This window comes from Physella acuta, unplaced genomic scaffold (assembly GCF_028476545.2).
Source record: "Physella acuta isolate Inbredline_101_S28 unplaced genomic scaffold, ASM2847654v3 ptg000036l, whole genome shotgun sequence".
NCBI classification, from domain to species: Eukaryota; Metazoa; Mollusca; class Gastropoda; family Physidae; genus Physella; species Physella acuta.
In genome coordinates this window covers 687,994-832,172 of record NW_026731556.1, presented here as the reverse complement: position 1 = coordinate 832,172, position 144,179 = coordinate 687,994, and the positions used below count along the sequence as shown (strand labels likewise).

General features: G+C 36.6%; 5 protein-coding genes across 7 annotated transcripts in view; 2 read left to right on the top strand and 3 right to left on the bottom strand.

Annotated features, from left to right (window-relative positions):
• LOC131942689 (octopamine receptor 1) overlaps positions 1–10,191 on the top strand; it is a 74,613-nt gene extending 64,422 nt beyond the window's left edge. Inside the window, exon 2 of the mRNA XM_059302596.1 lies at positions 8,588–10,191. Coding sequence (XP_059158579.1) covers positions 8,588–10,188 — 1,601 coding nt within the window. The 3' untranslated portion in view covers positions 10,189–10,191. The remainder of the gene's footprint in view (positions 1–8,587) is intronic.
• A 7,334-nt stretch (positions 10,192–17,525) lies between these two features.
• On the bottom strand, positions 17,526–24,855 carry LOC131942516 (transmembrane protein 256 homolog). Of its 2 annotated transcripts, XM_059302426.1 has the most exons (5): positions 24,566–24,855; positions 19,867–19,904; positions 19,725–19,766; positions 18,957–19,037; positions 17,526–18,290 (listed from the first exon to the last, which is right to left on the bottom strand). In XM_059302426.1, the coding sequence occupies exons 1-5, from the start codon at positions 24,759–24,761 to the stop codon at positions 18,147–18,149; spliced, it is 501 nt and encodes a 166-aa protein (XP_059158409.1). In that variant the 5' UTR covers positions 24,762–24,855; the 3' UTR covers positions 17,526–18,146. The 2 variants fall into 2 exon arrangements, with proteins under 2 accessions (XP_059158409.1, XP_059158415.1); XM_059302432.1 differs by lacking the exon at positions 19,725–19,766.
• A 4,418-nt stretch (positions 24,856–29,273) lies between these two features.
• Positions 29,274–84,126, top strand: LOC131942696 (uncharacterized). The gene is made up of 3 exons (XM_059302608.1): positions 29,274–29,539; positions 79,828–79,895; positions 82,344–84,126. The coding sequence occupies exons 2-3, from the start codon at positions 79,829–79,831 to the stop codon at positions 82,568–82,570; spliced, it is 294 nt and encodes a 97-aa protein (XP_059158591.1). The 5' UTR covers positions 29,274–29,539; position 79,828; the 3' UTR covers positions 82,571–84,126.
• Positions 84,127–85,981: 1,855 nt separating this feature from the next.
• On the bottom strand, positions 85,982–108,176 carry LOC131942713 (aminopeptidase N). 2 transcript variants are annotated; one of them, XM_059302641.1, is made up of 26 exons: positions 108,111–108,176; positions 107,074–107,297; positions 106,548–106,744; positions 105,811–106,005; positions 105,054–105,154; positions 104,286–104,444; positions 103,803–103,929; positions 102,840–102,960; positions 102,419–102,482; positions 102,130–102,220; positions 101,096–101,209; positions 100,508–100,642; positions 99,842–99,907; positions 99,054–99,119; positions 97,121–97,308; positions 96,675–96,775; positions 95,023–95,174; positions 94,073–94,128; positions 93,244–93,391; positions 91,785–91,861; positions 91,228–91,338; positions 90,273–90,354; positions 89,458–89,543; positions 87,025–87,168; positions 86,712–86,790; positions 85,982–86,388 (listed from the first exon to the last, which is right to left on the bottom strand). In XM_059302641.1, exons 2-26 carry the CDS (start codon positions 107,222–107,224, stop codon positions 86,239–86,241), a joined length of 2,961 nt encoding a protein of 986 aa, XP_059158624.1. In that variant the 5' UTR covers positions 107,225–107,297; positions 108,111–108,176; the 3' UTR covers positions 85,982–86,238. The 2 variants fall into 2 exon arrangements, with proteins under 2 accessions (XP_059158624.1, XP_059158616.1); XM_059302633.1 differs by having other exon boundaries at positions 107,074–107,495; positions 108,111–108,159.
• A 1,856-nt stretch (positions 108,177–110,032) lies between these two features.
• Positions 110,033–134,752, bottom strand: LOC131942706 (aminopeptidase N-like). Its single transcript, XM_059302621.1, has 26 exons — positions 134,699–134,752; positions 132,952–133,176; positions 131,870–132,072; positions 130,364–130,558; positions 129,408–129,508; positions 128,641–128,799; positions 128,111–128,237; positions 126,663–126,783; positions 126,231–126,294; positions 125,889–125,979; positions 124,546–124,659; positions 123,617–123,751; positions 123,030–123,095; positions 122,650–122,715; positions 120,121–120,308; positions 118,773–118,873; positions 117,146–117,297; positions 116,717–116,772; positions 114,969–115,116; positions 113,805–113,881; positions 113,280–113,390; positions 112,812–112,893; positions 111,949–112,034; positions 111,193–111,336; positions 110,908–110,986; positions 110,033–110,451 (listed from the first exon to the last, which is right to left on the bottom strand). The coding sequence occupies exons 2-26, from the start codon at positions 133,100–133,102 to the stop codon at positions 110,302–110,304; spliced, it is 2,967 nt and encodes a 988-aa protein (XP_059158604.1). The 5' UTR covers positions 133,103–133,176; positions 134,699–134,752; the 3' UTR covers positions 110,033–110,301.
• Between the last annotated feature and the right edge of the window lie 9,427 nt (positions 134,753–144,179).

Sequence of the window (144,179 nt, the reverse complement as noted above, 5' to 3'; positions counted from 1 at the left end):
ATTTTCCAACAAAACCCAAAAAAAATCAATAGACAAGATATACTCGGCAACACATCATCGAGATACCATCATAAAAACCCATTAAAAAGCATAGACTGCATCATCAGTCTCTAAACATCATCTCATTCTTGTCCTATCTATCCATCTAGCGGAAACTCAACCGTCGCAAGCTTACCGTCAAGTAAGTGGAACGATTGACCGCTTCACACATCATCGTCCTATCTAGCTATCTAGCGGTAACTCAACCGTCACAAGCTTACCGTCATGTAAGTGGATCGATTGACCGCTTCAGAATTTCACAACATAAAGAAACAATAACTCTAGCTACAGGGTTCAATCATCACACGATTAAGAAAATAAATCCTCCAAGGATAGTGTATATCATAGGCATCTCGTTATTTAAACATTTTGTCAACTGGTTGATAATAGAAAATTTTTAACAAATCAGGTTATAAAATTTATGATTGTCTTGTAAAGGATCCTAACTTTATGATTGGTATATAAGCTTTTAGCTGGCACATCGAAAAAATAAAGACAGAAATGATTTAAAAGTGCATTGATTAAATGTAAACAATCTCTAGCACAACACAAAATTCAATCTAAAAAAAAAAAAAAATTCAACAAACAATCCCTTATTTCTGACTTCTATGACTTCTAACAAATGCAGCTAATTGACCCAAACTAAAGAATTATAGACTTAACTGACTGCTGGACTTTGGCATACGACTTACAGAAGAGGAACAACGCCTTTTATTATTGTTACAACAAATTGGAGCTTAACATTTCTAAATCTAAATTCGTCGGCTTGGACATCTGGAACTGCTGTGGGATGACATCGACACATGAACACTTCATTTTAACTTCATTGGGGTAGGGTACTTCATATCGTCATTTGGGATACACGAATACTCCATATCATCACGGGACATCAGGGGTGTAGGGATATTTCACATCATCATGGGTGGAGGGGTGCTTCATATCATAACAGTTCAGATGCCATTAGACTATAAACAATGACGATTTAGTCAGTAGTCACTCTCACTAATCACTGTCACTTACTTCAATGTTGGAAAAATAAATTCTTCAATTCTAACAAGTCACCAAAGGCAATTAAAGTAGGTAGTCCAAGCTAATCAAAGTCCTAATTCATGTTATCTCAGAAATTGCACAAAACTTGATATTAACTAATAGTGACAGTTCTGTCTCACGGATTTTGAAACAAAAGTTCCATCCACTTATGTAGATCTACGTAAAACTTGACAACAACGAACTTGACGCTAAACAGAGACGATGTGTGGCAGTGGCGTGACAAAAAAATAGTAGATCTAGATCTGTACCTCTTCGAGAATCACCGAAGTTGAAAAAAAAATTTCACAAAAGTTCTTTTACCCTGTTTCGACGTTCTTTAAAAGTCAGTTTGCTACTCAACCAAAAACGTTATGAATAATTTTAGCTGCTCTATCAAAATATTGTAAGACGGTTCGCTGTTAGATAGCTTTGCTCCTTGATCCCAATGTTATGAATGTCCTTTTTTACTACTCCACCAAAATGTAATAGGTCGTTTTGCTGCTCCACCAAATGTTATGAAACGAAGTCATCAGTATGGTTAGTATTGATGGTGGTGATGACTGCAGTGAGAGGTTAAACAGTTGTGTGGCGAATTAGACACTGTATATTACTTGATTGTTGAAGAAGACACCAACACAATTTCAGCTGAACAACTTTAATTAATAGATAATCAAACTACACTCTATATGGTCTAAGGAAAACAGAAATAGTTCATTAACAGCGGCCGGCCTTAGGGGCCACACTTTACAAGAACACAAAAACACGACTACATTCTAACCAGCCTAACGTTCAACTGTTAATCTATTCTCAGGGCCCAAGCTTCACCCTTTGGGTTCCTTAACCCCTGCCTGACCCTGTCAGTCCAGCGCGGGGGAGGGGTGGGCGCCCTAGCCTGCACATAGCTATGGGGATGCATTGTGTCCCAGCAGGTGTGGGACGTGAAGGGGGTGGGGAGGGGCGGTAACACGCTGTCCCAGTTCAGGTGTGAACGGAAAGGGGGGTGGGGTAGATACCAACTAGCGGTTGGACAAGGGGGGGGGGTTGGATTCAGTTATAACAACTATGATGCGTCGTTTTTAAAGTCTGTTCACAACCACGAATCTACGCACTCCTCTCTCTCCTCTCTCTCTCTTTCTCTCTGTATTTTCCTCTCTCCATATAACACATTAGAAAAATTTATCGCATCTACCCAACCAGGATTATAATCCCCAGATAAACAACATATTGAAAGAACAACAACTCCGTTTCGAAACCTCTATTATGATTATACCTCCATGTAAAATATTTAAGAAAAATCTACTTCATCCTGTTCTTGACATGCTATAAAAACAAAAAAAAAATGATTATCGTTGCAGCTTTGTTCGCGGGGGACATGGAAACTAAAATAACAAATCTTCTTATCAAAGCTATTTATAGACTTTTTCGAGCCAACGATTATGTTTAGCTGTTCTATGCTTCTTCTCGTGGGAGGTCTGTTTGCGGATACACTTTACAGAACACACAACTAATAACGTGAATCTTGTTTATTACAATTACCTAATGGAAACATAACTTTGGGCTGTGTGCCAACTGTTGTTTTGAAAAGTGCTTTTTTGTTGTTTCTTTTTTTTTATGTAAATGCGTTATGTTTTTATCTATACTGGGTATCTTTAAATACAGATATTAGAAGTATATAGTGAAATATACTCTTTATAAAACGTATATCAAATTATCAATGTTGTTTTAATATGTAGGATTAGGGATTAATATGTGAATGCCTCGGGGTTGGGTTTTTAGATGTTTTATTGGTATGCGAGGGTGTTGTTGTGGAGGAAGGGGGGGGGGGGTTATAAATGTATAGTGTTGTTATGAGTAGGCTTCTAATGTGTGATGGTGATGTGGGAGGGGGGGGGGGTGGGGGTGAGGTGATATCACCTGTCTGAAGGATTATTTTAACAACTGTTATATAAACAGAATTGGTCAGCCAATGAATTTCGGCAAGACATTTTAAATTCTAAAGAAAATGTGTTAATAATTATTACTTTTTAGTTGATTGTCTTATTTAGAATTAATTATCGTTCTTTTCTTAACACAGCACCAATCTTAGACGCTAATTTTAGTAAAAACAGCACGTGTTAGCTCCAGCTTGCCTTAATGTGGAAAGTTATTTTCTCTTCATTGCTTATGTCCCCTTATCGATAAGGGCAATTAATCTTGAGTCTATCAAATGCAATTAAACGCTATTCTGTGTTGTTTTTTTTTTAACGATTACGCCCCTTTAACAAAATGAATATTTGTCCTCGCAGAAAGAAAATTCTCTAACTATATTTTTAACGATTTTTTTTTTAAATTTTATACATACAAAAATGGAAAAATAAACTTTTTATGTTAAATTTTAATTTTCGATTTCGATTCATTAATTAACACCATTATATTATATTTGTAAACTTTTTGTTTTTACTCCACTGGTCTGGGGTAAAAGCTACTGCCTGGTTGTAAAGATAATTAATTCAGATTTTCTTCAGCCTATTACACCTGTTTAGAGAGCCTGTATGTTTAAGCAATCAATCAGATCATATTATGAATCAATAGTCGATGATCGATCACCTAGCGATCACGGCGGAGACACTATAGCGAAACGAAAACATTTTTTTTTTAGCCGTGCACTTTTGCAGTGGTGTCCAGGGGCGGAACTACAGTGCCGCCAGACCCCGCAATGCGGGGGGGCCCAGACCGATTGGGGGCCCAAAAATCCTGGCTAAATTATTTTTAAAAAATTAAAAAAAAAAAAGGTGGAGGCCGAGTTATCTTTCTTCTACAGTTACAAACAAACACGATAGTCGGTAAACGTCTTTGAGAAAAATGCACAGACTATATCGCTCGAGAGACCGCCAGACATATAGACAACTTCAAAGACGTAGCCTACCGTTCTTTTTTAGTGGCGTCGATTAGAACAAAAAAGCATTGTTATATTGTTTACATTATTAAAATACATATCTATGATTGTGTGTTTAAACTACTGGCCTGAATTCTACAAAAATATAATTATTTATTTCAATCTCATACATTTATAATTGCGTTCATTTTTACTTTAACAACTGTATCAATAAACTTGTAAAAGTTTAAGTAATCTCCCTTCAGCGAAGCATCTGAAATTTGACTGCCGGCACGCTTTGAAATCGGGCTGGGGAAATGTTGCGGCGACTATCCTGGTCTTCTAGACGACCGGAAAAAGTCGGCACTATTGATGTAGATGTTTATCGGCGCTTTCTTGTCCCCTTCCAATGAACCTTCCCAACTGTCTCCCCTCCCCCCTCTCATCCCCCCCCCCAACCTCTACCCCTCACCACACCCTTACTCTTACAATAAGATGTAATGCATAGATTAACGAACCGTCTACGAACTACTGAACTGTAAACTGACCACTTCTGCACATTTTGTTAAAGACACTAGTCAGTAGTTGTTCCTTTACCTGATGAACAGGGGCGGAACTACAGACCCCGCAATGCGCTGGGTGGCGGGGGGGGGGGAGGAGGGCAGGCCGTTTAGGGGCCCACGGCTGACCAAAATTAATATTTTTTTTAAATTTTGAATTTAATTTTCGTGCATTTTTGCCTTAATATTTGGTTTGTAAAAGAAAAACACTGTAGCTGCGGTACAATTATCTTTATTTTACAGTCACTATACCACGCTCTTCCGCAAAAGATTAAATCCTTTACACAAACTACAGTGTAAAATATAGGCAACTCTTCAAATTTGAATGACTTCTTTGACTGGTCCCCCCCCTCTCCCCTTGATAGCTAAATAGAGGACACGTAACTGTTTGACCGATCCTCCAAAGTGTACTGTGGCGGATGGGGCAGGAGATGGGGACCAAAAAGGGGGTTCAAAAATTGTCGACAAACTTTTTTACATATTTAAAACAGTTATTTATAGTTGTATTTTTTAACCATCGTCAAGGCCGAGTTCTATTTCCCTACAATCAAACACACGCTGTCGCCGGCAAAATTCTTTTTAAAAAACAACAAAGTCCATAGCACGAAAAGCCGCTACATATGAAATGGGCTTTCATGATGCGCGGTTTTTCTTTGCGGCATTTTGTTGTCTCTTTCAAGTTTTTTTCCCGAGCCGACCCCTATCCCATCCCTCTTTCTCAACCTCACAAGTATCGAGGAGATAAATGTATCGTTTATGAACTACTTCCTAACCGTACGATTCACCTCTTCAGCACATTTTGTCAGACACTAGACAGCACTAGATCTAGTCAACAGATATTAATTTACTTTCATAGTATTAGGCACATCTAATTCACAAAACAGGGCAGGTAAGATTATTTTTTATATAATTATTCAGAAATTAATTAGAACGTTTAGAATTAATTGAACATTATTAATAGTCAATTACTATTTATAAATGACGTCATTGAGGTGGGTATGTATGAGGGTCTGGCTTTTTGTTAGTCCCCCCCCCCTCCCCTAAATCAGAAGGTTATCCAACGCGTGACCTGGCCACATACAGTTGTACATGTGAAAAACATTTTTCTCTCTATTATGCATTACTGCATCATTCACCCAATCGCCATGAAAACTTGGGAAGCTGTTACAGTTGAGTACAGCCCCGCAAAGGTTTCTGTCATAGGCCTAACATTTGTACATATTGGAGTGGGGACGCCTAACGGAAATATGTGATTTAACGCCCGAAGATCCTGCATAAGCGGATGAGGTTACTACTTGAATACAACCGGCGGCAGTGTCATCCTGAGGGCATCACATATGAGCAAGTTATGGCCCCCACAGACAGTCATTTAAAAGTTCCCACAACACTAGGAATAATCTCGCTACAACACTCGATGACTAGATCTAGATCTAAATCTAATTAGGTGTCGCACCAATGTTTCTTCCAGGGTAGACTGTTTTCGGGGAAGGGGAGGGGGGGGGGGGGAGAGCTCTGCCGGAAGAAACAATGTGTTGCACCCATCACCCGTGCAGTAATGTAACCGGTAGCTCCAAGAGCCCCGAGACTCCCCGGACACCTGGGCCGTCGCCGAGGGATTTACAGCATGCCTTGGCGTGTCTAGTTGGTAGTGTGGACAAACCCGCGCCCTAAGATCCAAGAAATGAACTGCCGACCATGTTCACATTTAATTCAACTTCTGGAAAACAGGGCACACGGATGGTAACGTTTTGATGAAAGCCTCAGTTTGGTGTGTTGGACTAGATTTAGAGAGTCCGTGCTTCTCACTTGGAAAACTGAAAGGGGCCAGCTCGTGTGTTGGAAAATCTCTGATTTATTCGTGTACCAGATGGAATTTTTTTTTAAAAACTTTAGAGCGACCCTTGTTTTCCATATATATATATATATATATATATATATATATATATATATATATATATATATATATATATATATATATATATATATATATATATATATATATATATATATATATATATATATATATATATATATATATATATATATATATATATATATATAGGGGCCCAAAAAAAATTCTGCGGGGGGGCCTGTTTTTTCTAGTTCCGCCACTGGTGGTGTCAGCATATTGTCACGATATGTCACACTGGCGTGGCATACATGTCACGCGTGACATTTCACGTCTGCTGTAAGTGGCATGACGTGTAAATTGATTGGCGATATGACACGTCAAAATATATTTCGTTGTGGAAATTGTTTCTTCACTTAGTCTATCTGACAGTACGTCATAAATACAATCCAGCTATCAACAGTTGTATTGTGTGTCCAAAAGTATTTCATACTGAAAATCATATCAAACCATTACGAATGTCTGCCTTTAAGACTATCTTTCTGATTTATCAGAACCCCCCCCCCCCCCACTACACCCTTTCCGAAGGTCTCAAATGCTAATTCTACATTATTAATTAAACTTCTAGAACACAATTTCGCTACTATTGAAAATGCATTGTACTACAAAAATAGTCGCTTTGGTTCAAAGAGACGGATTCAACAACGATACACATTTTAAATCATTTTTGGTTATTTATTTTGCGTTGACATATGTTGTGACCTCATTTTGGCTGAGTTAGCTCTGGTGGAAAGAATGAAAGGTTTGCGTTATTTATCTTTAAATATACATATATGCGTGTTGCTTATGTATGTACGTAAGCATAAATACGTTTTATATGTGTGTTATGTAACTGCAGGCTATTGCTTTGAAGCTTGACATATCTCTACCAAATGCGAATATCTACAAAAGAGAAATAACCACGGAAAGAAATTACGGCTCAACGCTTACGGCTTCAAAATTAAGAAAAATAACTCTGAGAATTAGAGCCATATGTTTTTGTGTGCTGTAAATTAACATACATGATAATTAGAGATTGTGAGCCGGAACTGGGCTTAAAACGTGTCGGTTTTTCATGCATTCGTGACGTCAAGCGGGTAATCCAAAGGTCGACAAGTCTTCAGATTTATGTCCCTTTGTGGGAGTTATCGCCCTTCTGGTCTGTGAATAATATTATCGAAAGGGTGTGTGTTAGATGGAGGTATAGCATATGGTGTTGTTGTAACTTTAGATGAATCGGTGGTGTAGGCTTGCACGATAAGTGTGTACAACATATACCCACACAGAACATTTAGAAGATTTTAGTGCAGTTGCAGTAGTGTTTTAAGCCTCCAAAAGTAATTATATGAAGCACACACACACACAGACAAACACACAAGCACACAAAATAACACTCATATATTACCCACAGACTCAACAACCACACTTAAAAACCACACTACACACTTTAGCAACACCCTAAACAAATATACCCTCACACACTTTAAATGTGTGTCCTCTTAAACTTTTTCTATTTTTAGCGTTTGGGTGTATTGTTAAATGTGCAGTAGTAACATGCTATGAATGCTGTTGCTGAAATTAAGATATGGATGGTGATGACTTAGGGTTCACCAAAAACGACGTCATGCTTTTTTACCCTCCCCTTCCTCCCACAACATCCTCATACATCGTTACAGAAAGTCAAGCCCCCCCCCCTCCCACATGAACTTTCTCTTAAACAATGTCCATGAACCCAGAAGTATTTTCATTGAAAGTAACGCCCACATGTATTCATAACGGGTCGTGCATTATGTGACGATGTGTGACAGTTGGGATGGGGCGGGCAGATAAAAAACGTTAAAAAAAAACGTGACGCCATTTAACAAAGACCCCTAAACCCGTAGTTATCCAAAGGATAACGGGTGGCCTAGTTTATAACAGTGTACTACCTGGCTGTTAACGAAAACATAATGCGCATGAGCGTACGGCTATCAATTTTGTTTCCATCAGATTTATGCATCTCTTTACTCAGAACTAACCGCTTTACATGTCTCAGCTAATTCGCTAATGCGCTATAAAGAAAGACATTTTGACCATCTAAAATGATTGTCTTCGTTTTTTTTTTTTTTTTTTTTTTTTTTTTTTTTTTTTTTTTTTTGCGTTTACGACATCACTTTACATCATCAAATCTCCCTCTTCCTCCATAAACTTAACATTTCCTCATTCTCTCCTCCCCAGGTCGTTGGCTGTTCGGTTTACTCCTCTGTGATCTATTCGTGACGTCAGACGTGCTGATGTGTACCTCCAGCATCTACCATCTCTGCACCATCTCGCTGGAACGATACATCGGGATTCGATACCCGCTGTGGACGAAAAACAAATCCAAACGGATAGTGCTATTGAAAATTGTGCTGGTGTGGACGATATCGCTAGCGATAACGAGTCCGATTACGGTACTCGGGGTGGTGAAGGAGGATAATGTTTTAGTCCGCGGGGAATGTGTGTTGAATAATGAGAATTTTATAATATACGGATCTATATTTTCATTTTTCATTCCACTGGCTATTATGGTGTTAATGTACGGGTTGACAGTGAGGATGTTGAATAACCAGGCGCGGTTGTGTCAAAGCCGAGGGCCGGACGACGGTGAAGGTCAACCGATGATCCGAAGGTCAACTTCAAGGAGAAATTGGCACACTCGGAGACAGTACTACGGGCGGGAACCGTTGAATGTATCGTCGCCGTATTCGGGATCGAGGCATATTGAGTACGATGCGAGTAGTGGGGTATCGTGTCAAAGGCATCGGACGTTAGGTGCGAATCGGCATAGCGCGATTCCGCTGTGTCACCATCATAGTCATCTGCATCATCATAATAACGACAACAGCGTTAGGCACGATGGTGGAGGTGGTGGATCGAGTGGAGTTTCGGGTTCCGGTGGAGGCGGTGGGTGTAATAACAATATGGTGGGGAATAATAACAATATAAATAACCTACACAGGGGGCGTGGTAATAACAACTCTACGGGGAATAACAATAACAACAGCAACAACACCGAGAACAGCAACGGGATGTCCAACAGCAATAACCATAGACGGAACCGCCACGGGATACAAAACGGGAGATCTGGGTCTATTTACATGGGGCGCAACTCCCCGCCGGATTACCAGTACTGTAACGGTATCCAGGAAGAGTTATCCTCTGACGTCACATCCGATTCTCGAAACTGCTGCTCGTCTATCCTCTCGTCTTCATCGTCTTCTTCATCGCCGTCGTCTTCAACGCGAGAACCAAAACGGTTACGGGAGCTGGTTCGAAAACATCACGTCGCAGTCAAGGCTGCGAACATTCTTTTAATGAAGCGCGAGGGACAGCCTCAAACCCAGACGCATATCACCACCCCCTCTTCGTCAAACTACGCCAGTGTTCGGCGCGACAACTCTGTAAGAACCGAACAAAAAGCGTCCAAAGTCCTGGGTGTTGTCTTCATGATTTTCGTCGTATGCTGGGCGCCTTTCTTCACCGTCAACATCCTCACCGCTTTATGCACATCGTGCAGGTTCGAATCCACTCTCATCACCGCTTTCGTCTGGCTGGGGTACGTCTCCTCCACCCTCAACCCTATCATCTACACCATCTTCAACAACATCTTCAGAATCACCTTCATCAAACTCCTGTGCTGCAGGTACCGTCTGCTCCACAGGGCTCGCAGAAACAGCAACATGCCTGGGCTGAGGAATGGACTGCTGAACTGCAGCACCTTTGGTCCGGCGACATTGACCATCAACCATCAGTCCAACACAACAAACACCACCATCATTGATGAGTCTAACTGTTAGGAAAATCTACTGAACATTTTCGTTTTTGAATTTATTAAATAAAGATCCATTTTATATTCATCAGTAAGCCTGCTATATTTTGTATTATATATATATATATATATATATATATATATATATATATATATATATATATATATATATATATATATATATATATTTGACTGTATAGAAACAGCATTAAGGCGGATGACTCTTTCCTGTTGGTCTCTAGTGATGTAAGTGTAACGAACCGTATTTCTGTCACAGATCGTAAAATACCCTTGCTGATATTGAATAGAAATAGTTCCTATGTTTATCTACGTTAGATTTAAATTGTCAGTATGATAGATTTTGGCTTACAGATCTACACACTAGTAGTCTCTGGATATTCTGGGTTCCTTTTTAAGGTTCATTTTTTTCTGTTTTAAAAATACAAGTGGACAAATTGCGGGCCAACAGCTAGTAAACTTTGAAGATGGATAGACAGCTATTATATCAATCATTGTAATGTTATAACAGTTGTGTATTTCCAATAAAATTAATTTGCCGTGTAATTATAATCAAATAATAAAAAATAATGATTACCATTATAATATCAACATGTTCTCCTGAGCGTACGAATTATTTATATGTGCGAATGAAGAATTTATACAAACATGTTATCATCGCTATCGTTAAATGTTATTCAAGAAGAAAACGACAACACGAAAAACTGAACTGTTTTATTATCGAGTGATATGTTACTAAATAAATTTTAGTTATTTTAGCAGCGTACCCTGCTGAAGCGAGTGTTAGAAATAGCGGTCAATCTAGAGACCCTCTTTATAACAATACACGTTAAAAGGGGAGATAATTTGTTCACATCCTATCGCTCTTTATCTCCTGTTTCTATTTCCTCTGCTTGGAATACAAAGGTGACTGTTCGCTATTTTGACGCATCAAACGTTTTTTTTTAAAACTCTGGTTAACAAAATTTACTTTCAGCTTCCCAATTATCATTATTTCTCACTTCTCCAATATTTATTTTCATTCTTTTAGTATTTTGTATTGCTCTTCCCATCTTTTTTTTCATACCATGTTCATTATTATTTCTCTCATTCTTTCTATCCAATTTTTTTTTCATTTACTCCATCATATTTTCCTTTTTTTTTCTTTCCATTATATAATCTCTCTTACTCTCTCCATCATATTATCTCTCTTACTCTTCCATCATATTTTCTCTCTGGGGTCATCCATAAATGACGTCACACTCGTAGGGGGGAGGGGGGTCCGTAATTTTGTGACGATGTGTGATGAGGGGGAGGGGGGGGGGGGGGGTTCAGATGTTACGACGTCACATTTTTGCATTACAAAAAAGCAATGTTAGAAAACGAATTTTAGGCGTTATTTCGCGTTTTAGATAACTGTTTTAATAAATTGTAATAGTTTAGACAAGATTTTGGAAAAATATCGATGTTGTAAAAAAATTCAACTGCAATTTTGAGGGGAGTTGTAGGTTGAGATGTGACGTCATTTTGGGGGGGGGGGGGTCTGGCTTTTTGTGACGACGTGTGACGGAAGGGAGGGGGTAGGTAAAAATCGTCAAAAAAAGCGTGACGTCATTTATGGACGATCCCTCTCACGCTCTGCATCATGTTTTCTCTCTGTAGGTCTGTTTTAGTCTCCCCTCATGTCTATTTTACCGTACAGCATCAAGGCCTAAAGGTCTTCCCATGGAAGTGGGCACATGTAACTATAACGCTGGTTTAAAATTTGACCTAGGTGTTGTTGTTCAATTGTCGGAATACTGCTGGAATATGTATGAATTGTTTCATCACGATTAAAGCATTTAACATACTGTGATTTATTTGTGCTTAATGAAATGCAGTTATTGTGGTACATGTGGCAGGACGAGGTGGGTGGGGGGGGGGGGGGGACAGCTTTTTGCTAGCTTGTACTATATAGTTTTCTGAAGCTGATACATTATATAATAATTTATAGTTGGTACACGTATACATTATTACTGTAGTCCCTACAACAGTCTTTAGAAGCTGGTAACACTTCTTCTACAGCTGGTACAACTTGTTGTATAGCTTTCATAACATAGTCTTTCTGTAGCTGGTACAAAAGTGTTATTACAGATGGTATAACAGTTTTTCTATAGCTGGTACTGATATAGTCTTTCTATAGCTGGGATGAAATAGTCTTTCTGCAGCTGTTTCAACTTGTTGTTTAGCATTTTAACATAGTCTTTCTGTAGCAGGTCCATAAGTATATAGTCTTTCTATAGTTGGTACAAAAGTGTTATTACAGAGGGTATAACAGTCTTTCTATAGCTGGTACTGATATAGTATTTCTATAGCAGGGATAATATAGTCTTTCTAAAGCTGATACAAATTGTTGTTTAGCTCTTTCTGTAGCAAGTACAAAAGTGCTTTTACAGATGATATAACAGTTTTTCTATAACTTTTACTGATATAGTCTTTCAAAAACAGGTATAACATAGTCTTTCTATAGCTGGTATAACATAGTCTTTCTATGGCTGGTACTGATTATAATCTTTCTATAGCTGGTATAGCATAGTCTTTCTATGGCTGGTACTGATTATAATCTTTCTATAGCTGGTTTAACTTAATCCTTCAATAGCTGAGACTGATATAGTCTTGCTATAGCTTTTAAAACAGTCTTATTATAGCTGGTATAACAAGGTCTTTTTATACTTGATATTGCATAAGTCTGCCAAAGCTTTTAACAATACACCTTTCTATAGTTGGTAAAACATGGATTTGTTTAAGCAGATGCATCTTTGTCTCTCAACCGACAGGTCTGCATTAGTAGATTTTACAGTACCATTCATCAAAATTACGAATATAACTTCCTATTTTGTTAATGGTAAAGTATACAGTATATCTGAAGAAATACAGATCGATGTTTACTCTTTAGCATGCCTATTCAGGGTTACTAATACAAATTTAAAAAAAAAGGTTGGAAGTCACCCTTGTTCACAGTAACTCCCGTCAAATTAAAATTACGTCGAACATTTATTTCATCAAACCAATATATAACAAATTGTGGTGATTATCAATTATATAGGGAAAAAAAAGTGTTCCATAGTCTGATTGTTCCTTGTAAATCAAGACTCAAGACTGGGATAGCAAAATGAGAAGAGCCAGATGTTGCCCATGTATCAGGTACATCTGATGGACCCAAAGGGGCAGGACGTTACCTGTACAGCTTGGAATCAGCAGTGTCGCAGGAGTTGCCGAAAGGAAACCACAGTTGATAATATTATGATAATCCTATCGCCATAGGAGCTCCAATAGTAGTTCATTTATGAGTTTTAATTGTAAAATAATTATTACACGTCAAGTGGAAATAAGTGAACCTTATAGTAACTAATCAGAAACTACATTTGTATGCTTAGTCTGCCAAGGGACATAAACCGACAAAAGAGTAGCTTCCCTTGAAAATTTATCAATTAGTCCTCCTGTTTTAAAAAACAGCATCTGTGTTTGGTCTACCTCACACAACACGAAACCCTTGGATAAATGTAATCCTAACTTTAATAAATAAATAATTCTGGTAGTAAGCTTTGCGTTTATTTTCTCAATTTTAAAATTGTCACAGATTGTCTTAGATTCCATGGGTAAAAAAAAAAATCTGTTCAAATGAAAATATTTTTAGGTTTAGATTTCTTGGTCTAGTACCATGAGTGTTAAGGGGTCATCCATAAATGACGTCACGCTTTTTTGACGACTTTTACCTCCCCCCCCCCCCTCCCCACCGTCACACGTCGTCACAAAAAGCCAGACCCCCCCCTAAAATAACATCACACCTCAACCTACAACCCCCCTCAAAATTGCAGTTGAATATTTTTTTATAAACAACGATATTTTTTTCTGAACTTGTCAAAATAGAGTATTTTAATCAATTCCTATTAGAATTTATTAAAACTGTTTTCTAACGCGCGAAATAGCGTCTAAAATTCGCTTTCTATCATTGCTTTTTTATAATGCAAAAGTATGACGTCGCACCATCTGACCCCCCCCCCCCCTCATCACACACCGTCACAAAATTACGGACCCCCCTCCTCCCTACGAGTGTGACGTCATTTATGGACGACCCCTAAGTGCATATAGGCTAGGAAAAATACTTTTGTAATATCAGGTGCAGAGTTAATTATAATTTAATTTTTTTAAAATATGAACACAACCATATTTTCACAAAACATTTTCTGATAACACAAAAAAAACCCACATTTTAACTTTTCGCCCACATATTTTACTCAAACGTATTGATAAAATAGGGCTAAATATATCACAAATTGCGAAACACTGTTCACCAAATTGTGTATGCTCAATACAATCGATTCACTGATTACCATCACAATCAAACAGTTCAATAAATTATATAGTCTCGTTCAGCGTGTCAATATCCATATCCTCGTCATATGGACAAAGCGATTTGACAGTCATGAAATACAAATTGAGAAAACTCCGAAGTTATATATAGAGCATTATAGACCTACTAAAACATCGTAGGCCTGTTCTGGGTGTTTTTTTTACGCGCTTTTATTTATTTCGCAACGTATGTTTGATTAGTGTTTATGGCAGATCTTGTAACTCAGTTTTGACCCACTTCTGATGCAGCGATTTCAAGCTTTCTAGAAACATTCTACTTCGATGACGATTCAAGTCTATCTTTTTTTTTTATTAAATTAGATGTTTAATTACCTATTACAAATTAATTAAACCGTTTCAAAACTAAGGGAGATAACAAAATAATTAAATCACTCTACAGATAAATGTATTCAACAACAGAAGGGGAGATAGCTAGCTTTGATTCGATCACTCTAACAGTCTGGTGAGCTGTGATTTACGAGAATGTTTACAAACCTAGAGCCGGTTGATCTAGTGAAGGCTATTAGGGGCAGATAATATAGCTTTTAAACGATTTGAAACTAAGGGGAGGTAACAAGATTTAGACCTATCCTTTACTTTATCAGTTTACTGCTGTCTGTAAATTGTGGTCACGGACGGCTGTATTCACGGGGCAGATTATCGTCTTTTGGATATCGCGAGCTACTGATGGTGTTTTAAAGCAAATATTTTTAGTGGTGTCGACTTCATAAATTAGGCATCTCTAAAAAGTGGGGGAAAAAATTTGGATTGGGTTTGGTAAAGTAAGGTAATATTTGTTTATAGATCTTATAGGTAAAAGTGAAGTAGAAACATTTTTATTTTCGTTAGAAATAAAGTACCGCTTTGACTTGAGCTCCAGGAGGCAAGTGAAGTAGAGTTTACCTGTTTCTGTGACATCGGCATATGAAGGAATAGTGTGTTCAGTACTATGCCCAGTCCCGTTTACAATACTTAACATGAGTTAGGTACCCATGAGAGCTGGGTGAACTCAGGGACGTTCTACTGACTTCAAACTTTTATGTTAGCAATCTAGCACTCTACCCCCATTACAATGGCTTAGTCCATCCATTATTTGTTATTTGTCTGTCTGTGGATAGAAATTGCATCAAGGCTCTTAATTTATCATATCTCCAATCTTTTTCCCAGTCATTGTGTGACAACTAAAAGAACTAAAGCAATATTTACCATAAACTCTCAACTAAAATTAATTAAAGGCATTGCCTTTCACATGCTTGTGTTGTCTTATTTAGGATTAAATTTTTTTAATTTAATTTTTTAGTATTTTTGTGACTAATTATTTTATTCACTAAAAGAAATACACTAAGTTGTGCATATAAATAAGCATACAAAATTATATATTTATTGTTTTCCTACCGATATTTGTTTTTTAACATTTTCATTCAACATAAAGTATTATATTTTAATCTTTGTCATTATGTGACAGTTATTTATAGTATTTTTTTATAAAGTATAAAAGGACATTAGTTCAGGCATTAGGCAGTTTTTTTTTAAATGTGAAGTAAATTATTTTAAAAAGTGTATAAGGTATAGCCCATGTTACTAGAACATTAGCTATCTCAGTGCTGTGGTGAAAAGGGAAAAAAATGACCAAGTCAGTAATTTAGCCATAAGAAAATGACTATGTCAGTTATTTGTCCAGAATAGAAAATGACCTAGTTTAGTTTGCACCAAGGATTGTGAAAAAAAGACCATATCAGTAGTGATGTCAGAAAAAAAATACCTAGTTGAAATGACCAAGTTATAAGTTGTAAATAAAATTAAAATGACATTTAGAATCAAGCATTGTCAAACAAGGAGTAGGTTAAACTCATGCCTAAAATATTAATTTCACCTGGTTTTAAAATTGTTGCAATCTTCTTTTACCAAAGCTGTTAAAAACTGAATTTGTCATTGTGTTACATTAACATGACTATAAAACTTGTGATACATAATGAGCAACAGTGTATACTGTTTATATATAATTTAATTATATATATATATATATATATATATATATATATATATATATATACCTTGTTGCATAACTGTTCAGGTGTATGAAGTGTTATATTTACATTGGCCAACTATACACTTGTCATACTTAAACTAGGCCTAACATTTTTATTGTCATATGTATATTTGTATGTATATATATAAATAGGCTTATTTACATGACATATTATGTAAACACAGGCCTATTGATGTAATTCACTGTCATACACAATGTCAGCTGGATGTTTCAGACCTTTTTATTTATGAAACAAAATAAATTTGCCACATATAGAATTAATTCTTGCTTGCTTTTTATTTTTTTTTACTTGTTGCAAATTAGGTACTAAATGATTCAATAAAAATATGACATTAGATAAAAATCAAGAAAAATTAATTCAAGCTGATATTTTCTACATTTATACAAATCCGACTTGATGAGGAATGTCAATATTGAATTGCCCTAATCAAATTATTGGACTAGGGGAGGTAATCAAACATTACATTTATTCGTAAATAAATTATTTCCCTTCATATTTTTTTTTCCATTAAAAAAAGTATAAATATAAAATTGTGTTCTGTTTAAATTGTCTTCAAAACATGTCCTTCAGGATCTGTAGTAAAATAGCATTTGGAAAGCATCTTTAAAAGATAATGCGAATTAATATTTTTAGTAATTACTATATGACTAAAGTCAAAATGTGGACACATTTTTTTGTTCCTTTTCTTTCTCTTCATTTTGGATGAATCTGGCCTAAAAAAAGTAAAGGAATATTTTTAAAAGTATTTTTTTTAATGATTTTGCAAGAAAGGATTAAGAGACTTCAATAAATTAAGCTGCCATTGTACTTGAGGCTTGTAAAACTATTCTTCATTTCGGATATATTTTAATATTAATATCAATATTGATTACCATGGGTATGATTATAAGATGAATCCGATAAAACAAACAAACAAAAAAAAACATAATTTAACAAATTTTATTGCCAAGGTTTAATCTAAAATTTTATCTCAAAGACATGAAGTAATGGTCTCGCAGAAACAGTCATACTAAATTTGAATTTCAGAGACACATCAACATCACCATTTCATCATTCACATCCACAACAGTGCTAACAAACAATTTAGAAGTCAACATACACAAAAAATCCACTTACTCCATCGTATTCATCCAGCCAATAAAAATATTTGTACACAAATGAGAAAGAAAATGACTGTTCTTAATAAACTTAAAATTCACCTTTTTTTTACAAAACATTATATCTATAACACTGGTACATCACCCTAATGATTTGACCAGTTTATTATTTTTAAAAAGTACTATAACTAAATGAAAAACTATACTGCATTTAAAAACAATAGGAATTAAATAAAAGATTTAAAAAGTTAAATCGTCAATGATTATTTCTGTTGTTTACGATTAAATACAGTAAACTTTTTGTCATTGTCGCAAAAAATTTAAAACAACTGTTTCTCTCTAAATGTAATCTATAAAAATACTGCAACTAAACTGCAAAAAAATATTAAAACTATAACTGCACAAACCAATCACAACATTGCTTAAAGACATTCCTTCTTCAGCAAATCTCAGAGGGCCATGGAGGCCCAGGCAAAGATAAGCAGGAAACCGCCATAAGGTGTCACTTTTCTAATGCTCATGTTGTTTGTGATGGCGTGGTAGTAGCAGCTTCCACAGAAGAGAACAAGACCGGCTGTCATTAAAGATCCACTCTGTTGATTGGAATGTTGTAAAGTCAAGTTCTCCTTCCAAACATGATGGTCTATGGGGTAAGTGAAGTAGAGTTCACCTGTTTCTGTGACTTCCGCATTTGAAGGGATAGAGTGGTCAGCACTATGCCCAGCCGCCTTTACTTTTACTAACTTGAGCTGGGCGGACTCAATAACGTCCTACTCACTTGAACCTGGATTTGAACTCCAGACCTACAGGTTAGCAGTCTAACTCTCTACTGCTAAGCCACTCAGTCCCTTGATTAGAATGTTGACACATTTATAAAAGCTAATCTTAAATAGCACAATCTGGGCGCAGAAGTAGTATTTGTCTATCATCAGAAACTTTTTACTTATAATTATAATTTTAATACATATAATTATACAAACAGAAAACAGAGCCTGGCCTTATCTTTTAAATAAAGAAGCATTAAGTTAAATTCTGTTTCTTTAGATTTCAAAAATTTAACATTCATTTAGGGCATGTTGCTTTACATAAAAACTAAACTATAACTATTAATAATTTTTTTTAAAAATCCAAAAAACTAATCCTATCATTAGTGTTTGCTTTAAATTACCTCAGCTTAAAACTAATAAGACTTTTGACTGATGTGTACAAAAACTATGAATGATATAGAGTAACAGCAGGAAAATGAGGTTTGAACTTACCAGTAACGGCTTTCTGGTTAATGGTATTGCTAACAGAGCAAGGGTATGGATAAAGTGGTACTTGTTGGCGATTTCAAAAGTCTGAAAAAAAAGAGTGTATATCAATAATAAATGATACCATCAATTTTCTTTGTAATGTATGGTTTAATGTAAATAATATTATTGGGGATTATATTGAATAATATGCTTTGTTTCAGTTGTCATATAACATAATTGACAAAAGTTTGATTACAGTACAATGCAAACAATGTGCTAATTTAAAGTGATTTCACCCATACATAATTTAAAACATTAGCTGTATAATTATAAAATATAATGTTTAAATTCAGAATGTTAACAACAAAATAAAAAATAGCAAAAATTACAGATTATGAAATTTAAACGATAAATATTTTAACACAAAATGCAATAGAAAGTTTTAATTAGAAAATTATCTTCCTACTTCTTTTGTTTCTTTAGAAATGTTAAATAAATATGTTTATTATTTGAAAATTATTTTTTTCCACATTATAAAATATTAAATCCAATAAAGGTAAATAATCCAAATTTTCCAGCATTTTAACAGTGCACTCCCCTTAAAATCAAATCCAATTTATTGTATTCACATAAATAAGATTAAATTGAAATTTTTATAAAGCCAGAAACATTGGTTTTTTTAATTATAAAAAATGGAAACAATAATTAAAATAAAGTTCACTGAACAACAACATTTAAAAAATTATTTTCTTTTAACCAAATTTTTAAAAAATGTGTCAAAATATTTAATACCTCCCTTCTATAGTGTGATATATCTGTTTGATTAGTAGGCTGCTAAAATGACAAAACAACATTTATTTACAGATTTCCTTTTATTTCAATCAATAAAACTACTTAAAGATTTATCAAGCAAATTTTTAAAAAGTGAACTTACTTCTTTCAAGCGTTGATCAACTTCCTTTTGACGAAAAACTAAAGAAAAAAAAAGATAGTCATTTTTACAATTGAAAATTATTACAACTAAACTATGATATTCAAAGAAAGTAGGAATTTGTTTTGTAGAATAATATATTACCCACTAGAAGAAAATATTGACTGAATAAAAATAATAAAATTCTATATTTTTAGCTGCATGAGATGATTATTATGATCTTTCTTCTTTATCATACAGGCTATATATTTGTTCTAAATGAAATTATATTCTCTTGAATTATTTAAATATTTACATTTCAAAAGACCTTTTTATAATATGTGCTTCATCATAAACAAGTAAACATTTCTTTAAAAGAAAACATGCTGACTAATGAGCACCATAAAACCAAAACAAACAAACATGCACAGCAGAGGAGGCCCATTAGCTGGGAACAGCCACTTTTCTAGGAGAGACAACTCCAAAATCAAACAACTGCTGCTTTGCAGTTTGTTCTTGGTTGGACAAAGGCTATAGAAGCAAATCCAAAAAGAAAAGCAGGCTAAAATCGGAGTCAATGGCCTCAAAGGCGCATAACCAGTTGACACCTATACTTAATTGTGTTGGAGGGGATCCCTTCCAAAGCTAAATTCAAGAACAAAGAAGATGAAGAAGAAACGTGCACCGTAATATAAATTTGAGGCTTATTGGTTGGGTGACTATTCAAATAATTAGTTATTCATGAAACCTGGTAATTGCATTACATGAAATGCATTTAAAAAAATTTGAAACTAAAATTTTGATTAACGTTAGTAAAAATGTAACAAATAATTAGAGTCACAATGGTGATTTGATGTACAACTTAAGAACTAAATATGATTCATGCCTGTGGAAACATCAATAAAATAATTTGCAAGACATTTTTTTTTTCAAGTTTGTTCTTATTCATTATTTGTGTTCACTTAAGAGATGAAAACTGTGATCCTGTAAAATAACAAGTACCCCAGTGTGTTATTATTTATGATTTAAAATTGATTTTCAATATCTTGACAAGATACTTAATTATACTTTTTATATCGCTGACGTAAAAAAAAAAGGTTTCAAAGTTTTGGCTGTTTCAATTTTAACTGTAATTCGGTGTAACTTACAATTTAAAAAAAAATTTCTTACTAATCCTTCACCTGGTTAATTTTGGTAACAACATGCCACTGCTGTGGTACGCGAATGATACTACTATGGATACCCTATGACAGAGCTGTAGCTACTTAGTACCAATGCTGTGGGTACTCATTGCTGAAGCAATGGGTACTGAGTGCTGAAGCCATGTTTACTGAGAGTTGAAGCTGTGGTTACGTAGTGTTACGGCTGTTGGTTCTTGGAGTCACTGCTGTGGGTCCTCAGTGTTGAAGCTGTGGTTACTTAGTGTTACTGCTGTTGGTTCTTGGAGTCACTGCTGTGGGTCCTCAGTGTTGAAGCTGTGGTTACTTAGTGTTACTGCTGTTGGTTCTTGGAGTCACTGCTGTGGGTCCTCAGTGTTGAAGCTGTGGTTACTTAGTGTTACTGCTGTTGGTTCTTGGAGTCACTGCTGTGGGTCCTCAGTGTTGAAGCTGTGGTTACTTAGTGTTACTGCTGTTGGTTCTTGGAGTCACTGCTGTGGGTCCTCAGTGTTGAAGCTGTGGTTACTTAGTGTTACTGCTGTTGGTTCTTGGAGTCACTGCTGTGGGTACTCAGTGTTGAAGCTGTGGTTACTTAGTGTTACTGCTGTTGGTTCTTGGAGTCACTGCTGTGGGTCCTCGGTGTGGTGCTATGGATACTTGATAACATTGCTGCGGGCACTCAGCCACTGCTGAGGGTACTTAGTGCTTAATCTGTGGGTGCTCAATGGCACTGCTGTGGGTACTCAGTGTTGAGGATGTGGGTACTCAACAGCACTGTACTTTTCTCAGCAACCTTACTATATTTATCACGTGAAGACTGTTCTTTAGCCGTTGCTTGACGTACTTTTTTACCGTCGTCATGTTAATGATGGCCACCGAAACCTTGATTCCATTTCTCTCAAAATTTCATGGTAATTTCAGAAACATATACTTACAATATTATTTCTGTGTATTATTCAACAATACTGATCTAGTTTTAACATTGGAAATTAGTGTTGGATACAAACTTGCTATTTGTACATTTTTTTTGCCTTATTGCTGAGAATATAAAGCAGTACTACTGTAGTTAATATTATTATTGTAAAAGCACTCAAACTTTTTTCAACTAATAGAAAATGATATGTTATGTCCAACTAAACTAATATCATTAGTTTAAAAAAACTATGCAAGGTAAAAAAAAAATCTTCAAAAAAAATAACTTAATCTAGACAACAGCCAACTTAGCCTGCCATGTATTTAAATAGAAAGAAAACTAGCAGATGACACATTTCTGCTGAATGGTCAATCATTGCATAACAACACACCTCAAAAAACTAACCCACAAATCAGTCATAGCATCTTAGCCATTTAAAAACAAACACATTTCTTCACAAATCATTTTCTAGGGTACTAATTAATTTTGATAATTAGATTTCAAGAAATGGTATTATTGAAATTAAACTTAAGGGCCTAAATAAAGGTAAATAAAATTAAAATAAGTCATAGTGTAAAGTTCCACAGCCGATCACACATAGCGGAAAATTCTGAACTTCTGACTTTCATCGGGTTCTATTTTGTAACCGTTTCAAACAGAAACAAACCGAAAGTACTATATTACTCCTCTGCCATTCTACTCTAATCTGTATCAATCATTTTATATTCCTACGCATAGAATTTGAGAAATTCAAGTTTTAGTGACGTGCAATTTGCGATATTTCCCCCTCTCTTTTTTTTTCCTGCAGCCACCTGAACCGGCTTGCGTAACGATCATATTTTATACGTTTTAATCCAATTTTAATAACTAAAATAAATATTTTACACTTTTAAACGTGTTGTTGATTGTATTATTAATTAATAGATTGCAAAACCAAATAAGAAACACTTTAATTAAATTTATTAGCTACACATTATGGATGACACAGTGATGACTCAAGGGCAGAGGCGTAGCGACATTTCCCGGCGCCCGGGGACATACTTTCAATTTGGCGCCCCCCTCGGGAGCAAATTTTCGATTTACACCCCCCCCCCTCGAACTTTTCATTTGCACCCCCACTAAGGTCGGCGCCCGGGGACATATGCCCCCCCCCGCCCTCCCTCGCTACGCCTCTGCTCAAGGGACGCAACTATAATAATCATAACAAAGGGACGTAACAATCACTAACAAGACATAACGTAACATCTGCTTAAATATGCTTGTATGCAGAGACACAAACTAGATTTAGAAGAAGTAGATTATCGAAATAATTTAAAACAACAGAAAAATTATAAATTATATAGATTCTAGATCCGTTGATTACGCAGCGAGGTGAAACTACCCAAATTCACCTCTCAATAGAGTCAATAGAGGCTTTGGGAATTCATGCTACAAAAAAAATAGTCCTTATCTATCGTATGTACAGTTTCCCGCACATATTGTAGAAACTATTTATAGTTAACCTAGTTATAAAAGCTTTGATTGGTTGGTTTTATTCGTCTTATCTGGGACATAGTGCTTTTCATCGGGGGAACTAGAATCGCCTACTATGTCATACCTCGAAACTTAAAAATTAAAAAAACTCGTCTTCCAGAAGAAGAAAACAAAAGAATTTGACCTGGATATATTTAGAAATGGACATGTGCACAGCAGATATCGGTAGTTTTGTATAAAACATACAAACAAATATTATACGAAGCGATAAACTGGCGATGACCGTACCTGTTTTAACCATGCGTGGAACTTCACTCTAGTTAAAAATCAAAGTAAGCATGCTACGTAAATAAGCTATAGTCGGTAAAACTCCATTTTAGCGTATTTTATTCCCCGCTTCACGTTCACCTCCAGTTGAGCGTATTTTATTATAAACACAACCGAAACACACAAAAACGTCAGGAAAACACTAGATCTACTTATTTTTTTTAATGAATGTGATTTTTAATTAGAAAAGGTAAAAAAAAACAACATAAAAAGCATTAGAACTGTTCCAATTAAATATCGAATCTCGTGTAATCGTCAGTGGGAGAAAAATCCTTACACGGTCGCGGGTTCACCGTGAGTTCACATTGACATTGAATTATCAGCATACGTCATAGTTCGGGCAATTGCTATTTGAAATTGTGTTGGCCTCAGTTTTGTGGTCATTGTAAGTTCATTAATGTTTATTTATAGTATCATGCCTGGGAGATACTTGTAACAATACAAACTTAACCGACTTGCAATTGCGAGTTAAGTTTACGTACTTCACCCATTGCCACGAAAATTCTGACACACGAACATTGCACATTCAATATTCTAAATTTGGATTTTTCTCAAGTTTTAACAAAACTAAATGATCAAAATCTAAAACAAAGTCAGTCTCTTTGTTTTTTTATTCATTTTTATTAATTTGTTAAAACACAAATACAATACAAATAAATGAATCATTTTTCCTAATGTTTTGGTGTGTTTCGGTTGTTATAATAAAATACGCCCAACTGGAGGTAAACAAGCAGCGGAGAAATAAAATACGCTAAAATGGAGTTTTACCCTATAGTCTATAGGGCCTATTATTATTATTTAATTTTGGTTAGATGGCTTACAAGGTGTAATTAATTGTTAATGCGCAACTTACCGTGAGAGCCATAAGCACCAAGAGCTACGGCTATGGCACCAGAAATACCGGCAACACGGAAAAATATCCGTGCTGTTGGAGGGATGCCGATCATTTGCACCTCTCGTACTATAACTTTCTCAATTTCTTTCCGGGGGAAAAAAGAAGGTACCCACTTTCCCACTGATGAGATGACAGACTGAATTTGATCAGCCATACGCTTCAAAATAGTTTCAAAGATGCAAATCGGTGCTAACCTTGATTCTTCGTGTTGTATTTTACATGGGATGAATGTTTACAAAAAGGTTGAAGGAATTGCCAGATCAGAGAGATGCCAGAAAGGTAAAATTAAATTAATACTTAATTTGATTAAACCATATTGAACATATTATTATTATTATTACCTATTATTATTATTATTATTATTATTATTATTATTATTATTATTATTATTATTATTATTATTATTACTAGTTATGCTTTATATAATCAAGAGCTAAGAATTAACCTATATTGGATAACTATATAGGGCCTAATGATTGTTATAAAAGTTATCTGCTTCAATCATAGTTTAAAACAAAACAATGTAAAAGCCAACAGTATTCAGACCTATTTATTTCCATATGGTTATTTAATGATAGTTGGAAAATCTAATTCAAGTATTTGGTTTCTTTTTTCTTTCAACTATGTGATTTTTAAAAAAAATTGTGTTTTCTTCTGCAAATATTTATTAAACATTTTAAATTATGCCAATTTGGTCACAGTGTTTTTACTTCAATGTAAATAAGAGTAGTGTCCCTTTACTTTTCCTTGAGCTATATAATATAATATAAATAATAATTATATATATATATATATATATATATATATATATATATATATATATATATATATATATATATATATATAATATATATATAATACTTATATGCCTATATATACGCTGTATTAGTAGACCCTTTGTGCAAGCATATGCATGTATGCCTATTATAAGATCAGTAAACTAGCATAAATTCCCGGTAGTGATTTTTTTTAATACGGAGTCACCAATAATAAAAAACGTTACGTTTTTGTTTTGAAGATTTTTACCTCCATAACTCTCCCCCTTCACATATCGCCACAGGTAGGTAGGAAGTTGAATAAATATTGAACAAGAAAATAATAGGCATTGTGTCAAGCGATTATCGCCTGTATCGTTGTGATGTGAATGCTCGTGGTAGTGGTATTCTTTAAATGGTAGTAGATCGCGTCAGGTCAAACACGACCCTCTCGCAGCAGCCCTAACAATCATGTATAAATGTGTAATTTAGTCAATATAGGTTTTTTTGCGAAAAAATTATCTTAGCGCTTTTCTCTGTGTGCGCATTTTTCTGTTTGCGTTTTTTCTGTGTGCGTTTTTTTTCTTAGTGCGCTTTTTCTGGTTGCGCTTTTTTCTGTTTGCGTTTTATTCTGTTTGGACTTTTTTTTTTGCGCTTTTTTTCCGTTGCGCTTCTTTCTGGTCACCGAAAACGGTTACTTAAAATAAACAGGGGAGGTAAAGGAGGATACGTTTTCAAATTAGAGTATATTTTGTTATTCCCCCTAGTTGAAACTAATGATATTTCTTAGCAAGACTATCTATTTGTGTTTTTCAACTATGTTTATTTTGTAAACTAATTATTAGCATTCTTCTCATTAAAATAAGAAATTCTGAGCTAGACAAACATTCCTAAACACAGTGACACACATACACACACGTAGCAAATTAATTGTGTTGAATGAAGCTAATTTAGTTTCGGCATGCCCAATAAAATTGAGAAAATGTTGACTCATCGCAACAATCGAAAACAAATAACTTTTATTTTAGTTATATAATGAAACTGCCACACAGTTTTATACCTTAATGATAATAAAACCATTTGAAATGCAAATTCGACCTAATAGTTTGCTGCGTCAATTGCACCTTTGAATATGGTAACTATAATCACAGTTCCTATAATTTCTTTACGCTTCTCCGGGTGGTAGGGGGGGGGGGGTCACTTACAATTTCCAGAGCGAGGGGCGGACACTGGTTAAAGTACATTTTCTATATAAATTATATATTTGTGTATTTCTTTCTGAAGGTTGGGGGGGGGGGGGGGTGATAGGAACCTGCTGTTTTACACAATTTCAGTCACCACTTACAAACACACATAATACCGTTAGGTAGGCCTACTTCTAAAATTTTCTAAAAAAAATAACCATACTTTTAACAATAGTCAACCCGAGTCATCATTTTTAATAAAAGTTGGAACGTGGAGTATATAGGCATTATTTACCCAACTAGGCCCTATTTCTTACACGTATGGTACGTAGACTTAAGGAAATCAACTGCCCCATATCCCATATACACAATTAATAACATGTGTGGCCCTCCCAGTAGTAGCTTGACGTCTTTACCATCCCCACCCTGAGACCCCACTTTTGCTACATACGATTTTAGGCTTAGATTTCCAGATAAAGACATTTGCAATAGATATTTTACCAAATTTAATATTTAAGAAATACTATAATTTACTTTTAAACAAAAAAATATATTTTTATCAGCAAAGATAGAAAAAAATACCACACAGAATCACCACTCGTTGGATAATTAGTCTGTCACCGATACACTACATGTGTTATACAGTGGCGTAGCGAGGGGGAGGGGCGGGGGCAGGGGGTGCGGACCGCACCGGGTGACACCATTTAGAGGGATGACACCAAGGCAAAAATAGGAAAATATATAGAGAAAAATGATAATTCCACTTAATTAAGTGATTAATTCAAGTGTTAAAAAGTCTTTTAAGAGCAAATTTGACAAATCCCGACCAGGGTGGAGGGGTGCAAATCGAACGTTTGAGGGGGGTGCAAATCGAAAATTGGAAGTTTGTCCCCGGGCGCCGGGAAGGGTCGCTACGCCTCTGGAGGGTGACACCATTAAGTGCCCGACCTCGCTACGCCACTGGTGTTATATAAATGTTATATCACGAAATGTAATAACCCAGTAATTTGATAAATCACATTTTAGTCTTTTTAGTAGCATGCTATACTTCCAAAAAATTGTATCATAATTTTGTTGTGATATAATGCTAATACAAAATAAACGCTTTTCATATTATTATAATGATATACAATTAATACTAATAGTTTCGCTGTCCGTGTATCTATCTATCAGTGTATCTATCTATCTATGTATCTGACAAGAACGCTCTAGAGAAAACACAAGGAAATTAAAAACATGCATAGTAATTCGAAAAACGAAGTATGACGCGGTCACATTTAGCATAGAGTAGAAAATAATCTCAAGCCGGAGAGTGCACACAGTAATATGACGTCATTGATTCTCGAGTAAACATTGAATAAAAAGGCAATTTTGTCTAATCTAAATGGTTTGCTGTGAAGAGTTTCTTGCACACAATTCTTCGGGTAGAGTAGAAAATAATCTCAAGCCGGAGAGTGCACACAGTAAATGACGTCATTGATTCTCGAGTAAACATTGAATAAAAAGGAAATTTTGTCTAATCTAAGTGGTTTGCGTGAAGAGTTTCTTTCATACAATTCTTCGGGTAGGGGCGAAGCACCACCCCCGCGTAAGAACGTCTGAGCCCCCCCCCCCTCCCTAACTCAAAAGAAATTTCTTCATCGATACTCTATAATAAAATTACCGCCTAATTAATGTGTCTAATCTAAAAAGTGGTTTTCTTGCAATTTCTTTAATGCAATTCTTCGGGTAGTGGCTAAGCGCGACACCAGTGTTTCTTTCAGACTTTTTCCTCCCCGGAGAGGGGTGGGGGTACTTGAAATTTTCGGGGGCGGGGGTAGAATTTTCGGGGATTGGGCGGACACTGGAAAAAGTATATAATTATATTTCGTTGAATGGGACGGTAGACATGTTTTTTTGGGGGGTGGGGGTGGGGGGGGGGGTGGGGGTGAAGGGGTGTGTGTGGGGGGGGGGGGGTGGGATGGGGTGGTTTTAGTTTAGAGAAAAGAGACAGCACTATCAGCCTAGCGCCCGTTGTATCCTTCCTCAACGGGCCATTTTTCTCGTCATTAATAATAATACATAACTATCACCAGTAATGTCCAGTAAGGGAAACTTTATATTTGCATATAAAAAAATGCGAGTCTAAAAAATAATGCATTGCATTATAATTTGCTATATATCATCAGTAATACATTTTCTTTTTTGGTTGTGTACCTTAATTCTTAAGAGCACATCTGATTACTCTATTATTTGATGCTCCTATTCAGTACATAAAAGAATTCGCACTTCTTCCCACAGGGCGTATCGATTACATCTTTAACAGTATCGCAAGCCTTATTTTGGTCCTTAACCTAGCCTGACGATAACCTCTTACAGTAGACATAGCCACAGTGGCGTAGGTAAGGGGGGTGGGGTTAGGGGGTGGGTTATAACCCCTCCCATGACCAATTCCTGGCTACGCCACTGCATAACCATATACCATACCCATATCTTCAGCCCTATCTCATGCTTTAGCACCTTAACCTTACTCTTAACATAAATAAAATATAATACCCGATTACCTACAGAAAAGTAATAGAATCGAAAGTACCAATTACACACGCCGTGCATTCGATTGCATTCGTCAATTTTATTTTTAAACAATGATGACGTGTGTCTCGACGACGGGGGTGAGCGGCGCTTTCGTGCACGTGCAGGTGCCTCAGTTAGCACGCGCCTGCCCCTGTACCTTTAAATTCGCTCCACTCAGCGAGCTTGACATTACCTGAACGTCAGTCAACTAGAGCACCAGGGGAAGCAACCCGCTCTCAGAGATTCTTCAACGTTAAGCTTGATTATCTTTTACAGTTTTTCAAATAAAGTATAATTTATCGTATTTTCTACAAACTGTACAGTTTATAGGCAGAATTGATTGATCAACAGAGTGACGATTTAAGATCAATTGTCAGGCGCTTTGAAACCAATTCTTTTTTCAAGTGTGTTTGTATCAACGGTTCGGAGACTCTAACAAGGTAGGAATAGGTTGTACGCAAATCTGTACGCATGTTTGTATGTGCGTTTTGTGTTTTATTATCTATGGCGGTTTGCAAGCTTGCGTGTATGTTTTTGTATTTATGTATGACAGTGCGTTTTATTGTATCGTTCTGTATGGGTAATGTATGTCTGTTTGTTTGTCTGTTTGTGGGTATGTTAAATGACCTTTTGCGTTTCTGATATATCGCATGTGTGTTTGTATGTAGCAAATTCTTTAAAAATTAAACCCAACGATAATTGGAAACAATTATTAGCTATGATGTTGAATTAATTAAGAAAATTAAGTGCTACATAAAAAAAAATCACTTCCTCAAATGCAATGGGGCATTGTAATCAACTGCAAACAATGATTAAAGTAAGAAATACTAATTACTGCACAGGTGAGATAGCACGATTTAAAATAATCCACAGTTTCTTTAAAAATGCGGATATGAACTACTGCGAAATAAAATGAACAGAAAACAAAATGTTTTAAAAAATAGTGATTTTTTAAAATTTAAATAAACTGAATGTAAATATCAGTCATTCTTTATTCCAATGTTGCTTGTCACGTAATTAACTTTTAAAGCCATAATTACTAATTAATTTCATAAGCGTGTGAATATATATATATATATATATATATATATATATATATATATATATATATATATATATATATAAGTATATGTCAGTCGAAAGTTATTCCCCTTGTCTTTATGTGTATATTTTTACACCGGACACCCCATACACTTGTTGCTTATAAATATTTATACCCAGCAGACTCGAATCCACCTTTTGCACTCACCTTTTCCCCCGCCTGACCGTACCCCGGGGTACTCACCCTGACCCGCTTCTAATCTGGTTTTGTTTTTCACCTTGTTATCGCCCGTGTTAATCTGTGCTTGAAACACAGACCAAAGCCTAACGCACGGGAAACTTTAGCCCAAACTATCTCGGTATGGGAGATGACAGTTGGCATTTCCCCTTTTTCTGTTTTCTTTTCCTGTTTCTCTTTCCTTGTTCCATGCTAGAATCCATCAGATTTGTAATTCTGGCTAGGATGTATTTCTAAGGTTACTTGCTGAATGTAAGTTGTAAGATTCCATCAGCTTTGTTATTCTGGTTAGGATGTATGTCAGATCTAAGGTTGCTTGCTGAATGTAAGATTCCTTCAGATTTCTATATTTAGTCTAGGATTCATATCATATCTAATTTAACTAGTAGAATGTAAGATTTTATCTGATTTCTAATTTCGGCTAGGATCTATATCCTAACACCACGTCTACTAATGTAATGTATCATTTGGTTACATCTGATCCCTAATCCCAGTTAGGATATATGTCATATTTAAGTTTATTTGTTGAATGTAGCATTCCATCTATTTTCTGTTTTTGTCTAGGATGTATATCATATCTAACATTACTACTACAAGTTCAATGTATGATTCCATCAAAATTCGAATCCCAGTTACGATGTATATCATATCAAAGTTACTTGTTGAATGTAGTATTTCCGTATAGATTAATATAGATGCATCTCTTATGATTTGAACACAAGAAATGTATGTATGAATTGTGTAAGTGAACTTACTAATGTAATTGAATTATGGTCTATAGGGGTGATAAAGTAAACTATTTCTTTAGCTCTTTACCCTTTTGTTCATTTCGTTTTTCTTTATTGGTGTCTTATTTTTTTTTATTTCTTCATTTTACTATCTCTCTCTCCTGCATACAATGTCTCTATATTTTATTACAGTTCACAGAATGAAAAAAAAAAACGTTTTCTTTTGTCATGGTTTCCATTTACTTGCAAAAGTACAGATCAGATTTGAAACAATGACGATTTTGCACAAAAACAAATATAAGATAATCAACTCCTAGTTATTTAGAAAGAACTGGTCGTAGTAGGGGCTGAATTTAGCTTGCATTCAGAGTTTCTTCCGGACATCTCTTCGGGGGGGGGGGGGGGGGGGGGGGGGCTCCGACCCCCCGAAGAAAGTCTACCGCCCCCCCCCTCCCCCGAACCAAATGGAATTTATATAGAAAATATATACTTTTAACAGTGTCCGTTCCACAGGAAATTTTAGTCCGCCCCCCCCTCCTCCCGAAAATTTCAGTGCCCCCCCCCCCCGGAGAAAAAAGACTGAAAGAAACACTACTGGCATTTAGTAATGACATGGCACCTGCGTCGAACCTGCTTGCAAGTAATTGACAAACAAGATAATTAAAATGTATCGGAATAGTTTTAAAATTAACCTAACATGCAGTTTGGGCATGTTGGATTTATTAAGAGATTAGTGTCAAAATTATCGTCAAGAGTTTTGACAGCAGCTAACAAGAATAACAACATCTTTATCGTTCGACAAGTTTGAAAACAAAACGTGACATAACCCAGTGGCGTAGCGAGGTCGGGTGTCACCCGGTGCGGCACTTAATGGTGTCACCCCCCCCCCCCCCCCAGAGGCGTAGCGACCCTTCCCGTGGACAAACTTTCAAATTTTTTATTTGCACCCCCCTCAAACTTTCGATTTGCATCCCCCCTCAAGTTTTTCTCTATATATTTTGCTATTTTTTGCCTTGGTGTCACCCCCCTAAATGGTGTCACCCGGTGCGGTTCGCACCCCCCGCCCCCCCCCCCCTCGCTACGCCCCTGACATAATCATCAATTAAATAATCTAAACCCGACAAGCAAGCATGCCTTTGAATTACGTTAGGTTAGGTCGTTGCCTTTCCTGGGACATAGGCCGCTGACAAGAGCTTTCCATGCATCTCTGCCTTGGACTTGTCTCTCCAAAAAGGATTACTTAGTAGATGACGTACAGTTCACCTTTTTATGTGGCGATATTATATAAAGAAAGATTTTCTGATAAGCAAAGTAACGTCAGTTCTTTGTGATACTTTTCGATAACCGGTAAGGGTCATGATTGCTAAACGGAGAAGTATAGAGTTCGAACCCCCGGACAGATGAGCCTCGATAGCTGGCGACAGCAACTCTACTAGGAGAGACAACTCCAAAATAAAACAACTGCTGCCTTGAGAATTTCAGTTTGGGCTAACTTTACTCTCAAGTTAGCAGTCGTATGCTCCACCATTCGACCACAACGTCCCCACAGAAGGGACGGGGACTCACGCGTGGGAACGGCGTGATCGAGCATAAGACCGCACAATTGCTATCTCCAAAAGCCCGGAGTCTGGAGATTCGTGTGCTAAGACTCGTTAGAAAACTAATGTCTGTCGAGGTAACACGTTTATAATGGCTTTCATATTAATACACCATTCATGGTTTTCCTGTATTCAATTCAACAAGCTCTTCTTCTTCTTCTTCTTCGTTCTTAATTTTAGTATTGGAAGGGATCACCCTCCAACACAATTGAGGATACGTGTCAACTGGTTATTCGCCATTGAGGCCATTGACTCCGATTTCAGCCTGCTTTTCTTTTTGGATTTGCTTCCATAACCTTTGTCCAACCAAGAACAAACTACAAGGCAGCAGTTGTTTTGATTTTGGAGTTGTCTCTCCTAGAAGAGTGACTGTCCCGAGCTAACTGGCCTCCTCTGCCCGAGGGTTCGAACTCGAGACTTTTCGGTTTAGCAACAATGAGCTTTACCGACTCGACCACGCCGACCCCCATTCAACAAGCAAAAAACGCAACTGTTTCGAAATCCCCGACCTCCTTACTCCAACAAAACCTCCAGTCCTTCTCTGGCATGAAACCTCTGTTTTGTTCCAATTAGTACATACCGCCACGGGTTCGTTTATTTATACCGTCAACACGCTCGAAAAGACGCTTCCTCTATACCATTTTCCTCTTGTTTATTTGCTTCAGCCCAAAAAAAAAAATCTTGATTTACTCTGGTGTGATATCCGTACGTTTTGAAACGGCTGTTGGAGAAGACGGTTTATTTTTCAGTGTAGAGTGCGGAATCCAATTTTCTAGTTTACGTGGGTGGAGTGGAGTTTTTTTTTTTTCATGCATCCTGTTTGATAGTGCACGCCTTTGTTGACGGCGTAGCATTCCAATAGGCTGAGTTCAGAGTTGAGTTGTATCAGCAGTGAATGTAGTTTGATTAGACGTGCATAGTTCTACATTTGTAGTGGCGTCACTAGGGTGTGTTGTACCCTTTAGAAATGCGTATTTATCGAACTCAATAAACCATATACAACGTATGGCACGGAGCTCTTGAATTTTAGTTTAAATTCAATTAAAAAAACGGTGGTCGGCGTGGTCGAGTCTGCAAAGCTTATGATTGCTAAACTTAAAAGTCCCTAGTTCAAACCCTCGACAGCTGGGGACAGCAACTCTTCTAGGAAAGACAACTCCAAAATCAAACAACTGCTGCCTTGCAGTTTGTTCTTGGTTGGACAAAGGCTATGGAAGCAAATCCAAAAAAGTAAAGCAGGCTGAAATTGGAGTCAACCTGTTGACATGTATACTTAATTGTGTTGGAGGGAAATCCCTTCCTCAACTAAATTTAAGAATGAAGTAGAAGGAAATTTTAAAAATGAAATGTAACATTATATTAAAACAAAGATTGGTGTATTTTGACTTCCAAGTATCCCTTATCGGTAGACGTTTTAAAACTCTGCGTGTTATTTATCTCGAAATTTGTATACAAGGAAAATAATGCGATTGTGTTTCATGTGATTGAAAACATCTTATTTGATTTTTTAAGTAGGATTCAAACCAGGGGATATAACTCATCCTGTAAGAGGCACTTCATGTCTAAGTCTTCTAGAGAGAAATCCTGCTCTAATCTCTAATGGGTTTTTGAAAAGATAAAAATATCAGTCTACACGGATATTTTTTTGCTGATAATTCCGTCTCAGTTTCTTTAATTTAAAATGCGCATTAGCATTTCGCATATTTAATACGTATTACACCTGTGAAAAAAAACAACTAAAAAACGTTATCTGACAACAGTAACACAACCCGATATTTGATTTGATTGACTCTTTAATATTTAAATTAAATAAATGCCTCTTACAACATATTTATTTAGCTTAGATAAAAAAAATATTTTGTGCACAAAAAAATACACTGAAAAAATTAGATAATTTCTGTTTAAATTCTTGTATCAAGGTTGTAAACAGTGGCGTAGCGAGGTCGGGTGTTACCCGGTGCGGCACTTAATGGTGTCACCCCCCCCCCTCCCCCCCCCCCCCCCAGAGGCGTATCGACCCTTCTCGGGGACAAACTTTCAAATTTTTGATTTGCACCCCCCTCAAATTTTTGATTTGCACCCCACCCCTCGAACTTTCGATTTGCACATAAACAAATTATAGACAACATTTTGTCATTACATGTCAATGTAATCTTGTAATTCTAAAACGACGCTGACTAAAAAACAAATTAAGCGGGTTGAACAGCTAAACATTAAATTAATTAATTCCGATAAAAGTATTATATGAATGTGTTTTAAAACGAATAGTATTACGCCTTATGGAAATTTTATAGGGTATGATTAAATCCTTGATATTTTTTAAGAGATGATCCAAATACCACTCCTAATCGTCAGTAACGGAGTTACGACACAGCTGAACTATCTTGCCAATCCCATGTGGCTTATGTGAATACAGGTGGATAAAATAAAAAAAAATAAAAACGGCTAAAGGTATGGGGCGTGGCGTTAAGTGTATAATGGGCGGGTGTATGGGAACCACTGAGTGAAACACCCGCCAAATACGAAACATGTTAGAGGTTGGTTGTACCTGTAGGAAATGGGGGGGGGGGGGGGGGGGTAAGTAAAGGTTTCCTTTTGACCTGAGGTCATTGGGCAAGTGAAGTAGAGTTCACCTGTTTCTGTGACCCCGGCATAAAAAGAGATGTGTTTAGCACTATGCCCAGCTGCCTTTAATTTTCTCTAATGTGAATCAGGTAACGTAGGAGCTGGGTGGGACGTTTCTTCAGACGTTAATCAGGAATCGAACTCGAGACTTTCTTGTTAGCACTCGTATGCTCTACCATTCAACCATGCCGTTCCCCTGAAAAGGGGTAGGGGGAGTTTGTTACGATCAACTTTTCCTTCAACACCAAACACTTGTCATCTTCACCATTACGCTACAAGCCCTCGTCCCTAGCCGCTACTAACTAAAGCCACCTTACAATCATTTACTCCAGCTTTTTTACCCGCACTCGACCTTGGGATATTTATACCCCTAAACACCCCGGGGTGAACTGAACTAACACACGCCCTCTCCCCTACGTTCTAGACCATTCTAAACTATTCTAATCTAACCTACAACTGAACCGTAACACACCCACACGTATTTGTATATTCTCGTTAGAAAACTTAGGGAAGGCGTAATCGAGCATAAGAGTCAGAGGTGTAGCGATTGGGGGGCAGGGGGGGGGGGGGGGGTATGTCCCCGGGCGCCGACCATGGGGGGCGCCAAAAATGGGTTGTAAAAACGAATGCAGTTTGAGGTTGGGGGGTGCAAATCGAAAGTTTGAGGGGGTGCAAATCGAAAAGTTGAGAGGGGGGGGGTGCAAATCGAAAGTTTGAGGGGGGCGCCAAAAGGAAAGTTTGTCCCTGGGCGCCGGGAAGGGTCGCTACGCCTCTGATAAGAGTGCACGGTTGCTATCTCCAAAAGCCCCGATTTCGGAGACTCGTGTACTAAGACTCGTTAGCAGGGTACAGTAGTAAATCTAAGAAATAATCTCCAACTGCTGCTTCGTAGATTGTTCTTGGTTGGACACATGCTTTGGAAGTTAATCTAGAAAGAAATAAAGGCTATTGTTTGAGTCGATTAGCCATATTGCGTATACCGTGTTGGCAAGTAATACTTAATTTTAAAAAAGGAAACCCCCTCTTATATAACAATTTAGAACGATGAAGAAAAGTTAGAGAAGATCTCACCCACATAGACACGCCAACGGATTTAAGATTAAGGTTTCTGCTGACAAAAAAAGACTGCAAAAAATGGCGAAGTTCTCGATCGACAGCTGTCTTTCCTCTCAAGAACAAAGCTTATGTCTTCAGCAAAGGCTTACCAAGTCTTCGGCACTCGACAACAAAGCGACTTAATGTATAAACAGTTATCTCGCCTAAGTCAAGCACAATCGCCTCCCGTGTAATTTACTGAACTCTCCGATTTCGTTCCTTAAGCACTTAGAAGCTTCACCTTTTTTTTTGGGTTTCCCATCATGAAGTAGAAGAGACGAAAAAAAAAACTATTTTTATGATGTTCGTGAATGTCTTCACTGCCGAAAATGTCACGGCTCCTTACCCCCATACACCTTACCTCGTTGCTATTGGCAACGTTTCGCGTGGGGCGAAACAATCTGGCCTACACATTTTTTATTCTCTAAATCTGTGCCAGACGGAAGGGAAATCCATTGTCTAGGTTTCGTTGTCTTGAAACCCATGTAATGATTTTTTTCGATACTTTTGTTTCATAATCTATAGGTTAAGGTTGGTAGGGAGGATAAGAAATTCTAAGTCTTGATACAAAGCCCCCCCCCTTCCGATATATATATATATATATATATATATATATATATATATATATATATATAATATATATATATATATATATATACATATATATATATATATATTATATATATATATATATATATATAATATATATATATATATATATATATATATATTGTTTTCTAGATGAACATATATGCGAAACTGTAGGATTTTCAAATACCCCATAGGAAAATATAGATAACATACGTATAACTTAACATATTTTCGATGGAACGCAATTCTTAAAATACGTTTTACAAAATTATGGATTTAAAATACATTAAATCTTTTTCTGAAAATGTTTTAGGATTGACGTTTTGGGTTTTTTGTTTTAATCAAATTTAGTACGATACAATGTTTTATTCAGATGTATAGAATTACAAAAGCGCGTAAATCTTTGATAAACGTGACGGGTTTTACGTTTATTGTGATGAAATTATCCAAGACTTTTGCACAGGTGCCAGAGATGTTTATGTTCGTTGGTTTAATTGATGCCCATCAGAGAATTCGTTTGTTAGGCAAATTCTCAATTCAGTTTCGAAGGTGGATGCAGATTTTGTTTTTTTTTTTAAACGAAGCTCATTGATAGTGTGCATCCAGGTGCTCTAGACAGCTGAAATCTCTGGTTAAGGGAGACAATTAAAGATCCGGTTAAAGGGAGACGATTTAAAAGTATTTTTTTTAAAAAAGGGGGGAGAATTAAACATGTCTGATTCTGTTAATTAAACAAGATGTGGTGGTGTGTGTCTTGGTCTTGGATCTTATTGACGCCAGCTTCAACCTGCGATCGCGGAACTTTAGCGCAGAGCTAAGAAAGTATAGGTAACATCGGAGCTGAAGTAGTAGTTGCGTGCTGAGAGTTAACATAGCAGAATTAAGCTCATAGATTTGATGACGGCTTACATTAAATATATTAAAACTAAAATTTAAATGTATGAGCTAAGAGCTAAGGTATAAGAGCTTAAAAAGAGTAGTCATGCCTGATTTTAATTCGAGCCTCAATTACTGATTTAAGCTCTGAGCTGAGATGACGTATGTTCCTTCACGTAAGCTTTATCTTAGTAATAGTAGTCAGCTTATGTTAGCTGAGAGCTTAGAGGGCTAATGTAAGCTCAGAGCTCACATAAGGTCTATGCACTTGACTTGGAACAAGCGATTAACTTAATTGGTTGGGTAACGTAGGAGGGAAGCAGATCCAGTTAAGAGATCAATGAAGTGGAGATCTATCCGAGGATTGCACGAGACCATCTTTGATGAGGCTGGTGTTCAAGTGCTAATTACCCTGATGTGAAGAGTTTGATTAAGCTGTAGTCTGGGGGGGGGGGGGGGGTATTGGTGTTAGGTTAATGTTAACTGCGTGGTTAAATGACTCTGATTTATTTGGTACAGACAGTATCTATAGAGGTCCACGCTATTCAGATATCGCCCTCAGAGTTAAGATATTTTTATTTTATTTTTAATGTACCATAACCCAAATCTCATTCTTCTTTCGATGATTCAGTGTATTGTCTCCTTTTGGGCTTGTTTCAAATTTATGTAGAGTATACTGTTAGGATTTGGCATAAAATTAAACTTTGTGACAAAAGTGATAACAGTCTATTGATTTATATATATATATATATATATATATATATATATATATATATATATATATATCAGTGTAATCATCGTAGGCGCTTTGTATGTGTGTATATTGGCAATGTGTAAGTAGTAGTTTTACGGTTAGGCCTAAGCTTAGTCATAGTTAGGGTTCAAAAACATACGTCTCACGAAGCTATTTAAAAACTAGGAATTAGCTAATCGAAAAGCACGTAATGAAAACGACAAAGCGGCGGTTGTTATGACAACGCGCGTAAACAGTTCAGTTGATTGGGACGAGAAAAAAGGGAGGTAGTCTTGGCTGTATAATTTGAAACTCGGTTATGTGCCCTTGTCTGAAGTTGCCCACACCTCGCCATCTGCAGAGTAAAATGCCAGCCGGGTATTGGTTTACACCCGGTGTTTACCATTACGGCACGTGATCGCCTCGACAAAGATGGCTACCGGGGTCTTAGTAGAGGTCAAAGGTTGACGGGAGTACGGGCTTCTTTTTTTTTTTTTTAGCTCCGCGTGCTCAAAGTTGAGATGTTGAAAGGGTACATGAAAAGGGGGAGGGTTGGTGGAGTGAGGGGGGGGGGGGGGAGAAGAACTTTTGGAATAGTGGAAGAGACCCTAAGAAAATCTGTTTTTAAGTTGTAAGGGGCTGGTAGATGGGGATAATAAGAAATGTTGGAATAGTAGAAGAGACCCTAAGAAAATCTGTTTTTAAGTTGTAAGGGGCTGGTAAATGGGTATTTTAGATAATTGTGGCCCTGATATGTACTAATACAAAGAATGAGCTTAGCTTAGATGAGATTATTGTTGATTTTCATCGCTCTGTGATGAATTGTATAAGTTTTTTTTTAAATATGACCGGTGGTAGTGTTACAAGGTTCCATCAGTAAAGGGGGCTCCTATATTGCTTGTTTCAATATTGGAAGGTAAGTGTGTGCGGTGAGGGGGGAGTGGGGGGAGCGGGTGCCACTTGATTTAGTGTCTTATAAGTTTAACACTGTTAGACCTGGGAACTAAAATAAAGTGGTGAAAACAACCACCCCCACCTTATGAAGATGTATTGATTCTTTCAAATGTCCCGCTATTGGTTAAATGTGTTCTTGAAGGAAATTTGACGACAATCGGGTTTCCTCTTGGGATGATAAATAAAACACCTGAAATACGTTTTTGAAATGTTGGAACCTGTCGGGCATGAGGCAGATGAAGTAGAGTTGATCTGATTCTGTAACCTGAGCTTATGAAAGTAGTACGGTCAGTATTATGTGCTAGCGCCTTTAATTTCCTATTATGAATCTGGTATCCGATAGACCTGGAGGAAAATAACCCGGGATTCGAACACGAGACTTTCGAAATAGCCGTTGGAAAGATAGATCTAAATTTTACTGTTCGAAATTGACCTTCAGATCACGTTTTGTATTTACAAAAGTTGCACACTTTTGTGCTTTTAGGTTGTTGAAAGGAAGCTTTTGGATGTTTGTTAAGTTAAGGATCTTCAAAAACGTGTGAGGTAAAGAGTTAAAAGGGGCTGTTTGGTGCAGTGCTGAAAGAGTGTTTACAATGTTGTATAAGGACAACCGTTCATATCTAAATGGTTGTATAAACCCAAATATATCTCTATATACAATTCTCTTTATGGAGACCATAGAAAACACCACGCAGCTTAGCCACCACTCTCATCCCCACCTGTCAGGTGAGCTGTGGTTCGGCCCGAATGTTTACAATAGTAGAGCCGGGTTAGTGTCGGCTATTAGGGGCAGATAATTTAGTATTAAACGATTTGAAACGAAGGGAAGGTAACAATTTCTGATTGATCTTTTTTTGTGACTGTAAACGGCTGCTTTCACTGGGCGGGAGCGCGGGAGGGGGGGGGGGGGGAGGGCGGGAAAGGATAATGTTGAATTCACACATTATGAATTGCTGATAAGCTGAAAATAAAACAACTAGATGGCGGCGTATACTACGTCGCGGGTCATCTCGTATAATATAAGCCGCCATTTCATTTCGCACTTTCTCGCATTTCCGTCAATCCGTCATTGCATTGTGTTTGAGTTTGCATCTGTGTTTTCTTTTGTGTTTGTGTTTGATCTTGTTCTGTTAACAAGATGGTTCATATATATATATATATATATATATATATATATATATATATATATATATATATATATATATATATAAGAGATTCCAGTAGAATACATTGTAATATGATATAACGTGAAGTACGTGACTCGCAATTTAGCGTTGACAAACATGGAAAAGCGATAAAAAATGATTTTCTGTGGAGTTAGCACGTTTATATTGGCTACCATATTGATGCAGGCCTATCCCTAGGATAAAGATGACACTCGGGATATGTAAGGATTAGGTGATGCTGTATTAATGGATTAATGCCGCATTCGTGTGGTATATACAGCGTGTAATGAAGGCTTATGCTGAAGGGTTGTTTGTCTAAGGAATAATTACCACATGTAGTGGTGGGTTTATTGATGAATTTTTGCCTCGTGTTTACTGGCAGTCTTATCAAAGGTGTTATGCAAAGTTTTTTGATTGATAATTTACCTTTGGTTATTTTGTTTATTTTATCTTCATGTGTTAGCGTTATGTCAAACATGTGTTAAGTAAGAAAAGTATGCGGGGAATAAGAAATAATTAATAGTGGGCATTACTCAAGTACTAATTTTTTATAGCTTCACCGAGTGCCCTTAATATTACTCTACTCCGCCAAAAACTAATAACTGTATGATGCTCTAACTAACTTAACTAATCTAACCGTGATCTACAAAAAATCTGCAACCTTACTCTACTCCACATTAGACGGGCTTTCCTCTACTCCACCAAACGCCATTAACATTCCTCTACTCCACCAAACTCCACCAAAATCCACTAACCTTCGTCTACTCAACCAGTCACTAACCTTCCTCTACTCCATCAAACTCCACTAACCTTCCTCTACTCCATCAAACTCCACTAACCTTCCTCTACTCCATCAAACTCCACTAACCTTCCTCAACTCCACCAGCCTTTAACCTTCCCTCCCTCCATCAAACTCCACTAACCTTCCTCTACTCCATCAAACTCCACTAACCTTCCTCTACTCCATCAAACTCCACTAACCTTCCTCTACTCCATCAAACTCCACTAACCTTCCTCAACTCCACCAGCCTTTAACCTTCCCTCCCTCCACCAAACTCCACCAAACTCCACTAACCCTTCACCCCTCCACAAAACCTTACTAAACCCACGTACATCAACGAACCACCACATCAGCCTACAACCTTCCCTCCCTCCACAAAACTCCACTAACCTTCCACACCTCCACCAAACCTTACTAAACCCACGTAGAACAACAAACCACCACATTACCTACAACCTTCCCTCCTTCCACCCAACTCCACTAACCCTCCACCCCTCCACCAAACCTTACCAAAAACAACGAACCACCACATCAGCCTACAACCTTCCCTCCCTCCACCAAACTCCACTAACCCTCCACCCCTCCATCCCTCCACCAAACCTTACTAAACCCACGGAAACCAACGAACCACCACATCAACGAACCACCACATTAGCCTACAACCTTCCCTCCCTCCACCAAACTCCACTAACCCTCCACCCATCCACCACGTACATCAACGAACCACCACATCAGGCTACAACCTTACCTCCCTCCACCAAACTCCACTAACCCTCCACACCTCCACCAAACCTTACTAAACCCACGTACATCAACGAACCACCACATTAGCCTACAACCTTCCCTCCCTCCACCAAACTCCACTAACCCTCCACCCCTCCACCACGTACATCAACGAACCACCACATCAGGCTACAACCTTGCCGGGTGCAACAAAGCCCCGACTGTAGCCTGTCAACATGCCGGCCCAGATGATGTTAACAACCCCGGGGGGTGGGGGCGCCCCGCGTACAACACATGCCGGTTGGGGGGGGGGGGTCCCTAGTAGAACACGTGTACCTCTGGAAGCGAGAAGCCAGAAGAAAAAAAACACAGCGTTGAAAAGCGTGTCAGCACCGCGGAAGTCAAAGAATGTAGCATGTAATCTATACAGGCCTTGTACAAGATAGGGAATACTAGGGCCTTAGTACTGGGGAAATGTGTATAGATATTTACAGATATATGATTATAAAAAGCGCGTTTTAAAATATCATGAAAATGCTCATGTACATTCTTATATACGCTTTTATGTATGCCCTATATATATATATATATATATATATATATATATATATATATATATATATATATATATATAATGTATTTATTTATTTATTTTGCCTATGTATATATATTATAGATGGCGCCTATGTTATACACACATATAATACATATATGTTGACATATTTTTATTCACAAGAATAATAAAATGTTTGCCTTTGGAGTTACGTCACCCAGGCATAGCTTCATCTCCTGTTTTAAGTAGTTTTGCTACATCCAAAATCAAGCGTATGCAAAGATAGACCGAAGGTAATACGAGGTTACTATACCTTAAACAAGAGCAAACATAACACGATAAAATATCGCTTCATCTTGTTTCTCGGAACAGTACATGACGTGTGCGTCTAGGATGGCTGTGATAAGCTCTACATCCACTCGCGTACTTCCTAGAAGTAAGGTTAAAAAAATGTTCCACTCAAAACAGATGCCAGAATGTAGCGATGATTTTCCACATCAAAACATGCGGAAGGGTTTCCCATACCACCTGACAACTAGGGCGACACGTTGGCACCTACGTGACGCAAATTGTGAAATACACACCTAACTAACATACACCCCCACCCCCTGAAATACACACCTGCCTAAGACACCCACCCCTGAAATACACACCAACCTCATAACCCCAATATACACACCTACCCAAGACAATCACCCCATAAAATACACACCTAAGAACCCTCCCCCCCCTTAAAAGTACGCACCGACCTAACACACGCACCCCTGAAATACACACCAAACAACTCCCCCCCCCCCCTCACACCTCCCTAACGCACCCACTCTCCAGAAAAACACACCTCCCCCACCTAGCACCTTCATATCCCCCCCCCACCCTAAATACCAACACATCACCCGACTGACACTCGTATAATAGTACCCACGCTCTTCCCCCAACAACTCATCAACCCAGATTTTTCACGTGCGCACCGCACCGGGATTTTCCGCTGGAGCTTCCACGCAATGTGACGCTCTCAATCATCACCGTGACAAATATGCGCACCATCCATTACGCAATGAAAACGGATATTTCCTAATAATTCCGACTACCCAAAAAAAAAAAAAAAAACGCTGACAAGTAAAGATTATAGTGTATGGGTGTGTTGTTTATCAAGTGAGTACTCCGACAACAATAAAGGTTTTGTTTTTCTTGTTGATTGCAATTAGCGAAGCAGAAACTACGGTTATAAAATTGTTTCTTACTGTCTAATGTATAAGGACGGTAAATCAATAAACAAAGAATAATGTGTAAGGAAGACATTATAAATCAATAAAATAGCATCGGAATACATATTAGATTTATTAATATAAACACACCCAGTTATATTTAACTTCACGATTTTCGTTAAGATGAATCAATGATGTTCATTTTAAGATAAAATCGTTAGCCTTATTCGCTTCGTTTTCGTTGAATTTCTGCGATTCAGATACGTGAAGATAGTATAATACCTGCACCGACAAGATTGTAAATGATTTTCTAATTTTCCATAACACAATTTTATTTATTGTTCATTCGTTTCCACTTTGTAAAGCATAACATAACATTGAATGTGCTTAATTAAATAGTTTTCTTGCCTAGAAGTAATAGTCAATCACCCCGATATTTCGTGTCGCCAAAATAGACTCGAATAACATGTTCTTTTAAACGTTATATTTTCATCACGAATTACACTTATAACTTGGTATTACAATAAATTAAATGGTATTACATTCAATGAAAATATCATGCGTAGTCAGGATTTAAAGTTTAGAGTTGGTGTATAATGGTAGTAGTCAGGAAGAAGTTGGACGTGTATTTGCTTAACAAAAAATAACATTATAGGGTTTAACCAATGATTTCAAAAGACAAGCATACACAGTACTCAAATGCTGATTAACTTGTTAAATGTTGGAAGTATATGTAAAAATGTGACGAATATAACCCATAATAAAAGTAAAAGATTCCTATTTACACTTATTGGGCATATTAAGTAGACCTCATATGTTTCTTGACCTAGGCATATGAAGTGATGATGTGGTCAGCTATGTGTCCAGACGCCTTTACTTTCCCTAACATGAGTTAGTTCAGAGTTGAGTGGACTCAAGGACGTTGCACTAATTTGAACACAAATTCAAACTCGAGACTTTTGGGTTAGCAGTCTAGCGCTCTAATGCTAGACCACGCCCAGAGGCGTAGCGAGGGGGGGGGGTGCGGACCGCACCGGGTAACACCATTTAGGGGGGTGACACCAAGGCAAAAAATAACAAAATATATAGAGAAAAATGATAATTCCACTGAATTAGTTCGAGGGGGGGGGGGGGGGGGGGGTGCAAACCGAAAATTGAAAGTTTGTCCCCGGTAAGGGTCGCTACGCCTCTGGGGGGTGACACCATTAAGTGCCGTACCGGATGACACCCGACTTCATTACGCCACTGACCACGCCGTCCCATAAACTAACCCATACTGGATGAAATTAGTCAGTTCTATGTACAAGTTAGCGAACATAATATGTTGTTTATTATCTTCAAGCTGCATAGCCTAAATTCTTTTAGAAAACACTGTTTTCATACTCTTTGAGCATGCAAATCGCATTTTGCAATACAACTATTGAAGTCATAAATAATTTTTAGGAAACGAGGCGGTTGGCGATTTTTTAAGATGATATCATACCGATGGCGGATGTGTTGAGAAATGTTTCTACATCTTACAAAATATTATGAAAATCAATTTATTTATTTTTCTATAAAAGCGGGGTATTTAGCAGTTTTTTTATTTTTTCGCTTTGAAGAGAAGTAGGGGGATGGGGGTGAAGTCTTTGAGTTATAACCATGTGCTAAATATTGTAGCATTTTGTTTTGAAATAAGCATGTTTGTTAATGTGGTTTTCATCAACCGTCCGAGCCCTTTGGTAAAAAGGTTCGATAATGATTGCGTCGGTTTGGTTAGTTAAAAGTCGGCTAAGTTGGCTTGACTTTAAACATACACAACACTTAAACGTATTCAGATAGGCTGCATTTGTTCATATAATGCTGAACCTTTCTTCCACATAGTATTCCAAGATGGCTATTTTTAGTACTTAGACTCTTGGAGTTATAAATATATGCTAGATATGATAGCATTATGTCTATAAATAAGCATTTTGGCTCATTGGGTATTCATCGCCCATGCGAGTAACGTTTTTAAAAGGTTTTAGGTGAGATGTTAAAAGCGACAGTGCAAGGATATATTTTATAAGGGATCTTCTAAATTAACAAAAATAAAACTTAGAAAAATAAAACGAGAAAGGTACAACCGTCTGCCAGAACAAATGTAATCATTGTCTGAGGCGTTGCTGGGTCTGCTTTCCTAACCTTTCCATTGGCACCGGTCGCACTGACCTCAAGTATGTATCTCGTTAAGCCGGAAATGTTACCTAACCAGAGGCGTTGATGGCGGTGGGTGACTCAAATGTGCGTTTAACTTATGAACAATTTGCCACGATAACAACAGCCGTTTCTAATTAATAAAACAGTAATTAAAGACATTATTAATTAGCAATGAAAAACCGTCTTTCATGAAGACTTTAGATAAAAAAACTGAAAGATCTTTAAACAATTTAGTTATTTTATTGATGTGTTTCCAAAACCAATATAAAAATACCCTCAGACACATTTTAAACAAATGGTTGCAATTACTCAAGAATATGAAAAACAGAAATTAAAAAAAAAACTTAATAATTTAGACATCTGGAAAAATGTGGTTTCAATTCTCAATAAAACATCAAAGGGAGATCAGCTGTCTGCGTTTTTATGATGCTGACGTTTATAGGCTCATGATCATCTACAAAGATAATTCTGTAAGACATTCAGGACCATAATTAGTATTAAATAATCACAGTTAATTATAAAACGAAAGCCACTAAAGAACGAAATTTAAGCAAGTATGTAAATAATTATCACTCACATAAATTTGCTTCTTTAGATATTTTCTTGTTAACCTTCTAAAAGGCAGACAACTTGAATCTAATTGTTTTTAGAAAAAAACATTAATTTCCGTGAAAAAAGTTGTGTACATTTTTATCTTTCTATAAAATCTTATTGAAATTTTTTAATCCATAGATTTAATCTCGTTTTCGCTCATGATGTATTTTACTCAGCAACTGATTTTAAAATATGTTTAAAACAAGGATATCCGTTGCTCATCCCATTATTTAATTAAGATTCTTGAAACATTACTAGATGCAGGTGCTAGGATGTGTGCAGCAAAACATAATTGTTTTTTAGGCAGGAAGGGCGGGTCTATTACTGTATTAATTAGCACAATTTAAATAAGTGATATAGTTTATTTAATTATCCTTGTAATTTAAACTAATTGAGATTTTTTATTTAAATAAAACTCAAAACAAAAAAGATTATTTTGCTGAAATTATATACTTTTTTTTAACTTTTATTTTATTTTTGAGGATTTAACTTTCATTTCAAATGCCGTGAGAATTATATCTACAGGTCTTTGTTTTAGTTTTCAAAGTTACTTGTATACTCCATAATCTATAATGAGCTGGGCATATTTTTTTCTTCTTTACATTTAAAAGATGAAAGACGTTTATAATTGTGACTACTTTCACAATAATGTTTGCTCATTAAAATCAGACATGACACTAAAAGTGTAAAACCTGTATTTCAGAAAGTTGTGAAATGTATAAATATGTGACTAATTTTGGTTTCCAATAGTATATAACTTTACTATGGGGCGGCTCCCACCCCCCTCGATCTCACACCACCTTGCTACGCCCTTATTATAAAACACTTTTTTTTTTCGTTGGATGGATTCGAATACAACTTTGATACATTTTTTGTTGGAGACTAAACAGAGCAGGGAATCAAGTTCACCCGAGATCGAGGTCAAGGCTGCTCTTGGCCTGCGTTCTAAATTAATCACCAATGTTTATTTTCTATTTTTATTGTATTTATTTGTTTGTAAAATAACACATTGGCTTCTTTAAAATATAAAATACATATGTACAATCTTGTAGAAAGATGTATATATTTTTCCGTGGATGTATGGGTTACGCCTCTTTCAAGATAAAATAAACATAAACAAAGATTAAAGCCTTCGGAACTTATTTTGTCAATATACTTTTCGTGGACTTAGTTCGTTCAGTAAATACATTTATGGATCGGATTTACATAGATTACTGAAATATTTGAAATTCTTCATTTATGATTCTAATCATGTAGCTAATTTTCGCAGTCTAGTTATTTACTTGGTTTATTTTCTTCAGTAGATCTATATTTAAAAATTGTTTAACAATTTAAAGTTGTGTAGAACTTTTGAAAAAAGTCCAACAAATAAACCATGTAAACACTATGAACATCTGGAAAAATCGTGCGCCTCCTTTCTATTTTTAGTAACTGAGTCGTGTGGCTGGCATTTGAACTTCCTTTAGTGCGGAGGAATACGATTATAATGGAAACGGTAGAGTGCAGTTGTTTTTCTTCACACGAGAAATCTGTGTGATAGCGCTTTGACGAGGGGTTCGGTAGGGGAGGGGTGGGGGGAGTGTGGGGGCGAATTTTCTGCGTTTTCTTGTTTTTCTTCGGCGCTTTCTGCTAGTTCTGATGATTTCATATTCCATCCATGTACTGCTGTTGAGTGTCATGTCCTGTTAAGGTTTTCGGTTTTAAAAATGTAAACAAAAAATACTTAACAAATAAAGCTATTAAATCTTAAAGGTAATTTTTTTTTTCAATTTGATAAATATAAATGATCCATTCAGCTAAGTAGCAGATCAAATTATGAATTTTAATATTGTTTTAACAAAAAAAAATATATTTCATCTAATATTTATTATCTCACTTTGATAAACAAAAATATCCTATCAACTAAATAGCAGAATAAATTAATCATTTTATATAATTTTAACAAATAAAGCGATTTAATATGATAGGTAATTGAGTAAAAAATTATCCATCCAACTAAGCAGATTAGATGAACGAATTTTTCTATGAACTCGCTATTCATGTTCTTTACATAAAAGATCAAAACAGACAACGTATGTTAAAAATGCATTTTAATTTGTGATAAGAGCTTAGCTATCATCCATCCATCAAGGTATCGCAACACAACTTTTATCCTCCCCCATCCATACTTTCACACATACAAACTTTAACGTATACAAACACACACACGTTGAATTTTTCCTTTCAGTTTTTTTTTCTTCTTATGTCTAATGTAATTACTGCTAGCCAAATTAAATTAAACCACCGCCCCAACAGGCGTTTGTTAATTAAATTAATTAGCTTGTCGGGTAATGTAATTAACTTCTAAGGCGCTCACGCTTCATCAAAAGTAAGCTGATGAGACGTCACTGACACAATACACGCGCATTCATAAGGCGCGGAGTGGTCTGGTCGAGTCAAAGAGCTGCAGATTACTGGCCTTCCAGGCTTGAGTTCGCGTCTTAGCTCACGTCTATACGTCATCACATAATCCACGTAGGACCTATGTTTGGAGATGCCTAGAATAGAACTGTGAAAAACCCAGTCCATCAAACAACAGACATATTGTAATGGCCTACTTATTTTAGCAATAAAAGAGTACCTACATATTTCGACCGAATAAACTCTAAATTATTTTTATAGTTTATAGCCTAATCAAAATTATGTTTTAGCGTTTTTCAATTACATCAGTCCTAATTTGTGTTTAATTTGTAAACATGAATCACACCTTTGCGCCACCCCCCACCCCCATCCCCACTTCAGACAATATGAAGCTTCCTAGTTCCAATAACATAAATATGTTTATCGTCTTCGACGTCTATTATAACAAAACAAATCATTTTGAAATAGTACATTTTAAGGGACCCTGATTGCAGAGTTTCTTCCAGGCTTCTCTTTGGGAGAGGGAGGCAGAGCCCCCCCCAGCCCCTCTTCGAAGAAAGTCTACCGCCACCCCCCTTCCCCCGAACGAAGTGGAATTAATATACAAAACATACTTTTACCAGTGTCCGCCCTCCGAAATATGTTGTCCTCACCCCCCCCCCCCCAAAAAAAAAATAAAAAAAATAAATATCAAGTGTTCTTATACACTGTTCTTATACCATACAGCTAAGCTATCAACTATATTTTAAATAGCTCTTGATATATTGCCATTTGTCCCATAATACATATCTATATTATTTTTGCTTAGTCTGTTAGAACGTAATATTAACAACCTTAAAATAAAGAAGCTACTAATACATGCCCTTCTATATTCAAACTTCACAGATGGATATTCGCTTATGGTAATTTGAGAATCATTGACGGAATGTTTCCTCGTAAAAAAAATTACTCAATGTAAACAAGCCCACTCATTATTAAAGTGCACGTGTACTGCGATAGTAACCTATTTTTTTTTAAAACATACCTACCTATTTTATGAGTATGACTGGTGTTTAGAATTTAAAAAAAACGTAAACATTACTCACACGTTGTTCAAAAAAGGCGGAGAAAAAAATATGGGTTAGTTTTGTAGATGTACGTTTTTTAATATTTTTGGAAGTTTTTTTCCCACATTTTTAGAGCAAAACTTTCTCGTGTTGTGGATGCAGGTAAAGAAATCTCCCTCAATTCTCCAACGGATCCATCTCTGTAGGTGCTATGCCACAACCTACCTGTGGTTCTACACAGGTAGGATGCTGGTATTTTTACCTGACAAAGAACCGTTTTTATTGGGGTGATAAGTTCATACCGTTGAACGAATTTCTGACATATACCAACAGGGGCGCAAAACGGATTTGGTACATTAGGGGAGATCGATTATCTACGGTAGACAATACTGTAGAGTTCAATCATCGTTTGATTTATTCTCTTGGGTGTTCGCTTCATCGCTGACTTTTGCAGTTTTCTAATATATGTATACACTTGTCTGAAATTGTACTTTATGATTAGGTACTATGGCGAGGCGTAGATGTAGAGCGTGTGCTTGCTAAGCTGCAAGTCGCGGGTTTGGTATCTAAGGTAAATCGTACCAATGCATAACTGTACGTGATATGGTACGATGCGAAGCATATGGAAATATACAATTTTGAAAAAATAAAAATGGGACTTCGTGGTAGATAGTACAATAGGTATCATTTTAGAGTTGTTTGATCCTTGTCCTAACAGTTGACCTTGAAGGTTAAAAATAGAGCGCGAACCATACATTTTAATAAGAAAGATTCAAATGTATAGTCCTGGAAATTTTAGTGATTCCTGGTTCCTAGATGTGTGTTGAAGGGGGGGGGGGGGGGGGCGTGGGGTATAAAGGTGTCTTTACTTAGTGTTCACCATTACCATCTGCCGAGATACAGATAAACTCAACATCTGCCCTATACATGTCAATGAGCCTTCTTGTTTTCTGATGTTTAAAATCGGAACGCTGTATCACTTACGTAACAGAGGTCATTATCTTAGTTCCAGCACTCCTTCTCGAATTTTCTTCACGATTTCTTGGATAACCTATCTGCACTCCATTTCCCTTGCTGCCATCGTTCTCCCTTCTCCAAAAATACACCTTTCAGCTTCACAGCAATTTAAATGGTTGGAAACAGCGAGAGGTTCGGTGTTTAGACTGTAAACAGACCCAGATCTATTTAGGATATCGATCTATCTTAGGACCGCCTGGACAAACAGGGGGTCAGGTCAGACCTGGAACTTAAGACGGGCTTTGGTGAAAGTAGGTCAGGACATCCTTGATGCTGCCTGCAGGGGAAGAGGCTGGCACGCGCAAGAACGCGCTTTGATCGCTTTTGTGTCCCAGGTGTTGCACCTGTGTATGTGTTGTACCATATCCACGTGCTCATACAGTGGATTACATATATCACCAAAAAAAAAAAAACACACGCACAAGGCAGATCATGCCTTGGGCACTCATTCGACAAAATGTCATTTTGTGTTTTATTTTGGGGGTTAGGTGTGTATTTTTCTGATGATTCATTTGTCATATCTAATGCTTGGGAGGTTATTTGATAAAGGACGTAATACTTGTTTGACGATTTTATCTCCCCTTCCCTCATAAAAAGCTAGACCACAACTCAATAATTTTTTATTACAAATTTAAAAATAGGCTGATATTCAGTTTTAGACATACTTGATAAAAACAAAAAGAGTGTCGTCACACTTTATAACCCCCCTCTCCTCTTTCGTCCCCATCTTCACGAAACTCCACTATTCCCCTATTCTCCACACAAGGAATGTAGCGTCTTTTTGAACGACCCCTAGATTTGGGCCACCTGAACAATTTAGCAACTAGCGACCAATTGAGTCCCTTTATCCATCTTTTTATCCATCTAAGCAGCCTAATTGTATGATTTTCTGTATCAGCAAAGTCAAACGTTTTAGTGAGTTTCTTCTCTATTTATTTTTAGTTTACGCCAAATGCATTTGAAACTCTGCACCCCTCACGAAGAAATCCAACGCCCTCGCCCCCCCCTCGAACGAATTGGAATTTATATATATATATATATATATATATATATATATGTATATATATATATATATATATATATATATATATATATATATATATATATATATATATATATATATATATATATATATATATATATATATATATATATATATATATATATATATATATACTTTTAACAGTGTCCCGCCCCCCGAAAGTTTAGTCCACCCCCCCCCCCCCTCCGAAAATTTCAAGTGCCCCTTCCCCCCCCCCCCCCCCCCCCTCCTGAGAAAACAGTCTGGAAGAAACACAGCCACCATTTAGCTTCTCCCAACTCTGTATTATGTTCAGCCTCACCTAAACGCTGCGTGCCATGTTTTCTGATGATTTACATTTTAAAATTTCTCTAAAGAAAACAACTCGCGGTAAAATGAAAAAAAAAGTTTATGCTTGTAGTAGAAATATTACAGATTTACTGTTATTTGAACAGAGATGATACAAAAAAAGATGATTTTTTTTTTAAAACCTAAGTTGTCTACTTTCCATTACGGACAAAAAATAGGTCGATAATTGGTCGAATAGTGTACCCATTATTTGTCCACTACTATGTTGCAGTATTATACTTACGTAGCATATGTCTTATAATTCATGGCTATATTGTTATTCGTCAAGCAGCTACCGACCTAAAACAACAACACCTTTAACAGACCCCACACGCTCCCACCTACGCCACGCCACTGCCTGCACTTATGGAACTGTACACCACCCTCTCAGAGACCCACCCCTGCTCTTTGTGAATGTCAAAACACGGGGAACTCCTTGGCCCAATCATAAGAGGAGACATGCGATCTGCTGTGGGGAAATGTTAAAAGGAATAATGAGGGGGAAAAAGTAGTGTGTGTGGTTGAAATCTAAAACTAAGCAAGCAATGCGGATGTCAAATTTTAAAAGAAAATAGAAGAATTCGTGAAAGTTAAAATCACAAGCGAATGTTTGTAAGAGGGGAAAATATAAATACAAAGTTCCCTTTTCGAACGTGACCGTTTATGGGGCAAGTGAAGTAGAGTTCACCTGTTTCTGACACTTCGGCATATGAAGTGATTGTGTGGTCAGCACTATGCACATACGACTGTGGGACAGCGTGGCCAAGCTGTAGAGCGTTAAAATGAGACCCGAAAGTCGCGAGTTCAAGTAAGTATAATATCCTATACTCCACCCAGCTCTGATGGGTACCTAACTTACGTTAGGGAAAGTAAAATATAAAGTAAAATATAAACACATAATGTGAAAAATGAATTGGATTTTCTATATATTTTGAAAAAAAAATTGTTGAGTTTATTAAAAGGCCTAAAAAATATTGACAGCATATTCATTAGGTTTTTTTCTTGATGGACAATAACTCATTTATGATTAGCTAAGCTAGCATAAAACATTCACCTTCTATGATAAGCACAGAGGTAGGCACTCTATTCTGAGCTAAATAAAAAATATTTCCGCCAAAACTAATTAGCGAGCAACAATGAACAATTACTCACAAAGGCTTACTTTTAGTACACGCGTCATTGTATATTTGTGTACTTTTACCACTCTTTATTTTGAACAATAACAGGTTGATATACATTAAAAACTGATAGGGATGCATATTTTGTAAAGTAATTTATACAGCCGGAAAGAATTAAATACAATAAAAAAACAACACATTTTTACATTTTTTATACTTCGTAAAACTTGTTTTTCATAAACTATCATAACTACATAATGACTTGAGTGGGCGGCTCAGGAGTTTAAGTTAAGCCTGAATGCTTTCATCTTGACAAGCTATGTGTTTTTTTATCAAGGAAAACGTTGCCAAATAAATATGAGTGCCTCCTACACTGGCATGTGGCGTTTTTTTTTCTAAAGATTTTAAAATCTGCCTTTTCAAATGTTTCAACGTTTTTCAAGTGGAAGTTTATTTTTTTATAAGAAAGTCAAGTTTAATTGATGCAATAAGTCGAAGATAATGCATGCCTTTGAGTTTCTGGCTCCTGCTTTCATTTTTATATCTTCAACGGCGATAAACATAATTTAATACAATACTAGTTGCATTTTAAATAATTCTCATGAAATTGAAAACTACTTACAAACATTGTAGCAAATATAACATGTCTGTGACCTCGGCATTTAAAGGGATAGTGTGATCATCACTATGCCCATCCGCCCTAACTTTCCCCAACTTGAGTTAGGTACCCATCAGAGCTGGGTGGACTCAGGGACGTTCTATTGACTTAACCCAGGATTAATACTCGAGATCATCAGGTTAGCATGCATCTTCTAAGTAAATATTTTGCATTAACGATTGGATACATTGGCTTTGTAAGCATTATATAGATTGTTTTTACTGCATATGGAAAATACACATACAGTTTATATGAAAAAAATGACGAGTTCACATTAACGATTGTATTGGGATAAGTGTAATTCATACAATAGTGTGTGTTTATAGAGTAAAATGTATACAGTATGCGTTATACGCCTAAATTAAAAAAAAGCAACATTCGCTTATAATGTTATATCTCATAGTGAAGAATACACCATACACCTTCTATGAGTAATTAAGTTATGCACTTTTAATTGTTTCCTTTGCTGGAGTATACATTTTACAGTACAAGTTATTAAACCTTTTGCTTTCCACAAGTCACAAACAGCTTCGCGAAAGTACACCACAATACACTGGTCAAATCTTTAACATTGCGATTTTATTTTGGCTTTCAACGCGAGACAACACGGTCTAAACCAGATCAGGGAAAGTGCACCCTTTTACGTATCTTGCGGTTTTTCCCCAAACCAGTTGAAGGTGAGAAAGGAATAAAAAAAAATCCACATTCTGTTTCTTTCTACGTGGGACCTCAGCGTAACGCTCTAGCAACGTGAGTGATAGTTCTGACACACACGATTAAGTGAATGAGTTTGGCTGAGCTTACTAAAAGAACGAGGCAGGAATTCTTCTGAATGGATATTTATTATGCCACGTAGACTACGTGTTGCCATAACAAGCGAAGATAAATATGTGTATAGGAGATAAGGGGGGGAATAGTGTATAGTTTATTATGTTATTGTATGTGGTTTTTACGATGTACGATAGCAATCTCGTTTACTATGTAGATTATGTGTTTCTACAATAATTGTGTCTAAATATGTCTACGAAATGGGTGGTGGTAGGTAATAGCTTATTTTGTTATTGTTTGTAAAGATGTGTACTTGTAATCTTTTGGCATGCGTAGAAAGGAATTATCTCATTATAGCCGCTCAAAAAAACGGAAGATGATGGAAGTTATTTATGTGGTTTGGGTACAAACTTAACATCCACAGGGTTTGTTTTACTTGGTTTTAGAACGTTCACCATTATAGTATTCATAAACTTTTGTGCATCTTCCATAGACCTTCCAGAAGATTTTTAAATCTTCATACAGCCAAAAGTACAAGTAAAATAACGTACTCATTCTCCTTTCTGAAGTACTCTATGCTTAATATTATTCAGCGAGTTTTACGCTAACTAATAATAACTACGCCTCTAATAAGCCTAGATTTAAACCTATTTTTAGCATGACACGAGTCCTTATCTAAACTAGATTCCAAAACGTTAAACTTCGTAACCCCTAGCCCGAACATAAAATTACTCACTGACAAATGTTTGCTATGATGGCACCTCCCACATAGCGCTTTACTATGAAAGTGTGTTATAATAAACTAAAAACTAAATAAACACCGCGTGTAAATCATAGGTAAATTGAATACTGAAGAAGCAAAATTTTCTGACGAAACCCCGGTATCTAATTTATTTACTTTTTGCAGGGTAAATGTATCTGAAAAAGTTAGTTTTATCGTATTGTAAGATAAACATTGATGTAATAAATTGTCAGATAACGCCTCTATGTGTGCTATAACTCTTATGTTAGAACCAGTTTTTAGTTGTGTGGTCCCGCTATCGTACGAGCTAAACTATTGCTCATCATCTTTTATGAAGATGGTCGACGTGGTCCGGCCAGTAGAGCTAAACCGAGAGGTCCTGAGTTTGAACCCTCGGGTAGATGGAGCATGATAGCTCGGGACACTCACTCGTTCAAGGAGAGATAACTCCAAAATCAAACAACTGCTGTCTTGTAGTGTGTTCTTGGTTGGACAAAGGCTATGAAAGCAAATTCAAAATGAAAAGCAGGCTGAAATCAGAGCCAATGGCCTCAAAGGCGCATATGCAATTTGACACGTTTACTTAATTGTGTTGGAGGAGATCCCTTCCAACACAAAAATTAAGAGTTATATTTTTTAAAATCTTGTAGCTGGTTTCTTTATAGTATGTTTTATGTGTATGTTAAAAATGAACCAAGCTTTTAAGTGCATAGTCATCTTGAAACATGTATTTCGTGTGATAAAAGCTTATTTTGCTGCAGCTGTTCCATCTAAAGTCGTTATAGTTATAATAATGTCAAATTTCAAATACACAAATCAAAGTATATTTGACATTTCGAAATATCTTTTTCAATATCCTTTTCATCTTTTCAAAAAAAAAACATATGTGGCCTAGACGGATTTTTAAAAAATTGTATTTCTTAAGCAAATGTCACAATTTTAAATGTTAAAATAAATATCAGATAAAAATGTTCTAGATCCATTGCTTTTGAAGTCGGCTACACGCAGAAATAAGGCACCGAATGCTTCGTGTAGGATGTAACAAGATTTGTGAAGCACTGAGGTGTCCAAGGGCACAGGGTACACAGGAATGTTGTCTGTCTGAGATTTGACGATTTGCAGCTGTTGGGGTGGGGATGTGAGGGGTCGTAAGGGGGGGGGGGGTCGTTGTTGTTTTTATCTTCGTGGGTTGGCTTGGTGGTTGTTGTGAAGGTGGTTTTTTTTGGTGGAGGGTTTGGTGGTGGGTTTTAAGAATAGGTTTGATGGTGAGTTTGGTGTTAGGTTTGGTGGTGGATTTGGTGGTGTTTTTGGTGGTAGGTTTTGAGCATAGGTTGGATAGTGGGTTGGTGTTAGGTCTGTTGGTGGGTTTGGTGGTAGGTTTCGTGGTAGGTTTGGTGTAGGTTTGTACATTAGGTGCTTTTTGTAGGTTTGGTGGTGGGGTTGATAGTATGATAGTAGGTCTGTTGGTGCGTTTGGTCAAAGGTTCGGTTGTAGATTTATTGGTAGGTTTTGGTAGGTTTTGTTATAGATGAGGTGCTAGCTTTTGTGGTAGCTTTAGTTGAATATCTGGGGTCAATTCGTTAATACCTTTAGTGATAAATTAAGTAATACGTTTGTTGGTAAAGTTGATTGCAGTTATAGCTGTTGCTTTGACGAAAGCTTCGATTATTTGACTGTATCATTAGATTATTGCTTAAATCGTTGTCAGATTACTGATGTGGAGGTGGAAGAGAGGGTCAATTAAACTTGACTTTCTTATATAAAAAAATAAACTTTAACTTAAAAAACGTTGAAACATTTTAAATAGCAGATTTCAAAATCTTTAAAAAATGGAGGAGGCACTCACGGCTAATTTGATGTTCGATTTAACCGTTGATTTAAATGCTATCTTGCTGGCTAATCTAATATTTTCAAACTGTGATTGTTTTGCTTTAGTTACAAAATAAACGGCTTTAGGGGCTACTTTTAGTAGTTGCTTACCTTAGCAAAGAAAAATAAAATACCTTCCCGACTTTGCCTGCATCCAGTGTTAAATAAAATGTAAAACAAAAATTCCCCCAACAAATGCAGAAGGTCGTGGCTATTGTTATGAGTCAAGATGCAACATTCAAACAACAAAACCAGCAGTTAAAAATCACAGGGATCACAACTTGGAGACTCGAAGGTAGCGTAAACAAAACCCGTTTGGTATTCGCGATAAAGAAAAGACACGGCAAACGATTCGCAGATTTGCGTTTAAATAGGTCCCCCCCCCCCCCTTTTGGCTTCATGTCAGAGACAGATGCGATTCGCAAATTATAAATATCCTGCTCGCGAGTCTAAATACAAAAGGCGAACATGTCTCCCATGTTGAAGTTGAAATCTCCAGTGCCCAAAGGTAAAGAAAAAGAATCAAAAGCCAGTTTGTAGTTGTGTTTTTTTTTATATCTTTGCACATACAAAATAAGAAGAAAATAAAAATGAATCAGACAGATTGTCTCCCTTGACTTGAATAAACAGTTGGGTGTATTTTTGAGTTCATGACATTCAAAAGCTGCTAGTGATTAAATTCATATCCAGATCCGGCTGTCATTTTCAATGAAATGTCAAAACTGCCTTGTAAATGTCAAGCTTGTTTTGGTTGGCTTTCATAGTTTTTAACAGTGCTGTCTAGTCGCTCTTGACTCATAGAGGGTGGTTTAGCTTTGTTGCATTTTGTTCGGAATCTGAGATTTTGTTTTCGTAGTAAGACAGCGTTGAAGTTTGTCTTTAAAAGGGTGAGTGAAATTTTGATGAATGCGGCAAATTTTGACTTGCATTTCAGCAGAACAGCAGCATTTTATGTGGGATATTTTTAAAAAATTGTGTTTGATATGATGAAAAGATAAACGCGTTGGATTATTGTTAAGGATTTGAAAGTCGTCATAAAAGAAGATTCATCATTGTGAAATCAATGACTAGCTTAAGGTCGTCACGTTTTCCCGCTCTTGCATTGAATACATGGGGAAGATAAAGTAGAGTACATCTGTTTCAATGACCATGGCGTGTTAGGCGATGCCGCTTTAGTTACCCCAATGTGAGTCAGGTACCCATCAGAGCTGAGTAGACTCAGAGACGTACTTTAGACTCGAGCCCGGGATCCGAACTTGACACTTTTGTTTTAGCAGTCGTAAGCTCTACTCTTCGACCACTCCGCACTAAATGTCCAAAATATGCCAAACAATTCCTAAAATGATGTACTTTACTTCGACTAGAGTTATATCCAATATCCAAACAATTGCCATCACAATGCCCATTTCAACAACCATCGCAATATTTATCATATCGTCTAGAAACATTGTACATTGCAATCTTATTCCACTTATATAATTAAGTTATCCATTAGACGTATAGGGGTCGGCGTGGTCGAGGCGGTAAAGATCATGGCTGCTGAACCGAAAAGTCTCGAGTTCGAACCCACTCCTCTCTAGGAGAGACAACTCCATAAGTAAAAAACTGCTGTGTTGTAGCTTGTTCATGGTTGGACAAAAACTATGGAAGCAAATCCAACAAGAAACGCAGGCTGAAATCGGAGTCAATTAATGGCGCATATGCCAGTTGACACGTATACTGTATTTTGTTGTAGGCGTGGTCGAGTCGGCAAAAGCGCATGGTTGTTAAATTCGAAAAGATCTCGAGGTCGAACCCTCTGCTAAATAAGGTTCGATCCCTTCCAACACTAAAAATTAAGAACAAAAAAACAATCACATAACAAATCCTAACTAGCAACATTCTTTGTATCTGTTAAACCAACACAACTCTTTCGTCCCCCAGTTATCCAATTAAATTACGTATTTTTATATATTTGTACCAATAATAAAAAAATATATTGCTTTATTGATTTTATAACAACATTGAAACATGATCAGTCATCGTTGCGAATTTCTTATTTTTAAATTAAGTCGAGTGTTAAATTTTCACAACGGAAGTTTACAACAATAAAAATTTAAACGCCAATCAAATGTTTTATTGTATAGCAAACAAGTTTTAAAGCTTTAAATAAAAGTAGTAAGAAATAGTTTTATTTTTTTATTTTTAAACAAAAGCTATGAAGATTAAAGGCATCATAAACTCAAGTCTTATCTTTTTGTCAGAAAAAAAACGAGAAAACTAAAGTCAAAGCGTAAAACTTATATTTTTAAAGACATAATTTTTTTAGCTTGATGTTTGGTGCGCTGGAAACAGGAAATGCAGGATAAAGGGAAACAACTGAGTTGATTGGTGTTAAGAGGATGTGTGTGCAGTGTCTGAATGACGGAGGGAAGATAAACTTAAAAGTGGTATGGGTATGTTACTTTTTAGGCTAATTGTCTTCGTCAGCGTTTACGTGTTGGCATGTTCGGTGAGGGTTAATTAGCAGACTCCCCGTGGGTTAATTAAAAAGACCAGGTAATTAGAACACGTTTGGGTGTGTTGGTTAATGCGATAAGGTTCATTATGTTTTTAATTTTTAAATTTTTTTTAAAACTAATTTTCTTTTAGGGTCATTGTGACCTAATGTCAATGTGTATTACGGTCATTGTGGACGGGGTTCATTGCGTGTCAAGGTATAAATAAGGTTACGTTGTTCCCATGGTCGCGGTGACCTCTGGTCAGTATGTCCAAGAGTCGTCTCACAGTGTTTTAAAACGTAATACATTTTCAAGGTCATTATGCATCAAAGATCAGTTGTGTTTCAAGGGTTTTTGAAATGGTAATGTAGAAGGATCAAAGAGAATTTATACACTAGACGTTTTTAAAGTTGATTGCCTTTATTACAACATTGTCGGAGCATTCGTTTTATTTTTTATTTTTTATTATCATTCATTTATTTTTTATTGTTTTTTAAACTTTTTTTTTCTAAATTTAACTAATCATGGCAAGATTACACACAATGACTAATTTTTATTTTACAGAAGAGTTTAAATACGAAAAAAAATCTAAAATTCAATGTTTTTGAATATTTTAACACCACACACTGCTCGTTACCAATCCTACACATTTTCAATTTGAGTTTAACATCTTTGTGGACGAAGAAAGGTTATTAAGACAATCATTGTGGTTCAATGCCTAGAAAATTACCATTTTAAGTTTATCTTTTCAAAAGGCTTACATAATCACATTTCTCTTGGACAAAAAGATAACATTTAAACTTTTCAAAAACTGTAATTATAGAAACTAAAAGCAACAAAACAACGTAGCTTCAAATAACCAATAACAGGGTTAATAAAAAAAATTACCGTAGATTACGTTGTTAGTAAACTGTTTATCACACTCCGGGTTTTGTATATAAACACAGTTAAACACGTGACCGAAGTTTAAACAAAGTTCACCAAAATGGAGGCTAGTCTTAGAATAGAATTAGGCTAGATTTAGACTGATCTGAGAAAGATTAGGACCAGCGTGTAAACAGGGGTCGAAGTTACGCCCAAATTTAACACAACATGTCAAAAATGTCTTGTTTTCCGGATGATTTCGAATCTGATAAAATCAAATCTTTTTTTTAAAATCTTGTCTTGATTTTGTGTGGATCCGAAATACGCCCCGGGAAACGTAGAAACATTTAGATTAGTTCAGCACATTTTAGGGATCTATTCCTTAATTGTGTAGTGTATTCCTTAAAGCTTAGTGAATTTAAAAAAGTAATTAGATCAGTTTAGATCCCACAGGTGCACTGTAAATGAATAGTGTAATTTATTCATTTAAACACTGGGGATTAGAAAAAAACAAATTAGATCAGTTTAGCTTAATTGCAGATCTTTCTGGAAAAAAATACAATTGAATTAGATTTGGTTCGCAAGGAATCTAGACTTTTCATAATAGTTTTATCAACTGTTAACAAATTTATATCCGTACACCATCGTTAAACATCCCCAAAACATATTTATCTCCCATTAACACCTTCCGTTTTACATGGAATAAACATGAGGCTAATTATCTCAGCAAACATTACAACACGTTCTAGAAGCGTTGTGCAGACACACGGAGAATTCGCCAATGGATGTTTTCTTGGGTCTTTATTTACAGATACGGTTATCCTTTGGATAATAAGGGTCGTCTAGTATTCACATAATTGGTTGTCTTAACTAGTATACTCATAATATTGCAATAATTTAAAATGCATGGACATACTTAATTATTTTTTTAATCTTCTTCAATAAAGAACTAGGAAAAGAAAAACGAAGAACAAGATTTCGCTTGGAATCATTTCTGTTTAGATTATTAAATGTATAATTTCCTGTTGGCTTAATTGGCCCAATCAATAACCATTGTGTAGGCCTATTCAATTCATCAAAATCGCTGAGAGAAAATTGCAGTCTTTATCAGTGATATAATATGGTTTATTTTATCTAAGTGAGCTCTAATTCAACGTATACTCTTTATTTTATGTGAAAAGTCTAGCCCTGCATATATATCAAGTTATATATCATTCAAATGGAAATAACAAGATATATATATTCATATTTAATGTAAATGTGTATACATACTAATAAAAAAAAACCACATATAGACCTCCTGTATGGAGTGTGTGTTTGGGTGTGTATAGTTTCAATAAAGTAGGGCGAAATACATCCTAAATATCAACCTATACGCCTATCTCTCCCATTACATTAATTCAATTTCTGCCTGTATTTAGCGTTAACCTTTTCACACTGAAGATATTATTAAATAATGGATGTACACGTTTTTTCCTACTTAATTCCATCATTTATCAAAACATACTTGTACCCCTTTACCTGTCGAATCCCACGTTGCTCTCACCTTAAGGATTAGCAGGATAAACGTAACATTATCAAGGTGTTTACGGGCTAATGGGTAATTATGAATAACAGGGGAGATCACCGTAGAGAATTTGGGTCATGAGTTACCTCCCGTAATTATGTAAACATTTTCTTTTCATTTTTTCCCTCACTAATAAATATTGAAAACTCAGAAGAAATAATGCAGAAGTTGCCACATAGGCAAAAATATTTTGGTTAAAATTGTTCTTTATATATAAATAAATATATATATATATATATATATATATATATATATATATATATATGTATGTATAACAAAAATATATAACGAAAAAAACATATTGACTGCAGTGATTCTCACAACGAAACACATCTTTTTAAACGTAAAGCAGATGAATGGAAAAGACGAGTTTGTATTCGTAGTAATCTTGCAAAGAATTATGTAACTCTGGGTTGAATAGTTTGCTACATATTTTCTGATACTTTCTGGCTTAGAAAGCTGCATTATGCATTATTCTAAAAGATTTAGAACCGCTGCCCTGATCTGCCAGTCGACATGTGCCCGTGTTTGTTTACCTTCAAACAAAACTCGAAAGTCGATTAACTCCTTGATGAGATCAATTCTGGTTTGGATCAGTTGTCACTAAGTACTGAGGTTGGAGGGTGGTGGTGGAACGCCTCTGTGAGATCTATATGCAGGGTATTTTAAAAAAAAACTGTGTATACGGGGTTAAAGGGTAATTCTAAATATAACGTAAGGTAGGGGGAGGGAGGCTATTTTATTTGATATAGATGGAAGGGGTAATGGGGGGGGGGTTGTTGCATTAGTCGTTAGGTACAACGAGGAGAGGCTATTTTATTTGATATACGAGGAGAATGGAGAGGGGTTTGTTGCATTGCTTGTTAGGTAGGGGAGGGGAGGCTATTGTATTTGATATACATATATATATATATATATATATATATATATATATATATATATATATATATATATATATATATATATATATATATATATATATATATACGGGTAGGGTGAGGGGGTTCTGTTGTATTCAGAGTTTCTTCCAGGCATCCCTTCGAACAAAATGAAATTTATATACTTTATATAGAAAATATATACTTTTAACAGTGTCCGCCCCCCCCCCCCCCCCCGAAGAAAGTTTACCGCCCCCCCCCCCCCCCCCCCGAAAATTTCAAGTGCCCCCCCCCCCCCCCCCCCGGAGAAAAAAGTCTGGAAGAAACACTGGTTGTATTGGTTGTTATAAAAGGGCTAGATTACTGCATTTGATACAACTGAATGGGTGAGGGGGGGGGGACTGATGCATAGAATGTTAGACAGGTGGTTAAACGATCTATTTTTAGAACAGTATAACAAACGAATTCTCTTATTGTCAATCTTATTTTTTTGTCCCCTTCTTTTTCTTATCCGTTCTGGCATTTGTCGTCTCCATGCGGTAATCAATGTGTCTGGTTGCTTGTATAAATGCCAAATAATTGTATCATAAATAACACAAAAGAGACAGCTTTGTGGTCGGTCTTTTTTTTTAAACATGCACCTGAAGAATTTATACGCTAGGCTGGCTGTCATTATTGTTCGCAGTTGCGTCGGATTAAAAACAAAATTAGGAAAAGAATGTCGGTATTGCCAGATTAAATTTTGAAAAGTAGCCAAATAAATCAAAATGCCAGCGAGTGAATCTGTAACGTTTCGTGTAAAAAAAAAGCTCGCTCGGTTTATTTAATTAATTAAAAGCATGTGAGTCTGCTCATCGTATTAAATGTCAACTCGTCTTTAATTGGGTGCTTCATTTTCTTTGGCATGTGAGTTATTTAAGGAGGCTGACATACATCACGTGGTACAACTACATAGTAACACAGTTGCTTCGTTGGACGGCGATGAGTTTTCTGTATACAGTGTAACAAAGCTAGCTAAGACAAGTATTCACATACAAGACAACAAAGCTGTTTAACTTGGCAACTCTACGGATAACAAAGCTGCTTTGTTGGACAGATATATATATATATATATATATATATATATATATATATATATATATATATATATATATATATATATATATATATATATATTATCCAAATATAATTTAACAAAGCTTTCTTTTGACAGTTACACAGATAGAATTTAACAAAGCTGCTTATTTGTACAGCGATACATCTTCCACATATAATGTAACTCAGTACCTGAACTAGAAATCCATACGAATACCATGTACAACATAACAAAACTCTTTCGTAAGCTAGCAAAAATTATTCTCGATTGTATTGAGATTCTCGAGTTCGAATTCGGGTTCAGGTTAGTAGTAGGAGTCCACCCAGCTCTGATTGATGCCTAAGGGAAACAAAGGAGGTTGGTCATAGTGCTGACCACACTATCCCTTCATTTACCGAGGTTTCTGAAACAGATAAACACTAATTCATCTGCCCCATGTGTCTTGGGCACGAACGGGCAAAGATTATGTGAGTAATGATGTTTTTAATTAGGCTCTACTCAGCATATAGATTCCGTTAACCCACCTGTGGCTAAAATAAAAATGTTACATATTTTCTCGAATGAAGATAACCGGCTATCCTGTTTATGCGCGTAAGGCTAACCGACAATCAACTCTAATACCACCAAGATATAAATGTTAACAGCCGCCAGTCACCTTATCAATTCCCCCTCCCAGCCCGACGCCCCATGTGCCACAAAGCTCACCGTTCAGCCCCCCCCCCCCCTACACCTGCATCAGACACCTCACGCAGATTTTATTATGTTTTGTGCGCGTGTGGCCGCCGCTCAAAATAAGATTAGCACGCTGGGAGATCAGCCCGTCAAACTCCGGATTAAATTACCAGTTGACGTAGGTCCGCGCTAACTTAGAAACAGCGCACCCATTTTGCGCGCCGTGCTGCGCATTTAACCCTCGATGTGTTTTCCACGAACGATTATCGTGATGTAGATTAGACAATGTATTATGTTTTTTTTTTTTTTGTAAACCAAAATAAATAATTTTATTTAGATTTACTTAGAAACAGTGCATCTATTGTGGGCGCCATAATTCGTATTTAACCTTAAAGTTGTTTTTTTTTTTCCATGGAGCGATATATTGAGGTAGATAAGTAGAGTTCATATGTTTCTTGATCTTGACTCCTAAAGGGATTGTGTGGTCAGCAGTATGTCTAGCTTCTTTTATTTTCCTTAATGGGAGTCATGTACACATAACAGCTGGGTGGACTCAGGGATGTTTTGCAGAAACATCATAAAGCTGACCACAAAATCTTTTCAAATGCTGGGATCACAGAAACAGATGAGCTCTTCTTCACCTACTCAATGAACTAACATATTAGAAAGAGTACCTTTGGAATAAAATGTAATATCAGTGTTATCATGCAGCTATATTTCGTAGGTATTGATTCTAAGCAGTGAAGCAAGGATAGCAGCCATTCAAACTCTGCTTATATTTTCCTATCATACAAATAAAGTTTAAACATATTTTTTTTCTTTAGTGGGGGTGTAGGTGAGGGATGGAGTGGGTTTGAGGGAAACAACAGTACCCACCCCCAGTAGAATAGCGAGGGGGGGGCGGGATATATGTCCCCGGGCGCCGACCATAGGGGGCGCCAAAATGGGTTGGAAAAATAATTGAAAGGTTGAGGGGGTGCAAATCGAAAGATTGAGAGGGGGGGGGGGGGTGCAAATCGAAATCTTGAGCGGGTGCAAATCGAAAAGTTTGTCCCCGGGCGCCGGGAAAGGTCGCTACGCCTCTGCCCCCCCCCCCCCTCCCCCACACATAATCTTGCTATACCCATAGTTCCTCTAAGCACATACATACTCTTGCATCAGGCGGATATTAGACCGACATTCCACACAGGACAACTCTACCTTCCTGCACTGCACTGCGCATGCGCCCAATGACCGTATGTAAATAACACTGCGCTGTTATGAATTAGATTCTATTACGCTTAGAGAAAAGAAAAAAAAAACGCTAACCCGCAACAACCGTGCCTAAATCAGTTCAACTACGTGCCGGCTCATGTCAATTTAACTCGCAGGTACGTCTTGGCACTAGCTTTATCAAACGCATTCGTTCGATATTTGGTATCAAAGAGATGCAAGTTAGCTCACCGCCTGAGAGGTATGGGGAGTATCAGGCGTATAGTGCTAGCGTACAGGCCAGCGCAGGCGTACAGTGCTAGCGTACAGGCCAGCGCAGACGTGCAGTGCTAGCGTACAGGCCAGCGCAGGCGTACAGTGCTAGCGTACAGGCCAGTGCAGGCGTGCAGTGCTAGCGTACAGGCCAGCGCAGGCGTACAGTGCTAGCGTACAGGCCAGCGCAGGCGTACAGTGCTAGCGTACAGGCCAGCGTTGTTTATATAAGGGGTCCCGTGTTAGTTTTATCTGGGTTGGTAAAGTAGGAACATCATATCGTAATTGCCTCATTATTACCTGCTGTTTAAATATTGCATAAATGAATAGGCCTACAGCCATTTCATAAATGTATATATATATATATATATATATATATATATATATATATATATATATATATATGCCTACGTGTGCATGTAGGTGTAGGTATATGTATATATGTATATGCTACAGTTTTCACACACAACACACGCGCATACACAAATCCACAAATATAGTTGTGTTTATGGTGTATCATACAGAATAAAGCCAAAAGCCAGAATTTCATATGGACATACATATATCTCAGTAAAAATATTCTGAGCTGAGTAGGTAGACTTTATCAGAGTATTGAGGTCAAGGCTTTAAAAAGTAATTATTCGGCTGTTTAATAACACTCATAATTATACTTCCTAACTGATTTACTAATTAAATCATTGTGGACGTACATGTACTATAATGATATAACAGAGATAAGGTAAGCATTTGGACCAAACTCTTCCTATAATACCTATAATAGCAAGAAATTGCCCGTTGCATCTCTCAGTAAGGATATTTTAGCAAGCAACCGTCATGTGTTCAAAAGAAATAATTCGATTTTTTTAAAGCTGACTACCAAGACCGATCCATCATCGGTCTTGGTTCGAAAAATGTAAAACCCAAACCTTAATTCGTTTTTTTGACGTTTAAGCACTCGTAGACATACTCTGATCTGTAAAAACTGAACGGCTGAGCTTTTAAATCTTCTCTCGTTCAAATCTTCTTGGCTACAGTTGTTTAGTTACGTATAAAGTAAAAACGAATCATTCTCAATTACTATAATCAATGACAAGTCATTATGACTTATGACTTTTTACCTCTTCTGACTTACACACATGAGTGTGTTGTTTTGAACTTTAAACTGATTTAAGTTATTTTTAGTCACACGTTTATTACAACACATGAAAACTAGTTGAAGCAGGAATTCTAACACACTACCTTTTTAATAAGTGACACCTTTGGTCAATTCTAGAATTAAAATGGTGCTAAATAAAACGCATATTAAGCTACAGAAGAAGACTGTGCTTCAAATTATATTGCTTTGGTCGGTTCTATTCGAATGAAACAAAAAAAAATCCACTCTAGTTTTCCTCCCGTCTTAGTTTGCTTTAGTCGGTTCTATGCAAATGAGACAAATAAATCTAGCGAAGTTTTGCTCTAGTGTTAGATAATGACATCAGCATCATCATTATGTAAAAGTTAGCATTAAAAAACAACTGTAAACGGGTAATGACTGATGCGTTAAAAAAGCGCTCAGCCATATTTAACTTTTATTGTACTACTATTTCCGGGATGTATTTTATAGTAAAAAGAGTATCTGATGTATAATGTGGGCGTACTCCTACTTAAGATTTCAATACCAGGGGCACTAATTATTACATAGAACTATTACAGTAACTAGTGAGCCATTACAACTTCACATTTCAATACCAGGGGCACTAAATATTACATAGCACTATTACAGTAACTAGTGAGCCATTACAACTTCACATTTCAATACCAGGGGCACTAATTATTACACAGCGGTATTTCAGTAACTAGTGAACCATTAAAGGTCACTTATCAATGCAATTGTCACTGCATCGTTACAACCATATAAAGTTGCAGTTGTCACAATAACTTTACAATAATACAGTACTATATTTTTCAATACTTAGTTGTGTTAAAATAAATTAGCATCTGTATCTACAAAACCTCACAACATGAACGGATCTCTGTCGCAGTATATTGGCCTAGTTGATCGTGGCAGAATGCTGACTAACAGCGTATGAATAATACAAAACGCTGACTAACAGCGTATGAATAATACAAAACGCTGACTAACAGCGTCTGAATAATACAAAACGCTGACTAACAGCGTATGAATAATACAAAACGCTGACGTGGATTGATGATGGAGTGGGGGGGGGGTGTCAAAATCGGCGAAGAAGTATTGCAGTGGGCGTCGCACCATATCCGTAAAGTTTCATCACCTCTTTGAAATTTTTAATCAAAATTTTGACATCTGTAATTTATTACCATCGAACGTGTTCTCGTGTCTCCCAAAGGTAATTTTTTTTTTCACCTGGCCCGTCTGGCACCGCTCTGGTTTCACACCAGATGGCCACCTCTGGACAGCCTCTGCTCACTCTCGCGCGTGTACATCCCCCCCCCCCCTTCCCGTCTCACGAAAATGCATTAGCTCCAGATTTCAAAATCCGCGAACATAATCCACGCGAATGGATGCGCACCTAGATATCCAGGTGAAAATATGAGCAACTTGTACATCAAATCCACCTGGTTTTACTCACCTGGCCAAAGTATTTATTTTCTACTCTACCTGCTAAATGGTGAGCAATAATCATAATAAATAATTCCCCGTCCGCAAGAGCCAGCGTGCTATTTTTAGAAACAGGTGTATTATTTCTTACCTTCAGTGGGCTGGCTACATTAGAGAAAAGAAACTTTTCGGGAAAATACATTTTCCTCTCGCGTTTCGTGAAATGTATTTGTAGGTTTATTTTCTAAAACCAGGTAACGCAAAAAGAATGTATTTACAGTAACAATAAAATGATCGTATTACTGTGTTTATAGCAGGGGGAGGCTTACGGTAACAACGCGTGAAATGACAGCCAGCGGAAATTGCTGTGCAATTCTGCAACATTCACGGAAATGTAAACAGTTTGTTGTTTTTTCAAAGTGTAGCGCGGAATTCCATTTTTTTTAAATTTCCTCGTTACTCGAATGATTGCATTATTTTCTGAAATAGTTTCTGTCAGTACTTAAATTACTTCACTTAACTTTAACAACAAATACAATTTGAAAAACTGTTTTTGTTTCATATCTTTTTTTTTTAACTTTACTTGAACGTTTCGTTTAAGAAGTATCTTGTAATATGAGATTTAAAATAACAAAATTTTAAATATCTAGTTAAAAAACTGTGAAAAACATAACAGTTATCTAACGATGTTTTGGGGTTGGCATGGTCGAATCGGTAAATCTCAGAGTTGCTAAATCGAAGTCTGGAGTTCGAACCCTCTGACAGATGAGGTTGGGGACAGCCACTCTTCTAGGAGAGAAAACTCCAACATCAAACAACTGCTGCCTTGTAGTTTAATCTTGGTTGCACAAACACTATGGAACCAAATCCAGAAAAAAGCAGGCTGAAATCGGAGTCAACGGCCTATATGACGCATAACAAATTGACGCGTAATACTAAATACCAACAGCAGAATACAGAACGAAAAAGAGGTATCAATTTATCTTTAAATACATTGCACCAGAGCTTACAGACGGAGAAGGTTTGGGGAATGTTAACTCAGCGTGACACAACCTCAACTGTCCGTATTTTCTGCGATTAATGTTAAACACACATGAAGCATGTTTATAATGTCTAACTCACACACCGCACGCGCGCTGAATCAACAACAAACGAGCATTAAATACCAAATCCCAGACCAACCCACCAGACTTGGTTTAAGGCGTGTTCAACATGGCTTCCATGTTGTTGATACATTCGCTCCCCGCGTGGACTGATGACGATTGAGACATGCGCAGTTGTCTAAAAGCAAACACAGCACATCCACATCTCATGTACTGCTGTCGTATTCTCTCCCTCATTACAAAAAATAAATAAAAGTAAACGCAATATTTATTTGAACACCTCAACTAAACTTAGCTGTTTTGTCTACTGACTTGTTTATGAGTAGTCGTAGCCCCTGGCCAATTATAGGTGGGGTGGGAGTCGCCTAACGGGGTATAAAAAACAACAAACAGGTGATTTTGAGCTGCAATACTGAATTATATACTGTCAAAGTTAAGAATGTAGACCGCCAAATAGGCGTGGCCCTAACAGAAGAGCGCTAGACTGTTAACCCTAAAATCAATAGAAACGTAACTGAACCCATCCAGCCCTGATGGGTACCTAGGTCACGTTAGGGGGTCGAGGTGGCTGAGCATAGTGCTGACAATAATATCCCTGCATATGCCGAGGGTCAGAGAAACAGGTGAACTCTACTTCACTTGCCTTTAGGACTTTCCTTTAGGGTTCCTAAAATGGAGTTTTGTTTAACAACACATAGATCTGTGTGAAATGAAAGTAAAAAAAAAACTTGCTAGAGGATTGTAGTGATTGGTGGGCCAACTTGAAGCACTATAAATAATGTGGTGGGGGTGCCAAATATATATCCCCCCCCCCCACACACACACCGTTGGATCTGGAATGGGTCACTCCGCCTCTGGTCGGTGTTCGGGGCATAGGATTTTTAAAATAAACTGTCGCTCCGTGCGTGTGTTTATGCGAGTGTGTAAACACGCGTGGTGCCCACGCTTTGAGACCCCCGGCCCTAGACATGTTCCAGAGATCTGCAACACCTGGTCTGTTGCCAGAGCTGTTTGTAACTACAAAGACATGGATGCGTGTAAACAGATGCAACATGTTTAAGTCTGATGTTAAAATAGACGTGTGGGATGTATTAAAAAAACTGCAAAGGTGCCATTAGGATTAAACATACTAGAATAGATCTTTTACGACGAATTTAGTATTTTGATCACGATTCCGGTTTCTATATTTATGTATATATATTTTGTCATATTTGAGATAATTTGTCCTGATATCATTAGCACTTGAGATATTTTGTCTGCGATATTTTGTCTGAGATCATTTTTTCGTTTTATCATTTATCATGTCCTGATATCCTTTGTCGAGATCATTTGTCCTGAGATAATTTGTCAATGAGATATTTTGTCTGCAATTTTTTGTCTGACATCATTTGTCTTGATACAATTTACTGTCACGATATATATATATATATATATATATATATATGTATATATATATATATATATATATATATATATATATATATATATATACACATCATTGCTCCATTTCGCCTCGGGAGACAATGTGTACACCAAGAGAATAGGAATCCCAACGATGCGTACTAGGGTATTAGATGAAGAAATCACGGGTTGCCAAGTCACGGTGATTACTCTCTCAACCTTGGCCGGTATAGAATGCTAGGCAATATGTTATGTACCAGCTTTGTGTGCAGGAGTTACCGAAAGAGAATCCGAGTTAGTAAATCTATCGCTTAAGGGGCTCTACGCCTGTTTGATTTCGGAGTTTTCTCTCCTAGTTCAGTTGCTGTCTCCAGCTAACGAGCTTCACCTTCTTACAAAAAAACTGAACTAGCCGACCCGCGTCGTCTTGTCCATGAAGAGAATTATATTTATTGATACTCAATCGTTTTTGTATGTCCGTATACCGCAACATATTTCACCTGTTAGACCACGGTATCGGGTTTTATAATGTCATAATCAAACGTAGCCGGGTTTAATTTTCAAGACCCTAGTACAGTATTTATCAGAACTGTGTGCGTTCACTCAAATCCGGTTAATTCTAAAAAGGGAACCGAACTTGGAGACTTTCGGAAATTAATGTTTGCTGTACCACTCGACCACGCATCGGTATAACATATGTCGTGTACGTTCATAAAGTTCACGTGAATCAGCACTACACTCAAGAATAAAATACTTAAAAAAAACTTTTTAAAAAACCACGTTTTTCTTGTGGACTAAAAAGTAGAAAATAAAATTTTCTTTTGTGCTTCCTCGAGCTGTGCAGGTTCTTGTGATGACTGACAAAAAACGTGGGTACGTTCACCATCAAATTTCCCGACCCATCTGCCCGACCCACGTTTTTTGTCAGTCATCACAAGAACCTGCACAGCTCGAGGAAGCACAAAAGAAAATTTTATTTTCTACTTTTTAGTCCACAAGAAAAACGTGGTTTTTTAAAAAGTTTTTTTTAAGTATTTTATTTTCTCCTTTTTAGTCCGTTGCTACACATGAAAAACGTGGTTTTTAAAAAAGTGTTTATAAATACACGGACTAAAAACTTGAGCGACCAGGATTCGAACCTGGGTTGTCGCGGCCACAACGCGAAGTACTAACCACTATACGATCACGGCCAGCGCGCTCACATCGATTGGGGCCGAAGTAACTGGGTCAATAGGCCTCCAGTCTTGTCGGTATCTTTAGAAATCATGTCCTCAATTTTATGGTCCTTGGGGCGTAATTAAATTAAGCTAATTACGGTCACTAATTGCTAGTTTTTATGATTGCATCTGAAATTGTTAGGCGAAAGTAGCATGCATGCCAAATTTCAGGTCTATAGAGCAATCAGAAGTGGGCTAATTTTCGATGTCAATTTTAACAACAAACATCCAAACAAACAAACAAACGCGAAGCTGAGTTAAGAAAAACGTGTTAATAAAATAGCTGTATTTTATGTTGGTGTAGAATTAAGGTTAAGGTCAAAGCGAGATTACGCTAACGTAAGTCATAGGAGACGAAGAGCTACGATTAAGATTGAGGTTATGGTTAAGGTTAAATTAACGATTAACACTCAAGGCAACGTGTATGTTAAACAAGCAAGAAAATATTGCTCAAATTTGTCAAGTTTAATTTTTAAAGATGGATAGACCTTTGTTTCATCGCATCCCATATTAGCTGAACATGTTTGTCTTTAGGAAACCATCATCTTGCTTGAAATCAAGGCATGGATTTCACATCACACGAATTGGCCCAAGTAAATGCATAACACATACAAATAGAAAAAAAATGTCAGGACCTTAATCGTCCTATAGTTCAGCTCCAATGTGACATTTACCTAAGCGTGTTTACTTTTGTCTCCTGCTGAGAACTAAATTAACCTGAGTTTTGTAGTCTGAGCTGTGTTCTTAAGCAACAAACTATTCATCTAAATCTGTTAAGCTGACAAATAAATCTCCAGTCAAATGACGGAGAAGGATTTTTTCTCTCTCTCCAACTTTCGTCAGACAAAATGCTCTTTCAATATCCGGGCAATTAGCTGCGTGTGTATGCCCTGCCTGGTCTAGTATTTCGTCAAGCGAAGATAACTCGCGTTTGGTGCTGACATTTCGAGTTCTAAATCTGCTCTTGTTTAAGTTGGCACTGAGCGCTTGTTGCTCCTGTCCCAGATTCACCAAGGCTGTGTCTTTCTGGAGATGAAATCAAAAGTTTTAGAATTGTAGCCTTACGGTGGATGTTTAGCTCTGTCTAAGCTAAATTGGTACTAATTAACAAACCAAACATGTATTAATAGAAGAAAATAACGTCTTTATTTTTCCCCTAGGGGCGTAGGGGGTGGGGGGGGGGGGGTAGTGCGGCCGCCCTGAGCGCCAACCATAGTGGCGCCAAAAAGGGGTAGAAAAAATAAAACAAATCTTACTCTGTATAGCATTGCTTAAAAATATACACAGTCACAGTATTAAAAAAAAGACTTTACTTGGGTTTAAGTACTCATTTAGTTGTTTTCTACATCAAGTGTATGATATTTAAATATAAACTGTTTTGGTGTAGAGGGGGGGGGGGGGCGCTTTTTCGCCAACGTGAATAACTATATATAAATTTGGGGCGGGAGGGGGGATTCATAGTCCACCACGGGCGGCAGAATCGGTAGCTACGCCTCTGAGTCAGGGTTGTCTCATGGAGGTTCTACGATCTCTAGGTCTGATTCCGATCTCGAAGTGTTCAAGGTATCTTCTGTGCGTTCTATATCCCGACCACGCCTTCCCTCTATTTAGTAACAACATGCTGTGATGAAGGATGAAACTAGGCGTTGTGTAGACATAGCTAAGCTAAATATATCAAGTTATTATAACACCATGTCAAGACAAAGGCTCATGAGATTTGGTTTTGATCTGTTCTATCGTTCTGTTTTTACAATAACTTCCTTAATATCTGGTTCTTGTTATTGATTTGTTCTATGTTGTTTTTTTTACAGTAAATTCCTTTATATTTTGGTCCATTTGTACGTTTCATATTGCTGCTAATATGATTTTAGGAGAGTATTTTTCTCTCTCTCAACAACAAGAGTGAGAAGGGAAGGTGGTGGTGTAGAGTTATGGTCCTTGTTTAAAGAATGCTTTATTTTTAGGGGTAAGACGGAATTCCTAAGCCAGCTCTGCTTTCATCCCTCGCTATGAAATTTGTTTGGCGTATTTTTTATCAGGAAATTGGGCTGTTTTTTTTTTAAACCAAATAATGTGGTACATGTTAGAAAACATCAAAGGTTGAAAATAGTTTTAAGATGCGTCATAGACACATCTTGCAAATGAACATCATTTAAACATTTCCTAAGAATAACAAGTCATGCCTAGAAAAGTTTATACCGTTTGGTCAAACAATTTTTTTTGGTTATGATAATAAATGGCATATATGAAATTGTAATAGAAATGAACATCAGAGATAAAATGGTTGTGAAGATACATAAATGGTGATAAAACCATAAAAAAATAAAGTTATAGAGCTCGTGAAGGTAATTTGATTTTAGCATCATATTGTTCCTCATTTACGATACTTTTCTTTGAGAAATCTAACAATAACGATAAAGTAAACAGAAAAACATTACGAAAAAATATGCTGAAAAAATATAAACATAGTTTTATGTCTTCTAAAATACGCTATTATCACACTGTGTACTTTTATTTTTTATTTTTGTGCTATGCTGTATTGTCATTTGAAATAAAATGTTTTGATAAGAATCAGAAAATATTTACGAAAGGTATGCATTTCATTGTGATTGTTTTTTTAATGCCTACGTAATCGTATTACCAAATTAAATGGAAAAAATAACATGTAACATTTGTTTTAAGTCTAGTAAGAGTTTTTTTTTTAATCTACCAAATGAGACACGGGTGTATGTCTAAAGGAAGTACGCTAATAATTTTAAACTTATTACTGACGTGTTCTATCAAGGTATTTCTACAAAAAATACAGAACTAGACTGAACAAAAAATGCATAAAACTCCAGGAAAAATGTTGACAACAGCATCAATCAAGTTTTTTTTTTTTTTTTTTATGCGAATGCAAGTTATTTTAAATAGACAAAATATTTTAAAAGCAGAGAAATTGCGTGAACGATAAAAGAAATAGAAATAATGTTAATAAAATCTAGCTAATCAAGTAATTCAGTGTTTAAAAACTAATTACCGGACTATACCCCACAAGTCGAAGAAAATTTCTTTTCAAAATAGTTAGGGAAAAAAAGAAAAGATTTTTTTCCCCTAAATTAGGTCAAACAGTTTAAAGGGAGGTAACTTGCTTGGAACTGCCTCAGTGCGTTTCTGTTTTTCAGTTCAAATGAACTGGAGTTGTCGAACGTTCTAATATATCTTGTTAGTTTCTGTTGTTCGCATTACTTCAGCTCTCTAGGATAACAAAGCGTAGAAACGATTTTTCGCTTAGCATTTCACACAGGCGAGTAAGGTTTAAATATCCAAAACAGACGCTCGAATCGGTCTACTTCTCTTTCACAAGCTTCTGTTTATTGTGAGATTTTTCATTTTTACACTTTTTTTTACAGTAAAATTATCTGCTTTTAATTATTTTACAAATGGTCCAGAAAATAACATCTTACGTTTGCTATGGCGTACTCTTGTCTTCTTTTTTAATTCTTGTTCCATGAGTTTGTCATTGATGATTTTTGTTTCAAAGTTGTAAACTACGCGTAAAGCTGTTCTGTAAAGCGAAGAAAGTGGAATAGCTTTTCATAAAAATTGTTTAAGGCAAGACTTTATTTTTAACAAAGCGTGCAAAAATAAAACTTTTTGTTTCTTTCCTTTTTCTGTATTTCTCTGTTTATCACATCGCTTCTACTTTTCTTTTTCATTCTATTTCTTTCTGTTTCTTTTTTTTATAAGCACTCATCTTCATTACAAGATGGATATTAACTTACTGTTGAAGTAAGTATCATATTTTTGCCGTCGGTGTATTTCGTGCAATGCAATGAATTTACGTATTACGATGATACGGAATTAGCAATCATCTTGAGAAAATAAATATCTGCATACATGAGGTCAATGACCCTTGTTTAACAGTCATTATAGAACGTTTACAGAATATCACGTGATCATCTAGAGCCATTACTTTGAGTCAGCGTTTGTAGTGTAGCTAGGAGATGTATACAATTATTGTGTCATTAAGGACACCACGAGGTATAATTAAGGAGTCATTAGTAACAATGTGTACCGAATTGTCTTAGTCTGAGCTTTAATCATAAATCAATTAATACGTTTGGTGTTTTACATTTTTTTGCAAGTAGGTACCAAAGCTATTGAATGGGATTGTTAGTTTAAGTATGTTTTCATACCTTGGCGTTATCCTAACGTTAACATTATTTAATTCTTTTCATTAAATTCCCTCTTATATTTACACTCACAACTATGCCAATGCTAAAAAAGAAGGCACCTAGAATACGTTGTCAAGCTTTTCTCACTGTTTGTTTGAATATATTGAAAATAAACTCCATATTAAACATTCTCCATCACCTTCCCAAAAAGCTCATTGTCACATACATCACGTCCCACCCTTCAATCCTTATTTCCCATCACTACATGAAACTATGTATAGACGACTCTAATTTTTTTCATTGTTTGATTTTTCTGTCAAATTGTCGTAATCATTGTGTTGGTTGATTTCTTTCAAAACATGCAAACTTGTATCTCTTCAATGAAAATACAAATAACGCATAAACATAAGAACACTACTATTTTTATCTAGCTCTTTTATTCTCACTAAAACATTTTCCACAAAACTCTAATTCTATATCTACCGGTGACTTTAACCCTACGGTAAAAAATACCCAAGCAGTGAATACACTATTTATAACTGTACCTAAGGCGAACAATATTACCAACAACATTCTTAAATAGCACAGCCTGGGGCGACTGAGCTGAAACGAAAAAACTAACAAAACCTTTGTACACTGGCGACTTGGGATTCCTCGCAAGTCATTGGTGAGTGCTAAAAGACTGCTCTCTCTTGTACGTCCGCGCAGGAAAAAGAAAGAGAAAAAGGAGAAACAAAATGAGAAAGGAATGAAGCCTTCCGACTCTAATCTCTTTTATGGAGAAATACTCCCTGTGTAATAAGCGAATGTGTATTTTAAAAGGAGATTCGATAGCAAATTAGTTTTTTTGCAAAATGTGTAATAGCCGTGTGGTGTGCTCTTAAGCATTGACTCAAGGTGTGTTGTAGTTGTATTTTCTTGTAACGTGTCCATCACTTTATCCTGATTTGAGTTCCAGTCCTAACATTGTCTGTAACATTCGCAACCATATCGTGGGTAAGGGGTCCTCCATAAATGACGTCACACTCGTAGGGGGGGTCCGTAATTTTGTGACGATGTGTGATGAGGGGGAGGGGGGGGGGGGGGGGGTTCAGATGTTGCGACGTCACACTTTCGCATTATAAAAAAGCAATGTTAGAAAACGAATTTTAGACGTTATTTCGGATTTTAGATAACTGTTTTAATAAATTGTAATAGTTTAGACAAGATTTTAGAAAAATATCGATTTAAAAAAAAATTCAACTGCAATTTTGAGGGGGGTTGTAGGTTGAGGTCTGACGTCATTTTAGGGGGGGGGGGTCTGGCTTTTTGTGACGACGTGTGACGGAGGGAAGGGGGGGGGAGGTAAAAATCGTCAAAAAAAGCGTGACGTCATTTATGGATGACCCCTTAACTCATTTGTACTGTACACATTCAAATCCGGTATGCAATTAAGAGCTACTTTCGTTTTCAAAATTACATTTTGCTGAGCATCATTTAAAAAAAATGCATTTATTCAATAGTTCATTTAACATTCATTAGAATCGCCTCAAACTTCCTTTAGAATAAAATAAAATTAAAGATAGATTTTAACCTAGAATTATCTTTATTTTTTAAACCGAACAAATATTTACCATAAGCACATTTTTTGGTGTAAACGAGTTTAAAGAAAAGCAGGTCAAAGCTTGAAAAGGTAAACATTGCACGCTTCAAGTTTTCAAGGTCACGCTAATTAATAAAACAACTCACCTGTGCTCACATCGCTGTACACTGCTCACCTACATACGGGGGGGGGGGGGAGGTAAATAAAACACGGTGAGCAAGTGTTTCTTTCAGACTTTTCTCTTTGAGGGAACACTTGAAACTTTCGGTGGGGGGGTGGGGGGGAGTAAATTTTCCAGAGCTATGTGTGTGGACATTGGTAAAGGTATATATTTTCTAGATAATTTATATTTTGATCTTGGGCGGTAGACGTTAATCGGTATACAGGTATAATTTGGTCAATTCAATACTTAGCCGTTTTCGCTTTCGCTAACTTTAGGTAGATATTCAAAAGAGCTTCGTGGACTAAATACGTTTTTACCGAATTAAGACAGATAACAGTCGTCGATAGAGTGATCATTCTTGCGCCCGACCACACTGTTCTATAACACAGTACATAACTATGCCTAGAATACAACATTGGCCTATACAGTAATAACTAAACCCGCCTGTATACCTTACTGAGTAAGGCTTACTCCCTATTTCAATTCTATACTAAACCCGACTTTATACCTTACTTCATACATCATTCTAAACTAAACCCGACTTTATACCTTACTTCATACATCATTCTAAACTAAACCCGACTTTATACCTTACTTCATACATCATTCTAAACTAAACCCGACTTTATACCTTACTTCATACATCATTCTACACTAAATCAGACGTTTGCAGATCAGACAAAAAATTATAATCCTTTAGATACGTTTTTATCTTACCAGCTGTGTGATAATACCCCGCCTTTGATGTTTGTAACCGACACACTTTTATGTTTGTGACCTACCCAGAATTCCACGCATATTTCTATTCATTCACTTAACTCACCTGGAATTTAATAATTTACCTTTATTTCTTGACAGAATGGAAGGTTTGATTGACAGTCTAAACAAGGACAAGTGGCAGGAGATTACAGCTGACAAAAAATCTGGTAAGGTCGTTCATCATCTCATTGTTTTAATTGATTTTGGTTAAATAAGAGAGTATGTAGGTCTAGCTATTAATTTAAATATATATATATATATATATATATATATATATATATATATATATATATATATATATATATATATATATATATATATAACTTGTCTAAAGCAGTTAAACATTATCGTATTATCACGTAACGTCGTTCATCGTCTCATTGTTTCAATTGATTTCAGTTAAATAAGATGGTATGTAGGTCTAACTAAATAAAAACAAAAGATAGAATTTGCCAAAAGCAGTTAAAGGTGATCGTAGATCGTAATGTCGTTATCTTTTCATTATTTAAATGTATTTCAGCTAAATAAGATAAGGTGTATGTCTAACTATAAATAAAAACAAAAACAATATAAGGAGAGAGGGAGGGGTGGTCAGGCTGAAGCAGATCCTATATACAGGAAGCCAGACGAGATTTTAAAAAAAACTGGCTTATTTTAAATTTACATTTTAATTTACACGCTATTGCATGTTAATTCTATCAGAGGCGTAGCTAGGTGCCAATCCTTATTAGGCACCAAACGGTGTAGATAAAACATATACAAAGATTATCCTGAGTTGCATTACTGAATTATACAACGTCGACGTTAAGAAAATAAGAACGCTATACGGTCTTATTTAAGTATGTATATATATATATATATATATATATATATATATATATATATATATATATATATATATATATGAAAACGTTTAAATACAGTACATTGCATGCATTTAACAAAAAAATGTCAAACAGGCATTATTAATGGCATGCTGATTTGGTATATAAATAGCAGACAAAGCACACGCTCAGTGAGACGACTAAAAATACACGTGAACACATTATTGTTCGAATTTCTTCGCGCAACGCTTGTTCTAAAAATAGATCTAATTTTTTTCCGTCTACTCTTGTCTGACAAGCGATAGTTATCCTTACACATTAGAACAGGCCCATCTTTGTGAGGGACGACAACTTCAAGATAACAGGAAAATAACGTGGTTTGGAAATGTTAACTCTCCATAAAATATGTGAAATGTATAGTGCGGAATAAAGGCATTTTGTTAGATTAAGACAGTCTAGTTAAGTTAATAATTCAACCTTACCCGCTTAAAGGGTCTGTAGCTTGGGTTACGGGATTTTCTATATTAAAACAGTTGTCAGACTAAAAGAGTATTCCGAAGGGGATTAAATAGTTTTAGGCTGAAATGGGGGTATTATTTTTTTACGAAAACAAGAAAAAAAATAGACTGAAATGGTGAAATAATAGGCGACTACAAAGGTGGTGTAAATTAGGACTCATAGCTTAAAACAGGAGCCATAGACTAAATAGGTGACTAAACTAAAAGATGAAAGAAAAGCCTATCAAACATCGTTGTACATGGTCTTTAACAAACGACGTAAAGAAACGACGATTTACAATATATGGAGCTTTTTTTTTTTTTATAAATTAAATACGTTAACGTAGTGAATGAAGTTTCGTTTGCGTTCATTGTAAGGGTAGGCAACCAATAAATTAGACATTAAGTATGTATTTTTTGAGTTACCTGCCTTTTAATCTCAAAATTTCAAGAGCTTAATATTAAGAATCACGCATTATTCTCTGTGTATTTACTACAATTAAAATAAGGCACAAAGCATCCTATTTCACAAATCACCCAACTCCACAAACCACCAACCTTCATCTTACATAAAATCTTTTCCATTCAGCTGCTCTGAGCGGCGTTAGTTTCTAGAGCTTGTAAGTCTCGATCTCTCTCGTTTAAAATTTAAAATCTCGTTAGCCAGGGAGCGATATCCGTTTTCGAACTAAATTAATTGTAGGGAACATGATTCCCATTGATGCAAAAAATATTGTGGCTATTTGTTTATAGGCAGCACTTTAAGATTTTTAATATGCCAAGAGTACCCGCAATACAAAAAAATAAATTTAAAAAATGATAAACTTTATACTAAAAAGAGAATGAAATTAAGTACCGGCATGCCCAGGCTATTATACTAATATACTTATATTGTTTTTACGTATATGTCAACTTGTTACGGATTCGACTAAATAATAACAAACTGTACGCGTTTTTTTTTAAAAATAATCATAATCTCTTGATGTCTATCATTATCATTTTTTTACGATTTTAAATAATTTTACAATCCCGGCAGTAATTGTTGTATTATTTTTTTTTGTTACCGAATTTACTAAAAATATTCATTTTTTTTATTTGGAAAATACTAGCTGGCAAGTACGTAAATGAGAAGTTGCAAGCCTTGTTAATTTTACATTTAAATTGTTTTAGCGGAGTTGAGTCTCCAATCCACTTTTAAAAAACATGGAATACATATCAAATCATAAACTTGACCTTAAAATTAACCTTCACCTTACACACAACCTTGAACGCATACCTAACCTTGACCTTTCAGACGGCTACCAGGAGTACCACGTGAACCCCCACGCCCACAAGAAACTCGACAACACGAGTTTCGGCTACATGATCGAGAACGACTCCGTCGACCCGAAGAAAGTCGTCTTGGAGTTCGCCCTCAAGGACCCCATCAAGGCCGCCTCTCTCTTGGAGATCAAGCTGAACGCAGATGGCACCAAGATCGTTGGGATGGACCTGGATGGTGACATCGTGGAGCTGAAGTAGAAGTGTCCTGTTAGTGTAATCAAATTTAATCAATGTATGTTTTACTTGAACGGCGAATTAATTGTTATCACAACATTAGAATACATTTTTTTAAAATTCTTTACAGATGAGCATTAATTTTTTTTTTACTTCGTATATAGATCTACAAGAAAGTAAGATGAGCATTATTAAGATTTCAAAAAATATAATGAAGTGGCATTGAATATACCAATAAAATTGATGACATAAAAAATTTAATAAAATAAATCAATTCTCACAATAGAAATTTTAAGGTTTTTAAAGGTAAAAACTATGACTACTTTTAACTCACACAAATTTTAATAAACTATTTTAAGATCCGATTAATCAAATAATTTATACTAACTATTAATAAAATAGTACAATTTAGTCCCTAGCATTGTTCCGATTGATATTTCAACAAGAAATCATGTTTATATATTTTGAGAAATTCGCCTTAGTTATCTACCCTTCCTGTATTTCAATTGTTAATTCCCTTTAGCGTATTCCCTTTCCCCGCCAAATTCCTTATCGTATTCACGTGTGTCTGCCTGCATACAAGTACAACAATGTGGTAGATGTTGTTATCATCTCAACCATCTTCATTTTACTTTTATTTCATAATTGATTTTTTATCTTTTCGTTTTTATATGTATGTACTGAACATTTTTTTATAACGAAATATTTTTATATTTAATACTCCACTCCCAGGGTGCAATATTAGCTTACATTCTATGCATGTTAGTGTGGTCCCTTTTATTTTTATTTTATAAAAATTTGTGAAAAAAATAAACTAAATGATAGCATTATTTTAAATTACATTTAAAATAAAAAATTAAAAAATTTATCGTTGTGGCAGAATAAATTTTGTGTAAAAAAAAAAACCTAAAAAAAAATAATTTTTCCAATACAGACCCCGATTTAATAGCATGAATATTTAACCACGTAATGAGTAAAAGACACCAATCAACTAGTTTCTATGTCATCACGATTATCATACCGATGTTGTTAACATGTAAGCCAAAGAAAGTATTTATTATATAGAGGCAATTGGCTGTGATCCCAAATACACCCCCCACCCTCCCTATGATTGTCACATAGCATGTCTTCATCGCTGGTTCGAATCCCACGCACACACACAATGCAAACCTCCATCTCAGTATGTTTAGAATAACGAGTTATAAAAACAACAGTATATTACAATAGAATTTCAACTTAACCAAACTTAAGAGAGTAATACTTTAATCAATGAGGTTTTTATCTAAAATTTAATGTTTCTGAAGCGAAAAAAAATATTTAAAAATTGTAGATGGGTTATAAAATGTAAAATGTTTATGCAATATTCTATTTAAATTACACACTGATCATAGATGTATACTTTATAATTTTATATGGCTTGTTAAAAAACGTTTGGTCCATAATCTTTTGGTCCATAATCTCTTGGTCCATAATCTCTTGGTCCATAATCTCTGGTCCACAATATGCCACTGTGGTTCCTCATGGATTTACATAGAAGAAAGCATGTTCTGATATGAAATAAAATAAATTTTGTTTAAAAATATTTTGTCTGAGTGCTGTTTATTTTCTTGTCTTACACACAACTAGTACTGAGACTTCTTGGATAGTATGTTCATGCAGTTAAGTTAGAATAAAATGTGTTAAATAAAAGATTCCTCTTTAGACCTAACGATCCATCGTGCAGATGAAGTAGAGTTTATAAGCTTCCTGACCTCGACATATAAAGGGATAATGTGATCAACATTATGCCCAGACGCCGTAACGAGAGTTAGGTACCTTTCAGAGCTGGGTGGATTCAAGGACGTTCCACTGACTTAACCATGATTCGAGCTCCTGACTTTCGGCCTAGCGCTCTACTGCCGTCTCTAGTGTGTAGGGTTAATATAATTCACCTAGTCATCGTCTTTGCTGACAACTTCATAAAAAATGCATATAGCTGCTACAATAAACAGATAAGTTCCAGTGAATTAGAAAGTAGTCAAGTTAAATAAGAAGCTACGGAGTTCGGGCCTACGCTACTCAAAGATGTTAAGGCTCGTTTTAAGATAGCGTTGCATTAACTAATAATGTCGGGTATACACAACCGGATCTACTCGAATACTGCGTTACAAGTCTCTCACTGGAATCTATTCAGGGGTCCCTAAGTGTGATGTTGGACACTAAGAATAACTGTAATAAACCAGGATCCCCACCATATTCATTTTTTTTTTCTTTCTTTACGGATATCACCAACTCAGGAAATGTCTTTCATTAGCCAAGCAGGCCTCCACACGGCGAATTCCGACTAACTGGCTTGGATATCGGTTTGATTACCCTGTATCTAAAGCTTCTGTCCTTTGATTCTCATCAGGCTTATCTTCCACCTCTTTTTTTTTCTAAACTAGCTAATAAATCAGCCACCGCGACAGTAAAATAAAGCTTTGAAATGATAGTCTTTATAGACCATCACAGCGTATCATATGCATGATCATGTCCACAACAGCCTGATCGTCTACATATGCCCCACCCTAAGACAAACAACCTCTGGGTACTGGGGAGAAAAGGTTAACGAAAACTCTCCAACCTGGAAAGGAACCTTAACATTACGTGTAAAAGTCACGTTAAACATCCGAATTCTACAAAATATAATTTACACTTTCAAATTTGGTAGGTGGAGTAGAGTTCGCCTGTTCCAGCGAACTCCGCCTATTGTCGCTAGCCAGCGCGCCTTTATTTATCCTATCTTGTCAGGAAACGAATGGATGCGTCCCTTTATGCCAAACACTAGATCAGGTTTTCTTTTAGACAAGAAGCATGTCTACAGCTCCTCCGAACAATTCTCTATAATCTACGACTCCCCTTCGGTTGTTTAAAAAAAACACCCCCACCCCGGAAGTTTCCAATGCCCCCCCCCCCCCACCCCCCCAAACTATCCAGGAGTAAAATGACCAAATGAAACCTGTACGACACTTTCATGTAGCTGTCGTACTGCCTAATGCATGGTTCAGACAGTACCATAAGCGATATAGAAACACTCGAGTAACACAATAAGATCTTCATAACGTACAATTAAAGCGATTTCTTGACAAAAATGTAAACAAAATAAAGATCACGTAGATTAATTGCTATTTATGGTTCATTCATAACATATCTACATGAGAAAACATGCTATAAATTGTATTAGCAATTAATTATATTATTAATTTATTATTATTACTTGCTACTATGAATATATAAGATAATTTCATTAAATGTAAAAGATAGTTATAAAATTAAAAAGAATTAAAAGAATATCTTGTTTAATACAAATGCAGACTAATTAAAAAAGACTTATTTTCAATACATTATATTCGACTAATTATTTTAATTATTTTGGTTTATTTAAAAAACGAAGGTGATACTAATTTATATTTAAAAAAAAAACTAAATAACAAAATAATTATATTACTGTTCGTTGAGAAGCCATTCTTTTATATATTTTAAATTGAAAGTATTCTTATAAATATAGTTCTTTTGTTTAGTCATGTTCGTTGTTATTCTGTACCTCAGGCAAGTTTCGTAAATAAAATAATAATAATTATAACTCCTTTATGCTAGACAAATCAGACAACGTCACACAACTTCATGAAAAAGTTGCTTCCGATTCCGTGTTCTCAGACGTGTCTACGGGTGCCTTAATACCCAGCGTCGGCTAGCCACTGGTCAATTGCGGCCTGGTTGTCTTTCATCCACTTCACGTTAGAGGAGACCGTCTCAATGGCTTGCTCGATGCTTTTAGAGGCGGATCCCCATTGGCCTTCATGGGCGGCTTTAAAGGCTTTGAGCTGAAAGATACATCAATGTTGTATAATATATATATATATATATATATATATATATATATATATATATATATATATATATATATATATGTGTGTGTGTGTGTGTGTGTAATCGTATATGTTCCTCCTTTTCCCCCCATTTACACTGGAATTCAGTCTAGTAGGTGTGATGCTCGATAAAGTGAATCGCTCGAATCTAAATCATTTTACGCTCTATCAGATGAATATTGTAAGAAAGAGATGGAGAGAGAGAGAGGGAGAGAGAGAGAGAGAGAGAGAGAGAGAGAGAGAGAGAGAGAGAGAGGGAGATAGTTTAAGGATCTTACATCCGCTAACTCGTAGTCTGTGTTGAAAGCGGAGGTTGCACTGATGATGACGTTGGCTAATGATATCTGAGTGCCATAACTGAAAAGATAAATTTGATTCAATTATTGATGCTTTAACATATTATTGCAGAAAGTTTTGTACGGTAATAAAAATGAATATCGTTATCCCAAAACAATATGTCGTAGTAGTAGTACGTAGTATTTATGCTGAATTATTAAATTGAAAGATGCATCTATGAATTTGATTTAATCGACACATCTTTTAGAAAATAACTTTATAAAATGAGGGTCCAAGTATAAATTCTGATTTTACATGCTCATGAACTTGTCGAAGTTGGCTTTGAAGAAGTTCCAGAAAAGGATACGTGGCAAAGTTTTGCTGGTGGATGTGGTCAGGAGTGGAATCGTGTCTTGTTTACGAACTGGTGAGTTGTCTTGGATGACGTAGCTGATGAAGCTGGAATAAAAAGAATTAAGTTTGTTTGATTAATTTTAAAATTCTTTGTTCCCTCTAAGCTGCACGGTTGCACGGCCGCGCAGTAGTATTAAATCTGCCGTATAAGACTTTTAGAACACAGCGCATAGATAATACACGTTGCACGCCAACTTTTTACCATTAGACGAAACTTTCTAAATTAGAAAATATGCAAATTAACTTCTTAATTTAGACACAATTAACTGCAGAAGTATTCAAAATAATTGCTGAAGTACGAAAGAGGAACTTTTTTTAAGTAAACAAAATAAATTAATGGAGTAAGCAAAATTAATTGTCTTAAGTAAGCATATTACCAACTGAAGTTGGCAAAGAAAATTTGTTTGTAGGCATAATATTTTTGGTTGCAGTAGGCCAAATTATTGTCTTAAGTTGGTTAAATAAAGTACTGAAGCGGGCAACACAAACTGCGCAAAAAACGAATGCGTTTTGATATTCAATAACAGTCTCGCCAATATATCGCAGAAAACACACACAAAGATGTACCTTTTACAAGTCTATAATAATAGTTTCGCTGTCTGTCTATCTATCTGACAAGAACGCTATAGAGAAAACATAAGCTGAGTAAAAACATGCATAGTAATTCGAAAAACGAAACGTGACGTCACATGGAGCATATAGTAGAAAATAGTCTCAAGTCGGAAAAGTACACAGAATAATATGACGTCGTTAATTCTCGAGTAAACATTGAATTAAAAAGCCCATTTTGTCTAATCTTAAAAGTGGTTTGCGTGAAGAGTTTCTTTCATGCAATTCTTCGGGTAAGGGGCAAAGCCCCCCCCCCCCTCTTAAGAACGGTTAGGCCGCCCCCCGCCCCCTCAAAAGAAATGACGTCATCGATACTCTATATTAAAAACACTGACATGACGGCCTAATTAATGTAAATAATCATTAAAATGTGTTGCGTGAAGATTTTCTTTCATGCATCTCATCGGGTAGGGGCGAAGCCCCACCCCCTGTAGAACGTCTATGCCGTCCCCCTTCCCCCCATCTCAAAGAAATGACGTCATTGATACTCCATAATAAAAAATACTGACATTACGGCCTAAATTATGTGTCTAATGTTATAAGTGGTTTGCGTGAAGAGTTTCTCTTCTGGTTAGGGCATAGTAATTCGAAAAACGAAACGTGACGTCACATGGAGCATAGAGTAGAAAATAGTCTCAAGCCGGATAGTGCACACAATAATATGACATCATTGATTTTCGAGTAAACATTGAATTAAAAAGCCAATTTTGTCTAATCGTAAAAGTGGTTTGCGTGCAGAGTTTAATCCATGCAATTGTTCAGGTAAGAGGCGAAGCCCCCCCCCCCCCCCCTCCCCTTAAGAACGTCTAAGCCCCCCCCCCCCCCCCTCTTAAAAGAAGTTAAGTCAACGATACTCTATGATAAAAAGACTGACAGTACGGCCAAATACATGTGTCTAATCTTAAAAGTGATGATCATGCAATTCTTCTTGTTAGGGCGAAGCCCCACCCCCGTTTTGCGTTTAGAGTTTCTTTCATGCAATTCTTCGAGTAGTGGCTAAGCGCGACACCAGTGTTTCTTTCAGACTTTTTCCTATCCGGAGTGGGGAACTTGAAATTTTCAAATATAAAAAGTGTTTTCGTGCAGTTTCTTTCATGCAGCTTTTCCGGTATGGGCTAAGCCCCTCACAGGCTCTACTTTAGTTTGTATGATTTACAAATGCGACCAGTGTTTCTTTCAGACATTTTCATCCCCTAAAAGGGGTGGGGGTACTTGAAATTTTCTGTGGCAGGGGTGAATTTTCTAGGAGGGGCGGACACTTGAAAATGTATTTAATTATATTTCGTTGAATGGGAAGGTAGACGTGCTTTGGTGTGTGTGGAGGGGGGGGGGCGGAGCGGGGCTGAGCCCCCTCCTCCCAAGTAGAGTCGCCTGAGAGAAACTCTAAATGCGACTTTTGTCATGATTGAGATTAGGTGCATGGTTTAGGGGAATGACTACGACTATATTGAGTATGAATGCGCGATAAATACGTGCAGATCAAGCTTAAATCCGATTAAAATGCCGATTCTGGATAAAAATCCGTTTTTAATGTCAATTTCCGTTTCCGGTTCAATTTGAGGAAAAGGTGGTTGCGTTGTTTGTTTTTTTTTTTAGAGAAAAGAGACAACACTATCAACCTAGCGCCCGTTGTATTCTTCCTCAACGGGCCATTTATCTCGTATAAAATGTTTGTAAATTTTAGTAAAAGTGTGTGTGAATGGTGACAGGTGACCTTTGACCTACTTGTTGACCAGCCACACGTCCTTGGAGCAAGACAGGGCGTCCAAAAGGTAATTGGTTTCACTAAACATGGCGGGGTCCGTGTAAATCTGAAAGGTTGAAACAAGGTCAAGGTCAAATTAAATGTCAGATTAGTCTTTTAAAGTCTGTTAAAATTTGTCGTGTGAAATTTAACGTGAGGAAATGTTGCAGGTTAAATATATTCACAGTTAAGATGTGGTCGAATGGTAGAGCGTTTGACTTCAAGTCCGAATGTCTTATGTTCGGATCTCCATTCGGACTTGTGACTTTAGGATATCCCTGAGTCCACAAAGCTCTGAAGGAGGCCTGACCCACGTTAGGGAAACAAATTCGGCTGGAAACATTGCTAACCACACTATCTCTCTATAGGCGAAGGTCATTGAAACATATGTATTCTACTTCACCTGTTGTGGTCAGGCATGGAGAGGGGTGGGTGCCGCTATGCAACCAATTAGCCCTAAACACAACAGTCGGTGGTGCCCTAAAGACTCGAATAAAGGTTAAAGGATGATTTATTTACATATTTTTATAGTCCGTAAGTAAACAAAACGTAACGCTCTTTCGCAAATAAAAATATTAACTAAATATTGTACAAACAGATTTACAGTCGCAAGACAATAGGGCTGGTAAGTAGGTCACCAACCAGTTCTACGGCTCAATAAAACCTGCATGAGTCATATAACTGGTTGGTGACCTACTTACCAACCCTATTCTTTCCTAAAGGTTTTATTTGTATTTTGATAACTCAACACCACCATTACTACTGAGATTGATCCACGTATTTTATTTTTGTTTACCTTCAATCCAAAGTTCCACTCCTCGAGACCGCCTGCCTCAATTGCAGAGCAGTAGACCACAGGCTTTAGATCGGGGTCAATCCTGCAATGGTAAACAGGCCAATTTGAGGAAATATGTGTTTTGTGATTAAGAGATGTGTACAAGGGGTATAAGATAATAATTTATAAATACTGGTAGGTTGTTGTTGTGGTCCAGGTGGTAGCTGTTTGCGTTAGCTGTCGGTGAATTGTATTTTAGTAGTTGTTTTTAACTTGAGTTAAATTTTTCTTATATATTTACAAACGGCAAGTAAAGTTTCCTTTTTAGACCTATCGATCTATTTTACATTTGAAGTAGAGTAAATAGGTTTCTTGACTTCGGCGTATGAAGGGATGGTGTGGTAAGCACTATACCCAGCCTCCTTTACTTTCCCCAACCTATGTCAAGTATCCATTAGAGCTCTTGGACGTCCTATAGTAAACGTTAATACCGAAAATCGAGCTAGCAGTAAACGCTCTATCACTAGACCACGCTGTGCCGACTGTGATAATACTGGGTAGTTGGTTAATTTTTTTTCTTACGAATACATATATGTTTCTAAAAAAAATACAATAGGCAATAATAGAGTATATTTTTTTTTAAATAGAAAAAACTATGCTTTAATGATTAAACTTTTATCTTGAAGATACACTTCCGAACTTTTTTTTAAGACTCGTCTAGGAGACACAACTCCATTATCATACACTTGTTGCCTTGAAGGTTGTTCTACTACAATTCTTAGACAAAGGTAATGGAAGTAATTCCAAAAAGAAATGCAAGCTGAAATCGGCTTCAACGGCCAAAATGGTGCATAACCAGTTGACACGTATACTTAATTGTGTTGGAGGGGATCCCTTTCAATGCTAAAATTACGATCGAAGAATAATTCAAGGGAGCTTCACAATGCCAACAAGAAAAAATCATGCAGAGACTTACGGGTTGTTTCTGGGGTCGGCCATCCATTGTCTATACAGGCTGATGGCCGCGTCAAGACACTCTTTGACACCGTAGCTACAGGCACCTTTGGCTACCAGCTGTCTGGCACCGCTACATACGGTCCAAAGGTCAAATTCAGTAATTAATTAGATACAATAATTGGATAATTAGATATATGGATAACTGGATAATCAGATAAAATTTATTATAAGTCATGATAAGGTTTCATTTATTATCACGTGGGTATAGTTATCAAATGGTGGATTTCTTTAATTATAAGATTTAAGTAATTTGGTTTAATTAGGTTTAAGTAATGTATAAATAGATGATATAAAGTATCAGTCACGAAGGGTTTATCTATTTATCGTATTAACTATCACGCAAATCAGGTTTGATTAGTTGTCAATAAATAAATTTTCAAAAACTATCTCATGTAATTGACTGTACACTGCTGATTAAATAAAATTAGTCATAATACATGAACTGTTAGATTTAATAAATTATCAGTTATCGTAGACAATATAGCTTGTTTTTGAGTAAGTAACTACAGTGCTTACATTTCAAGGTGAGAGGATCCAGTATTGTCTAGACCAAAGTATTTGAAAGATTTGCCGTATTTGTCTTTCATGTATTCCTGGAATATTACGACAACAATAACAGCCAATAAAACACCTGAATCATTTGTATATTTAATATAGCATTTTTCAAACTAAATTGTAGCTATTGGAATGGTTTTATTTTTTACCTCTTAGAGACTTTGTTGGTACTTATTTGTTAAAAACCTACAATACTTACTATATGTTGGTTTTAAAATGATTTATTGTTAAAAACAGGTTGACGCTTAATTTGATTCTTTACCGTGGACAAATACTGTTTTTATTTAGGCTGTTGCCCTTGGTTAATAAAAGTATTACGATGTAATGATGTAAATCTATTTTTTTTTGGTAAACTGTTGGATCTCCGGTAACGTCAGTTTTTAAGGTTTAGGTCACGAAATGTTAGGGGCTAGGAATGATTAGAGATGGTTTATGCTGATCGGTTTGGCCATGTCTTATGGGACTTAATGAGCTTAGACTTAGACTAGACAGATAGGTTATTTTTTTTTAAATAAAAAAAACGACTACCTTTGTACACGTGAAAACTAAACTCGAAACTGGAAACTAAACATGAACCTACTCTAACAAACACATCCCTACAAACAAAAAAAAATGCGCCTTACAAAGTACACAACTCGCTGGACGCCTAATAAAGAAACAATGTTTCTTGAGGCATCTCTTCGTGGTTGCTCACCCCCCCCCCCCCCCACACAAAAAAAAGTCTACCGTACAACTCACCTGACGCCGAACAGATAAACCGGAAGTGATCTCCCCTAAACTTTCTCGAATATTCTTATATAAAACAACAGGGGATGGCAACTCGTGAAATAGACATGATTTTTAATCCATTTTTAGTTACTTTAACTATTTAAAATAGAGTAGAATCTCGTTGAAAAAGGCATTACACACCAAGTGAACACAAAACAAAATGTGTATAATAGTGCGGAATATTATTATACTATATAAATTCACATGTGTTTTTTTTAGAAATCGGAAATAGCGAAAATTACAACCTCCTGTCAAAGAAAATTACTTAAAATTAAAAAGCAGGCAGATAATTAGATCTTTTACGTACATTTGAAATTTAATTAATCTATCTGTAATAGTACTCAAGTTATTGGCTTTTGAAAAAATTGAAATAGAAAAAGTTCCACTTCCGGTTTTCTGAAATTGCTCAAATGTCTGTACGGATCTACGATTTTGATATAATACTTATATATGAAATTTCATCAACCTAGATGTAACTGCACTCAAGTTTTCGTGTTTACACACAGACATACGGACAAGATTGCAAAACTATGTTTTTCCGACTCAGGGAGCGATAAAACGTCGAGATGTGCAAAAATATCGATTTTTTTTTGCACGATTACAAGACTTTCTCTATACTTCGTATATACGAGAAAGTAAAAAGACTAATTACCCTGAATCTGCCGAACAAAGGATTGAGAGACAACATCTGGCTGAGGTACTTGAACTCATTGGTAGCGACAAACCATGGCACGTAGTCGTGTTCATTGTCCAGGTAGTCAAACAGTTTCAAGGCCACGTCAATGCCAAGGTCACCAGATCTAAACACAGCATTTCACAATTCAGTCTAAAATTATTACTGCTGGTTAGTCGGGTAACCTCGTTTATACTTGTGAAACTAAGACAGAAATCAGGCTAAGTGCATCGTAACTGAGAGTTTGCTGGTATCGTACAATAACTTTCATGTTCCCCCAATTTGGGGCTACGATAAATTCCCCAAAGACACTTGCCCAAATCCATTTGACCCATTCGATCAAGTGTACATTCGGGAAAACAGCCTTCGAGCCATTGGCGTTTGGAAAAGTGACTTTCGGAAAAAAGCCCAGATCAGCACCCCCACCCAGAACACTTACCCAAAATCAAAATATTACCATATTACCTTCATCATAATCTTCATGCCATTCCCAGTATTGACCTTTATATAAATCATAATAGTAATCTTAAGTATTAATTAAACCCAACTGTAATTATTACAGTTAATTAACTACTAAATATTATAACGCCATCGTGACAAAACACAAATAGTTAAAAATATATTTTAAAAAATATATCCAAAGCGTTAAAATCCAAACTGTATATAGTACAATTTATTGAGCAGCACATCGGTAGCAAAACCCCAAACGTGCCTAGTATACTACATTGAACAGTATACATGTAGCAAACCCCAAACTGCGTATAGCATATTACATTGAGCAGCATACCTGTAACAAAAGTTGACTTACCTGACCAAACTCCAGGCGTCGTTGATTATCTGCCCCCTGTTTACTGCTGAAATTACCTGTAGGTGGAAAACAATAGCTAAATTATCTGCTCGGGGTGAATCACCCCCTCCCCTGAGTTCTCTTTCTGACCCTTTCTACGCCACTGTACCAACCTAAATATCTTATGATACGAGAATTTTAACTGGCGGGATTTGTTGGTTTATTTTTGTGTTGGGAGTTAGTATATGTAAAAGAAGTATTAATGATACGAATGACAGATTGTATTTGTGTGTTATGTAAGTTACATAATTAGCACCGTTGTTTGAAATCCTCTCAAGAGTGTCTAAATACTTTTGCTATGGATCTTAAAACGTTCATATCACAAAACACACTGTGTTTCTTCCAGACTTTTTTCTCCGGGGGGGTGGGGGGTGGGGCACTTGATATTATCTGGGGGGGTGGGATTTTCCGTTTAAGGGGGGGGGGGTGGCAGACACTGGTGAAAGTATATGTTTTCTATATAAATTCTATTTCGTTCGGGGGGGGGGGGGGCGGTAGACTCTCTCCTGGGGGGGGGGGGGGGTTAAGAGATGCCTTGAAGAAACACTTAACACACAGAAAATCAGACATTCGCTTATGTCAATATCATTGGTACTATACGGTTTTATGAACATTTTTACGTTTACGTTCTGTTACAAGTCTTTTACAAGATGTTTTATCTTTATGGACCTTATACATTGTCGAGAAGCAGAGCGTTGGATTAATAGTCCCTGAGTTTATCCAGCTCTTATGGGTACCTGTCATAATTCGGGTAAAATTTAAAAGTAGATTGGAATAATGATGATACAGCTGTCCTTCCATATGTTAAAGAAATAGATAAACTCTACCTCACCTACTCCATCTATTGTCTTCTGTGTAAGAGCAAATATATTAATATATGTGACAAACTTTTTATATATATAGTGGTTTACCTCATGGTTGGTCTTTAACTGGTTGCTAAGTGCCAGCCAGTTAGACACGGGGTAGGTGACTCTATAGTACCCGACCTGAGCAATGTTTGCAAGGATCCAACCATTAGGATCGTTAATGTCTGGCAAGTTGGCAGCACCAAAGGTGAAACTCTCTGTTGGGTGAAAGTTTTTGTTTAATGACAATAATGTGAGACAGTTGTAGTTCGCATTAAAAAAAACAAGGTTATTCAGTTTCACCGCGGCAAATGTTGGTTTGGGTAAGGCGAGTGTGTCGAGGAAGGGGCGGGGGTGGGGGGGGGGGGGCGACGGGAATTATCTATATCCAAAATACAAATAAATAGAGGGATTAGAAGATTTGAGAGTGTATACGTTTGGGCTTGGGATATAGGGGCCAAGCGGTAGAGTACTAGACCACTGCCCCAAAAGTCTTGAGTTCAAATCTGGGTTCAAGTCAGTAAAATGTACCTGAGCCAACCCAACTCTAATGGGTACCTAACTTACGTTAGGGGCAGTAAAGTCGGCTGGGCATAGTGCTGACCACACCATCCCTTAGTATGCCGAGGTCACAGAAACAGGTGAACTCTATTTCATCTGTCCCATTGACTATATGGTTCGAGAAGGGAACATTACTTATATCTTTGAACGCGTATATATGCAGTCAATACATGCAAAGACTGTAAATACCTGTATATACTTGTATATACGATAAATACCGATATAGACCTAATATGTCTATACAGACATTGCATTTACTTGCATTCAGTGAATACCTTTATGATTTATACACAGTAAATAGCTGTAAACCCGGTAAAAGCTGCATAAGCTCTTGTATGAGAATGCAAGAGGCGTTTAACCCTCACAATCTTTTCTATAGAACTGCCTATACTATATGGCCTGCGAAACGGAGTTCACGCCAATGTCACGGTGCTATAAAAATCGAGTTTAACCCAGTGGTAAAAACATTGTAGGCTACAGAAGTTTTAAATTTTATGTGGTCGAATGAAAAAGCTGGAAGATTTAAATGCCGAATGTAGCAGGGTTGTTTAAATGTCTCGAGTAAACAGAACCTCCTTGAGTCCACCAAGCTACTGCTGATATCTGACTTCGGTCACAGAAAAAGGCACTTGAAACTTTCGTGGGGGGGGGGGGGGGGGGGCTAACACATGTAACAATTTTCTATATAAATTATATTTAGTTCAGAGAGGGAGGGTGGTAGACGAATAGACGCCTGAAAGAAACGCTTGTTAGTTCTGATGTTTTACGCACTACCTTATCTGAAATGCAATTTCGCTATTTATATACATAGCAAAATTTGGGACAGAGAGTATGATGTCTGTAGCGGCGTAAGGCACGGGCGGGGAGAAGCTACTGTGCAGTGTTGTTGTCGCGTGCAGAGGCGTAGCTAAGGGGGGGGGGGGGGGGTCCCCGGGCGCCGACCCCTCCGGGCGCCGACCCTAGGGGCGCCAAAATGGGTTGGAGAAAAAAATGAAAAGCTCATTTTAGCTGAAGTTTTGAATTATAAATATGAAAAGTATATATAGGGGGGGGGGCGCGAAATTGAAAGTTTCTCCCCGGGCGCCGGGAGGGGTCGCCTCTGGTGGCGTGATTCAATTTGTCATTATATACTGATCCACAAACACAAGTTAACTTACTGGATGTTTCATTTCTAGTCAGCCACAAAACATCAGCACTAAATTCGTCAAAGTTTGGATTTTTGCTGGATGTCACTGTAACTGGGATGGTCCATTTGTATCTGTGTGATTTAAAAACATCCGTCAAATTTAGCTAATATCATCGATGACTAATGTATACTGTGTACATATTAAATTAAGGTAATATTAGTAAGTTTACTAGAAACCATATCTGACAATAATATATCTGACAACCATATCTGACAACCATATCTGACAACCATGTCTGACCACCAGGTCTGACCACTAGGTCTGACTCTTCCACAGACAGCAAGTACACACCACATAAATCACTCAAGGGATACACAAGGGACGTAATAACTAACTCGACATAAACGTAAAACGATTCGTCACTAAAACACCCGATCACCGACCAATGAAATTCAAATAAACTAATTTTTTTTTACCCATAAAGCGTCTGGTAGGTCCCAGGGTCAACGGCGTTCTTAGCGGACAGGTATCTCTGTTGTGACACGATGATGACGTCAGGGGATGACGTGTCACGGGTGACAGTGACAAGCGGGTAGTTCATCTGGACGGTCCATGTGTTCATGATGTCCTTCACGTCAATGGTCTTGCCGTCTAGTGCTGTTTGCTGTGTGGGTCATTTTAGTGGATTTTATTTAATTACTTTGATTAGATATTTTTATTTCATCAAATATATTAATTTCAACATTTGGAATTTTAATGCAGTGTATGATTATATTAGGGGATGGTGTGGCCTAGCGGTAAAACGCTAGACTGCTAAGCCGAAATTGTCTCGAGTTCGAATCCGGGTTCAACTTAGTACAACGTCATTGTGTCCAACCAGCTCTTAGGGGTACCTATTTCAGGTGCGCTGACCTTTGACCACAGGTGCTTTGACCATAGGAGTTATAGTCACAGTGGGGCTTTGACCATAACGGGCCTTTGACCATAGGGGCTTTGACCGTATGAATTTTGGCCACAGCGGGGCTTTGACTATAACGGGGCTTTGACCATGGGATTTTGGGCCACAGCGGGGCTTTGACCATAACGGACCTTTGACCAAAGGTGCTTTGACTCTAGGGGCGTCACTATTCACTCTAAGTGAAGTCATTGTTCTGAACTTTAATAATTAATGTGGTTAATCTAAATAATAATCATTAAAAAAGTTTTAAAAAACCCACGTTTTCTGATTGAACTAAAAAGTAGAAAATAAATGCTATAGGCCCTACATCACAATAATGCAAGCGATCACTCTACTATAAGCGATCAAAAACGTGGGGCGCCGAAGTAAAAGTTATATTACTATTGATTAGATAATACTATTGACTTTTATTAGGGAGCTTGTAGAGAGTCAACAGTATTAGAAACTGTAAGAAAATCACGGCGCCCCACGTTTTTGCTCGCTTATAGTAGAGTGATCGCTTGCATTATTGTGATGTAGGGCCTATAGCATTTATTTTCTACTTTTTAGTTCAATCAGAAAACGTGGGTTTTTTAAAACTTTTTTAATGATTATTATTTTCTACTTTTTAGTCTTTGTCTGTTTGTTTGCATTAAAATCTTGCTATCGATTTTATCTTTTCACTTTTTTTGGGTAAACGAAGACAACTCGTAAAAAGACAACTCGTAAAAAGACAACTCGTAAAAAGACAACTCGTAAAAAACACGTTGTTTGAATACGTTACTGACTAGAACACATAGATTTGAACCCGTGTCGAGTGGGATAGCAATCGTGTGCCCAACCACTCGACCATATCGTCTCCCCCAAACTGGCCTACCTCCTGTAAGTTTAAACTCGGTTCAAGCTAAATTCTCTGCCCCTAAGCCTGTGGCGACATGTGATCGTTCGCTTCACTGCGCGCGAGGTACGCGTCGCTGGTTTTTTTTCTAATGGCTAGCAGAGGAGAATTATATATATAGATTATATAGCGGTCTAAAATGCTCAATAAAATGTTTCCATTGATCAATTTAGTAATAATAACAATTGAATATTCAATGGTCATCCAAAAGAAAGCTTCCCTGAAAATTTCAGCGCGCTAGCTAACTGGGAAGTGCCAGAAATTTCGATCGCAAGATTTGATTGGAAAGACAAACAGAGAAAGCAAGTTAAAGAAAACGTGGGAAAATGAATAAATCAATAAATTAATTAAATTCTTTAAATAAACTTGTGATTAACAGTCTGCCTGAAAACAAAAAAATTGTTCTCTATCTACATACTATTTTACAGCTCTACACATAGTGCAGATTGTTTCCTGTAACCAAACGGACAAACAAACACATAAATATTCAAACATGTAAACAAACTTGAGTTTTAGTAGTATATAAATAACACGCTTACACAAAGTCACGGTACTGATCTAATGCAAGCATTACCTCGGCTATAGCATCCCATAAGTCATTGTGTGTGGCAGTAGAGTACATGTATCTTGTCAGATATCTCTGAAAGTAAAACGCATAATTACCTAATTATGAAAGTAAGAGCTTCTTAATCAGTTCTACTCTATTATAAACTCGGCCACCACATGTGTCTTGGGCACAAAAACGAACAGATGAGATGAGTTTCTTCTTCTTCTTCTTCTTCGTTCTTAATTATTAGTGTTGAAGGGGATCGAGATTTATCTGCCAGTGGGTTTGAACTGGAGTCTTTGTTCGAATTTTTCAACCATGTGCTTTTTGCCGACTCGACCACGCCTCCAACACAATTAAGCGGTACGTGTCAACTGGTTATGCGCCATTGAGGCCATTGACTCCGATTTCAGCCTGCTTTTTTTTTTGGATTTGCTTCCATAGCCTTTGTCCAACCAAGAACAAACTACAAGGCAGCAGTTGTTTAATTTTGGAGTTGTCTCTCCTAGAAGAGTGGCTGTCCCCAGCTAGCGAGCCTCATCTGCCCGAGGGTTCGAACTCGAGACTTTTCGGTTTAGCAACCATGAGCTTTACCGACTCGACCACGCCGACCCCTGAGATGAGTTTCAACTTACATATTAAATATAATACAATGATACTCAAAAAAGTGATAAATTAAGCTTGTGGTGAAAGTGTAATTTATTCATAATTCTTGATTTTATTTTTATTTTTTTTTAATTGTATTTTTTTATTGCAGTATGTAATTCCAAGTTCGAAATAACCCAAACAGCAAAAAGATTTTAAAAATGGCTTACGTTCATCCCCCTTTTAAAGGTTTCAACTCCAATAAATTGACGCAACATCCTTATAATACAACCACCCTGTGATAGAATGTATACAAAATACATGTATTAATATATTTAACAGAAACATGTATATTGCACTAATACTGTACAAACGTATCTAAAACATCTGATAAAACGATTGATATAACATATTTAATATACAAAGCAGATTTTAAAATGTCTAGTTTATAGACACTGTTGTAGCAAAAAAATTTCGATAAAATTACGTTACCCAATTTATTTCGACAAAATATAATTTTGAGTAAGCAGTTCTTCGTGCTACTCAAATAGTTGAAAAAAACGTACTTTGAAGAAAGTATTCCAACATGTTATCCAAATTACTAGACAAAATGTTCAATAGAATAAGTAGGCCTATTCCTATATGTTATTCAAATTGTCTCGACAAATTTTACTATAGAGTAAGTATTCCTACATGTTATCCAAATTATCTAGACATAGACTTACTTTACAGTAAGAAGTTCTAAATGTTAATCAAATCCATTTGGACAAAACTTACTTTAGAGTAAGTATTCATACATGTTAATCTATTGATTCCGACAAAGCTTACTTTAGAGTAAGTATTTCTACATGTTATCCAAATTATCATGGTAAACACATGATTTGGACAAAACTTACTTTAGAGTAAGAAACGCTGTCGAAGATCTGGAGAATGTCGTCTATGAGGGTGATTGGAACGTAGAGCGGATGTGACGACACAAGACTGTCTAACGACATAGCTTTCTGGAGTTCTCTGATGGTCATGATGTCAAACTAGAAGGGAAAATATGTAACTTTTGATTTTGGGGACAAAAGTAGACGGAAAAAAACTGTAACTTTATTTTTAGATCAAACGACGAACAACTTAACTTTTTATTGATATCAAATTTTGATGGTAATGGCAACATTTCTCAATGTCAAAGTAACAGAAAACTATATAATAAATTTCCAATTAGACTATTTATATTTCCATGCATAAGGACATGGCGCTACAAGAACCTAGGCCTGACTTTAAAATTTCCAATTAAGCTAATTATATTTTCATGCCTTAAGGACATGGCATTACATAAATCTAGATCTGACTTACGAATTTCAAATTGGGCTGTTTATATTTCCATGCCTTTAGAGTTTAGGACATGGCACTACAAAAATTTAGATCTGAATTACAAAGTTCCAATTGGGCTGATTATATTTCCACTGCGCTACAAAAATCTAGATCTGACTCACAAATTTCCAGTCTGGCTGCACGTGGTCAACACCCAGGTACTGCATGAAGGTCGCGAACCCCTCGTTCAGCCAAAGGTCATCCCACCATCTTGGACTCACAAGGTCACCGAACCACTGCAGGTAGATACAAATATCTTTATTAACAAACGGTAGGCTATCACATGATAAAATGCGTATCGTTGTCTTGTAATTCACATGACAGACGTGACGGTTTGTATGCCAGGTGAAGTAGAGTTCACCCGTTTGCAAGACCACGGCATAAGAGAGTACTGGGTTAGCAGTGTAGCAAAGTACTAAATGTATCTGTTATGGTTAGAATGTTAGTTAGAGCGGTGGGTCTCAACTTCTTTGGAGGTACCGAACCCAACTAGTTTCAAATGTCCATTCACCGAACACTCCTTAATAGTTCTATTGCCCGCACTGACCAAATTCAATAGTTCTATTACCCACACTGACCAAATTCAATAGTTCTATTACCCACACTGACCAAATTCAATAGTTCTATTACCCACACTGACCAAATTGAATAGTTCTATTGCCCGCACTGACCAAATTTAATCGTGAATCAAAAGAATCGTGTGTGTTTCTTGACCTCCGCTGAACACCTGAAACTGTTTCCCTGAGGTTCGATAGAACCCAAATCGAGAACCACTGGCTCAGAGTAAGGACTTCAATCGAGCCTAAAGCCATATTCACGGACTGGACTAAGATTAGAACTAGAGACAAAGCATACACCAATGTTAAAGGTAGCTTTACCAACCAAACTGTAGCTTTACTACCATGCAGTGTTTCTTCCACTTTTTTTCTCCGGGGGGGGGGGGGGCGGGGGGGGGGGGACTTGAAATTTTAGAAGGTGGGGGGAGATTAAGATTTACGTGTGGAGGGGGGCTGACACTGGTAGAGTATATATTTTATATATAAATCTATTTCGTTCTCGGGTGGGAGGGGAGGGTATCACTTAAGAGATGTCTGGAAGAAACTGCTGCCAACAGCCGATACGAACTTCTAAAAGTAGCAGTTAAGTTCAGATGTACCTGGTGTGCCAGCTCATGCGTGACCACAAAGGTCACAATCTCCTTGTCGTACTCGTTAGATTTGCCCTCTTCGTACAGAAGGTACTTCTGTCTGTATGAAACAATACATCCCAGGTGATACAACTAAATTTAAATGTGAGATGCATGTAGGTTGTTGTTTTTTACAAAACTGAACTGCACCCAATATAAGATTTAATCATTTAAAATATGCAACATAGTCATTATAACAAATTTAGAAAAATATAATTCGATGAATGTGTGTGTGTGTGTGTGTTTATTAAAACTCGACCTGTAAGTAATAAGACCCCAGTTCTCCATAGCACCGGATGCAAAGTCTGGAATGCCTATCATATCTGTGGAGGAATTTTAATCTTGGAAAACATTATCTTTAATATACATTACAGTGGATCAATGCTCTCTTAAAGATTACATTGAAGTTACATTTGAAATCGTTTCTCAAAACATAAAATATACAGTAAAATTAGACTTGATTTTTATTTTGTTCAATACATTTAGCCCTTCAACAAGATATTATTTTCGAGAATACAAAATTAAAAAAAAAACTTTATTTTATTTTACATAAAGTTAATTTTCAGTCCAAAATTTCCAGATAAATATATTTGCTGAACAAATGAAAACTATTGCTAATTACTATATCCTCTCTTTTAGCTTGAATCGTTTTAGGATAGTCATTTCAGTCAATAGATCACCTTGTTTTGGCAGAGGGAACCTAATGCCGAAGAAATCTTCATAGAAAGAGAGAGTCTCTGTGCCCACAGACAGGGCATAGTCTATCTGGTCAATGCTGCTATTGGTAGTCCAAGCGCGGAACTGTAGACAACATGGTTCATGTATTATTTGATAGGCTCGGGGCTTATGTAAAACGCTTTGATTATTTATAAAGGGTTCATGTATTATATAGTGGGGTTTATTGTTTCGTGTGTACAAGGTTCGCGTTTCAAAGTTTTATTTAACAGGTTTTACACTGTACGCGTCAAGGCTCGTGAATAATTCATCAGGGTTGGGTTTTCTAATTAAAAGGGTTTGGTTTTTATTTAAAAGGATTCCTTTATTATGTAACTGGGTTTATGGTTTTGCTTTAAAAAAACACTTGGTTTACTTAACATGGTTTATGTTTAATGTTAAATTTGATAGGGTTTACATTTGATGCGATGGGGGTGGTTTTTATCGTCTTCAGTGGAGCATAGGGTTTTTTTTAACGGGCGTCATGGTTAATAGTTTGTTCTGTTCGTGTTGAATGTGTCATTTAAGTAGGGGGTACATTTATTCAAGTGAATTCAAGTCATTGATGTTAACTTTTATTAATGAGATGCCAACTAGTTGTATATTAGTTTTATGAATAAACACAGATGACCTCAAAGAAATGGCGTTAAACATAACGTCACGAGGAAGCAGAAAACAGGAAAGGCCAAGGCAGAAGGCGGTAGCGCACAGGGGGAAGCAACAGGAGTATCAAGTTGGACTGCGAAGAAAAATAGAAGGAGACCGACAAAAGTGGAGGGAGCTTTTTGTGACGGACCCATGTGTCTTGGGCATAAAAGAGAAAAAACGTTAATGATTAATGTTATATAAGTAGGTGGTACAGCAACACAAGGGATAGTGACGGCTTATTTGATTAACGAGATAGCAACTAGTTATATATTGGTACATACCAGAACGCCGTTCTTGGATACGGCCGACTTGAAGGAGAAATCACAGACAACAAACGCCACTAGATAGGAAGACATCTTGGGTGACGGTAGGTAGGTATCTCGAACATAGTCCACACCATCTACAGTACTAATTTTAAGGGAGGAGACGGTTCATACACGAACATATATATATGTATATGTGTGATAGAAAAAAAATATATATATATATAATATATATATATATATATATATAGAGAGAGAGAGAATATATATATATATATATATATATATATATATATATATATTTGTATGTAGATGAATACATCAGTACTTGCAATTGAAGATCAATAACGGTATTGTATTCTACCTTATTTTGTTAAATAAATCTCAAATCTGCATAATTGATGAAAACAATACAGTATCTCGCTACTTGGTTATCTGATACTTCAAGTGTATTTCTACTTCCCTTCCCGCTCTCCCCCCCCCCCCCCCCCTCGAACTTACAATGCAGGTTGTGTGTTCACGAGCAGAGTGTTGGCCAGGGAGATCATGGAGCTGGGATGTACTAGGCTCATGTTAAACGTGGCCTTCAGTGCCGGCTCGTCAAAACAGGGGAAGGCTTTTCTGGCGTCTGCTGGCTCCATCTGGGTCGTCGCCAGGTAACTATGGAGATATTTGTTTTTACATTTTAAAATCTTTTAGATACTTATTATCTGCCAGCTCCATCTGGGTTGTCGCCATGTAACTATGGAGATATTTTTTTCACATTTTAAAATCTTTTAGATACTTATTATCTGCCGGCCACATCTGCGTCGTCGCCATGTAACTATGGAGATATTTTTTTCACATTTTAAAATCTTTTAGATATTTATTATCTTAGGGTAGCATGGACGGATGCTAGAGCTCAATACTGCTGACAAGTAATTTTCGAGTTCGGATCCCCGTGCTTGAGTCTGTAGAACGTCTCCCGAGTTCACCCAGCTCTGATGGGTACCTGATTCATGATTGGGGAAACTAATGGGCTAGGCAGAGTATTGACTACACTATCCCGCTGCATGCTGAGGTCATTATAACATATGAACTGTACTCCATCTGCCATGTGTGTTTTGACAAGAACGGGAAATGATGACGATGAGGTAGTTTGTAAATATTACAGCATTTATATAAACATTACTATGTGTGGACTATACGAAACTACACCTACATAACTGTGTATGGATGGGGTTGTAAATAAAGCTATTTGTAAAAGTTATTCAGGTGAAACTGACGTACGTGGTTTTACCGTTGTTTGAGTACACGCTGTAATACAGACCAACCATGTCATTTTTTATAGGGGAGGTAAAGCCCAGCTCGAGAATATAAATTTTCCCAGCCTGAAATGTAAATAAAACTCAACAACTTAAGATTTTTCAGTGTAAATGTCATAAATTTTTCTTATTTATAAATTAACAATAGATAGATTTTAACATTTTCCGGTCTTTTTTTACAATTGTAATTTTAAAATTTGTGTATAAAACAAATGCTATGAGCTTTAAAGCATTTGCAAACGACAAAAATTCAAATTTTAGCACAACATTTTGTATTTATTCGTCCAAATTTCTCGTCAAGCATTTAATTGTAAAAAAAATATTCATAAAAAACGTTTTATTAACAAGCTTTTATGTACTAATGCAGGGGTCTCCAAACTACGGCCCGCGGGCCGGATGCGGCCCGCGAGGTCCTCTCATCCGGCCCTCGGAGATATTTTTGTCCACGGAAAAAAATGTTTGTTGTAGGTGGCTTTGGAAAAATGCCACCCCAATGATATACCTAAAAAGAAACTCTGGCCCCCGAACTTATATTTTGATAGTTAATGCGGCCCTCGGGCTGAAAAGTTTGGAGACCCCTAAATGCACTAAAAAGTAGAAAATAAATTATAGACTGCTATTTAAACAACTATAAAGAAAGGCGTGAAAAACTAATTTCGGTCTGTCTCCTATACATAGAACAACTTATGTATACAACTTTATTTCTAATTGTTCCTGTTCACCTGCATATTACTGTCCAACTTGATGACGAAAAACTCCCTGGCCAGGTCGATTGATGACGTGACGTAGCGCGGGTCATCTGACGAGACGGGGTCGCCATAGAACTTAATTGAGGCGGGGTCTATGGTCAGAACCCGGAAGTGGATGGTCACGTTGTCGGCGGGTGTGTTGCACTGGATCCAGATCTTCTCGGTGCCCTGGGGTGCGAGGTTAGACGTGTTACAAGATTCGTTGTTTGAAAAGTCTAGGGGATATTTTTTTTATTTCCTTTCTGTTTTCTTACAAGATTCGTTTTTTTTAAAGTCTAGGGGATCTAATTTGTTATGATGATGCTGATGATGATGATGATGATTGATGATGTTGATGATGATGATGATGATAATGATGATGATGAGGAGGAGGAAAATGATGATTATGATAATGATTATGACGATAATGAAGATGAGGAGGAGGAAAATGATGATGATCGATGTTGATGATAATGATGATTGATGTTGATTGATAATGATGATGATGATGATGATGATGATGATGATGATGATGATGATGTTGATGATGATTTTGATGATAAAAAATAAGTACATGTTAAAACTTCGTATATAATGATAACAAATATAGAAAATATATTTAAACAGCTAAACCTAGTGATAGTAATGTAGGGATTTTATTTTTTTTTATAAATAGTCTAATAAAGGATTTTCTATTAAAAATATAAACATTACTTTTAGAAATGTGTTACCTCGTATGAAAACTGCGACGGATCGGATGAGTGGATGAAGGTGGTGATGTCGATGTTGTAGTGGAGTGGTGAGACGGATGTGGGCAGTCTCAGGTCAGTGACCTTAGGTTTTGGAGTGGTTGGCGGTATTGTTGTCGTCGTTCTTGTTGTTGTTGTAGTCGGCGTGGTTGTCGTTTTGGGAGCTGGGCATTTTTTACCTACAGATACGTACAAAACATGAAAAATTTAGATTCATTTTAGTTTACATTACATTTTGAAAACTTTATTTTATAAAACTATGTAAGGTATAAAATCTAATAGGTTAACTAATCTATAAAAAAAATCATAGGTAATGCTAAGTCAACATAGATAATGATGCGTCCGGGTTTGGTTCAACTCATGAAACGATTCGTGGTTATCTTAATTACTTTTATTTGGACTAAAACTAGAGTTTTCGGGTTAGCAGTCGTAAGCTCTACTACCTAACCATACAATTCCAGAAGTACTTACATTTTAATTAATTGTATTTAACCAATTGATAACTTACAGACGTCTTTGTCCCCGGAAGCAGCTAAATGAATGCAGTGGGATTTGAAAATGTCAAATCTAGGAAGCTTGGAATGTCTTTCAGCCAAATAAGATCCGTACATCAACAAAAGTATGGACAGCGTCGAGATTATTTTTGTAGACATGTTCATAAATCTCTACCTATACTACGTTCTCTCTCTCTCTCTCCCTACTCTCTAGATGGTGGATGTAATTGGAGTATGCCTGAACAAACGTGACATATCATGCTTTACCATAGCAAATAGTTGAATTTTATGAACGTTAACAATTGTCAACAAAGGCTATTGAATGCCACCGTTGACTTAGTTTCCTCGGGTTTTTTTTGTGTAAAGTGAGTGTTTAAATAACCTAGATCTCTACTGCTAAACCTACAAGAAGTAACTTGTACACATGCGTCGTTACCTTGATGTAAAAGAGGTTTTCATTTGAAACGAGCCTACAAGTTTTTTTTTTAAATAACCAATGTAAATTAATTAAAAAATAAACACTAGTGATCAAACATACAACACTTCAAATGCACAGCTTGAAATATATAAATGTATAGGAAATATAGGCATGAGTGAAACGTATGAGCAATGTAAATTAATTTTTAAAAAAAAGCTGTGGTTAAACATACATTACATCAGATGTACAGCTTGAAATATATACATTATAGGAAATGCTGGCATGTGTGAAGCGTATGAGCATATGCCAAGTTGAACTAGATCTATAAAATGTTTAATAAATAAGGTGAATGGCACTTACGAACCATTATTTTCATAATGTGAGTTGGGTACCCATTAGGGCCTCGCTCGACTAAGGGACGACTTACATACCGAACTCAGGATCCGAACTCAGGACCCTACGACTACGCCGTCCCTTTTGTTTAAGTAATGAAAATTTCTTCACAATTCAATTTATTTTATTAAAAAATTAAAAAATATTTTACAAAATGTAATATCTAAAACAAATACGTTTAAATTTATAAAGTAAAGCGTAACTTTATATATAATTTAATATTGAAATGAACAAACATACCTTACGGTCCTTGTTGTTAAACCTCTGTGTGTGTTTCCTACTGAGCTACCGTAAAGGCTGAAACACGACACACCTAAAGACAAACCAGGCTTATATAGCCTTCATGAACGTGCCACCTAGCTGCACTTTAAAAGTTAATGTACTGAAACTTTATTAGCGAGGAATAAAAGATAAGCTTCTGTCAATGCCCTTCTTGAAAATAAATAAAAATTTCTATTTTTTTCTGCAGTAAAAATCCAGTTTACCAGTTGTGAAAATCGGTGGAGTGAATCCAATGTTACAGCTGTAAACTCTGATAATGGATAAGAAACATAGTATGGGTTGTATTACAGAGTGGTTAACAGAAGCTGAAAAAAATATGTAAATAAGGCGATTACTTTTGTTTGTAGGTCTAGATCCAGACATACTTGCATGAGATTTATATAAATAAGACATCCCCCCTACACACACACACACATACGCACATACGCACGCACGCACACGCACACCCACACGCACACACACACAAACACACACACAGACAGAGTATAATTCACCTAGTCATCGTCTTTAATGTTAACATTATAAAACAATAATGCATATTGCTACAAGAATATAATTACAAAGCCTCAGTTCAAGATCCAGTGAATTAGAAATTAGTCTTGTTAAATCATTAGCTTAGAGATTGCTCCTACGCTACTAAAAGATTCTTAAGCCTCGTTTTAAGAGAGCGTAGCATTAACTTACATAGTCTGGCATGTTCAACAGTAGGATCGACTCGAATACTTTTTAACAAATCACCAACTAGAGGCGAATCAATTCAGGTTTCTTATAAGTGTGATGTTGGACATTCAGTATAACTGCAACAAATCGGGGTTCGTACCCTCTTATTTTTTTTCTTTTATGGACATCACCAGCTCAGGAAGTGTCTCCCATTAGCAAAGCAGGCATCAATACGGCAAACTCCGACTTACTGGCTTGAATATCGGTTTGATTATTTAAAGACCATCACAGCGCATCGATGTGCATGGCCGTGTCCACAACAGCCCGATCGTCTACATATGCCGCACCCTAAGACAAACAACCTCTGGGTACTGGGGAGACAAAGTTAACGTACACTCTCAAGCCTGGAAAGGAACCTTTGCATTACGTGTATAAGTCACGTTAAACATTAGAATTCTTCAAATTACAATTTGCACTTTCAAATTTGGCAGGTGGAGTAGAGTTCGCCTGTTCCATGGAACTCAGCCTATTTGAGGCTAGTGTCGTCAGCCAGGGGGACTTTATTTCTCCTATCTTGTCAGGAAACAAATGGATGCGTCCCTATATGCCAAACTATCAGGTTTTCTTTTAGACAAGAAGCATGTCCACAGATTCTCCCAACAACTCTCACTAATCTGCGCCCCTCTCTCGGTTGTATAAAGCACACCCCCACCTCGGATTTTTTGAATAACCCCCCCCCCCCCCACCTCCAGGAGTAAAATGACTAAATAAAATTCATGTTACTGTCAAACTGCCTACTGCATCATCCACGCAGTACTATAATCGATATAGAAATCACTCGACTAACACAATAAGATCTGCATAACGTATAATTAAAGCGATTTATTGAAAACAAGTAAAAAACAAAATCACAATAAATTAATTGCTATTTATGGATAATTCATAACACATCCACATTAGATAACGTGCTATAAACTGTATTTGCAATTAATTAGATTATTAATTAATTGTTATTAATTGCTACTAGGAATATATAAGAAAATTTCCTTAAAATTAATGTAAAAGATAGTTATAAAAATTAAAAAGAATTAAAAGATTATCTTGTTTAACACAAATGCAGATTATTTGGAAAAAACTTTCCATATTTTCAATGAATTATTTTCGACTAATTATTTTAAATATTTTGTTTCGTTTGAAAGTGGAATGTGATCCTAATTTACTTAAAAAAACAACTAAATAACTAAATAATTATATTACTGTTCGTTGAGTAGCCATTCTTTTATATATTTTAAATTGAAAATATTCTTTTAAATATAATTCTTTTGTTTAGTCATGTTCGTTGTTATTCTGTGCCTCAGGCTAGTTTTAACATTTTGTAAAAATAATATTAATAATTGTAACTCCTTGATGCTACCCTAATCAGACCCTCACACAACGCCAAGAAAAAGTTGTTTCAGATTCCGTGTTTTCAGACTTGTCTACGGGTGCCTTAATACCCAGCGTCGGCTAGCCACTGGTCAATTGCGGCCTGGTTGTCTTTCATCCATTTCACGTTGGAGGAGACCTTCTCGATGGCTTGCTCAATGCTTTTAGAGGCGGATCCCCATTGGCCTTCATGGGCGGCTTTAAAGGCTTTAAGCTGGAAGAAATATCAATCCTGTACACTATATATATATATATATATATATATATATATATATATATATATATATATATATATATATATATATATATTCTTTTTCTCGTTCTTATCCAAGACACATGGGGTAGTTGAAGTAGGGTTTATCTGGTTGATTGACGTTGGCATTAATGGGAATAGTGTGGTCAGCACTGTGCCCATTTGCCTTTGTTTCCTCAATTTGAGTCAGGTACCCTATGTATGTATATTTGTAATCGCATATGTTCGCTTATGTTCGAAGGGGATACATTTACCCTCCCCCCTCCTCCTTTTCCCCCCATACACACTGGAATTCAGTCTAGTAGGTGTGATGCTCGATAAAGTGAATCGCTCGAATCTACATCATTTTACGCTCTATCATAAGAATATTGTAAGAAAGATAAAAAGAGATAGAGAGAGATAGTTTTAGTGTCTTACATCCTCTAACTCATAGTCTGTGTTGAAAGCGGAAGTTGCACTGATGATGACTTTGGCTAATGATATCTGAGTGCCATAACTGAAAATATACATTTTAATAAATTATTGATGACATAACACTCTATTGCAGAAAACTTTATACAGTACTAAATATGAAAATCGTACTCCTAAAACAATATTATAGAGGATATTACGGAAAATGCATCTATGAATTAGATTTAATCGACACATCTTTTAGAATATAACTTTATAAAATGAGGGGACAAGTATAAAGTTTGCTTTTACATGCTCATGAACTTGTCGAAGTTGGCCTTGAAGAAGTTCCAGAAAAGGATACGTGGCAAAGTTTTGCTGGTAGATGTGGTCAGGAGTGGAATCGTGTCTTGTTTACGAACTGGTGAGTTGTCTTGGATGACGTAGTTGATGAAGCTGGAATACAAATAATTACGTTTGTTTGATTAGTTTTCGAATTACTATGTTCCCTCTAAGCTGCGCGGTTGCGCGGCCGCGCAGTAGTATTAAACCTGCCGCGCGGTCATTTTGTAAAATACTTATACCTCCGTATAAGACGTTTAGAAAACAGCGCATAGATAATACACGTTGCACGCCAACTTTTTACCATTAGAGGAAACTTTCTAAATTAGAAAATATGCAAATTAACTTCTTAATTTAGACACAATTAACTGCTGAAGTAGGCAAAAGTACGAAAGAGGAACTTTTTTTTAAGTAAACAAAATAAATTAATGAAGTAAGCAAAATAAACGTCTTAAGCAAGCAAATTAACCACCAGAATTGGGCAAAGAACCTTTTTTTGTAGGCATAATAATTTTTTTGTTTGCAGTTGTCTTAAGTTGGTTAAATAAAGTACTGAAGTGGGCAACACAAACTACGCAAAAAACGAATTCGTTTTGCCGTTCAGTTACAGTCCCGCCAATATATCCCAGAAAACATACACTAAAAGATGTATCCTTCACGTGTATATAATGTTTGTAAATTTTAGTAAAAGTGTGTGTGAACGTTGACAGGTGACCTTTGACCTACTTGTTGACCAGCCACACGTCCTTGGAGCAAGACAGGGCGTCCAAAAGGTAAGTGGTTTCAGTAAACATGGCGGGGTCCGTGTAAATCTGAAAGGTTAAAACAATGCCAAGATCAGATTAAATGTCAAATTAGTCTTTTAAAGTCAGTTGAATTTTTTCAAGCGAAATTTAACGTGTGTAACTTTTCTAGTTTATATATATATATATATATATATATATATATATATATATATATATATATATATATATTTAAGATGTGGTTGAATGGTAGAGCGTTTGACTTCAAGTCCGAATGTCTCATGTTCGGATCTCCATTCGGACTTGTGACTATAGGATATCCCTGAGTCCACCCAGCTCTGAAGGAGGCCTTACCCACGTTAGGGAAACAAATTCGGCAGGTCACGTTGCTAACCACACTATCTCTCTATAGGCGAAGGTCATTGAAACATATGAATTCTACTTCACCTGTTGTGGTAAGGAATGGAGGGGGGGGGGTGGCGCCATGCAACAATTAGCCCTAAACACAACAGACTGTGGTGACCTAAAGACCCGAATAAGGGTTAAGGGATAATTTGAATATTTCTTGTACAGTCAGTAAGAAAACAAAACGCAACGCTCTTTCGCAAATAAAAATGTTAACTAAATGTTAACTATCTGTACAAACAGATTTACAGTCGCAAGACAATAGGGCTGGTAAGTAGGTCACCAACCAGTTCTACGGCTCAATAAAACCTGCATGAGTCGTAGAACTGGTTGGTGACCTATTTACCAGCCCTATTCTTTCTAAAAGATTTTATGTATATTTTGATAACTCAACACCACCATTACTACTGAGATTGATCCACGTATTTTATTTTTGTTTACCTTCAATCCAAAGTTCCATTCTTCGAGACCGCCTGCCTCAATTGCAGAGCAGTAGACCACAGGCTTTAGATCGGGGTCAATCCTGCAATGGTAAACAAACGAATTGGAGGAAATATGTGTTGTGGCAATAAATTAATTTAAAAAAAAAATTAAAAAATAGAAAAATAAGCTTTAATAATCAAACTTTTTTTTGCGACTCGTCTCGGGGAGACAACTTAAAAAAACCAAAACAACTGCTGCCTTGTATTTTGTTTTGGGTTGGACAAAGGCTATGGAAGCAAATACAAAATGAAAAGAAAGCTGAAATCGGAGGCAACGGCCAAAATGGCGCATAACCAGTTGACACGTATACCTAATTGTATTGGAAGGTAACCCTTTCAACACGAAAATTACGAACAAAGAATAAGAATTCAAGGGAGATTCACAATTTCAACAAGAAAAAAAAATCATGCGACTGAAGAGACTTACGGGTTGTTGCTGGGGTCGGCCATCCACTGTCTATACAGGCTGATGGCCGCGTCAAGACACTCTTTGACACCGTAGCTACAGGCACCTTGGGCCACCAGCTGTCTGGCACCGCTACATACATCAAAGATCAAAGTATTAATTAATTAACATAGGTAATTAGATACAATTACCTATAAGACATGACAAAGTTTCATTAATTATCAAATATATACTGTTATCAAATGGTGGATTACTTTGAAATATCAAATATAATTTATTAGCTTTAATTAACTTAATTAATGTACATGACTAACAAAAGATTTTTTTTTATTTTATTGAATTTTAATATCAAACAGATTAAATTTAATTAATAATCAAAAAGGATTAATTTTAGTTAATTATCATACATAATTGATTAGGTTTCGTAAATAATTTGATTAAATAAATTTAATCAAATTATACGAATGATAAGATTTGATTAATTATCTGTTATTGTACATCAAATAGCATTTGTTTTTGTAAGTAACTATAAACTATAAGGCTTACATATCTAGGTGAGAGGATCCAGTATTGTCTAGACCAAAGTATTTGAAAGATTTGCCGTATTTGTCTTTCATGTATTCCTGGAATATTACAACAATAGCAGCCAATAAAACACCCGAATCATTGGTATATTTAATATAGCATTTTTCAAACTATAATTGTAGCTATTGGAATGTTTTTATTTTTTACCACTGAGTGAGAGACTCTGTTGGTACTTATTTGTTTAAAACCTACAATACTTACTACGTTTTGGTTTTAAAATGATTCAATGTTAAAAACAGGTACACGCTTAATTTGATGTCTTTACCGTGGGAAAATACTGATTTTACTTGCGTTTTCTTCTTGGTTAATAATATTTCTACGATGAAGTGATGTATATATAATGTTTGCTTTTTTATTAATTGCTAAATCGCGAGTAGAGTTAGTTTAAGTTACAATGAATCTACCTAACAGAAAACACAACTCACCCTGAATCTACTTAACAGAAAACACAGCTCACCCTAAATATACCTAAGAGAAAACACAACTCACCCTGAATCTACCATACAAAAAATACAATTCACCATAAATCACTTAACAAAAGATACAACAAACCCTGAATATACCAAACAAAAAACACAACGCATCTTGAATCTACCAAACAAAAACACAATTCACCATGAATCTACTTAACAGGAAACACAACTCACCGTGAATTTACCAAACAAAAAACAAAATTCACCATGAATCTACTTGACAAAAAAAAACAACTCACCCTGAATCTACCTAAAAGAAAACACAACTCACACTGAATCTACCTAACAAAAATCACAACTCACACTGAATCTAACTAACAGAAAACACAACTCACCCTGAATCTACCAAACAAAAAACACAATTCACCATAAATCACTTAACAAAAGACACACAAAACCCTGAATCTACCAAACAAAAACACAACTCACCCTGAATCTACCAAACAAAAAACACAACTCACCCTGAATCTACCAAACAAAAACACAATTCACCATGTATCTACTTAACAGAAAACACAACTCACCGTGAATTTACCAAACAAAAAACACAATTCACCATGAATCTACTTGACAAAAAAAACAACTCACCCTGAATCTACCTAAAAGAAAACACAACTCACCCTGAATATACCTAAGAGAAAACACAACTCACCCTAAATCTGCCGAACAAAGGATTGAGAGACAACATCTGGCTGAGGTACTTGAACTCATTGGTCGCGACAAACCAGGGCACGTAGTCGTGTTCATTGTCCAGGTAGTCAAACAGTTTCAAGGCCACGTCAATGCCAAGGTCACCAGATCTAAACACAGCATTTCACAATTAAGTCTAAGACTATTGAAGCTGGTTAGTCGGGTAACCTCGTTTATATTTGTGAAACTAAGACATAAATCATGCTAAGTGCATCTCAACTGAGAGTTTGCTGGTATCGTAATATAAACTTTCATAGACGCCAATCGGTAGCTACGATAAATTCCCAAAGACACTTGACAGGATGCATCGGTCCCATTCGGGCACATGGGGACGGCTTGGCCTAGCGGTAGAGAGCTAGACTGCTAACCCGAGAGTCTCAAGTTCGCATCCGGGTTCAAATCGGGTTCAAAACTTCCCTGAGTCCACCCAGCTCTGATGGGTACCTAACTTACGTTAGGGAAACAAAGGCGCTGAGCATAGTGCTGACTACCTTATCCCTTCAATTAATGAGATGAACTTTACTTTATCTGCCCCATGTGTCTTGGGCACGAAGAAGAGATAAACAAGAGAAGAAGAAGATTCGGGAAAGTTTCCATTAGGGAAAACGGCCTTCGAACAAACGGCATTTGGGCAAGTTTCTTTCGGGAAAAACTCCAGATTACCCTTCCCCCGAATTCTTACCCCGAAATCAAAATATTACCATATTAAACTTCATCATAATCTTCATGCAAATACTAATCTTAACCCTAATCCCAGTATTAACCCTTATATAAATCTTAATAGTAATCTTAACCAATAGCTAAACCCAAATGTAATTCTTACCGTTAACCGAACTACTAAATATTCTAAACGCTATCTAGACAAAAAACAGCCAAAAAACATTTTTAAAACCATTAATCCAAAGAGTTAAGTTCCAAACTGTGTATAGTACATTACATTGATATATATATATATATATATATATATATATATATATATATATATATATATATATATATATATATATATATGTATATATATATTTATATTGATTTATTTATTGATTGATTGATTTAGGGGTCGTCCATAAATGACTTCACACTCGTAGGAGTGAGGGGGTGGGGGGTGGTCAGATGGTGTGACGTCACGCTTTTGCGTTATAAAAAAGCAATGTTAGAAAACGAATTTTAGACGCTATTTCGCGTTTTAGAAAACCGTTTTGATAAATTGCAATAGGAATTGACTGAAATACCCTATTTAGACAGAGTTCAGACAAGATTTTTGAAAAATATCGATGTTTTCAGAAAAATTCAACTGCAATTTTGAGGGGGGGGGGGTTGTAGGCAGAGATGTGACGTCATTTTAGGGGGGGGGGGTCTGGCTTTTTGTCACGCTGTGTGACGGAGGGGAGGGGGGAAATAAAAATCGTCAAAAAAGCGTGACGTCATTTATGGATGACCCCTTATTTATACACTCCCTACCCCAGACGAGGACTGGCGTGACAGTTATTTCAATTCTCAAGAAAACTTTTTATCGGAATTTTTAACATTTGCTCTTAATTATAAGGACTTTTTAACTCTAATTAATCATTTATTTACTGGAATGATCATTTTGTTCTATATATATTTGGCTTTTTTTGCTTTGATGTCACCCAACTAAATGTTGTCACCCCCCCCCCTTTGGCGACGCCTCTGCATTGAGCAGCATACCTGTTGCAAAACCTGATTTACCTGACCAAACTCCAGGCGTCGTTGATTATCTGCCCTCTGTTTACTGCTGAAATTGCCTGTAGGTGGAAAACAAAAGCCAAATTATCTCCTCGGGGTGAATCAGACTTTCGCAGATCTCAACATAATAGGTACTATACGGTTTCATGAACATTTCAACGTTTACGTTGTTACAAGAAGTGTAAGCTTTATCTTTATGAACTACATAAATTGTCGTGAAGCAGAGCGTGCGATTGCTAGTCCTTGAGTTTATCCAACTCTTATGGGTACCTGTCATAATTCGGGTAAAATTGAAAAGTGGATGGGAATAGTGATGATCACGCTATCCTTCTATATGTTATAGAAATAGATAAACTCTACCTTATCCACTGTCTTCTATATAAGAGCACATGTATTAATTTATTTGACAAACGTTTTACATAGCGTGTTTACCTCATGGTTGGTCTTTAGCTGGTTGCTAAGTGCCAACCAGTTAGACACGGGGTAGGTGACTCTGTAGTACCCGACCTGAGCAATGTTTGCAAGGATCCAACCATTAGGATCGTTAATATCTGGCAAGTTGGCAGCACCAATGGTGAAACTCTCTGTTGGGTGAAAATTGTTGTTTAATTATTTAATGTAAGACCGTCTATGTTGACATTTAAAAAAATGTAATTCATTTACACCGCGGTTATGTTGGTTTGGGTAAGGAGAATGTGTCGATGGGGGAGAAGACTTATTTATATCCAATATACAAAAAAATTAAAGGATTAGAAAGTTTGAGTGTATATATTTGAACTGGGGATAGCCTGACCTAACGGTAGAGCGCTAGATCGAAAGTCTCGAGCTCGAATCCGGGTTCAAGTCCGTAGAACGTCCCTGCGTCCAACCAGCTCTAATGGGAACCTAACTCACGTTAGGCAAAGCAAAGGCGGCTGGGCATAGTGCTGACCACATTATCCTTCATATGCTGAGGTCACATTAACAGGTGAACTCTACTTCACCTGTCCCATGGTACATCAATTTCGAAAAGGGAATTTTACTTAAATCTTTGAACGCGTGTATAGTAAGTCAATACATGTTTAGACTGTAAATACATGATATACCGTAAATATTAATATATACCGAACATGTCTGTATAGATTATGCAGATTGCATACATTTACATGAAGTGAATACCTCTATGCACAGTAAATAACTGTATACAAGGTAAAAACCGAGATAATCTGATGTATGGGAATGTATATCGTGTTAATCTCTCACAATCTATTCTATAGAACAGCCTATACTATATGGCTTGTAAAACCCAGTTAAAGCCTATGTCATAGCGTTATAAAATCGAGTTTTACCCTGTGGTATAAACATTGCACAGAACGTGTTAAATTTTATGTGGTCGAATGAAAACCTGGGAGATTTAAATGCCGAATGTAAGAGGGTTGTTTAAATGTCTCGAGTAAATAGAGTCCACTAAACTACTAGAAGAGGCGTAGCGATGGGGGGGGGGAGGGTGCAGGGGGGGGACATATGTCCACGGGCGCCGACCTTAGGGGGCGCCAAAATGGGTTTTAAAAACAAATTAATTGGGGGGGGGGTGCAAATCAATAGTTTGAGGGGGGGGGGTGCAAATGGAACGAAAAGTTGAGGGGGTGTAAATCTAAAGTTTGAGGTGGGGGTGCAAATTCAATATTTGCTCCCGAAGGGGTTGCCAAATTGAAAGTTTGTCCCCGGGCGCCGGGAAGGGTCGCTACGCCTCTGGCTACTGGTGGTATCTGTCTCGAGTCACATAAACGGGTTAGTTCCAGTATTTCTTCCAGACTTTTTTCTCCGGGGGGTGGGCGGACTAAATTTGGGGGGGGGGGGGGGCTCAACCTGAAAGAAAATGGTTAATTCTGATACGTTTCTTGCACCCCCTTGTCTTGATATAAAAATGCTGCTTCTTATATTGGAAACAAATATGGGAATGAGAGTAAGGTGAATGTTACATCGTTAGACGGGGACAGGAGAAAGCCATTGTCTAGTGTTGAAGTCACGTGATTCAATGTGTCATTATCTACTGATCGACATACACAGGTTAACTTACTGGATGTTTCATTTCTAGTCAGCCACAAAACGTCAGCACTAAATTCGTTAAAGTTTGGATTTTTGCTGGAGGTTACTGTAACGGGGATGGTCCATTTGTATCTGTGAGATTTAAACATCCGTCAAATTTAACTAATATCATCGATGACTAATGTATACATATTAAATTATGGTAATATTAGTTAGTTTACAGAAACCGTAAATTAAATTTAATAGATATTAATATAGTCCTATTTCTTTTTTAGCGCAATTTCCATACGGACAATTGCGATTATTAACTCGTCATTTCTGGATGGATGTGTGTCCCCAGCTTTAAGTCGTATCTCCTCCTCAACGAAGCAATATCAAGGGCTAGTTCCAAAAGAAAATATGTTAAGCAAGTTCCAATGATGATTGTGGGCCAAAATAAATCCCGGAGTTCCTTCCTGGATTTCCCGGAAAAGCCAAAAAACCTCGAACAAATGCAGTTTTTGGTCCATATCTCGGCAACCAGACCACTTAGCGACTTGAAACATTTACCAATCGATTCCTGCCATAATTTAGAACAATATTGCCGGAGAAAGTTTTCAAAAATACCCTTTCTTTTGGTCACAAAAAACTAATTAAGAACATTTAAACTGAGCATCGTGTAGGCCTAGGATGATATTTACTACTTTTTTAAACTGAGCATCGTGTAGGCCTACTCGTTAAATTAAAACTATTTCCGTTGATATAGGTTAATATAGTTGTCTTTTTTTAGCGCAATTTCCATACTGGTTTCTATTTTGTTTTGAATTATTAAAACTACTTGTGTTGCATTATTTATTTGCTGAATATACGATTTATCTAGATTTAAAATTGTTATGGATAACATAAGGAAATTGCGCTTAAATTGTCACTAGACTTTTTATTAATTTGCTTTTAATTATGTGTCGATGACAATATACACATGAACTAAGTGTAAAGTAAAGTGCCATCAGGTTTTATTAAGAATTGTATTAAGCATGAAGAAAACAGTGTCTCTGACAACAATATTTGACAACCGTCTCTGACAACCATAATTGACAACCATATCTGACAACAATATCTTACAACCATTTCTGACAACCATAATTGACAACCATATCTGACAACTATGTCTGGCAACCATATATGACAACCATATCTGACAATTATGTCTGACAACTATATCTAACAACCATGTCTGACTCTTTAACCGTGCTCAGTCACTGACAGAACGTACACACCACATAAAACACTAAAGTGATAAACAAGGGACGTAATAACTAACGCAACATAACGTAAAACGATTCGCCACTAAAACACCCGATCACCAACCAATGAAATTCAAATATACTAAATTTTTTTACCCATAAGGCGTCTGGTAGGTCCCAGGGTCAACGGCGTTCTTAGCGGACAGGTATCTTTGTTGTGACACAACGATGACGTCAGGGGATGACGTGTCACGGGTGACAGTGACAAGCGGGTAGTTCATCTGGACGGTCCATGTGTTCATGATGTCCTTCACGTCAATGGTCTTGCCGTCTAGCGCTGTTTGCTGTGTGGGTTATTTGTGTTAAATTTTATTTGATTAGTTTAATTAGATAGTTTTATTTCATCTATACTAATAGTTTCGCTGTCTGTCTATCTGACAAGAACGCTCTGTCTGACAAGAACGCTCTGTCTGACAAGAACGCTCTAGAGAAAACACAAGCAAAATAAAAACATGCACAGTAATTCGAAAAACGAAATATGACGTCGACACATTTAGCATAGAGTAGAACATAATCTCAAACCAGAGAGTGCACACAGTAATATGACGTCATTGATTCACGCGTAAACATTGAAAAAAAGGAAATTTTGTCTAATCTAAATGGTTTGCGTGAAGAGTTTCTTGCATATAATTCTTCGGGTAGGGGCGAAGCCCCACCCCCCGCGTAAAAACGTCTAAGGCCCCCCCCCCTCCCCAACGCAAAAGAAATTTCTTCATCGATACTCTATAATAAAATTACCGCCTAATTAATGTGTCTAATCTAAAAAGTGGTTTTCTTGCAATTTCTTTAATGCAATTCTTCGGGTAGTCGATACTCTATAATAAAATTACCGCCTAATTAATGTGTCTAATCTAAAAAGTGGTTTTCTTGCAATTTCTTTAATGCAATTCTTCGGGTAGTGGCTAAGCGCGACACAAGTGTTTCTTTCAGACTTTTTCCTCCCCGGAGAGGGGTGGGGGTAATTGAAATTTTCGGGGGCGGGGGTAGAATTTTCGGGGAGGGGGGCGGACACTGGAAAAAGTATATAATTATATTTCGTTGAATGGGACGGTAGACATGTTTTTTTTTGGGAGTGGGGGGTGGGGGTGGTGGGTGGGGGTGGGGGTGGTGTGTGTGTGGGGGGGGGGGGGTGGGGAGGGGTGGTTTCCTCAGCGATACTCTATAATAAAATTACCGCATAATTAATGTGTCTAATCTAAAAAGTGGTTTTCTTGCAATTTCTTTAATGCAATTCTTCGCGTAGTGGCTAAGCGCAACACCAGTGTTTCTTTCAGACTTTTTCCTCCCCGGAGAGGGGTGGGGGTACTTGAAATTTTCGGGGAGGGGGCGGACACTGGAAAAAGTATATAATTATATTTCGTTGAATGGGACGGTAGACATGTTTTTTGGGGGGTGGGGGTGGGGGTGGGGTGGGTGGGGGGTGGGGTTGGGGGTTGGGGGTAGGTGTGTGTGGGGGATGGGTTGGTTTTAGTTTAGAGAAAAGAGACAGCACTATCAGCCTAGCGCCCGTTGTACCCTTCCTCAACGGGCCATTTATCTAGTAAAATATGTTCATGTAAACTTTAATGCAGTGTTTAATTATATTAAGGGACGGTGTGTCCTAGCGGTAAAGCGCTAGACTGCTAACCCGAAAGTCCTGAATTCGAATCAGGATTCAAGTCAGTAGAATGTGCCTGAGTCCACACAGCTCTGATGGGTACCTGACTCATGATAGGGAAACAAATGCGGATGGGCACAGTGCTGGCCATATTATCATTTTGTATGCAGGCGTAATTTCAAACAGATAGGCTCTACTTCATCTGCCCTATGTATCTTTGGGCACAAAAGGGGAAATGATGATGGTAATTATATCATAAGCACTTCATCATCTAAAATAGCTACGTCCAATATGAAAAGCTAACGAGTCTTCATAGCGAGTTAAGTTTATGGTAAAAGTTCAATTAGGTGTTAGCACAAGGATGAGGGTTAACAACTAATTATTTATGTGTTTAGTCTGGGTAAGATTCAAAATAACGTTAGTCGTTTTTCATATTGCGGGTAACACACTAAAGTACAAATAAAACAAGTTTGTAATGCGAACGTTTGCGTTGTGACTTGCAAATGTAACAACAAAGGGTAGATAACTCCAGAATTGTGAATGAAGGGATGCTACTCTAAGAGACTCGAGGTATCAGGTATCTAGTGGATGTGCCTGATCTAAAATAACTTGAAAATCACTAATGCATCATGGTGACTAAGTATTACGAGCTAACCCGCGACATCGTAGGCCTATACGCCGCTATCTAGTTGTTTTATGTTCTGCTTATCAGGAATTCATAATTTGTGAATTCAACACTACCCCCTCCCGCCCTCCCTTCGCTAAGCTGCATGGTCTACAATCTACATGAAGAGAATTATATATATATAGATGTTTAATTCTCATGTTTAATTCTCATGATTAGTTTTCATGTTTAATTATCATGTTTATTTTCATATATGTTGAATTGATAACTCTCTCTCTCTCGATACAAACTAGACCTTTAAAAATCATCATCCACTTACCTTGACCAACAGCAAAAGGGTCAAAGACTATATTATAAAACACACTTACACAAAGTCATGGTACAGATCTAATGCCAAAATTACCTCGGCTATAGCATCCCATAAGTCATTGTGTGTGGCAGTAGAGTACATGTATCTTGTCAGATACCTCTGAAAGTAAAACGTATTATTACCTAATTATGAAAGTAAGAGCTTCATAAATTCTATGTAATGGCTATCTTAAACCCCATATGTCTTGGGCACAAAAACGAAAAGATGACATGAGTTTCAACTTACATATCAAATGTAATACAATGATACTCAAAAAAGTGATAAATTAAGTCTGTGATGAAAGTGTAATTCATTCATAATTCTTGTTTTAAGTTGTTGTTTTTTTTGGTGTTTTTTTTCTATTTCCTTATTGCAGTTCGTAATTCCAAGTTAAAAATAACCCAAAGAGTAAAAATATTTTTAAAATGACTTACGTTCATACCCCTTTTAAAGGTTTCAACTCCAATAAATTGACGCAACATCCTTATAATACAGCCACCCTGTGATAGAATGTATACAAAATACATATATTAATGTATTAACAGTATCATGTACATTTCTCTAATACTGTAAAAAATTATCTGTAACATTAAGATAAAACGATTAATATAACTTTTATTTAATGTGATTTCAAAATGATAACTAGTTTAGAGATAATGTTGAAGCTAAATTATTTCGCTAAAAATTACGTTACCCAATTTATTTGGTCAAAATGCTTCTCAAATTGTTTTTAAAAAATTACTTTAGAATAAGTATGCTTCTCAAATTGCTTTTAAAAAATTACTTTAGAATAAGTATTTCTTCATGTTAAATAACCTTTAGAGTAAGTATTCCTAAATGATAAAAAAATGATTTGGAAAAAATTTACTTTAGAGTATGTATTCCTACATTTTACCTAAATTACCTGGACAAAACTTACTTTAGAGTAAGTATTCCTGCATATTAGCCAAATGATTTGGACAAAACTTACCTTAGAGTAAGTATTCCTACATGTTAAAAACATGGTTTGGACAAAACTTACTTTAGAGTAAGAAACACTGTCGAAGATCTGGAGAATGTCGTCTATGAGGCTGATGGGAACGTAGAGCGGATGTGACGACACAAGACTGTCTAACGCCATAGCTTTCTGGAGTTCTCTGATGCTCATGGTGTCAAACTAGAAGAAAAATATGAAACTTATTTTCAGGTTGAACTAGACAGATAATTATGTAACTTTTTATTTTGATGTCAAACTAGACAGGCGGATATGTAACTTTTATATTTTGAGGTCAAATGAGACGAAAAACATAACTTTTGATTTTGATATCAAAATTAGGTGGAAATAATAACATTTTTTCATGTCAAAGAGTCAGAAGAAAATTAAAATACTTTATTTCATATTTTCATTATATAGCAGAAAGCGAAAATTTCCATCTCGTTTATATTTCATTACATAGGGACATTGCACCACAAGAACCTAGGCCTGACTTGCGAATTTCATATTAAGCTGATTATATTTCCATGCCTTAAGGAGAGGGCATTACACAAATCTTGATCTGACTTACAAATTTCCAATTGGGCTGATTATATTCACATGTTATCAGGTCATGGTGCTACTAGAACCTAGGCCTGACTTACGAATTTCAAATTGGGTTGTTTATATTTGCATGCCTTAAGGACATGGCATTACACAAATCTTGCTCTGACTTTCAAATTTTCAATTGAGTGGATTATATTTCAATGCTATAAGGTCATGGCGCTACCAGAACCTAGGCTTGACTTACATATTTCCAGGCTCTACCAGAAACTGGGCCTGACTTAACAAATTTCCAATTGTTTGTTTATATAATACCATGCCTTAAAGACATGGGACTACAAGAACCTAGGCCTGACTCACATATTTCCAATTGTTTGTTTATATAATACCTTGCCTTAAGTACATGGCACTACAAGAACCTAGGCCTGACTCACATATTTCCAACTGGGCTGCACGTGGTCAACACCCAGGTACTGCATGAAGGTCGCGAACCCCTCGTTCAGCCATAGGTCATCCCACCATCTTGGACTCACAAGGTCACCGAACCACTGCAGGTAGATACAAATATCTTTGTTTACAAACGGTAGGCTATCACATGATAAAATGTATATCGCTGTCTTGTAATTCACATGACAAACGTGACGGTTTATATGCCATGTAAAGTAGAGTTCACCTGTTTGAAAAACCACGTCATAGGAGGGTACTGTGTTTAGCAATGTAGCAAAGTTCTAGATGTATCTGTAACGGTTAGTATGTTAGTTAGAGCGGTTGTTCTTAACTTCTTTGGTGGTACCAAACCCCACTAGTTTCAGATTCAAATTCACCGAACCCTTATTAATAGTTCTTCTATCCGCACTTAACAAATCTGATCGTGAATCATAACAGTCGTGTGTGTGTGTCTTGACCTCCGCTGAACTCCTTAGAATGTTTCATTGAATCCCTTTGGGTTCAATCGAACCCAAGTTTAGAACCGCTGGCTTAGAAATAAGACTTTCAATCGAGCCTAAAGCCAGAATCACGGCCTGAGCTAAGATTAGAACTAGAGACAAAGTCTAGCACCAATGTTAAGGGAGGCTTTACCAACCAAACTGTAGCTTAAAGTCTAGGACCAATGTTAAGGGAGGCTTTACCAACCAAACTGTAGCTTTACCAACCAAACTGTAGCTTTACCAACCAAACAGTAGCTTTACCAACCAAACTGTAGCTTTACCAACCAAACTGTAGCTTTACCAACCAAACTGTAGCTTTACCAACCAAACTGTAGCTTTACCAACCAAACTGTAGCTTTACCAACCAAATTGTAGATTTACCAACCAAATTGTAGATTTACCAACCAAACTGTAGCTTTACCAACCAAACTGTAGCTTTACCAAACAAACTGTAGCTTTACCAACCAAACTGTAGCTTTACCAACCAAACTGTAGCTTTACCAACCAAACAGTAGCTTTACCAACCAAACAGTAGCTTTACCAACCAAACTGTAGCTTTACCAACCAAAATGTAGCTTTACCAACCAAACTGTAGCTTTACCAACCAAATTGTGGCTTTACTTCTAACCAGTGTTTCTTCCAGACTTTTTTTCCGGGGTGATGGGGGGGGGGCTTGATATTTTTTGGGGACGACTAAAATTTCCGGGGGTGAGGGGGCTTACACTTTTAAAATATATTTTTTTCTAAATACATCTATTTCTTTAGTGGTTGGGGGGGGGGGGGGGGAATCGGAGAAAAGATGCCTAGAGGAAACTGTCGATACGAACATCTAAAAATAGCACGTGTACCTGATGGGCCAGCTCATGCGTGACTGCATACGTCACCATCTCCTTGTCGTACTCGTTAGTGCTGCCCTCTTCGTACAGAAGGTACTTCTGCCTGTATCGAACAAAACATCCCAGGTGACACAACTAAATTTAAAGGTGAGATGTATGTAGGTTGTTGTTTTAAAAATTAAAAATTGCCAAATTTAAGGTTTAATTCTCAATGTATGTAGAATGGAAGTATTAATAATATTCAGAAAAAGTATTGAATTCGGTTGATATATATATATATATATATATATATATATATATATATATATATATATATATATATATATATATATATAGTTTTTATTTTAACTCTACCTGTAAGTAATAAGACCCCAGTTCTCCATAGCACCGGATGCAAAGTCTGGAATAGCTATCATATCTGTAGAGGAATTTTAATCTTGTAAAACATAACCTGAGATAATTATTTAAAGAGGATCTATGTTCTTTTAAAGATTGCATTGAAGTTAAAACCTTAACTTCATTTGAAATCAATTCTCAAAACATAAAACATACAATAAGATTAGATTTGATTTTTATTTTGTATAATACATGTATCCTTTTAACAAGATATTATTTTCGAGAATACAAAACAAAAACATACTTTGATTATTTCACACACAGATTAATTTTCAATCCGAAATTTCATAATAAATATATTTGCTAAAAAAATGAAAACTACTGTTAATAACTATATTCATTCTTTAAGCCCAAAGTGATTCAGTATCGCTATATCAGTCAATAGATCACCTTGTTTTGGAAGAGGGAACCTAATGCCGAAGAAATCTTCATAGAAAGTGAGAGTCTCTGTGCCTACAGACAGGGCATAGTCTATCTGATCAATGCTGCTATTGGTGGTCCAAGCGCGGAACTGTAGACAACAGGGTTCATGTATTATTTGACAGGTTGATCGGAAAGAAGCGCAAAGGAGAGATGCGCAACGGAAAGATGCGCAACGGAAAGACGCTCAACGGAAAACAGCGCAAAAAGTCCGCAAGGGCATTTTGTTTCTTATTTCGAACATTATTAGACATTAACAAAGAGTGACTACATTCACATTTCAGGATAATAAAATATATTTCCTCGAAATGGATAAAAAATTAAAGCGTATTAGTAAAATTAATTGCGTTTGCGCAACGCAGTTTTCCGTTGCGCAGTTTTCAGATGGCGTATTTTTCTGGGAACCATTTAACATGGCTCGGGGTTTATGTAAAATCATTTAATTATATACAAAGGGTTCTTGTATGGTATTATATAATAAGGTTAATTGTTTCGTGCGTACAAGTTTTAAGTTTCAAAGTTTTATTAAAAAATCAAGTAAAGATTCTTCTTTAGCCCTAGCGATACATTGGGTAGAGTCTAAATATTTCTTACCACGTCGTATAAAAAGGATGGGGTAGTCAGCATTACACCTTTACTCAGGTATGCTTAAGTCAGGTACCCATCAGAGCTGGGTGGACTCAAGGAGGTACTAAAGTTACAAGTCCGAACCGAGATTTGAACAGGGTTTAATGTGTATACGTAAGGAATCATGTATTATTCACAGTGTTTGTTTTTCTAATTAAACCTGTTGGATTTTTATGTAAAAGGATTCAATTAGTATGTTACTGGGTTAAATGTTTTGCTTTAACAAAAAAAAAAACTCTCGTTTTCTTAGCTTGGTTTATGTTTCAAAGTGTAATTTGATAGGTTTTACATTTTATGCAATGGGGGTGTTTCTTATCCAATAGGGTTTTTATCGTCATCGGTAGAGCTTAAGTTTTATTTAATGAGGAATAGTTTGTTCTGTTAGTGCTGTGAATGTCATTAAAGTGGGTGGTACATTTTTTCAAGGGAATTCAAGTCATTAATGTTTAGTTTTGTTAATGAGATAGCAACTAGTTGTATATTAATCATAAGAATAAATCCAGATGAAATCGCAAAAATGGCGCTAAAGTTTCGGGGGTAAAAAACGTTGAAGGCCATTGGAGGCGTACGGCGGGGAGAAAGCTAACAGATGGGTCTAAAGGATAATTGCCGTAGACCGACAAAAGTGAAGGACGCTTTCTAGGACGGCCGCGAGACTTTTTGGCACAAAAGGGAAAAGACGGTAACGACTCATGTCATATAAGTAGGTGGTGCAGAAACTGAAGGGAATTCAAGTTATTGACGTTTAATTTGATTCATGCGATATCATCTAGTAATATATGTGTACCTACCAGAACGCCGTTCGTGGATACGGCAGACTTGAAGGAGAAATCACAGACAACAAACGCCACTAGATAGGAAGACATCTTGGGTGACGGTAGGTAGGTATCTCGTACATAGTCCACACCATCTACAGTACTAATTGTAAGGGAAGAGACGTTCATACACGAACACATATACATGTATATGTGTGATAGAGAATATATATATATATATATATATATATATATATATATATATATATATATATATACAAATATATATATATATATATATATATATATATATATATATATATATATATATATACATATATATAGGAATATATATATACATACATATCTATACATACATATATATATATATGATAATTATAGATGAATACGTGAGTACTTGCAATTGAAGATCAATAACGATATTGTATTTTACCTTATTATGAAAAATAAATATAGAATCTGCATAATTGATGAAAACAATACCGTATCCAGCTACTTGGTTATCTTATAAATTTTCTACATCCCCTCCCCCTTCACCGACTTACAATGCAGGTTGTGTGTTCACGAGCAAAGTGTTGGCCAGGGAGACCATGGAGCTGGGATGTGCCAGACTCAGGTTGAACGTGGCCTTCAGTGCCGGCTCGTCAAAACAGGGGAAGGCTTTTCTGGCGTCTGCTGGCTCCATCTGGGTCGTCGCCAGGTAACTATGGAGATATTTGTTTTTACATTTTAAAATCTTTTAGATATTTATTATCTGCCGGCTCCATTTGGGTTGTCGCCATGTAACTATGGAGATATTTTTTTTTACATTTTAAAATCTTTTAGATACTTATTATCTGCCAGCTCCATCTGGGTTGTCGCCATGTAACTATGGAGATATTTTTTTTCACATTTTGAAAGCTTTTAGATACTTATTATCTTAGACAGCGTGTGCGGACGGTAGAGCTCAATACACATAACCCGTAATTTTCGAGTTCAGTTCCCGGGGCTTGAGTCTGTAGGACGTCTCTGAGTTCACTCAGCTCTGATGGGTACCTGACTCATGTTTAGGGAAACTAACGGGCTAGGCAGAGTATTGACTACACTATCCCCTGCTTGCCGAGGTCATTATAACATATGAACTGTACTCCATCTGCCACGTGTGTTTTGACAAGAACGGGAAATGATGACGATGAGGTAGTTTGTAAATATTACAGCATTTATATAAACATTACTATGTGTGGACGATACGAAACTACACCTACATAACTGTGTATGGATGGGGTTGTAAATAAAGCTATTTGTAAAAGTTATTCAGGTGAAACTGACGTACGTGATTTTACCGTTGTTTGAGTACACGCTGTAATACAATCCAGCCATATCATTTTTCATAGGGGAGGTAAAGCTCAGCTCGAGAATATATATTTTCCCAGCCTGAAATGTAAACAAAACTCAACAACTTAAGATTTTTCAGAGTAAATGTCACAATTTTTTTCTTATTTATAAATTAACAATAGATAGATTTTGACATTTTCCGGTCTTTTTTTTTACAATTGTAATTTTAAAATGTGTGTATAAAACTAATGCTATGAGCTTTAAAGTACTTGCAAACGAAAAAATTCAAATTTTAGCACAATATTATGTATCTAATCGTTGAAATTTCTCGTATTGCATTTAATTGTAAAAAACATATTCATAAAAAACGTTTTAATAACAAGCTTTTATGTACTAATGCAGGGGTCGGCAACCTGCGGCTCGCGAGCCGCGTGCGGCTCTTTTGATGTCAAGATGCGGCTCTTCAGCTCCACACAAATATTAATAATTATTTTAATTTATTATTGAAGCTCATACAAATATTAGTCTGCAATACTCTGTAATAAAAGATATAGATCTAATAACCATGTAAAGTTTCTAATTTTGAGCAGAGCTTGCTAAACTACTTTAATATGTTTTGTGCGAAACATGAGTATGTTTTTATATGAATAAATATTATTTCATATTTTAAGCTATTTATTTTAAATGTAATGTATATATATATATATATATATATATATATATATATATATATATATATATATATATATATATATATATATATATATATATATATATACCTAATCAAATATCATAATATTGAAATAAAAATGATTGTGGCTCTTTAAAAACTGTGAAATGTGGTAAATTGTAACTTTTGGCTCTTCCGCCCCAAAAGGTTGCCGACCCCTGTACTATCTCCTATACATAGAACTACTTATGTATAAAACTTTATTTCTAATTGTTCCTGTTCACCTGCATATTCCTGTCCAACTTGATGACGAAAAACTCCCTGGCCAGGTCGACTGATGACGTGACGTAGAGCGGGTCATCTGACGAGACGGGGTCGCCATAGAACTTAATTGAGGCTGGGTCTATGGTCAGAACCCGGAAGTGTATGGTCACGTTGTCGGCTGGTGTGTTGCACTGGATCCAGATCTTCTCGGTGCCCTGGGGTTGGAGGTTAGACGTGTTACAAGATTCGTTGTTTGAAAAGTCTAGGGGATTAATTTTTTACTTTCTCGTATATACGAAGTGTAGAGAATGTCTTGTAATCGTGCAAAAAAAAAAAAATCGAGATTTTTGCAAAGCTCGACGTTTTACATCTCACTGATACGGAAAAACATAATTTTGCAATCGTGTCCGTATGTCTGTGTGTGTGTGTGTGTGTGTGTGTGTGTGTCCGTGTGTAAACACGATAACTTGAGTACCGTTACTGCCAGGTTAATGAAATTTCATATATAAGTATTTTATCAAAATCGTAGATCCGTATCAACTTTTGAGCGATTTCTGATAACCGGAAGTGGTACTTTTTCTACTTTGAATTTTTCAAAAGCCTATAACTTGAGTACTTTTTCAGATAGATAAATGAAATTTGATATGTAAGTAAAAGATCTAATTCTCTACCTTCTGTCAAATTTTGAGTAATTTCCGTTGAACGGAAGTACTTATTTACGCTATTTCCGATTTCTCAAAAAACGCATGTAAATTTATGAAGTACTAATAATATTGCGCACTATTATGTACATCTTTATTTAGCGTTCACTTGGTGTGCATTTCTTTTTTGTATGAGATTATATTCTATTTGAGTAATTAAAATGGATTAAAAATCATGTCTAGAAGTCTATATCCCGAGTTGCCACCCCCCGTAGTGTTATATTAGAATATTCGAGAAAGTTTAGGGGAGACCACTCCCGGTTTATTTTAATTTCATTTCTGTTTTTTTACAAGATTCATTGTTTAAAAAGTCTAGTGGATATTTTTTATTTTATTTCTGTTTTCTTACAAGATTCGTTGTTTTAAAAGTCTTGTGGATATTTTTTAAATTTCATTTCGGTTTTCTTACAAGATTCGTTGTTTTAAAAGTCAAGGGGATGTAATTTCTTATGAAGATAATGACGATGATGATGATTGATGATGACGATGATGATGATTCATGATGATGATGACGATGATGACGATGATGACGATGATGACGATGATGATGATGACGATAATGATGATGATGGTTATGATGATATTGATGATGATGATAATGATGATGATGATGACAATGATGATGATGATGATTTTGATAATAAAATAATAAGTATGTGTTAAAACTTTGTCTATAATGATAAAAAATATAGAAAATATACTTAAACAGCTAAACCTTGTGATATTAATGTAGGAATTTCAATTTAAAAAAATAGCCTAATAACAAATTAAAGAATTAAGGCTTTTCTATTAAAAATATAAACATTACTTTTTGAAACGTGTTACCTCGTATGAAAACTGCGACGGATCGGATGAGTGGATGAAAGTAGTGATGTCGATGTTGTAGTGGAGTGGTGAGACGGATGTGGGCAGTCTCAGGTCAGTGACCTTAGGTGTTGGAGTGGTTGGCGGTGTTGTTGTCGTCGTTGTGGTTGTTGTTGTTGTTGTTGTTGGCGTGGTTGTCGTTTGGGGAGCTGGGCATGTTTTACCTACAGATACGTGCAAAACATTAAAAATTTAGATTCAATTTAGTTTACATTACATTTTGAAAACTTTATTTTATAAAACTATGTAAGGTATCAAATCTAATAGGTTAACTAATCTATAAAAAGAAAATCATACGTAATGCTAAGTCAACTTAGATAATGATGCGTCCGGGTTTGGTTTAACTCAGGAAAAGATTCGTGGTTATCTTCAATACTTTTATTTGGACTCAACTCTTCACATAACAGAGTGGCCTTCGTCCTAACCACTACCAACTAACTCCTTAGAACCATTCACTCCAGCTTTTATACCGCATTCGACCTTGGGATAACAATACATAAACACACCAGGGTTAACAATACTCTAGGTTAAACTCAACTCACACGCGCACTCTCCCCTAATTCTAGATTATTCTAACCTATTTCTATCTAACCTACAACTGACCCGTAACAGTAATGCTAAGCCAACATAGATAATGATTTGTTTAAAATTTAAAATATGTCGTTGATTTTTAGAAATGAATTTAAGTTAATGTAGCCTAGCTCCTTTAAAGAACCTGCAATTACAATAAGTACAGACACGGGTTAGAAGAGTCACACAAGTACATATCATAATCTTTTCCCATTCTTGCCCAAGACACATGTGGTAAATGATGTAGAGTTCTATTTGTTTCTATGACATCAGCGTATTAATGGGCAGTTTGGTCAACCGCTTTTGTTTTCCATACCCGTGTCAGGTCTGGGTGGACGCAGGAACGTACTTTAGTCTAGAACCGACTAGAACTAGAGCTTTCTGGTTAGTAGTCGTAAGTTCTACTACCTAACCATACAATTCCAGTAGTACATAAATTTTAATTAATTGTATTTAACCAAATGATAACTTACAGACGTCCTTGTCCCCGGAAGCAGCTAAATTAATGCAATGGGGTTTGAAAATGTCGAATCTAGGAAGTTTGGAATGACTTTCAGCCAAATAAGATCCGCACAGAAACAGAAGTATGGACAGCGTCGAGATTATTTTTGTAGACATGATCATACCACTCTCTCTCTCTCTCTATGCGCACTCTCTCTCTCTCTACTCTCTAGATGGTGGATGTAATTGGAGAATGCCTAAACAAACGTGACATTTCAAGCTTTACGACAGTAAATAGTTGAATTTTATTAACGTTAACAATTGTCAACAACGGCTATTGAATGCCACCATTGACTTAGCTTACTCGGTTATGTTGTAAAGTGTTAACATAACCAAGATCGCTACTGCCAAACCTACAAGAAGTAACTTGTGGAATAGATGGAGAAAAATAGGGGGGGGGGGCGTTTTTCGATATGACATGAAAATAATGTGAATAAAACATGTTTTACAAAACAATTTATTGAAGGAAATAAAAGACACACGCGTCATTACTTTGATGTAAAAGCGGTTTTAATTCGAAATGAGCCTATATAACCAATGAAAATTAATTAAAAAATTAACACTTGTGATTAAACATACAACATTTCAAATGCACAGATTGAAATATATAAACATATAGGAAATATAGACATGTGTGAAACGTATGAGCAATGTAAATAAATTTTATAAAAAACAAACAACAGAAGTGATTAAACATACATTACATCAGATGTACAGATTGAAATATATAGATCATAGGAAATACTGGCATGTGTGAAGCTTATGAGCAAATACCAAGTTGAATTATAAAATGTTTTTAAAAAAAAAGTAAAGTTTCCCTTTCAAACCTGACGGTCTATGGGGTAAGTGAAGTAGCGTTCACCTGTTTCTGTGACCTCGGCATATGAAAATAGTGTCGTCAGCACTATGCCCAGCCGCCTTTACTTTCCCTAACGTCAGCGTTGGGTGGACTCAGGTACCCCGGATTCGAACTCGAGACTTACGGGTTAGCAGTCCAGCTCTCAACCGCTAAACCATGTCTTATGTTAAAATGTTTAATATGAGATAAATGGCCCATTCGAACCATTTCTTTCCATAATGTGAGTTGGGTACCTGTTAGGACTTGGCTTGACTCAGGACTACTTACATACCGAACTCAGGATCCGAACTCGGGACCCTACAACCACGCCGTCCCTTTTGTTTAAGTCAGGGGACTCCAAACTTTTCAGCCCGAGGACCGCATTAACTATCAAAAATCAGTTCGGGGGTTAGAGTTTTTTCCAGGTATCTTTTCAGGGTGGTAGTGCCCCCCCCTCCTCCCCCCGCCACGAAATATAATTTATATAGATATATATATATACAAAAAGCGTGAAAGAAACACTATCGGGGGGGGGGGGGCGACAACACACTGTAAGTTTGTTCTCAAATTTTTCTTCACGTGTTTCATTCTTGAAAATGTTTGTTCACACAGGTATGTTGTTGCAAAATTTGAATGGTACTTTGATGCAATAGTTTTAGGAAAGTCTTCCTTGGTCAAAAACGATACAAAAAAACCCACCAGTCATTCTTTAACTAGTCTCTAAGGAGGTAAGTAATGTAAATCTCTTCATAATGGAGGTTATTTTATTAAAAAATAATTATTTTTTTTTACAAAATATAATACCTAAAACAAATACGTTTAAATTTATAAAGTAAAGCTTGGCTTTATATATAATTTAATATTGAAATGTATTAACATACCTTATGGTCCTTGTTAAACCTCTGTGTGTGTTTCCTCTCTGAGCTACCGTAAAGGCTGAAACACGACACACCTAAAGACACACCTAGCCAGGCTTATATAGCCTTCAGTGACACAGTCGCACGTGACCGATATGTACTGTAATTTTATTTGGGAGGAATAAAAGATAAGCTTCTGTCAAAGCCCTTCTTGACAATAAATAAAATTTCTATTTTTTTTTCTGCCATAAAAATCCCGTTACACCAGTTGTGAAAATCGGTGGAGTGAATCCAATGTTAAAGCTGTAAACTCTGATAATGGATAAGAAACATAGTATGGGTTGTATTAAAGAGTGATTAACAGAAGCTGAAAAAATATATTGTGAACAAGGCGATTACTGTGGGCTGTAGGTCTAGATCCAGACATTAACTTGCATGAAATTTATATAAATAAGACCATCCCCCCTCCTACACACACGCTACAACCACACACATTAAAATTAGTTTTATCACTGTTTCTTATTTAATTCTTGTTATGTTTGGGGTTTTATGAGTTTTTAATATATATATATATATATATATATATATATATATATATATATATATATATATATATATATATATAAGTTTTTTTTTAATATTTTAATTTTATTTTTGAATAACTTAATTTTGATGAGTTTTGCATAATACAAAAGAAATGTATTTCTGCTTTTGTATTTCTTCTTCTTCTTCTTCTTCTTCGTTTTTAATTCTAGTGTTTGAAGAAATTCCCTCCAGCACAATCCAGTATTACGTGTGAACTTGTTATACACCATTTGGGCCGTTCTCCGATTTCAGCCTGCTGTTCTTTCTGGAACATAGCCTTTATCCAACTAAAAACACGAGTCTATCAAGAAGCAAAAACAAAATATATTTGGTTGATTTTAGATTGTGGGCCCCTTAAACGCCTCTACCCCCCCCCCAACCCCATTGCAGAGTATGGTGGTCAGTGGCGGAACTAGAAAAAATGGGCCACCCCGCAAAAAAAATTTTTGGGCCCCCCATATATATATATATATATATATATATATATATATATATATATATATATATATATATATATATATATATATATATATATATATATATATATATATATATATATATATATATAAAACAAGGTTCGCTCTCAATTTAAAAAAAATTCCATCTGGTACACGAATAAATCAGAGGTTTTCCAACACACGAGCTGGCCCCTTTCTAAATCTAGTCCAACACACCAAACTGAGGCTTTCATCAAAACGTTACTAACCGTGTGCCCTGTTTTCCAGAAGTTGAATTAAATGTTAACAATGTCGACAGTTCATTTCTTGGATCTTAGGGCGCGGGTTTGTCCACACTACCAACTAGACACGCCAAGGCATGCTGTAAATCCCTCGGCGACCGCCCAGGTGTCAGGGGAGTCACGGGGCTCTTGGAGCTACCGGTTACATTACTGCACGGGTGATGGGTGTGACACATTGTTTCTTCCGGCAGAGCTCCCCCCCCCTCCCCTCCCCCGAAAACAGTCTACCCTGGAAGAAACATTGGTGCGAGACATAATTAGATTTAGTCATCGAGTGTAGTAGCGAGACTTACTCCTGGTGTTGTGGGAACTTTTAAACGACTGTCTGTGGGGGCCAACTTGCTCATATGTGATGCGCTCAGGATGACACTGACGCCAGTTGTATTCAAGTAGTAACCTCATCCGCTTATGCAGGATCACGGGGCGCTAAATCACATATTTCCGTTAGGAGTCCCCACTCAAATATGTACAAATATTAGGCCTATGACAGAAACCTTTGCGGGGCTGTACTCAACAGCTTCCCAAGTTTTCATGGCGATTGGGTGAATGATGCAGTAATGCATAATAATAATAGAGAGAAAAATGTTTTTCACATGTACAACTGTATGTGGCCAGGTCACGCGTTGGATAACCTTCTGATTTAGGGGAGGGGTGATTAACAAAAAGCCAGACCCTCACACCCCCCCACCTCAATGACTATTAATAATGTTCAATTAATTCTAAACGTTCTAATTAATTTCTAAATAATTATATAAAAAATAATCTTACCTGCCCTGTTTTGTGAATTAGATGTGCCTAATACTATGAAAGTAAATTAATATGTGTTGACTAGATCTAGTGCTGTCTAGTGTCTGACAAAATGTGCTGAATTGGTGAATCGTACGGTTAGGAAGTAGTTCATAAACGATACATTTATCTCCTCGATACTTGTGAGGTTGAGAAAGAGGGATGGGATAGGGGTCGGCTCGGGAAAAAACTTGAAAGGGACAACAAAACGCCTTGATCTATGTACGCTACGCCAGCATCGCCCATTGTAAAACTTACTCAGGGGAGATAATTTGAAGTATAGGCCTTAAAAGTTTACTGTATTTCTTGTAAAATCAAAAACAAGTAAACGTATATAAAACTGAAGTTTCTAGTATTATATTATTTTTTTAAAATTATTTGTACGATACAAGATAGTACAGGATACAAATTCAACCACTATCACAAACACATATTAACATTGAAAAATGTACAATGGATTTCGGGTCCCCTACCAATGCCGCAAGTAAGCACCGCGCATCATGAAAGTATTGAAAACCAACTTCATATGTAGCGGCTTTTCGTGCTATGGACTTTGTTGTTTTTTTAAAAAGAATTTTGCCGGCGACAGCGTGTGTTTGATTGTAGGGAAATAGAACTCGGCCTTGACGATGGTTAAAAAATACAACTATAAATAACTGTTTTAAATATGTAAAGAATTTGTCGACAATTTTTTAACCCCCTTTTTGGTCCCCATCCCCTGCCCCATCTGCCACAGTATACTTTGGAGGATCGGTCAAACAGTTACGTGTCCTCTATTTAGCTATCAAAGGGAGGGGGGGGGCAACGATTCAAAGAAGTCATTCAAAATTTGAAGAGTTGCCTATATTTTACACTGTAGTTTGTGTAATGGATTTTATCTTTTGCGGAAGAGCGTGGTATAGTGACTGTAAAATAAAGCTACAGTGTTTTTCTTTTACAAACCAAATATTAAGGCAAAAATTAAATTAAAAATTAAAAAAAAAAAATTTTGTTCAGCCGTGGGCCCCTAAACGGCCTTTCCCCCCCCCCCCCCCGCGCATTGCGGGGTCTGGCGGGACTGTAGTTCCGCCCCTGTTCATCAGGTAAATGAACAACTACTGACTAGTGTCTTTAACAAAATGTGCAGAAGTGGTCACTTTACAGTTCATAGACAGTTCGTTAATCTATGCATTACATCTTATTGTAAGAGTAAGGGTGTGGTGAGGGGTAGAAGTGAGGGGTAGGGGGAGGGGGGGGGAGAGAGTTGGGAAGGGAAGGGGACAAGAAAGCGCCGATAAACATATGCATCAATAGTGCCGACTTTTTCCGATCGTCTAGAAGACCAGGATAGTCGCCTCGCCGCAACATTTCCCCAGCCCGATTTCAAAGCGTACCGGCACAGTCAAATTTCAGATGCTTCGTCTTTGAAGTTGTCTATATGTCTGGCGGTCTCTCGAGCTATAGTCAGTGCATTTTTCTCAAAGACGTTTGCCGACTATCGTGTTTGTTTGTAACTGTAGAAGAAAGATAACTCGACCTCCACCTAATTTTTTTTTTTAATTTTTTTTTAATAATTTAGCCAGGATTTTTGGGCCCCTAATTGGTCTGGGCCCCCCCGCATTGCGGGGTCTGGCGGCACTGTAGTTCCGCCCCTGATGGTGGTATGGTAGTTCCACCCCTGAAGTATATTTCGATTTTTGATTTTGCTGAAACAAGAAAATAGAAAATCGTTTTTCTCGATTTTATGCTGACTGTGTAGGCCCCTATCTACTCTCAATTAAAATATGCCCAATTTTAAGCACTCCGCTGTAAGTGTAATCCAAGCCATATGCCCATACTAAATTCTACATTTAAGATAAACTTTTATAGGACTGTATTTCTTAAGTTACAGGGACCAATTTTACCTGGATCTGGTCTAGCCGAGGTCGAGGTCAGCAAAGTTCAGTATCGTAAATAGAAACAATGTGCCCTTATAAGGTCATAGTGTATCTACGCCTGTATTTTGATCGCGGAGTGCTGATATGTCATTCAGAGGCGTCGCGAGGCGAGGGATGCTGACCGCACCTGGTGACACCATTTAAGGGGGGGGGGGGGCGTGACACCAAGACGAAAAGTTGCAAAATATATATAGAAGAAAAATGTTTTTTGTCTGTTCAGTTAAAGAATAATAAAAGTTTAAAAGTCTTATCAGTACACATTGACGTTGTAACTTTGCGAATATATATCAATATATATATATATATATATATATATATACATATATATATATATATATATATATATATATATATATATATATATATATATATATATATATATATATATATATATACACAAATGTATATTTTTATATACATATATATATATATATATATATATATATATATATATATATATATATATATATATGTATATATATATATATATATATATATATATATATATATATATATATATATATATATATATATACTCTTTTTTTTCGTTTAGTGTGTTGGCGGTGACGGTGGTGACACCATGTATTGCCGCGACGGGTGATACCCAACCTACCCACGCCACTGATGTCATTTATTCGTTGATGGTGTCTGCTTGCTAACAAGTCCACTGAAATCTTACCTTAGTTGATGTTCCCATGTCCTTCTCTATTACTTTACATTTTGTTATGTTGTTTGCTTCTGCTCGTATGGCTATATGGTTCATTTTAGGTTCTGGGTATAGAATCTAGACAAAATCGTGTATTGGAATGGTTATAACTTACAGAGCATTAGTATAGACTAAGCCAGAACAAAATCTAACGTGAGACCACCATCCAATCCCATGTGAGTGGTTTTTCATTTAAATAAGTATGAATGATCGCGCATAAGCTGTTCGTATATTCTTATAACGCAAGTTTTCATACTAAGAAATAATTACAGTTGTTATATTATCATGCATGTGACTGCTGTGTTTAAATTGGTGATTGGCCAAATGTTATCCAGTCCATGTTTCTGGTTAATCGGTCAGGTATCGTATAGTTTAGTTTTTTTTAACTGTAACTCTCTCGAATGTGACCTCGACAGAGACACTTACAAAAAAGGCTATGTGGAGTCTGCTAACATAGGTGCAGTTTGTCAACGGAGATGGACTTGCTTGATTCTTTACTGATGTTCCAGATTGTGACGTGCTTTTCGTGGACTCGTAGACAAGAGTTTCTTCCAGGCATCTCTTCGGGGGTGCACCGCCTCCCCTAAAGAAAGTCTACCGCCCCCCCCCCCCCCGAACGAAATGGAATTTATATAGAAAATATATACTTTTGACAGTGTTCGCCCCCTCCACCCCCCCCCCCCCCCGAAAATTATTGTCCCCCCCCCCCCTTGAAAAGTTCAAGTGCACCCCTGGAGAAAAAAGTCTGGAAGAAACACTGCTCGAAGAACTAGTCCCAAAAGAGACTCAAATAAAAAACTTTATACTGAATTTTGACAAATTGGTATGTGACGACGTTGCTGATTATGTCCATCCCGTCAGTTGCGGGTTCGGAACCCATGTTTCCATCATAAAGTTTTTATTTTTTTTATTTTCTTCACAGAATTACCCCAGCCCCTCTAGCTGGTCCCCGTATGAAATCTCACCGCTTGCCAATGGCTTCGTGTAAGACAGAAGAAGAAGAAACCGTATCGTAAACAGAGTTTCTTTCACTTTTTTCTCCGGTGGGGCGGACACTGTTAAAAGTATATATTTTCTATATAAATTCAATTTCGTTCTGGGGGGGGGGGGGGGACGGTAGACTTTCTTCGGGGGTGGGGGGGGGGGGGGGGGGTTTAGGCCCCCTCTCCCCAAAGAGATGCCTGGAAGAAACTCTGAACGTAAAACATTTTAGCCAAATCAAGATAATAATCAACCCAAAACAAATCTTGCTTACATCTTATTTAACAAAATAAAAGACTTGTTTGTTAAATGACTGGGTCATCTTAACCTGAGTCCATTATGTTGGGCTCTAGATCACGAGGCACCCAGTTAGGTTTTGCGCGTTAAAATCTCCTCTAGAGTTAAGAATAAAAAGTTAAGATCATAAACACAACAGCGCATTTTCAGCCGAGTTGAAATTTTTATGGCTAAATAACACTTACACAGACCATTAACACACATTTTAAACTAGAGATGATGATTTCCTAGACATCGTAAACGCATTAGTTATATTTCTTTTTGCCTTGATAAGTGGATGTAGTTGTATTTCTCGTGTGTCGAATCGAAAATGTAAACACATTATGTAACCGAACCGCTCTGCACTTAAGCCAATAAATGTATCTTATATGACTGGGTAAACTGAGGTCATGATAAATGACTCACTGTATTTTTCAATCATGTCAACTTGCACTTTTCTACGTTATAAATTCTAACATTAAATGTTGTTTATCTTGAATTACAATTACTTGGTTATGGGTGTGGCGGTAATTTTTTAAGGTTAGGCCAATCTCCTATTCTCGACATGGATTTTTTATGGAAATATGTAACGCCACATAGAATGTTGACGTACTTACGGTTTGTAAGCCCAAATTAATCACAAGTTGTGTTAAGTAAACTAGTTAGCTCTATTATATGCAAGGGCGTAGCGAGGGGGGGGGGGGGGCGGGGGGTGCGGACCGCACCGGGTGACACCATTTTGGGGGGTGACACCAAGGCAAAAAATAGCAAAATATATAGAGAAAAACTTGAGGGGGGGGGGGGTGCAAATCGAAAACTTGTGGGGTGGGGTGCAAATCGAAAGTTTGAGGGGGGGTGCAAATCGAAAGTTTGAGGGGGTGGGGTGCAAATCGAAAACTTGAAAGTTTGTCCCCGGGAAGGATCGCTTCGCCTCTGGGGGGTGACACCATTAAGTGCCGCACCGGGTGACACCAGACCTCGCTACGCCACTGATTATATGCACCTATATAGTCATGCCTATCTTCTGTTTTGCTTCTGTAACACTAACAGACTGTACTTTGGCTCAAAGGCGTAGCTAGGACGGGGTGTGTGGGTGGGGGGGGGGGTCGGACCGGACCGGTTGACACCATTTAAAGGGGTGACACTAAAGAACAAAATTGCAAAAATGTACAGAAGAAATATGCTTTTTTGCCAGTTCCATTAATGATTAGTTAAAGTTAAATAGTCTTAAGTACAAATCGACAATCATTACAAGGGGGGGGGGTGACACCATGACGTAAACGTGTTAACTATAGAGAAAACAATGTTACATCCAACTACAGTATAACATACTGTGTAGATAAACATCGTTCCTCTTAAGTCTGCAGTGATTAAATCTTATACACATACATGTACACGCATGAGACATATATTTAAATGATAGGCTTATGTAGGCCGTTATATATAAATATAAATACATATATGCCCATATTGTATTTGGGGGGGGGGGGGGGGGGTTACACCACGAAGTCAGGCACCGGCTGACACCTGACATAGCGACGCCACTGCTTTAGATATTTATAGCTATATATTGTATCTATATATATATATATATATATATATAATTCTCTTCTAGGATACCCTAGAAAACACAAAGCTGTAAGCGCGCCTAGCAGTCCCCTCTCTTCTTCTCTAAGCATATCAATACTACCCCCAACCCACATGGTCTGGTGAGCTGTGGTTCACGCTAAATGTTTACATTCGTAGAGCCGGGTTTAGTGACGGCTATTAGGGGCAGATAAATTAGTTTGTAACGATTTTAAACTTAGGGGAGGTAACTAAGAGGAGGCTGCTTTCTCTGTCGAATACACAAATTATGAATTATTGAAAAGTAGAAAATAAAACAACTAAATAGCGGCGTATGATACGCCGCGGGTCGGCTCGTTTAATATAAACTTTGTATGAAACAAGAATACCTGGCCAACAGAAGGGCTATGTGAGCGATTAATCATCTTGTCCCATGCTATTTGTTGATCTCTTCCACTGGAGGAGAGAATTGGTGGTATAAAAGGGAGAGTGTAAGGTTGACACGTGTGCCTATATAGAATAAATAAAAGCCATCACAATGTCAGTCCGTTAGTATATTATTCCTGTATTATTCCAACTAGGAATATATGGTATAGCATACAACTGCTAAAGCGAAAGTTGTAATCTCGGGTTGTGTCAGAAGAACGTCCCTGAGTCACCCTGACTCACGTTAGGTAAAGCAAAGTCAGCTGGGCGTTAGTGTTGATCACACTATGCTTTCATATGCCGCGATCACTAAAACAGGAGCCGTCAGGTTTGAAAGTGTACTTTACTTTACTTATTTACTTTACTATTATATGTGCAAGTTGCCAGCAAAATTGTTGTTGGGTTGATATAATGCGTTGTCTTTTTGGAATTCCGATTCAGTCTTAATTGTCCGAGTAAAATGCTTTCCAAGCCAATTATTTAGCAGAACGTTTAAAAGAAAAATAATTAGTACCTAATGTTTGACGCAGTTTGCATCTCTTGACCTAAGATATACATTTGGCACATGTTAAAAGATACTATTGGCAGCAGTGACGTAGGAGGGGGTAGGGAGTTATAATCCCTCAGATGGACCATCTCACTACAAAACATTTAGTAACTAAATACCATTGTTACTTTCTTAACACTTACCCCGACAAATGTATTGTACTCTATCCGTGGAAACTCGGTGGGTTACACCCATCTCACAGCAAATGGATTTTTTAAAGTTGTAATTATGGGTAAAACATTGACACAGTTGTAGGTATTCAAGGCAGATTTACATGAAATATCATTGACTATGTGAGAGCTGTAATGTGTACAACATGTCTATTGTGTGTACAAAGTATTAGTATACTTGTGGGATGAAACATGTAGTGATTTTACTCTTTTCTAGTGCTACACACACATAGACCTATATATATATATATATATATATATATATATATATATATATATATATATATATATATGTATATATATATATATATATATATATATATATATATATATATAAACGTCCCTTAGGGCAGATAAATTATAGTTTACGTATCTGTGAACTTTTAAATGGTACATTTTCATAACATTTTACGGAAAATTACGTCTCTTTTAATGTACCCAGCGATTTCTAGTTCCTTAAACCAGCTGCCAGATTAAAATATTTAGAAATTCACTGCATTTCCATGTTACTCTACTATACTCAAAACTACTCTTCTTCATTATTTTCTACTCACTTGTACTAATTTTTATGTGATGTATATTAGTATTCTGTATGAGGAGTGGTGTTTATGTGATGAATTATTGAGTGTGTATCGTGGGAAAATACGGGGTTAAGTGAAATGTTTGCATTATGAGGTGGTGGGATGTGTATTGTGGGGTGTGGTTTTTAATGTGTGTATATGTTGCTGGATGCTGTGTTGTTTGTGGGTTAAGTAATGAGGTTGTGTCATTCATGTTGTAGTAACCTTTTTCTTTTCTACAGAAACT

Excerpts from the sequence above, each read along its gene's own strand:
- LOC131942713 (XM_059302641.1), bottom strand. The coding sequence starts at position 107,224 with ATGAACATGTCTACAAAAATAATCTCGACGCTGTCCATACTTTTGTTG. Across the intron at positions 103,930-104,285 it reads GTGAACACACAACCTGCATT|TACTGTAGATGGTGTGGACT; the intron begins GTAAGTTCGAGG and ends CCTTAAAATTAG. Across the intron at positions 87,169-89,457 it reads GACGTGTGGCTGGTCAACAA|CTTCATCAGCTACGTCATCC; the intron begins GTAGGTCAAAGG and ends TTTTTATTCCAG.
- LOC131942696 (XM_059302608.1), top strand. The coding sequence starts at position 79,829 with ATGGAAGGTTTGATTGACAGTCTAAACAAGGACAAGTGGCAGGAGATT. Across the intron at positions 79,896-82,343 it reads TACAGCTGACAAAAAATCTG|ACGGCTACCAGGAGTACCAC; the intron begins GTAAGGTCGTTC and ends TTGACCTTTCAG.
- LOC131942516 (XM_059302426.1), bottom strand. The coding sequence starts at position 24,761 with ATGGCTGATCAAATTCAGTCTGTCATCTCATCAGTGGGAAAGTGGGTA. Across the intron at positions 19,905-24,565 it reads TGGTGCTTATGGCTCTCACG|TTTTTCGTCAAAAGGAAGTT; the intron begins GTAAGTTGCGCA and ends TTTTTTCTTTAG. Across the intron at positions 19,038-19,724 it reads TATCACACTATAGAAGGGAG|ACTTTTGAAATCGCCAACAA; the intron begins GTATTAAATATT and ends CTTTTTTTTCAG.
- LOC131942706 (XM_059302621.1), bottom strand. The coding sequence starts at position 133,102 with ATGATCATGTCTACAAAAATAATCTCGACGCTGTCCATACTTCTGTTT. Across the intron at positions 126,295-126,662 it reads GTTCCCTCTTCCAAAACAAG|ATATGATAGCTATTCCAGAC; the intron begins GTGATCTATTGA and ends ATTCCTCTACAG. Across the intron at positions 113,882-114,968 it reads CTTTGTTCGGCAGATTTAGG|GAATACATGAAAGACAAATA; the intron begins GTGAGTTGTGTT and ends GTAATATTCCAG.